This window comes from Nannobrachium achirus (genome assembly GCF_963921795.1).
Source record: "Nannobrachium achirus genome assembly, chromosome: 19".
In the NCBI taxonomy this organism is placed as follows: domain Eukaryota; kingdom Metazoa; phylum Chordata; class Actinopteri; order Myctophiformes; family Myctophidae; genus Nannobrachium; species Nannobrachium achirus.
Genome location: NC_137826.1, coordinates 23,281,550 through 23,425,728, shown reverse-complemented (window position 1 = coordinate 23,425,728; position 144,179 = coordinate 23,281,550). Strand labels below are relative to the sequence as shown.

The 144,179-nt window shown below is 42.7% G+C and overlaps 2 protein-coding genes across 2 annotated transcripts; one reads left to right on the top strand and one right to left on the bottom strand.

Annotated features, from left to right (window-relative positions):
* The first annotated feature begins 16,426 nt into the window (after positions 1 to 16,426).
* On the top strand, positions 16,427 to 17,273 carry LOC308304408 (uncharacterized protein). Its single transcript, XM_080748997.1, has 3 exons — positions 16,427 to 16,539; positions 16,707 to 16,789; positions 16,893 to 17,273. Exons 2-3 carry the CDS (start codon positions 16,754 to 16,756, stop codon positions 17,217 to 17,219), a joined length of 363 nt encoding a protein of 120 aa, XP_080605123.1. The 5' UTR covers positions 16,427 to 16,539; positions 16,707 to 16,753; the 3' UTR covers positions 17,220 to 17,273.
* A 14,619-nt stretch (positions 17,274 to 31,892) lies between these two features.
* gabra3 (gamma-aminobutyric acid type A receptor subunit alpha3) lies at positions 31,893 to 101,006 on the bottom strand (the record flags this gene model as incomplete). Its single annotated transcript, XM_080748746.1, has 8 exons — positions 100,989 to 101,006; positions 83,526 to 83,746; positions 76,841 to 76,923; positions 67,914 to 68,057; positions 65,190 to 65,342; positions 46,316 to 46,521; positions 32,379 to 32,417; positions 31,893 to 32,216 (listed from the first exon to the last, which is right to left on the bottom strand). Exons 1-8 carry the CDS (start codon positions 100,989 to 100,991, stop codon positions 31,893 to 31,895), a joined length of 1,173 nt encoding a protein of 390 aa, XP_080604872.1. The 5' UTR covers positions 100,992 to 101,006.
* Between the last annotated feature and the right edge of the window lie 43,173 nt (positions 101,007 to 144,179).

The window sequence follows — 144,179 nt, the reverse complement described above, 5'->3', positions numbered from 1 at the left end:
GGCTGAGTAGGCTCTCCGGAGGATGCAGGATGGGCAGGCCTTCTGGAGGACTCAGGCTGAGTAGACTTTCCGGTTTAAGCTGCTGGAACTGCTCCCAGGACACCACAGAGGGCTCCACTCCTGTGCCAACCACACACTGGACACGCAGCACTCACTGGTACAGGAACCATTGGGCTGGGGTCTTCACTCTTGGCCCTGTCTGTAGCAAAGACTGGTGAGGAGTTGTTGTAATCTCCTTCTTGTAGAGGCATCACCTGATTGCTTGTGTCACTGGTCAGGCAATGTCCACTGGACCTTCCATGTTGCTGTTCACCTTGGGCATAGCTTGGAAGGGCCACATCTGCAACGGTTTGTTCCACAGCCACAGATGTTGCGGTGAACTGCAGTTCTCCCAATTGTGTGGATTCTTTCTGCTGACAGAATTCACTGAGGCGAGGACGCACAGTGGAAGTCGGGACAGGCTGACTGTAACGTTGTTTCAGCTGGTCAGTGAGAAGCACATAGTCTTCTCGTACATGCTCTGGCAGTGAGTAGACAAAGCACATTTCAGACTCTGAGACACTCAGCCACTCATAGAGTTCATCCAGCTTGTCTTCATAGCTCCATCCATATTCCTGAGCCCTTATCTCTAAAGACATGAAGATGTCATTCCAAATCTCAGCAGAAGATTGAGAGGGAGTACAGGCTGTCTCCCCCCACAACTGCATTTGCTGCAGCATGTGTTGATTTTGCAGCTGAATTTGCTGCCTTTGTTCATCTAGCTGCTGCTGCATTTGTAGCTGGGTTTGCTGCAAGATGCTTAGCCACTCACTCGCTGTTTTGGTTGGGCTTAATGACTCCATCTTATCTCTTTTTTTTTCTTTTTTTTTTCAAACTTTTTTTTTTTTTTCCTTTAACTTCACCTGACCAGGCGGAGATCGGCGTTCAGGCGGAGACGGCGGCGATGTTATTAGTCTCTTTTGGAAGTGGACCAGAGTGGACAGCGGTCACGTGACCCTGGAAGCCGGCCGGTGGAACGTGACGTCAGCTTTTAGCGCAGCACGGTGCTGCTGCTTCAGGCCTCGGTGCGGCCACAGAGTTCGCGTGCAGGCTTCTTATCAACGTCTTTTAAAAACAGTAATTCCCGATTCTGACACCATTTGTTGTGGGCTTGGTGGACTTACGTTCTGGTGTTATGGTGGAGGCACGGCGGGTCAATGATGCCACAACAAGGAAGTGAAGAACTCTGTTTACTTGTGAATGTCAGGATTATAAAGTGGTACAACAGGCGGCAATAACACAGGCAGCAACAACATACAGCTTGCAGGTAGGCTTTCAACAACGCACACACTGTCTGTAGGCACTTGGTGGCTGTCAGTCCGTGGTCCCTGGCACAAACGGAGGAAGACTCACTCAAACGTCCATACACTTTGGGATCCGGAAGACAACTGACTAGCATGCTGGGAGAATGCACAAACAATACAGCCCGCTCTACCTGAGAGCCAATGAGGACGCATTACTCTGAGTAACCCCCCACACAATAGGCTGTTGTAATACAGGGACAGGTAATAGGCTGTCAGTTGTTCCCGCGTTACAATATTAAGAACATTATTAAGGATATTATGTTATCAATATTAAGGACATATATGGGAATACTCATATTTGGTAATATCCATGGGCATGTTTTGACTTAACATAACTGTCATGAAGGGGTCTCCATGAGTAACTGGTCCCATATATATCACTGGCCAGATGGCCAAGAATTGGCGCGACCAAAGGGCTTTACCATAGTGTTTCTTTGGTTTGTGTGCAAAGGGCTTTACCATAGGGCTTTACTCACCAAGGCCCTGCTTGGCATTACTTACGTATGTTTTATGCCCATATATGGAGATTCCTATATTGTAAATATTAAGGACATTATTAACTCTTTCTGTGCGAAAACCGAATAATATCGGTTCTTTTTTCCATTCCAATACTAATTTTTTAATCTATTTCGCTTACCCTGAGCTGCTAGTAGCGACGTGGGTGGTCCTGGCTCCTCCACCGCTTCCCAACGAGCCATTCTACTTGTCCCGATGATTTATTCCATTGAAAATGGTTTAGAAAAAAGTTTAGAGCCCCCCCCAAAAAACGCTGTTTCAGCAAGACGTATTAAGGATTACAAGAACCGACATTTTTCGGTTCATTTAGTAAAATGAATTAAATAATCGGAGGCATCAACGAAGCCCCGGTCTAATTTAGCATCCTAGCACAAGGCTAGCCTAGTAAACTGACTCCTCCCATCTTCAGTTCTGAAGGCAGGAAGAGAGACTGGTTTACGAGGCTAGCACAAGGCCGCGATTCTGTTTACACGGCCCGTAATGGGAAGAAAAGGCCGCGCCACGCCGCCCACTCCAATAGAAAAACACATCTTTACAGCGGATTTTCTCCGGATTGTGTTCCGAGGCCAGCAGACAAGTTATTTTGGCGGCTGAATAACTTTAGATCGCTCTTCTAAAAGATTATATAGTCGATTGCTAACTGATAGCTAACTTCCTCCGGCTCGCTAGCATAGCACTCATTCGAGTGAAAAGCCAAGCCAGTTCAGGCTGGCGACCCGGATGTGATAGTGAATGCCTACGGGAGAATGGCTGGCACTCTAGCGGCACCTAGCGGCGCCCGGCAGTTATTGAGTTAAGGATAATTATGTTATCAATATTAAGGACATATCCACCTGTTTTCGCGGGAGTTTACTGGAGATTATTTGGACCTGTTTGGACCACACTTCCGGTTTAACAGCAGACATACAAGCTCACGTCGCGTCGCAGATGCAACCGATGTGAGCTCAGTACAGCGTCTGCGCAATGCACTATGGGGCGTTGGAAACTCGTGGATATGGGAATGCCCATATTTGGTAATGTCCATATGGGCATGTTTTGACATAACATAACTATCATGAAGGGGTCTCCATATATGAGTAACTGGTCCCATATACATCACTGGCCAGATGGCCAAGAATTGGCGCGACCTGGTCGCATGTCACCCTGAGGTCGCAAGTCACCCTGAGGTGTCTTACTAGTCTCTGTCAAGAATACATTTATTAATTTATGGTCGATGGCGCGCCAGCGAGCGTCCCTCCGGGCTATGGGATGTAGATAACATCTATCCCGGTGCTGATGACGCCTCTTACACGTGATTACAAAAATAAATCATAAAATCAAAGGTGCATTCAGGATAAATATATTGGAAAGTGGGATATTTCCCTCCTCAATCGGTTGAAAATGTTGCATTTATGTATTTTTATTCATATAGCCTAGGAAACGAGGGCCTCGTATTTAGGAGCATCCCTCATTCATTGCCTGGCTTTCGCTCATGTGTTTACTATGACAGTGATACACTCACTCCCACACTCCTCATGTTACCTACCTAATGCTCCATCCCTGTTATAAACGTCCAGAATGGCACCCTCTAGTGGTGCGTGCTCTGGTAGCCTACTACTGTATGCAAGCGCTGTTTGTGCATCAATCGATGGCTGGAAGCCAAAAATGTACATGAAGCATTTTCAAGACCTTTGCACTGTCTTGTTGCATCTTGACAGCCAGGAGTCGGCTTATACTGGAATTAGATTTAGCCATTCATTTAGCTACTAGAAGAGTGTTTCTTTGGTTGTTTTCATATACGGTAAATCTATTTCTATAGCCTATCTACATCTATCTATCTATCTATCTATCTATCTATCTATCTATCTATCTATCTATCTATCTATCTATCTATATTATTATTAAGTAAATCAATAGAAATACTCTCTTGCAAGTAAAAGTCCAAAATCTACTAAGTAACTAGTAGTAACTAAAGTTTTCAAATGATTGTAATGGAGTAGAAGTACAATATTTGCACATAGTTACTTTACTTTACACCACTGCAGACTACAGGTTGGGAATCACTGCAATAGAATATACAACTCAATGTATTTACAGTTAATGATACCCAGTATGATGGTGGAGGCCGTGGAGCCATGGAATCAATGGATGAGTGGGTATTAAACCAGACATCATTCATGCATGGGAAACACCCAATGAGGAGTGTGCCTGCCTTGCTCATCCACAGTTTTTATGAATTGAGTACAAACAAAGGGACCCTGATTCATACTCCACTTTTAGAGCCTAATTTATTGTCAAACAGACGAGAAGATCCCTTCCCTTTCTAGGCTCTCCTCTCCCTGCTCTGGTGCAGAGCAGAAGCCGTTTGACAAGTAAGGGTGCCTGTGAGGTCAAAACAGCGGTTTGGTTGGTCTCAGGACATTGTGTAAACACAATCCAATAAAAAAATACTAACTTTGAAGCTAAAGAAATAACCGCACTAGAATAAAGTCTATCTACTCTGTTAGTTATGAGAGGGCCCGCAAAATCTAGCAACATGGGCAGCCGAAATCTAGCAACAGGGGCAGCAATGAAAAAAATCGACTAAAGCAGGTATGAAGGGGTATGATAAAAGGAAGATTTAACCCTATATGTGTTTTGGTCTGAACGACTCCTTTAACTGTAAACTGTAAACCGTACTACGGAATAGGCTAGTTAGTAGAAGTATAAAGTATATATGGATTCTACTCTGATACTCCTCTTCACTTTTGCCCTCCGCAGTACTACGGAATAGTAGAAGTACAAAGTATCAATGGATTCTACTCTGCTACGCCTCTTCACTGCAGAGCAGGACTTAGTGAAGGGTATTCAACTGAACATCATTCATGCATGGGAAGCACCCCATGAGGAGTGTACTGGCCTTGCTCATCCATGCATCTCTTGTTGGAGAGATAGGGGCCTCTGGAGGGGGGCAGGCAGGGTGCATGTCACGGTATGATTCCAAGAGATGAGGTAATGTAGGCTGACTCTATAGGCACAGAGATGTGACATAATCCAAGCCCAGGAGGCTAGGAGGCTGACATTATTTGCACTGGACCATGGCATATAATCTGCAGGGGTGAGACATTGAGTACATCTTTTGTACTTTACTTGAGTATTTGTATTTTGAATGCTGGACTTTTACTTCCGGAGTGCTTCAGAGTACTTCTACATTGCAGTATTGATACTTACAGTAAAACAAATTAGTACTTTTTCCACCACTGTGTGTATACTGTAGTGTGTAGCGTAGCCTACTGCGTCTTGGTGTAATTTTCCATTTCACACACACAGGAAGACATGTTTATCTGTGGTTGTCCTTTCAGTAAGACATACCGTACGTGATTTTACAGATAAACCAACCGATGATGAGATTGTATGTACCCTCCTTTAAAAGAAATAAGCACATTTTACCCCAAACCAACCAATGAGAGAAAAAAAGCTGATGTGTCAGAAATAAACAGTTATAAGACAGAAAGTGACTCCCATAGTTTCAGACTAAAGTTGTGGCTGAATCCTAGAAAATGGTTGGAGAAGTGATGCTGTTGCTCACCTTGTTGGTCTGGAGCTTAGGTAAGCCACTTTTTATTGACACGTGCCGGTAAGATAAGTGAACAATGTCTTCAATTAAAACATGATGACATTTATTGCTAACTGCTGGATGCCTTTACGGCATCTGTGACACATGTTGGAGAGATTGATCTGTGTTTGTGTGTCCGTGTTTATATGATGCTGTCTTTTTTTTATATTATGTGCTGTTTTCTTTAATATGGGTCTGAAATAATGAAAAGAATCTGACTTTTCTCCCCAGCTCTCCAGGTTAAACCAATACAGAACTCAACAGGTACACAACATAATAATAACATAATAATAATAATAATAATGATACGGTAATAATACGTTAATAATAATAACAACAATAATAACATTAATAATACTAATGAATATATTCATACAGTACATACATAAATAATTACCAGTAAGACTCCCTAATCGGGAGATAAGCGACCGTTGGTCGCTTATCTCCACAAATATCACAACCTCCACCTCTCACGTCATACGGGCAGCCATAGTTACACCTGGAATGTTGAATCTCCATATATGGAGATAACCTACGCATCACACAAAGTCTGACCTCACCAGCCCATACTTGGGCATGGACGACTTATATCTCCATATACGGAGATGGCCATATATGGAGATACGATGACATCACAGAGTCCACAGCTGATGATGTGGCGTGATGTCATACAATACACAAACAAGCCCTATATAAAGGGGCAATTCTCACCAGGGAAGAGAGCATTCCTCGACTCAGACCTTATCGCCAGGATCAACTAAGCTTATAGCTTATCATCACATCCAACCATCTTAAGATACTCAGCTAGTGGGGAATGCTCTCTTCCCTGGTGAGAATTGCCCCTTTATATAGGGCTTGTTTGTGTATTGTATGACATCACGCCACATCATCAGCTGTGGACTCTGTGATGTCATCGTATCTCCATATATGGCCATCTCCGTATATGGAGATATAAGTCGTCCATGCCCAAGTATGGGCTGGTGAGGTCAGACTTTGTGTGATGCGTAGGTTATCTCCATATATGGAGATTCAACATTCCAGGTGTAACTATGGCTGCCGATGTCATACTGATGTCAGCAGTGTGATGTCATACTGATGCGGAGATATGAGCAGGGCAAAGGTGTGACGTGTGACGTGTGACCGACGGACGGACGGACGGACGGACGGACGGACGGACGGCCGGTGGAGGTTTTGATACCAGTAAGACTCCCTAATCGGGAGATAAGCGACCGTTGGTCGCTTATCTCCACAAATAGGCCAAAAGTTTGTTTTACCAATTATCAAGACATACGGGCAGTTGACAGTTTGCCATGGTTACTCATTGAAGTTGAATCTCCATATATGGAGATAACCTACGCATCACACTAAGTCTGACCTCACCAGCCCATATTTGGGCATGAGCAACTTATGTCTCCATATATGGAGATATGATGACATCACACAGTCCTCAGCCGATGATGTGGCGTGATGTCATACAATACACAAACGAGCCCTACAGTATAAAGGGGCAATTCTTGCCAGGAAAGAAGCATTTCTTCGACTCAGACCTTATCGCCAGGGTTGGCTTATAGCAGCTGTCGGTAGGACCATATATGGATTCTGTTAGTGTGGATCTCCTAACAGGGCATCATCTGGGATACAATCCCTTTTATGCCCATATATGGAGATCCCTAACATAATCCCTTTCATGCCCATATATGGAGATCCCTAACAGAATCCCTTTTATGCCCATATATGGAGATCCCTAACAGCATCCCTTTTATGCCCATATATGGAGATCACTAACAGCTAACAGAATCCCTTTTATGCCCATATATGGAGATCCTTAACAGAATCCCTTTTATGCCCATATATGGAGATCCCTAACAGAATCCCTTTTATGCCCATATATGGAGATCCCTAACAGAATCCCTTTTATGCCCATATATGGAGATCCCTAACAGAATCCCTTTTATGCCCATATATGGAGATCCCTAACAGAATCCCTTGTATGCCCATATATGGAGATCCCTAACAGAATCCCTTTTATGCCCATATATGGAGATCCCTAACAGAATCCCTTTTATGCCCATATATTATGGAGAAATCCCTGCTCTGAGTATCTGACATCAGTGTGATGTCACCTGTTTATGCCCATATATGGAGATCCCTGCTCTGGTAAACAGTTGGTTGCTAGGGTAATAAAACATGGTTGCTATGGTAAACAGTTGGTTGCTAGGGTAAACAGTTGGTTGCTAGGGTAAAACCATGGTTGCTAAGGTGGTTGCTAACGTACACTAACAGACCAGCAACAACAGACTGTTGCCACAGCAACGTACACAAAGGTTTGTGTACACGTGGTGTGATGTCATACTGATGCGGAGATATGAGCAGGGCAAAGGTGTGACGTGTGACGTGTGACCGACGGACGGACGGACGGACGGACGGACGGACGGACGGACGGCCGGTGGAGGTTTTCATAGTAAACTGCTCCCTGACGGTCGCAACTAAACTGCGACCTTACGGTCGCAATAATGTACAATAATGTACATTGGTTCTTCTCCCAATGTGTAATGACATTTTTATTGTTTAATTCCTTGTCTCTGTACAGAATCTGATGATGTCAGGTTAGTGGGGGGAACCAGTAACTGTACTGGTACCCTCGAGATGAAACACCAAGGAGAGTGGAGACCAGTGTTCGCTTGGTCTGACTGGAACCTGAAGTCGTCAGCTGTAGCGTGTAGACAGCTGGACTGTGGCTCCGCTGTTTCAACCCAAGCGTGGCGAGAGGGTTTGGATATAATTTGTGATCAAACTGTATGGTTGATCACATCGTCCTGCGTCGGGTCAGAGTTGTCATTGGCAGAGTGTGTAACAAAGGACAGTGGTACATCTCTTTTCACCCTGAATGTGACATGTTCAGGTAAAACATTACCCATGACAGACAATAGTCTCTTATTTCATCTATCGATTTCTTTGAATCATTGTACAGCTAAGACATCAAAGGTATTGGTTAACCCTGCTGCCCTTTTCAGTAGGACCGTCTATGTTGATATGATTCTTTCAGTTATGCATTATAATGGTGGATCAGTACAGCTGAGGGATTCATCATCCATATATGGTAAAAAGACATTCCAAAAGTAGTTATTGTTCTGATTCTCTCTCTCTCTCTCTCTCTCTCTCTCGCTCTCTCTCTCTCTCTCTCTCTCTCTCTCTCTCTCTCTCTCTCTCTCTCTCTCTCTCTCTCTCTCTCTCTCTCTCTCTTTCTATCTCTCTCTCTCTCTCCAGAGTCTGTGAGGTTGGTGAATGGGACTAGTTTGTGTTCAGGCAGAGTGGAGGTGAAGTCGAATCAGTCATGGGTCTCAGTGTCTGAAGGTGACTTTGACCAGCAGGATGCAGAGGTGGTCTGTAGGGAGCTTGGCTGTGGGGCCCCTTCAGTCCTCCAGGGGGCGCTCTATGGAGAAATGGAGGTTCCAGTCTTGACCACAGAGTTCCTGTGTGAAGGCAACGAGTCTGTTCTCCTGGACTGTAGGACCTCAGGCTCAAATAGAAACACCAGCTCAGCTGACAAGGCCGTTGGACTCGCATGCTCAGGTAAAAGACAAAACACACTTTTTAATTTTTATCCCATTTTGTTATCCATTTTGTTATCCACTGGACGTAGCGCGTGGAAGGGACACGTTATTCCAATCAGTTCCTTTCCCTTCCATCAGGCGCCCCAGCTGGCCAGGGGGAGGCAGTATAGAGACCAGGATTACTGCATTTTCTTTATGAGGGTATCTAACCTATACACAGGGAGAACACAGCGTCCCCAGCGGGAATCGAACCCAGGACCTACTAGCTGTCAGGCGACAGCGCTACCGACTGTGCCACCGTCACCGTGCCCCTGGTTTATTTTTTTATAATTAAAGTAATATTCCTTTTTATTGTTTTCTCTCTTACTATATGTACAGAATCTGATGATATCAGGTTGGGGGGAGGAACCAGTAACTGTACTGGTATACTGGAGATGAAACACCAGGGAGAGTGGAAACCAGTGGATGGTTTGTCTAACTGGAACCCGAAGTCATCATCTGTAGTGTGTGGACAGCTGGACTGTGGATCTGCTGTTTCAACAGAAACTATTTCTGGTTCTACAATTCTTCAATTTGGGCGGTGGATTACAACTTCCTGCGTCGGTTCTGAGAATTCACTGAGGGAGTGTGGAATAAGTTGTGATTTCTTTTTCACTGATAGTCTGAAAGTAACCTGTTCAGGTAACACAAATCTATCCATCCATCCATATTTGTGTGTGTGTGTGTGTGTGTGTGTGTGTGTGTGTGTGTGCGTGCGTGCGTGCGTGCGTGCGTGCGTGTGTGCATGCGTGCAGGCGTGCCTGTCTGTCTGTCTGTCTGTCTGTCTGTCTGTCTGTCTGTCTGTCTGTCTGTCAGTCAGATGTATAGTTGCCAAACGAGCATGCTGGATTTGAAAATAACATGTTTTGGTATACATTATCTTGACATCTGTACCTTTTTTGCTAAATGTATATAGGGCTGAAGTTGTTAATGTAGGTTTTGTAATAATGGTCCACTCTACAAAGTAACTAGTAACGTAGTGGAGTAAAAGTATTTGGATCCAAGATGTAGTGGAGTAGAAGTAAAAGTATTGGAAATTGGAAATACTCAAGTAGAGGACAAAACAAGTGTACTTAAGTAAATGTATTTAGTTTCTTTACACCACTGTCCGAACCGATACAAGTATAAACTTTAACCATACATTTTGAATATCATCTCTCTCTGTCACTCTGTCTGTCACTCTGTCTGTCTGTCTGTCTGTCTGTCTGTCTGTCTGTCTGTCTGTCTGTCTGTCTGTCTGTCTGTCTGTCTGTCTGTCTGTCTGTCTGTCTGTCCAGAGTCTGTGAGGTTGGTGAATGGGACTAGTGTGTGTTCAGGCAGAGTGGAGGTGAAGTCTAATCAGTCGTGGGTGTCAGTGTCTGAAGGTGACTTTGACCAGCAGGATGCAGAGGTGGTCTGTCGGCAGCTTGGCTGTGGGGCTCCTTCAGTCCTCCAGGGGGCGCTCTATGGAGAAGTGGAGGTTCCAATCTGGACCACAGAGTTTCAGTGTGAAGGCAACGAGTCTGTTCTCCTGGACTGTAGAACCTCAAACTCATCTAGAAACAGTAGCTCACCTGACAAGGCTGTTGGACTCACTTGCTCTGGTAAAATACCAAAATGCACTTATTATAATGAAAGTGATATTATTTTGGGTCAAGACTTTTAATTCATTTTGTTTGTAAACATAACATCACAGTGGAAAATAAGCCTGTGAAAAAAGGCGGTGAACTTAAACAAGTAATATGTTTTTTAAATTCACTACCTCATTTTCCACTGCGATGTTATATGTTTACAAAGAAAAGGAACTTGACCCCACCCACTAAAGAGCACTTGTTCTCAGTTTTGGCATAACTAAGGACCCACAGTGTTTCTTCCTCTATTATCTATCTGAAATAATATTATTTTGCATTGCTTTATTGTACTTGTTGTCTGTATAGATATAGAGTCTGATGTTGTCAGGTTGGTGGGAGGAAGCAGTAACTGTACTGGTATACTGGAGATGAAACATCAGGAAGAGTGGAGACCAGTGGTCGGTTGGTCTGATTGGAACCTGGAGTCATCAGCTGTAGTGTGTAGACAGCTCGACTGTGGCTCTGCTATTTCAACAGAAACTATTTCTGGTTTTAAACTTCAGCCTGTATGGTGGATTAGGTCTTATTGTGTTGGGACTGAGTCTTCATTGACAGAGTGTGGAGTGAAGACGCCGGCTACTTCCTCTCTCAGCCTGGAAGTGAACTGTTCAGGTAAACAAACAAACCAACCAACCAACCAACCAACCAACAAACCAAAACAAAAAAAGAAATACAAAAAAACAAGACAAACAATGGACAGTTGAGTAAGTGATATTTCTTTGTGAAAACAAAAGGGTGTCTGTCTGTCTGTCTGTCTGTCTGTCTGTCTCTCCAGAGTCTATGAGGTTGGTGAATGGGACTAGTGTGTGTTCAGGCAGAGTGGAGGAGCTCACCTGACAAGGCTGTTGGACTCATCTGCTCTGGTAAAATACCAAAATGCACTTATTATAATGAAAGTGATATTATTTTGGGTCAAGACTTTTAATTCATTTTGTTTGTAAACATAACATCACAGTGGAAAATAAGGCTGTGAAAAAAGGTGGTGAACTTAAACAAGTAATACATTTTTTAAGTTCACTACTTCATTTTCCACTGCGATGTTATATGTTTTGGTTATAATATAAGTTTAACTTAACTGCTTTTGTCTCTGAACAGAGTTTGGTGGCATCATGTTGGTGGGAGAAACAGACAACTGTACTGGTATGCTGGAGATGAAAGGGGTGGGTATATGGTTCATGCTCAGTACTTGGTCTGACTGGAACCTAAAGTCATCATCTGTCGTGTGTGGACGGCTAGACTGTGACTCTGCTGTGTCAACACGATGGAGTCCTGGCTCTACACGTCAGCCTGTTTGGAGGATTACATCTGACTGTGACAACAATGACAGTAATCTTCACATTCTCTTATTTGATCGGTCTGTCTGTGTATAATTATGTGAATGTGTGTAAGAGTGTGTCCAACACAGAAATACAAAACACATAGCTCTTAGTTTTATATGAGGCAGAGTGTTTCTTTGTGAGGAGAGGCATTCGGTATGTGTAAAAAGGTAGGTAAAAGGGAGCTTGAGATATACCTGTTCAAAGTATATTTCAAACGAATGCTAAGACACCATCCTTTATAGCTGGGGACAAACTGGTCAAAAATCATCAATTTCGTGCACTTGGTGAAGAGTTTTAGATTTTTGGCATGGTGTTAGGTATGGGTATAAGGTTTTCAAAAACCATCGAAAACAAGTTGGGCTCGCCCTCTGGCCTCTATAGTGGTCTACAATATACTGACCTATCTAATAGTTGATTAATTGCAAACAGACCTCTAGGGGGCAAGCCCAACTTGTTTGCGATGTTTTTTGAAAACCTTATACCCATACCTAACACCATACCAAAATTCAAAAACTAGTTACCAAGTGCATATTTGTTTATGAACTTTTACACATTAAAATCCAGTTTATAGGCATTTTTATCGTGGATGCCATCTTGAAAATTATGCATTTCCACCAGTTATTTTTTCCTGAATTTTTAGTATGTTGTTTGTCATACGTAACAGAATCCATTGAAAATGTATTTGGGGTTTCAACTAGGGATGTCCCGATACCACTTTTTTGCTGACCGAGTACAAGTACGAGTACTTCATTTTGAGTACTTGCCGATACTGAGTACCGATACGAGTACAATTAATAATACAAAATGTCTTTAAATTAGTTTTTTTTTAATCAGATGTTCCTCACTTTCTGGCTGTATATAACACATTACATTGCATTGCTTTCCCAGAACATGGCACAACTGCCACACATTTCACTTTTTTTTTCAGGTTTAGCCCATGGAAATTCCTGTACTGTGCATGATCTTCTAGATCTGCTATGCTCAGACATTTTGTATTTTTACTTTTGATACTTTAAGAGAGAGAGAGAAAGGCGAAGTGGCGGAACACACAGGGTACTCGGGCGCTTTGTGAGCAGTATCCGACGAGTACCGATACCGCAAAATAGGCCGGTATCGGAGCGCGTACCGATACCACGAGTACCGATACCGTACCCCTAGTTTCAACCATATACTGATGTATCTAATATTTGATTCATTGCAAACAGACCACTAGGGGGCAATTCCAACTTGTACCCATACCTAACACCATACCAAAAATCCAAAACTCTTCACCAAGTGCAACTTAAACCAGTTCATCCCCAATTATCCAATTATAGTAAGATTCACATCAACACTGTTTGGTATGACCCTGTATAATTCTGCAAGTTTTGGTAAAAATGAATAAAAGAGAAATATTCATTGGCTCATGAGGCTTAATTTTTCTATATACAAACATTTCTTATGCTGGTATTTTAGCTTCCTTAGTTCCTATCGGCTGAAACCTACAATTTATGCAGCCCTGGGTAGGCCACCCATCCGGGCAGAGATACAATTGTGCTCCGTGGATTAAATCCTACATTTCATAATTAGCTATTCACACATTCCCACCCTGTGAATACCAAATAAATTCCAGCAAGCAGGAGAAACAAAGGGCATACTGAGTGATAATGTTACAGTGTTGTTCATTTATTTTCTGATTTCTTTCTCCTCAGCTCCGCAGGCTAAAACAACCAATGATTCAACAGGTAAACAAACATTAAATTAGAATATCTGGTCATCGATTACTGTCTTGGAAGGGGTTGTAATGAAAGTAATACTTTTTTAACTGCTTCATCTCTGTATAGACTCTGGTGATGTCAGGTTAGTGGGAGGAAGCAGTCACTGTACTGGTATACTGGAGGTGAAACACCAGGGGGAGTGGAGACCAGTGGATGGTATGTTGTATTTACTGTGGAACCTGAAGTCATCAGCGGTAGTTTGTAGACAGCTGGACTGTGGCTATGCTGTTTCATCAGAAATGAAAATTATGGATTCTGCACATCAACCTCTATGGGGTATTACATCTCCTTGTGTTGGCTCTTCATTGAGGGAGTGTGGAACAGAAGAGACTAAAGGTTCCTCTTACAGACTGGAGGTGACATGTTCAGGTAAGAAGAGAGTGGTTTCAACAATGACAATAATATTTACAATCTCTGCTACTAGTATCTGTCCGTCCGTCTCGCCGTCTCCTGACATTGTGGTCCGCAAAGCTTGCAGGCTTATCAAAAACTGTGTGCATGTATCGAGAAAGAAGCTCTCCTTTTTCTGGCGGGCACGAGATGGACCGTGCAGGATGAAACATTTTGCCTCCCCCCATCTCCCCCCCGCACCCTCTCTCTCTTTTTCTCTCTCCAGAGTCTGTGAGGTTGGTGAATGGGACTAGTTTGTGTTCAGGCAGAGTGGAGGTGAAGTCGAATCAGTCGTGGGTGTCAGTGTGTGAAGGTGACTTCGACCAGCAGGATGCAGAGGTGGTCTGTAGGCAGCTTGGCTGTGGGGCCCCTTCAGTCCTCCAGGGGGCGCTCTATGGAAAAGTGGAGGTTCCAGTCTTGACCACAGAGTTCCAGTGTGAAGGCAACGAGTCTGTTCTCCTGGACTGTATAACATCAGGCTCAAATAGAAACAGCTGCTCACCTGATAAGGTTGTTGGACTCACCTGCTCAGGTAAAAGGCAAAACACCCCTTTGACTCTGATTATTATTATTTTATAATGAAAGTAGTTACTTTTTATAGCTCAATCTCTTCTCTCTGTACAGAGTCTGTTGATGTGAGGTTGTTGGGAGGAAACAGTAACTGTACTGGTATACTGGAGATGAAACATCGGGGAGAGTGGAGGCCAGTGGACTGTTGGAACTGGGACCTGAACTCATCAGCTGTAGTATGTAGACAACTGGACTGTGGCTCTGCTGTTTCAACAGAATGGATACAAGTTGATTCTGATGCATGGAGGGTTACACCTTACTGTGCTGGTTCTGAATCTTCACTAGGCGATTGTGTCATTATTCAGACTCATAGATCATCATGGTTCGGTCTCAACCAAGAAACACCAAGGCTGATCTGTTCAGGTAATCATTAACAATGACTTCAACACTCTTTGCAGTCTTTTATTTTCTTCTATCTATCTATCTATCTATCTATCTATCTATCTATTTATCTATCTCCATCCGCACTCTCTCTCTCTCCCCCCAGAGTCTGTGAGGTTGGTGAATGGGACTAGTTTGTGTTCAGGCAGAGTGGAGGTGAAGTCTAATCAGTCGTGGGTCTCAGTGTGTGAAGGTGACTTTGACCAGCAGGATGCAGAGGTGGTCTGTAGAGAGCTTGGTTGTGGGGTACCTTCCATCCTCCAGGGGGCACTCTATGGAGAAGTGGAGGTTCCAATCTGGACCTCAGAGTTCCAGTGTGAAGGCAACGAGTCTGTTCTCTTGGACTGTAAAATCTCAAACTCAACTATAAACACCTGCTCACCTGACAGCGCTGTTGGACTCAGCTGCTCAGGTAAAAGACAAAATACACTGAGTTTGGATTGTTATTTTATAATGAAATGACCGTGCTGCTTAATCTAATTGTCTCTGTACAGAGCCTGATGACGTTAGGTTGGTGGGAGGAACCAGTAACTGTATTGGTACACTGGAGGTGAAACACAACGGAGAATGGAGACGAGTAGATAGTGGGTTTGGCTGGAGCCTGAAGTCATCAACTGTAGTGTGTCGACAGCTGGACTGTGGCTCTGCTGTTTCAACAGATTCAAGAACTGTTTTTACAGATCCACCTGTATTCAGGATGACATCCTCCTGTGTGGGTTGTGAATCTTCACTGAGGGAGTGTGCCATGGTACATCAGGCATTTAATTCCAATGACACACTGGAGGTGATCTGTTCAGGTAACAAACAATGAATGTGTGTCTGTCTGTGTATCTGTTTCTGTTTCTGTCTTTCTTAATACTATGCACAGTAAAAATGGAAACACATTACATTCATCTAAATGTAGTGATTTAGACCCAACCCGGGATTGAACTCTGCCATTTAAAAGACATCTTATCAATTCCATGAAATTTGACAGAAGAAAATTGAAAATAGCTGTTGTAGATATGCTATTTTCACTTGTTTGGTGCCCAGAGAGACATCAAATGTCTCTTTTGGGTCTCGAGCTAATAGGTTTGGGCTCGCAATTGGTTTGTTGGCAGAGTAACTATTAAGGTGTTACTTCTTCCAACGAATCACATCATCTATCTTGTTGCAGATCTGCTGTTTAAGCCAAACATCACCTTCTTCCCCTCCATAAATGGGGTTTCTGAGTACCAGCAGCAGGGGCTGCAGGTGTTTGAGGGTTCCGACGTCACCATCACCTGCTCCGTCCGGCCACAGTACCCAGGAGGCTCCTTCCACCTCGCCTTCACAGGATCCAACACAACGCACAACCACACCGGACCAGCTGTCAATCACTATGCCAACTTCCTCTTACCTGCACTAAACCACACCCACCAAGGGAATTACAGCTGCATTTATCACCTCTATGTCTTTTCTCACGACTTCTCCTCTGAGAGTGACCTCTTCTCTCTCACTGTCACAGGTAACCTGAATGAAATGGTCTTTTCACGTCATAATATGATACTCAAGCAAGCACACTTTAAATGACATACATATAGAAATATTTACATAATTATGACACCTTCCTTTTTAAAAGAGAGCAGTTCCTTATATGATGTTTGGTGACGTTCCAACATATTTCTCTCACAGCCTCTCATCTAATATCTAACACCGTCAGAGTTACAGTGTTGCTGTTGATGCTGGTAATCATTGTCCTCTATTGTCTCTGGAAGGTAATAATGCATTTATCTATATTCCGTGCAAGACAGGAATGTAAATGAAGAAGTTACACTGTATTTTATTTAAGTTAACGTTGGGTACCGCTGTGTTCTCCAGGCCACCGTCAGAAGGCAGAGTGCAGGAGCCGAAAACATGGAGATGGATTATTATGACCTTGTTGGTGCCGGTGCTGAAGCTGCTGGGTCAGGTGAGGAGTCAGAATACCACCTGTACGAAGAGGTGGATCTCCGACGAGGGGCTGAGCCCGGACCGAGTGAACAGTCAGAATACCACCTGTACGAAGAGGTGGATCTCCGACGAGGAGCTGAAGCCGGACCGAGTGAACAGTCAGAGTACCACCAGTACACAGTGGTGGACTTTCAGGACAGTGCTGAAGCTGCTGGACCACCCGAAGATAAAGGAGTCAAGGAAACAGAGTTGTAACCAGTGGTGGAAAAAGTACAAAAAAAAAAGGTTTTACTTAAGTAAAAGTTTCAATACTGCAATGCAAAAATACTCGGTTAGGCCTACAAGTTACAATTACAAAAGTACAAAAGTATTGGTTTCAAATGTGCTTAAAGTACAAAAAGTAGAAAGTACTTTCAAAGTATCCATAATGTATACAAATTGTCTCTGTACAGAGCCTGATGAAGTTAGTTTGGTGGGAGGAACCAGTAACTGTTTTGGTACCACCACTGGTTCTATAAGTCCAAGGAGCTCAGGTCACATCCATCACATGACTGTACATGACCTCTATCAATGTTTGAACATTTTGACTGATCACACAAGTTTCAATGTACGAGAAAGGTCAAGTGAGGTATGGAAGAAGAGGCTGAAAAGGTCTTCAGTGAAAACATTCATGAGGAACTCAGAAGATAATACCTACAATGAATAAAATACAAGATTGCTCTGTTTGAAGACCAGACTTAACTTTTCTGTCATCCTTACCCTCTTCACATTCCATCAAGTAATTAAAACTTTCTATTTTATTGTCACAATATGTTTAACCGGTTTTGTATACTGAAAACATCAGCGTCAGTGGTGTGATATTGTGTCGGTTCTTTTTGTCATATATTACATTAAACAAGGTAGCAGCGGACGGTGTTGTATTTGCTAGATTGGCTAGTTATATATTTATTTTAGATTCATAATGAGGTCTTAGAATAATTTATTTCCATGTTGTTGCTGTAGTTATCCTTGTTGTTTTAGTTATCCCAGATGCTTTATTTGTCTTTGCAGACCATGATCTATGTTCATTTGGGGTTATTTTTCTATGTTGAACTTGGTTGGTATGTTCAATAGGAATGAGCCTATAATCCAACCTTTTTGGACATCCTTTACAAAAGACATAGGCACTTACTGTATATCAACTACTATAGGCCTAAAATGCTCAAATATGTAATTTCTCATGTGGATACTGTTGAGATTATTATTTAAGTAAATGAAACAAAGCTAAACAAAACATTCTCTCATCTTTGCCCAGGTTTATCTCTCTTATTGCTGTCCAGTCTGTATAAAAGACACAAGCTCGCACGCATGCAAGCACACAAGCATGTGCATACATACATACATACATACATACATACATAAGTGCAGTATACACAGTACATAATGGGCATTACAAGGTATGGTCTATCATAACAAACATAGCTGAACAGTCAACAGATGAAGGAGGGACTTTAAGTGAGCTTCAAAATAATTGAAGGAAATGGTGTAAAACAACAAATAGCACACAAACAGTCTGCTTTCTTTCATACAGTATCGTGCCCTTAAGGGAGCAACACATAAAAACAAGTCTGCAAGGAACCGGAACACAGTTGGCATGGGTCAAATAGAATTTGTAAATAATTATTTGCATTCCTTCTCCCTGCTTCAAACACAGGATGGGTTAGACTTGCCCTTTGTGAAGGGATAATAACAACAGTAATAATAATGAGGTCCTAACAGGCCTTCGTAGAAATGTGGAGCAAATAGGCTTCTATTTTCATACTTTTCCAGTCTTGCTTATTCTGCATGCTTCACAAATCATAAGGTGTTATTGTGATGCAAGATCTCTTATTCGCAATACTTAAAAAACAATTATGTAGTGCAGGCACCCAGCCTTTACAAATGTTCTTCAAAAAACAATTGCTGTACCTATTGCTATAATAGATTATCACAATAATGTATATTTTAACACCACAGACACAGCAATATTAGTTTCTCTTCACAAGAAATATGTAGACTATACCCAGGTAATGGGTCATATGCAGAATATTGCACATTATAAAATGCTTACCATCATCTGAAATCAACAGTGTCATGAGCTCCTTGGACATTCAAACACAATCACAAGACGCATGAAAGCACTGTATCTTTATTCACTATAAAGAACAGCAAATCCTGGACAAAGGGATGAATAAAACATTTGTCAATATCCCCACAAACAGAATCTCCACAAAGATGATTATAACAAAGGTTAAAGAAAAAAACAAAAAGAAAAAAATAAAGAAAAACGAATAACATCTTTAATTCGGACAGAAGAGATTTCCTTGCACTTTTGTCTTTCACCATCATACAGTCAAAGGATATCACTCCGCCTCGCATACAACTTCCTGCTCATCACGTCACTTATAGAAGATCTGGCCATATGTCCGAGTTTAATTTCTTAAACTGTGTACCCTGTCCTTGACAAACGCTAACGACAGGATAGCAAAGATCAATATCGCTATTTGCACAGGTTTAGTATTGCCTGGGGCGGCATCCACTGACATGGCCATGTTGATTACAGAATTGTGCAGTTTAAATCCTATCATGAAAGCCTAACCATGACAATGCAGATATTATGATTGAGCCTGAAGTGCCATCAAAAGAACAAGCTTGAATTCCAGTCTCTTACATCAGCGGTTCCCAAACATTTTCTTGACAAGGAAAGGACCACAAATTACTTCCGTATGTATTTGGCTGCGGACCCCATTTGAAAAGGGACCCCCATACAAGATATGTGTTGTTCAAATCTTTCCGCCAAATGAAGTTGTTAAACTGTTATTTTTTGTTGCTATATTTAGCTGGGGACCCCTGGAACCCTGTAAAGGACCCCTAGGGGTCCTCGGACCACATTTTGAGAACTACTGTCTTAAGCATTCAGGCAGAGCATTCAAGCATTTGGGCCCATTATTTATCTAACAATAAAATCAACCACCCTATCTTCAAGGGATTCATTTATGTAGGATAGTGATTAACCACTTAAACTGTATTTTATACTTCATCTTCGTGACAAAATGTCCCCCTATAATGACCCCTCCCAAAATAGGGATACCGGTTGAAAGTGGTTAAGTCAATTAAATGAATTCCCCCTGTAATACCACTCCAGTAAAAATACTATATGGCTAAAGAGATGAAAGCTACAGTAAATGGCTTAATTTTCACCTGGGCTAAATCTGCACTTAGAGATATTTAACTTTTCTGACCACGTCATTGTGATGACATTCTAAAATGTCTGCAATCAAAGTGCAGCATATACTTTAAGCGCAAAATATTAGCATAGCACAACCATAGAACGGGTAAGGAGAAAAAAAGCACTGCTTTTAAAGCATAAATGATAATTTTCCATTTATCATAGCAAGCACAAGCAAGCAAAAAACAACCTATCATGTCCCAAATGTTGAATTAATTTTAAATGTAGGACATTTGATATAATCCCCCTTACTCTGTGCTGAGAATTTGAATGTATTTAGGCCTAGGCCTACTATAGCTTCAAACATCGTATAGCCTACTGACTATAAAGTTCATGGTACACTGTAAAACGTCTTCTAGTCTATGCTAGACTAGAACCCTGTGAGACTAAACAAAAATAATGTAATTGAGGATAATTTTCAGCAGAATACTTGAATGGCCAAAGGTTATGTGCACGTCATATTCATTTTGTGCTGTTATGATCAGTTTGCACGTATCATCAGCAGACTCTTGCCACCAAATCATCAACCAAAGTCTGTTTAGACAGAGTTTTACCACCCTGTGACAACAATGTCACCAGCACAGACTTATGTTTAGTGATCAGTCTGCTTATAGTTATAGTCTTTAACAACCCCTCCAAGTTTTATGAGACCTTAATGAATGCCTTCCACCAATTTCCCTGTCAAACTCTAGCTTTTTAATAGTGACAGAGTACCCTAGGCTAGGGCAATCATTTCTATTGTCATTCCAAAAAGTACATGGCATGATAAACACTACCAATTGAGATGAAGGTTAACTGGCGGAGGCGCCCAATTAGATATTGAATCAGGAATCTCATGAAAGATAATTTATTTTGCACATATTTCGTTATATACTGCCATGTGGCATGTCTTTTTTCCACTTCTACAACAATAGTGCATTATATGCATCTAGATTGGATATTGTTTGTATGCAGCACTTTACAGAAATAATGCTACAAATCACAATAATGTCATCTCCATCTGAAGTGTTAGAACAAACACTATATGTGGAGTGTTTGGCTCCCTCTTACAGTACAGAAACAGAATATACCCTCGCTTTGTATTGCTTCCATTTTCCTGTCACAGTGTAAACACACATCACAAACAAAATGACCAGCATGCACCAGAGCACAGCCTACACAACAGAGAATACTACAATGAAACAAAGGATTTATATGTCAATAAACCACCAAAAGGCATAGCAAATCACCACCAGAATGTTCAGCCAGTGTCATAGATTTCCACCATGGCACTCTAAATGTAACTTTAGTCAGGCCTTGCAATCAGGGGAGCTTATTGGCGTTCCGGGCCCGTGACAACAAATCACATGAATGCCCTTTGTGGTTCATCAATAAAATCTATACATCGCCGCTTTTTTAAGGGTCTATGTCAGTTTAGGGTCCCTGAATCTCTCTGGCTTTTCGTGCTTATTTGGCACCCCCGTTTGCAACACCATGTAAAGTATAATACCGTGGTACAATATCCTTTTAACCTCCCAATGCCATATTCCTATATCTTATACAGTGAAGACAAGAGTTTGGGACAGGGCTTTAGCGAGCAACATCCTCAATATGGGACAAACCAAAACAAATGGCTGTTTTCGACTACAAAGGGTAACCCAGAACCTGAAACCTTCCAGCGATTGTAAAGTTCTGAGATGTTTTTTTTTTTTTTTTTTTCATTTGTTTCCAATATAAGGGGGAGGTATACAGGGAAAAAAGGGTTAGTTTTACCTCCTGTACAGGGCCCAAATTAGTTTCTGAGCCATAGGGTATGGAAACAAATACAGAACCAAATTCCAGCACAGTTCACTTACTTCTTGTAGTCGAAAAGAGCTAAAAGAGACAACTATCAGAATTCACTGTCACCCTGCAGCAGTTTGAAACATCTCTGTGCTTTCCCAATGCTTAGTGACATGCAGTGAAACTGAGAGAGAGAGAGAGAGAGAGAGAGAGAGAGAGAGAGAGAGAACAGCATGTACAACGTCGCTCACGGACAGCTGCTTATTCACAGTTAAAAGTTTTAAAAAGTGCACACAAGGTACTGATCTAAAGTAGCTTTGATGAGTATTATTTGTACATTAAAAAACATCATAACACTCAGTGTTATAGAGCGGAATTTAAGAGCAGTACTTATCAAAGGTAAAAATAAATAACCCGACATATCAATATTCACAAAAAAACTAGCAGAATTGGATTCACAATATCTACAAATTCACAACTTAGTAACACTATTCTGAGCAAGTAGAATTGTTGCCTCTGAACATTAATAATCTGCTTATCTTCCTATTTGTCTATACAGTAGCTTTCTAACCATCGAGAGATTTGCAACAATGCTGCAGTTTGTCATATAAAACATATCAGCTTTAATGCTGTATGTTTTGAATAGCATAAATATATCCATATATTAATATAGTCCTAATATATATCTCATATACTATATTCACATATGAGGACATGTTTCTGTTGAAGCTAACTCTGGCCCTGTAAGGGAAAGCTTTGCCAAGCTCTTAACAGAAAGGAATCCTAACCCTATCCAGACGAACATTGTTTATCAAAACCAAATCTTTGGGCTTGTGAAGTACATAAAAACATCACACCTAACCCATTTAACCTAACATGATCCGTGTATGCATGCATCCCATCTACATCAGCATCTCATCATGTTTCTTCATTGATGGCTATCATGGCATTCCTAAAGCAACATTATTCAAAGAAACTAACTAAAGGAATTTCCTTTTCCTCTTTTTCTTTTTTGCATCACTGACTATTTAGTTCATTATGGCCATTCTGGTTAGTTCTTAAGTAAGTAATGTAGAAAAATGAGGTTCTACAGACAAAGGCAAACGAAAGTAACTACTTTTGTGCGTTTGAAATGTCAAAGGTCATAACTATGATATGGGGATAAAACAACAACAACAACAACAACAAAAAGCTACTAAAATGATAATGTGCTGTAACTTCTATTCCGGCTTCACTTCACATACTTGGTGGGGCATTTGAATTCCATCCACTGCTCATGCAGTCAGGGGCGTCACAAGGGGTAGGAAAGTGGGACTGAGTTACTGGGGCCCAAGGTGGAGGGGCCCTAAAAACGTTATCTATTGAAAAATAGCAGATATACAAGCTCACAGCGCGGCACCGAGTGCCGCGCTGCGAGCTTGTAGATCTGCTATTTTTGAAAAGTTGTGAAAATGTGTGAAAATCTTTGAATATATGTATTTTTTAAGCGAACATTTCTAACTCAAATTTTGCTTCTGGGGGTACCTGGAACTAAATATTTTGAGACATAGGTTTCTTGCACACATTTTCACGATTTTTCAAAAATAGCAGATCTACAAGCTTGCAGCGCGGCACTCGGTGCCGCGCTGTGAGCTTGTATATCTGCTATTTTTCAATAGTTAACATTCATGGGGGGCCCGCAATGAATCCTTGTACCCAGGGCCCAGAATTTGGTGTGACGCCCCTGCATGCAGTTACTGTTGTTGGGCTTTGTAGGGCAGTGTGGCCCAGCAATAGAGGCAGTCATGTATAGTGTGGTTCTGAAAGTGTTTTTGTTTGACCATTTTTCCTTTTTCCCCCCAATGAATCAATAGTCCTTTGCACACATTAAAGTCAAATCTATACTTCATCATATGACTGCGTCACTCACCGAAAACAACAAACTTTCAGAGGGCACCGTGGTCATAATGACAAAGTATAAATTAGCATTAAGAATGTAACAGGGTCACTTTGTCGGCTCCTGTCAGAGTGGCCTGGAGCAAAGAAACTGCACCGTGTCCCAACTCGTCCTTGTCAAGCAGCCCTGGACAGGAGCATCTCCTGAAAGACTCTAATGTGTGCAGGAGGACAAAGAACTGGGAAAGCCATTTATTTTCTTTCTTTTTTTCTTTTTCTTTCAAGGATGCCCATTAATTTGACACGATTTTGATCTCTGCTTCCTCATTCTATACTGTAAAATCCTCAGTGCTACCAACTCTGTACAAATGGAATCATGGACCTAACAGGACCCCTACGGGTCTACTTGGTTCCATTTACCCTCTCAAGAGTTATGGAGCTGTAGGGATCCATTTGGTTCCTATAACTATCAGTAGGCCTAATTTGGCTGGGTACACTCTGGAACCCTTTTAAGGATATTGTCGTTGTCGGGTGGAAACCTCGTATCTCCAAGTTTTAAATGTGTACGTTCTTTCGCAAAGTAAAGCCCTGCTTCATCATACAAGGCCGTCCACAAAAGTAGTGAAAACAGCAGATCTACAAGCACACAACGCCTCACGGTGCGAGGCGTTGTGTGCTTGTAGATCGGCTGTTTTCACTAGTTTAAATCATTTTTAAAATGATAAATGCAAAACAAACGGTTTTGGACATACAAGGTTTTCACCCAACAGCGACGATATATTGAGTGTAAGACGTAAAACCTTTTGGTTGGGTTCTTGAACAAAGTGATGTTTCAGTAGGTCACAATCATGACATGAAACTGATGGGCCGACAATGAAGGGTACTGATTCAAAGTTCATCATTCCAATGATGCGATATGTGCTTGTGTTCCATCTGGAAAAAGCAGCTGAAAAAATATTGGATTTCTATGAGTAATAATATGTATGCGAGGTAGGTACTACAACATAGCGTTTTTATCTGCAAACACATACACAAATGTAAAGTCACCTGAGCATCGATACATGAAAAGGAATATCAAATGATTTTGTGACAGTGATATTTTCCGTAATTCAACTATTACTTTGTATCGTTTCAGTGGCATTAATATGCAGTAATAACTGACTCCTAACGGGGAGTGTTTATATTCAACTGTGAAAACACTGCCACCAAGTGGTTTAAATGATGCATTTAATCTAGAAAGATGTACTGTATGACCTGCCTTATTCATCAAATCTTTTATTACAATTTGGATAATTATGGTATGTGTACGTTCTTTCTGAATATGCATGTCTTGACATTATTAACACTCAATTTGAACTTACTTGTGTGGAATGATGAACTTCGACCCTTTTCTTGAATTAATTTACATAAATGGTTATAAATAACCATGGCTACAGTTATTTGAAATAGGATTTATTCTAAGTATAGGCCTGCTATAATTAGGGGGATATATCAGTAAACAGGGGCTACATACAGTAAGTATATCTATTTCTAAAGAGATACAGTAGACCAAAACATCATAATATCTTCCCAAGTGTCCAATGTATGAGAGAAATGTACCATCTCATGTGGAATTTAGCATCTCATATCAAACACATAAACAAATAATTATTCCCAACTGACTCAATTATCATAATAACTCGTGCTATAGTCATATATTTCACTTTAAACTGGCACATTGTTGTTTTGATGGACACAAAGCTGAATAATACAAAATTATTTCTGCAATGGCTGGGGCGAATTTCAAGACTAGGAAATATACTTAGAGTACATAACAAGAGGTGGCCTAGTACAGTACAGAGCCCTTGGGAATCTGGTCAACTGAGTTTTTTTTTTTTTTTTTTTTAAGTGGCTACGGTGGGAAATAATTTACAATTACCATATGGCAAGAATACTGCATGAAACTGGTATAATGCACACACTGGTCACTCACTACTACCCTTGAAGTTTTGGACTTTGAAAAAAAAAAAAAAAAAAAAAAGAAAACAGTCCCACCACTGGCCATCAGGATTCAGTCAGTCTGTTGAATGCATGATAGGCTGTGATTCTCAACCTTTTCAGGCCGCGATCACCCAAATAATCATATTTGAACTGGGGGACCCCCACCCTGATAAGCACTTGGAATTAGTTGGAAATATAGGAGGTGAGGCATTCAATTGTGTTTGACTCTGTTCGGAAGATAATAATTGTGAAATTTGTGGATCGGCTATTTTCGAAATGTTTTTGTCTCTTTCTGATATTATTTGACAATTTGGCCAATGTTTCACCAGTTGTTATAGTCCTACAGGTTGTTGATTACTTTTGGTGTAGTAATGGTATTGTTCTTCTTTCTTTTTTGGTTGAGGTATGAAAAATGTCCTTAAATTGTCACTTCACTGTCATCTGGGGTCCCCCCCTCCAAAAAAGAAAAAAAGAAAAAAGAAAATCATGAGGGGACCCCCAGGTTGAGAACCACTGGTTTACTGCACTGAGACAAATCTGATCTGTAGGTTATGCAAAAATGAATGGTTAAAAAAAGAAAGAAAAGAACACACAACACCAAGAAGAGCTATTTCAAAAGTGCTTACCACCAACTATATTGTGTATAGATGCTCTGCATGTTGGGGGCAAGAAAGAAAAAGAAAAGAAAGATAACATTGCTCTTCCAAAAATATGAAATCTAACCGGTTGCAAAACAACCAGAATGCATCTGCCAAATAAATAACTTAGTAGGCAACGGTCAAACCCATCACGTATGCAAAGAGTCATTTAACACAAAAGGAAGTGAGCTTCATCACTTTGCAAAAAACAACAAGTGACACTGGAGGCAGTCGCCGTCACAGCTGGAGATCATTTCAATAATGGATTGTCACCCAAATAGCCAGAGTCTGCATACATAATGTGTGCGCGTGTGTGTGTGTGCGTGCGTGCGTGCATGTGCGTGTGCGTGCGTGCGTGCATGTGCGTGTGTGTGTGTGTGAGGTCTGTAAAGCTATCAGGAGTTTGTTTATGCCTGGTCACAGCCTTTCATAAAAGAGGAAACCCACCTTTCATACAAATTAATATATTTTCAAAAATAGCTATTAATCTCACAAATAATAAAAGCGAGCTTGCAGATCTACTATTTTAAATGTGTGTGTGCATGCATGTGTGTATGTGTGTGTGTGTGTGCGTGCGTGCGTGCGTGCGTGCGTGTGTGTGCGTGTGTGTGTATAATGGCATGCCCAAAATAGGGACCAGGTTTAATGTGGTTATTTGGCTTGAAAATTAGGACTTGACAGAATGCAAATTGTCTCCAGTGTGACCAGAGTTTCTCCAAGATGTGTCGGGATGACATAAACCTCTTTGTTGCCAAGCCAAACACAATAAAACAGCATAAAACAACAACAACAACAACAAAAAGTAGAATGTGCATATATCAACGCCAAGCCTATTGCTATGGCGTGTCATGCTCCACAATCTGTTATAAAGTCACAATTGGAATGCAAATCAAAAGCATTAAGCCTGATTTATTATGGTTTGGTGACAAAGTGACAGAAATATGTTATTTCTCGTCGGCCGACGCGTCACAAACTTCGTCACTGGAGCATAAATCAATCAGGCTTTAACATAGCAATGACACAAGCAAAGAAAAGCTCATCCAACACGTTTTACCTGACTCTGCAGAATGAACAGTCAAATTAAGAATGTGGACAGGCACCAGGGCGGCAAAACGTTCATAGAAATGTGTGGGGGATAAAAAGAGTGTATCTGGCATGAGCTTACATACAAAACATAGTAGCAGATGTCATTTCCCATTCAAAGGAAACTTAACAACTATAGAAAGCGGCGCTCAGTAGAGCGCAAATCTCCGCCAGAAGGCATGCCCTACCTCCCTCCATCTTTCCCTCTGTCAGGAGCCTGTGATGACAATGTTGTGGGGTTGAGCGTGAGTAAAATGGCATGGGGCAATGGGGGAAAGGGATATGATAAAAGTACTGTCATTACATCATTACAGTGCGACCAGAGAAGGTTGTATGAGACAGATCTTTGAACCCTTCAGAAGGTAGAGTGGCATGTTGTCAGTAACATCACACATACTAATTGTGAACGCATTTTCGTCATCCGATGTTCTGTGTAATCTGCAAAGTGTGATTGTTAATTCTTTGTGTCAATTATGTCTGTTATCACCAGTCAATCAAAGGTTGCGATTTGAAATGTAAGTGTCAGGTTTTCACTGCCCCACCACAGTTGCTTTGTGAGTCCTTTGTGAGAGGAAGTAAGCTCTGCAATGTCACTGACATTGTGGCTACACACCTTGACAGCCAATTGTTCATGGCAGTGAAAAGAAATGGCATATAGGATGAGATATAATACTGTATATCTGAAAGGTGGCAGACCTGAAAGGAGGCAGTACTGTATAGTCTCAGGAAAGAGACTTCAGACCTGCGTGACACAGACTGATTGGCCTCACAATCCAATATGCATGATATATTTAACGTTAAATTCCGTAGGGATGTCCTCATTTAATCACTTATTTTCAAATCTAGCATGCTCATTTATTAACTGTACATGTCGGGGGTTTCAGAAGGGTGATGAATTAGGCTCTATATTTTTGGTGCATGGCAAAAGTTGTCACTCTGTCAAGAACGACTTAACCACATGAACTCCATAATGGATATCCGGAGTCCCTCAGGGCTCAATGCTAGTGTCTTTTCTGTTATTGAGTCGCATTGTGAGCTTGTCGGTCTGCTATTGTCAGTGGAAGCTTTCCTCACAATACCAATGCTGGGGTTTAAGGGGTTAAACATTATCCTAATGCACTCGTGGACATTAAGACTCGTGACTTGGGGCTTTTGGGGCAAGTTCTCATGTTGATCCATGTATATTTTCTGTAATCCAACATTGGCTTGTGCCGCCGTATTTGCCTGTCTGCGATTGGCTAGTACCGGTGGTACAGTACATCCCATAAGCCATACAGACATGACCATTTTTAATTGACTAGCTAGTAGTATACTCAACTGTAGATCCCACCCCATTGGCCAATTCCAGTTTATACTGTAGGTCAAACGAGATTCTCTCGCTTAGGTATTGATAACTGAAAAGACCAGATCATTGGCAGATGCCAGATCCAAATCTGGCATCTGGTGATCCGTTTTTGTGATGCTAAAGATGCTTTCCAGCATAAAAAGTATGATTTCATAGTATGGTTTACTTAGAAGTCAGTCAATTGTCTTTCACATATTCAAATATATTTTATGTATTTATTCCTTAAATATTTGTCATCACAATTAGGTCTGCGGGGAAGGGGGGTTTAGGGGGGGCTAAGCCTTCACCAGGGGGGGCTAAAGCCCCCTCTACCACCCCCCCCCCCCCCCCCTGGAGCTGTCCCTGCCTAGTAGTTGGCAAGATGAAGAGTGAAAACATGATCTCCTGGCAGAGATAATAAGCTGTCATTCAAAATGAGATTTTTGTCTGGAGTAACAATGCCAATTTCTCATGACTGTTTATCTCAGAGACATGATGCCACCCTGAGCCCAAACATAAATGCACGCCAGAATTCTCAATCTCCAACATCATTCCTGATGATCAGAAGCTCTCTATACTTCTTCATCTCCTTCACAGGCAGACGTCTGCTCACTTTCCACACTAATGGATAATTTCACACTCAGTGACCGCACTGGGGGGCAGAAGGGGCAAAGGGGGACAGTGGTGCCACATAGCATATGGAACTACTGGTTACCAGTATGTGGTTGCATGTAATGTAATGTGCACACTGACATTTGTGTGTCTGTGTGTGTTTACGTGTGTACTGATTAATTTGTGTGCATTTGTTACTATCTATGTCTGTCTGTGTGCATGCATGCACACGCATGTCAATAAAAAGAGAAAAATAGAGAAAAACATTTCTATATGGCGAGTGTGTATATATATCACAAAGGCACATTCCTTCTCTGTCGCTGAGCATACTCTTCCCGTTAAAACAATAAGAGTCACCGGACTGGAAAATGTACAGGCAGGCCTGTGGGACACAAAAGCAATTCCAGACGATATTGCGTCGGTTCTGCTGAGATGTAGCAGGACAAGCTGAAGGCCAGACACTGACGATTATTAATGATGTACCTATGGAACTACGCAGGGCTTAGCCGCTGGCTAAGGGTCGTTTCATACCGTTATAAGGAGCCTAACTAATTTCGGTTCGGGAGTGCTCCCCGACCCGAAATTATTTAGGTTCGGGGGGAGTTCATCCATACTTTCTTAACGGCTAGTGCCGAAGTTGCTTGTAAATATTGGAGGTCCGTGGCATGACAACGTTTGTGGCCGATGAATGAGCATTGCAGGACGGATATATATTTGACTTGCCCTCGCGCTGCACGCTGAATGACTGGAGGTCCAGTGAGTGAGTAGCAGCACCAGCGGGGTCTCCTCTCTCTCTCACACACACTCACAAACGCTCGATCGAGCTCTGTCAAAAGCATTTAATCTACAAGCTCACATTATAGATGTACCGCCTCCCTTGCTGCATGCATGTCATCACCATCACACAGTCACAACTCGTCGTGGAAAACCTATCAACACGGAACACTAGCAAATAGCAATAAGCAAAGTTGTGTTTAAGCTCTTCTTTTGTCTTTAAAACGGTCGGCGACGCGTTAGCGATACACGCAGCAAAGGTGTGTGTGTGTGTGTGTGTGTGTGTGTGTGTGTGTAACTGTGTCTGTCGCGCGCGCGCCTCCCAGTCCACCACTCTTCGTCTCCAGACAGAGTGAGAGCCAGCTGACTTGTGTCCGCTCTGCGAAGCCCAATACACGGCCACACAAGCATTTGGAAGTCGGCGTGTCTCCCTCCCAAACAACCGCTGTTTCCTTGGATTCACAGCCGAGAATATGAAGGTGAAGCCGGGCTGAATGAATGAGAAGACACCGCTGAGTACCGAAATTAAGTCGGGAGGTCACAACATTTCGTCAGCACCGTAGAGCCGAATTTAGTCGGTTGACGCCCCCCCGAACCGGGGGATGCGAACCATATTTGGGTTTGCCTAGTGCCGAACCGAAATTAGTTAGGCTCCTTATAACGGTATGAATCGACCCTAAGAGAGGAGCATACTATCACGGTAAACAGCAAGCCGAGGATTGTTCTGATGCCTGACCTGATGCCTGACCATGGGGTTGTGGTGGCGGTGGTGGGGGCAGTGAGGAATTCTTGGCCCCATGACACCTTAATGACACTGAACCGTCAATGTTTGTGAAATGGTCAAACTATAAACCATGGCTTCTTTGAGGGTCTTTGGCAGCTCAGAGTCTGCAGAATCGTCTTGCAACTGTGGTGTGTGTGTGTGTGTGTGTGTGTGTGTGTGTGTGTGTGTGTGTGTGTGTGTGTGTGTGTGTGTGTGTGTGTGTGTGTGTGTGTGTGTGTGTGTGTGTTTCTTCCTTGAGTATGTGTGTTTCTATTCACTCAAACTTTCAGCCAATAGATTGTTCTTAACTTTATACAAACCATATTTGGTGTCCCTAAGTGTAAATGTGCATGCGTGTGTGTGTGTGTGTGTGTGTGTGTGTGTGTGTGTGTGTGCGTGCGCGTGAGTCCATGCATTCTTCCTTGTGTATGTGTGTTTTTATTCACTCGTTTTGACTAGGCCTTATCAAGGAAGTGAAAAACATACAGGAAAAAAATGCATTTGACTACTCTATTGAACAGCAAACAATCGAGATACAACAAAATATCTTTTTGCTATTGACAACAGGGAACAGGGCCAGAGCTCAGGTTTGGTATGGAGAGAGAAAGAGATGCTACACAAACACATTTTGATATGGAAAAATATTCTCCCCCCAAACTCCACTACTACTTGTGATTCTATGCTAAGATTTGCCTTCCATCTATACAGACGTGCAAGATATCAAAGGTTAAATAAAAGACCATATGCACAGACAAAACACACCCACCCACACACACTCGTGCAAAAACAGGATGTAATGGACTTGGCCTCTTGCAAACCCTCGCAAAACCTCCAACCGAAAACCATCAACCCTTGCAGTTTTACTCCCAATTCAGTTCTGGCTGCTGGACTTCATGATGACGGGCTTTCTGTTGATATACGTCGCCCAGTAGACCAGGTTGAAGATGAAGAAGAGAACGGGGAAAATGATGCGAGATATCTTGTCCACTTTGCTGACACGGTTGTAGGACTTTTTGGCCTCGAAGTACGGGTCATCCAATTTGTGGAGGAAATCGTGGTGATGGCCAGAGGCTGAGGTGGCGCTCTTGGAGATGGTGGTTAAGCCTTGATCTTTGGCTACATTGATGGCGTAGGTAGTTCCAACTATGTTGAATGTGTTGTTGGCCTTTTTGGACAACGTTGAGGACTCTCTTCTCTGAAAAGGACATACGTAAAGAAGAAAACACAGTAAAGGGGCGTGAAGGCTGAAGCATCATACTGAACAACACTTCCATTTGAACTCATAAAGAGGAAACAGAAGCAACACCACGAGACGCCACACGACACGACACATTGAGAGAACAAAACGAAGCCTAACCATATCTTTTATCCTGGCAATGTTACTCTGAAAGGGTTCCTGAAAAGAAAAGTAGAAAAAGGAAAAAGGGTTTTACCAATGATATCATAATTACTCCACTTACACACTACAATTATCATTATCTGCTAGGTAACACGTACAATAATACAGTAGCATTTTGCACTGTTAACACTGGCAATCTGTAACACATCAGCATAGGTTTCTGTTATGTAAACAATTCTATGTTCTCTTTGTGAAAATAAAAATAAATACAATTTGGGAAATTCAGTGTGGAAAACTGGATCATTCTTATTCTAAATCAGTGGTTTTCAACCCTTTTCACATCAAGGTCCATAATTTACAGTATTCGGCATTTGAGCCACAAACCACCATTTGATGAGATTTAACCTCTCAGACCCAAAACAATATTTTGTTGTCGTTGGATAGGATTTTGTCCACAATTCCATGCTGTATTAATGTTGGTATCATGGGAGAGATAACAGGTAAATGTTGATCAAAATAACAATTCTTCTACATTCTCTTTTTGTTTAGACTTCTTGCAAATTAAGGAATGCAGATGTTAATAATTTAACGTAAAATGAAACCAAATGGGTAAGGGTCCATTTGGTTTCATTTTACGCTCTCAAGAGTTAAAGATCTACAAGGGTCCATTTGGTTACCAACATTGAATTATTTAGCTGGGGACCACCTGGAACCCTCAAGGACCACTGGTGGTCCCCGGACCACTGGTTGAGAACCACTGTTCTAAATAACTGAGTATCGAGCTGAGCTATGGAGACGTTCCAGATTGAGTTTGTTTGTCGTTTGTGAACTAGCTGAGATAAAGGAGCAGGTTTTTGGAAGATTACTTTTCTTATGCTGAGAGGATTTGCACGAGCCCACCTCAACCAAAAGAAATTAAGGCGTGCTGTACATGTACTGTATGTCACGACAAGAAACGCGCCCGTCGCATGATGTGAGGCTTACCAAATAAACACGGGATTAAAGGTTACAGTTTCTAAAGAACAGGGAAGATACATGTTGTAAGTCCTCAAATCCTTGTTATTCTATAAAAGCACCGTCTTTATTTGTCGCAGAACTAGTAAGTATAATAAGCAATATGATTCACTGTATTCATGGCTTAACTCTTGAATCCGGTCACACTTTCTCTCTACTTTCAAGCTTTGTTTAAATCACTGTCCCTAATGTAGGTAATCTTCCAAAGATGAGTTACTCTCCTCCGATGTGCTCTGTTGTTTTGATTTTCTCCTCCAGCATGCTGATCACTGTCAGGGGTTCACAAACCATTTCAACTTGAGACAGTCAAAAGAGACATTTGGTGACTCCCCCGGGACCCAACTTACAAAAATAATTATGAATTAATTATCACTTAGGCCCTATTTCAGAAAAAGTGAAAATAGCCAATCTACAAGCTCACAACCAGTCGCTACGCAAAACATTGTGATCTTGTAGCCTTTTTTTTTTCCTTTTTTTGAAAATACATGGATTTTTCTAAATTTCTGAAATGATTTTGAAAAATGATAGATGGGTCCCTCCCCATTGTTTGGAAAACACAGTTCTATGGCTTCATGACTAAATATATGATGAAATATTGTGCACATGCATTGAGGATACATCAAACCAGCTGGTGTGTCCAGTGAGGCCAATCCATCATCATGTAAACAGCGTGCTAATGTGATCTACCAGCAGCACCAGTTGGAAATGTCTGCGGCAGCTCAGGGTCAGAATCTTCTTGCAACTGGGCTCCTAATATGCCTGGCATATTGGTGTCGTAGTAAATAAGTGTCATACATTTTCTGAGGAAAGCCTGGAGACTTGACATTCAGTGGCCTAATTGGGTCTTATGATCAAAATAAGAACATTATAACGTGTAAAGCAGAACATCTCTAAAATTTGCCATGCCATGGACACTTATGTCTGTGTACGGACATATTGATGATCCCTGTGTGTGTGTGTGTGTGTGTGTGTGTGTGTGTGTGTGTGTGTGTGTGTGTGTGTGTGTGTGTGTGTGTGTGTGTGTGTGTGTGTGTGTGGGCTTGCACTACTATCTTTGTGGGGACCTCATGGGGGGACATATTAATATGTCCCCACAAGGTGTTTAGGGGTTAGGTTAAGGGTTAGGGTTAGGGTTAAAAATGAATTGGAATGTCTCCAAAAAGATAGTAGACTATGTATAATGTCCCCACAAAGTAGCAATTGCAAACCTGTGTGTGTGTGTGTGTGTGTGTGTGTGTGTGTGTGTGTGTGTGTGTGTGTGTGTGTGTGTGTGTGTGTGTGTGTGCTGGCACGCGATGGCGTGCGGGCATCCCGGCATGCATGCATCCTGGAAACAGGAGCCTGCAGGCTTATGCTGATGTTAAACCGGTATCACCAGTTTGTAATGTGTAATGTGTCAAATTCAATGTGTTGACTCTAGTATTTCACTAGGGTATTCAGCACCGGTGGTAAAACATATCACCGGTGTACAGTGGATATAGCATTAATGTCATGCAATAGTTAAAGTCAGCGTCAGTAGGTCTAAAAGCTCCAATCCTGGACTTATTTTTATGAATACAATTACATTTTTATCAATTCGTATGGTAGAGTATGTTAAAAACTCATTGTCTGCCACCGCCGAGTTTGACGAGTTATGGTGTTTTCTCACTGGATGGCGCTGTTCGCTAGCCTATGGGTCACCAATTATTTTCCGATTCCACTGACTGGGCGTCACCTGACACGTCGATGACGTAACCGGAACAAAAAGGCCCTTTTTTTAGGAATTAAAAATTCCTCACGTGTGGACGAGGATTATTTTCTGATTCTAGCATGCAGCTGTGGGTGTCTTTTGAATGCTCCCGTGCGCGGATCAGAGCGACGCAGAATTCAAAGGTAGGTGAAAAACGCTCTGAATCGCAGTCAAAAAGGTTGAGAATCAGCTAGATTACACAATACCAATTCCAATTAGTGGCTGTCAACTTTGTTCCCGTCTGAGCATCAAGACGGCAGCTGCCTCCCTATATTCTACCAGATAGATAGTCATTACATTCACACGGCGTCCCAGGTCTGAATTAGTCTATGACTAGAATTACAACCAGCAGTATTGGACCCACAATGCTGCTGGTTTTCAGGACCGGAGTTGAGAACCTGCTGATGCAACTAAATGTCTTCTTGGGGGTGGGGGGGGGGGGGGGCGTACCCTTCATTGGTGGGCAAAGAACAAAGCTGCTGCAGGGGGGGGGGGGATTAACTCTCAAATACCTGGAACGCGCCCGAGTCGCGTTAGATTTTAACCACTTTAACCATTATTTTATGCTTTAACTTTAAGAAAAATAGCAGATATACAAGCTCACAGCGCGGCAGAGAGTGCCGCGCTGCGAGCTTGTAGATCTGCTATTTTTGAAAAATCGTGAAAATGAGTGCAAGTCTTTGAATATCTTTGACCCGATCTTTGACCCGACTTCTAAATCCTTCCTCTAAATCATGCTGTTCTCAAACCTTTTCATGTGAAGGACCCCCAAAATTACAGGTATTTGGCCACGGACCCCCATCACAAAATTACTTAATTAGTTACAAATGTTCGCTTTTAAGTAGATATATTCAAAGACTTGCCAAAAGAATCATGATTTTTCAAAAATAGCAGATCTACAAGCTGTGAGCTTGTATATCTGCTATTTTTCAATAGTTAAAGCAGTCAATAATCCTAGGCCTAAATGGGATTAACAGGTTCACGTCGCTCTGTGATGAGGGTCTACAGACACGTGTTCATTTTCCTCCTCTATCCATTGCTGTGATAGAGGTTTGCTCCCAGTGTAGGTGGATTTGAAGGAATCGATAGTCAGTGAAAGAGTCTGGTGCAGGGGCCAGGCGCCAGGATTCTCTGTTTTCTGTACTGATGCCGTGCAATAGATCCTCTGTCGCTGACAGCAGCCCCGAGACTTTTTTCGTTGGATAAATGCAAGACATCGCCCCCTCCAGCCAGCCAGACTGTTGCAATATCCTGCCTACAGGAGTCTATGACACCAGTATGACATCAGTAACACTGTGCTTAATTTAACCCATTTAGAACGGGTAGACATTTTGTGTATCATTATTTTATGATTTAACTATTGAAAAATAGCAGATATACAAGCTCACAGCGCGGTGATCGAGTACCGCGCTGAGAACCACAAAGATTTGCACACATTTTCACGACTTTAAAAAAAATAGCAGATCTACAAGCTCGCAGCGCGGCACTCGGTGCCGCGATGTGAGCTTGTATATCTGCTATTTTTCACTGGTTAAAGCATTCAATAATTCTAGGCCTAAATGGGTTAAACTCCATCGTGCTATGGTGTCGCTCGCTGAAAATAGCAGATCTACAAGCTCACAACAAGTCACATTATGTGAGCTTTGGACAGGTCGGCGAGTGGCACTGTCAAATGAAATCAGACTTTGGTATGGTATGTGCCAAATATAGCTGCTGCCTGGGTAACACTTTCAATTGAGCTCTTCCAAATAATTCTGCATACAATATGATGAGGACTTAGTAGGCTATTCACCGTTGCATGTAGTTACAGTTGTTTTTTGTAAACTATGCCTGTAAGACAAGAGAAGTCCTTGTGAAAATCAAACTTCAGGGATAAGGGGTAAGGCATGGACGAAAATATAGCTCACAGTGTATATAAAAAATATTTAAACTTGCTTCTCGATTATTCGATTAACCCATTTAGAACGGGTACACATTATTGTGTATTATTGTATGCTTTAACTATTGAAAAATAGCAGATATACAAGCTCACAGCGCGGCACCGAGTGTCATGCTGCGAGCTTGTAGATCAGCTATTTTTGAAAAAGTCGTGAAAATGTGTGCAAATCTTTGAATATATGTATTTTCAAAGCGAACGTTTGTAACTCAAATTTTGCTTCTGTGTGGTCCCTGGAAGTAGATATTTTGAGATGGGGGTCCGTGGCCAAATAAATATCAGTTTGGGGGTCCTTCACATGAAATGGTTTGAGAACCACTGACTTAGTTCTCAAAGACAGACTAACTGAGCTCCAGTTAAGTGAAAAGGACCTTTTCTTTGACGACGTTTAGCCAGATTGCTGACATAGAAACATAGGGTTTTCCAAAAATCTTAGAAGGATTCAAAAGACACTTATAGAATCGGGTCAAAATTCAAGTTTCACGATTTTTCAAAAATAGCAGATCTACAAGCTCGCAGCGCGGCACTTGGTGCCACGCTGTGAGCTTGTATATCTGCTATTTTTCAATAGTTAAAGCCTAAAATAATGATACACAATAATGTGTACCCGTTCTAAATGGGTTAATCGAAGAAGTAATCGATAGAATAATCGCTAAGAAGGTACTCCCTAGTTGTAGATATCCAGTCCATTACTCTAGCTGGTTTCGTGTAGCCTTATTGCATGTCAGTGTATCCCCATCTCCATTTCAATGTGGTGTGTGTGTGTGTGTGTGTGTGTGCAGGCTGTCAACACTCATTGCATCTTGCCCCTGTCGGATCAAGAATGCTTGACATCCATAGCAACAGTAACCAAGTGGGAGGGGCTCAAGGAGGGGGTGACAAGTGAGCTGGGGAAAGCATTTTCACACATACATAAAATTACCATATATAATGGCGTTCTAATGGTGGCCTGGTTTGATTGGACTTGCAATCAAGCCTATGAGGGCAGTGAGCCAAGAGACAATGGAGGTGTGCTGCTTAATCCAACTAGAGTAAACCCTAGTGTGTTGTTATTATGCTAACACATGCAGGGGGAACTCTTATTAGCCTGAACATGAAGACATATGATTCTGTCGGGACGTAACTCAAACATGGTGGTATTAGTATATATGGTATGCCGCCTGCTTCAAATAACTTTATTGACATGGTCAACCAATAGGTGTCCTACTCGACCACAGGGAGAACTCCACTGCAAGTGTGCTAGTTCTATTGTATTAAATAGCACATTTGGCAAGTTGGAGGAGACGCTAACTGTTTTCAGCCGAAGAAACACCTCTGCTCGTGAGCAAAGTGAAATGGGAGCAAGCAGGAACAACACGGTATAGTGTCATCAAACAAAAGCATTATAATTATAATAATGGAATTCAGATGTATTTTTGATTTCAAGCAGTGTAAGCATGTTGGCCTACATTATTAGGCCAATCTACTACCTAATGGGCAATACTGCGCTGGGGGACTATGCAAAGACTTTAGACAAAGTCAGTCTGAGGCGCAATCGCCTTTTTACTTTACTCACTCCCTCTAGATAGCAATACGCCAACAATTTCCCTGACCACATCTAATTCGCCCATGGACGCACAGATGGGTGCACGACTGCACGTACCTTGCTTACACAACGGGGGCACTGGGCATGGAAATGACAACTGTGTCAGTGGAAAACTAGCAATGACACTTTCAGTCTGTGGCCGTTTGGTTTCTAAACATCAATCATTTAGCAAAGGACCACCTGGCCCTGGAATCCCCTGAAGGACCCCTGGGGGTCCATGCCTGGACCCCACAACACCACTGGTCTAATCTGTACAGTGAATAATTGTACAACAAGTGATACTGTGCTACTGTTGGTTGACATAACAACTCCAGGGTCTTTCAGCTAGCTTGAGGCGTGTTGCTACAGTATGTGCGTGCGTGTGTGTGCGCGTGCGTGCGTGTGTGCGTGTGTGTGTGCGCGCGTGTGTGTGTGTGTGTGTGTGTGTGTGTGTGTGTGTGTGTGCGTGTGTGTTGTGTGTGTTGTGTGTGTGGTGTCTGTTGGCTCACTATACTACCAGCTCACTGGGAGTGAGTGCTGCTTATGACTGGGCTCTGCGCAGACCCCAGTTGAACTGCGTCTCATTAGAGCAGAGCATGTATTACTGACTACCTGTCAGACAGCATTAATTAAACATGCTTTTGAAAGAGAAAAAAAAAATAGAAGAGTCTAATCGAGGTAAATGCAGCTTCCTTCCACTTTCTCCTCTTTCTTTCTTCCCTCCGTTCTCTCTCTCTCTCCCGCGTTCCCTCTGAGGGGCCGTCCACGCTATGAATGATGAACAGTAATACAATCGACCATAACAATAACAAAGTGAGCGTCCATCCACACTGATGAGCGATAACATTCTGTAAACATTTTGTAATGTGACACCCTGTCAGTTTGGATGTATATTGATTGGCTGTCAGTGAGAAATCGCTGTTAAAGGAGTAGTTCACCAAAAACAAATGACTTCTTTTCTATCAATTACACCAGTGGTTCTCAAACTCTTTCACGCCAAGGACCCCCAAATTGACACTTATTGGCCTGTGGACCGCCATTTGAAAAGATATGCCGGGGACCCCCATAAGAGATGATTTTTACAGCTCTAGCAGTGATTCCCAACCACTCAAGGACCCCCAGTTTGACATGCATTAGGCTACAGACCCCCATTTAATGGCAGTACTATCTCTGACACCCCAATTTATATTGTAAAATCAATGTTAATTTAACTCTGAGTGTGTACAAATGGGTTCCATTTGTACACTCTCTGAGTTACTACCCATAAGGGTCTATTTGGTTCCTAACTATCATTTATCTGGGGACCCCCTGGAACTCCCTCAAGGACAACTGGGGGTCCCTGGACCACACCTTGAGAATCAATGGTGTAATAGATGTTTTGGGTGAACTACTCCTTTAAAGTGAAATTGTTCACCAAAGTCTCCTTCAATGGCTTTCACATTACAACGATGGCATACTTAAAATATTATCCGCCAGAGAGGGGGGAAATTATTTTGGTGTACACTACTGATAGGGTAGAATTATGATACATAATTCTATGATTTGTGTTTGAGGCTCATATGACCATATAAGGATATATTATGAACTGAACTTACAGTATAGGAGACCATATTTTGGTCGGATACTGTAAGCTCAGGCTAATAGATTACAGGTCATAGTAACTTTGGTTGCCATGATATAATCATGTTTTGGTTTAGACTGTATGTCACTAGTGGAAAATTACCAACACTACGTGTCACTGTCTTCCTTGTTATGATCTGGGAACAAATGAATGAGTCCCACGACTTATACTGTTATAACTGTACTCTTTATATACATGTTAACTTCCATCTTGGAAGAGAGAGAGATTTAGAAAGCTGCCACTATGGTATGCTCACTGTATTGTCTCCTTGTCTGACTCTCTTCAAATACAGCAATTTATTGATCAGTCCTTTGTCTCGTCTCTCTTATTTTGGTTATGGATTTTATCCATATTCTATACTTATTTAACTTAATTAATTTATTTAACAACTACATTATTAAAAAGCTGCAGTACAATCTGTACATTTTGAGTTACATTTGCTGTCCATGGTGCTGAAGCTTAGTTAAGCAATGTGGATAGGTGAGTGCTATCCATGGTAGGCATGTCCTGTATGAATTATACATGCTCCAGAATTTGGGTAATTCAAGAGTATGCACACGCAATGCACTGCAGCAGATCGTGTCCAATCCGGTGTGCTGTCTTCTTGTCAACCAGTAGGTGTTCTAACCGACACCAGGGTCAAAATGTCTCAATGGAGGAGCAGGAATAATATTGTGACTTTCCGGCAGAAACCTTGTTTCTCCAAGTTTCAATATTTGCTTAGTTTTTTCGTAATTTAAAGCCCTGCCTCATCATATGAGTCTGTTGCACAAAACTAGTGAAAATAGCTGATCTACAAGCACACAACGCCGGCTATTTTCACTATTTTATTGTATTTGTATTCATGTTTTAATGATGATAAAAAAAAAACGGTTTTGGACACCCGACAATCACTAGTTTTGTGCGACAGTCTTGTATGATGAAGATGGGCTTTACTTTACGAAGAAACATACACATTTGAAACTAGGTTTCTGCCTGACAGTGACGAAATACTGTATTACTCTTAGGTTTAAAAGGTTATGAAGCTCGACAACATTTCTCATGCAAAATGCAGTCAGCAGTGCTCATCACTTCCTCTCAAAGAAATATTTTACAAAAGCTGAAATTGCCTAGTTCCCTTCCACCTTTTTACATTCTGGTCAGACACACACATGCCACATTTATTTCAGTGCCTGGGTCCACCTCCTGAGATAGTTGGGGTGAATGAGTCTTTAAGGCGTCCAGGGTGCATATTCACCTAGATCGTATGCCTTTGTGTGCACATTAATGGGGCCAAAGGAAGAACGGTGCTCTGAGAGGATTTATGGTACCAGTGGAGTCTGTAAGAAAAGTCCTGTTGGACTGTACTTGCTCAAAAGGGAATAGAGAACAGTTGATTTATGGTATGATGTTTCATTTAGTGTGTTGGAAACCTAGGATTGTCTACAACTAGCAGTGTAGACATATATATATATACAGTATATATATATATACAGTATAATATACAGTATAATATACAGTATATATATATATATATATATATATATACAAGCTCACGTCGCGTCGCAGATGCAACCCGTTGTGAGCTTGTAAATCGGCGGCGGAAGATCGATGCAGACGTTTGCGCAATGCACTATGGGGCGTAGGAAACTCGTGGATATATATATATATATATATATATACACACACACACACACACACACACACACACACACACACACACACACACACAGTATAGTATAACAGTATATATATATATATATATTCTTTTTTTAACTGTTTAAACTAGGGCTGGGATGCGATTACAAATTAATTAATCGCAATTAATCGCATTTTAATCACACATCGATATTTGACCTGAGAAGCTTTTTTTTTCAAGCAAAACACATTATGTTGTACGAGTGAATCAACGAGAGAGTTTTTTAAATCTAAATTTCGCATCCACTGGGCCAAGCAAAGCACTCTGCTACTTTAGCCAAAAATAGCAGATCTACAAGCTCACAACGCCTCACATACAATGCCTCACGCTGCGAGGCGTTGTGTGAGCTTGTAGATCGGCTATTTTTGGCAAAGAGCTTTGGTATTGAGGGGAAAAAGAGCAGACTAAGTACAGAGTGACAGGTCAAGTTTGTTAAGTATTGACTGTTCAAGTGGTTAAATATCTGAAAACACAGATTGACATGAATCCAAAATACACTGATGATTGTGCTTCATCTCTCTCTCAACTAAGGGGTCCTTGGTCTGGACCCCTGATTTAACATGATGAATTGTATGTGGCACAAAACAGCAGAGAACCTCCAGAACAACTGAAGTAAATTAGCTGACGGTGACACCTCCTCACTTCACAATTTACACAGTAAAAAAAAAAGAACGCGCAGCCCGGAGCTAATGAGGTCATTATTTTTGTACAGCGACGGTGGTGGCTGAAACTGTGTCGCTGTCAACCAGGGGCCATCTTGTCACCAGGACTTAAAGCCAGTTTATACTTCGTTGCACAACCCTTTTGACAAGTGTCACTCAGTGAAAATGATGTGGTTTCATAAAGTGTCACTTGTGTCAGTTGGAAATACCGCCATTTTTGTTGAACACTTGTTGAAAGTGTCATTTGGCAGAGAATAAATTATAGCCTATAATCTTAGCAAGAGTTTTTTTTCTTTTTTACAATTGAATTACAATTTGTCCGTCCTAAGCGAATGGATTCGGGGTTACTTTTCAACGCAGCAAACTCTCTTCCCATTCTCTTAACTCATTTAGTGCTCCTGAAATTAACGGATTATAAAGTCCACGATGCCACCTTCAGGCTGCATTCACTCCCGTTATCTTATTTTGAAGGCCAGAAGTCCACAGCGTAAACACTTACGGTCTGACGCCATCGCGTCCTGCGCCGGAACCGATCGTTGTTTACGTGGTGTCATGGCGGATCGGCTCGGAGCTTTTCTCCATGTGCTTTATAAGCGAGCATCTGCCTCCATCTTCGCTTTTAAAGTGTAGTTTTGAGATAATGGACATTAAAGATGAGATCCCCCGTCCACCTCAATGTTATGGGATGACTATTTTGTGCTCGTGGAGCCGTGATGATGAGAAATCAGCGACGGATTTCGGCTCCGGACCTTCCGCCATTGTACTCGGTAATATATCCGCCGTTACAGTAATATATTACTTTTCACGAGTATACTCGGGATTGGCACCATGTGATACTCGAGTACTTTTCACGAGTCTTCTCGGGGTTGGCACTATATGAGTTAAGATAAAGGATAACGCACTTAGGTTCACCTTGTTGCTTTCTAGAAGCTTCCACTAGTGAGTGCTATGATCAGAGTTCCTTTGTGGGGTCTTTTTTTAAATCTTCCCTGACAACTGCATGCTCAGCACCCCCACACGCCTAAGATCACGGCTGTTGCCATTAAGACGCGGGATCAAAGGCAGAGGGAACCCTCGACACAACTGTGAGAATTATCCCTACCCGCTGAAAACTTTTCCTGCAACAATATGCAATCCTGTCAATCATTCAGAACACCAGCTGTCAAGCGATAAAAAAAGGACTAGAAATGGCTGACTTGATTGCTGGAAGCATTTACTCACAGTGATGGTGTAAAGTATTTTCTTTTTTTCCTTTTTTTTTTTTTTTTTTTGCACCGTGCTGTCTGTTGCGGTGGAGTGAAAAGATTAAAACTATTTTTTAGTACTGTGCAATAAGATTGAAAACGAAAGGTGTAGTTTATCTATCTGGTAAGATATAGTTTATCTATATCTCCAAAGAGATATTGTTAAAATGTAACCACTACTAATTCTGAATTAATTATACACACCTGTGCCCTGGTTAATTCTGACCCCAGTCTACCAGGGGTTCACAGAAGGGGTCCAAAGAAAGGGCTCATGGAATCTTTAAGGTAATTTCTATTATGAATATTTCACACTAAATATGCAGCTAGACAGCAAAATCCTGTTTATTAATACGATAAAATGTGCCTAAACGAGTCCATTCATCATATTTCTCTGTTGTTCACAGGATATTTTTTTCATTTCTTCCTCATGTCTGTCTTTTCCCTTGATGTTGTGTGGTGTCTCTGAGTCTGAGCTACAGCTAACTGCGTTAGAACGTTGAATAAATAGGCCCTCTCTTGCGAATCTTCTAGAAATGATCACGAATCCAAGCCACGTCTCACATTTTATTTATAAAACTTCCTCTGGCTTCATTTTTGGCACAGGCTTCCAATATATGAAAGGCAAACCAACCCTGAAACACAGCTGACAGCTGCTGTCCAAAATAGCAGCGTAAAACCTCCAGTTGTTTTAAATGGAGTCGTGTAGGCTGCTCCGTATGATGCTACAGTACCTTGACAAGAAATGTCTGTACTTCATTAACCTTTTCTCACACCATCGCGGCACTATGTTAATTTACTGCAGGGTATATTCATAAACAAAATGTGGCAAGCGAAGAAAAATTATGACAGGAAGTACACATTAGGCCAACCTATTTCCAGCACTTCATTTCTGCACGCTATATGATTTATCAACGTTCACACGTACAGTAAATGAAAAAAAGTCAAACTGATTCAAGTGTCAGATCCCAATAAATAATTCACGCTTGTTTGGTTATTCTGCATGCCTATACCACATCTATCGAACTACATCCAATACACGTGCCTAATTTATGCTCTGTCGTGTTTCACACGTTGAAAATAGCCAATATATGCAAGCTCACAACGCCTCGCAACGGCCAGGCATTGTGAACTAACTTGTAGATCTGCTATTTGAGATGTGCGACACCGCCAAGCGAAGAAGTATGCGTCAAGCTATACTTGGACCAGACATGCAAGTAATATTGCGCGATATGTTAATTCCCATGCGTTGCAGGAGAAAGAGCCTACGTTTTCATTTTAAGATTAGACTGGAGCATATGTTGCCTTCATAAATCAGGGCCACTATCTCAGGGAGTTCGCCACTAAACGCCTCTCTCTCTCTCTGCGTTCTGCCCCGCTGTCCCTGTTCCATTCGTCTGTTAATGAATAAATAAACGGCCCTCCTTATAGTCGGCATGAAGTGCTCAGTGCCGTTTTTAAGAAGGCTGAGATGGGACTTTCTCATAGCATTTGCAGACGCTCAATTTGTCCTCGCCGCTCCGCCGGTGTTAGAACGAGAGTCCTGCTCAGCCCCCCCCCCCACCCCAACCAACGCTGAGGTTCTAAGCCATCTTGCGTTGAGCGCACTCATTTTTCAGGAAGTTATCAGGGGAAAAAAGATAGAGAGTAAATAGTCTAGAATCGAATAGGCAAAGAAAAAGCCTTTTCAAAACATAGTGAGGAAGGAACGCTGAGGGGAGCACAGACTCGGCAAACTATCTCGGAGTGTGATGAAATCGATTTCGGGATTACTTCCGCGACATCATAGAGGCAAGCGACGGATTTAAAAGATGCACGTGGATGGTTTTATTTTTGTGTGCGTTGTGTCTTTTTTAGCTCAATATCCTGTAAAGAAAAGAAAATGGAAACGAAAAAAGAAAAACCTTGGATACACATAATTTCTTATCTGTTTCTAGACACTGCCATTCATATTCTTTTTTTTTTTTTACATTAATCCAAGGCTGGATTCAGCACTTACCAGTGTTGTTTTTGACAGCAAATTTTGATTTAGTTTTAGTCATAGTCTTTTGAATAAAATGTCATTTAGTTTTAGTCATAATTTAGTCACCTGAAAAGTTTTAGTTTTAGTCTAATTTTAGTCGACTAAATATCATAAGATTTTAGGCGACTAAAGCTACAGTTGATTTAGTCGACTAAAATGTATTTTGGCAGGCCTTGATGGCATCGTAATGACTGATTTTACACTTCGTTGTGTGCTGAAAATAGCAGATCTACAAGCTTGCGACGCGTTGTGAGCTTGTAGATCAGCTATTTTCAGCATGCAACACCTGAGAGCAACCAAACATAAAATTACTCTCTTCTCCACTAGTCCCTCCCTGACGTTTTAGTCTAGTTTTTATTTTGTTGACGAAATTGTCACCACAGCTTAGTTTTTGTTTAGTTTTTATTTAGTTTTCGTCAGTGAAAAAAACAGTCGACAAACATTTTTCTTCATAGTTTTAGTCAACGAAATCAACACTGGCACTTACCCTAATCTCCATGCCTTCTTTCTTTCCGTCCCAAGCCCAGCTGCGCTTGGTGAAGTAGTTGACTGTGGCAAACTCAATCAGGGCGGAGAAGACAAAGGCGTAGCACACCGCCATGAACCAGTCCATGGCGGTGGCATAGGCCACCTTGGGGAGGGAGTTTCTAGCACTGATGCTCAGAGTGGTCATGGTCAGGACCGTGGTGACTCCTGGGGACGAGAAGATCATTAAGGGACCATACACAGTCAAAACGTCAGTGTTCATTTAACTCGAAGAGAACCATTTAAGCTCTGTGTACAAACAACACAACCCACTGGACCCAAAAGGGTCCACTTGGTTCCATTTGAGCCAGGGTCCATTTGAGCTCCAACAGTGTTCAAATGGTCCATTTAGTTCCATTTGTACACTCTTCAGAGTGTAGCAGCGTAACAGAGCCGTAATCAATCACTTAGCTGGGGACACCCCGGAACCCCAGTGGCAGTTCAGAAAAAGCTAAGGTATGGCAACATGACTGGTGTCTACACCAGTCATGTTGCCATACCTTAGCAACAGGCATGATACATTTATTTTAAGAAGTACATTCAAATTTCCCCCGTTTCTATGGTTTCTTGGGCTGGACATGGCAGCCTGGAAGTGCAGCTAAACATGTTAGTAAACATGCCACAATTAACAATAATGAATTGCACCTGTGCAGCTGACCTGGGAATATATCATTTTGTCAAGATGGGGAGAATACAAGTGTGGAGAATATAATTCTAACACCTTGTTAAAGTGACCATTTCGTTACATTTTGCATTTGTAGTTATTTTACTGTAATCTAACAACATAATAACCAGAACAGATAGACAAAGAGACATTCATGGATTTATATTTAAAAGTAACTTTTATTTTCCCCCCTGGACCCAGGGTATGGCAGCGGCATACCCCTGCCATACCCAATTGACGCCCCCGCGGAACCCTCCCAGGGCTCCCACGTTGAGACCCAGTGAACTACGCCATAGGCACACAGGCAAACCCCTGCCGTGCTTCATGGAGCCACTGCTTCAGCAGCGTGACATAATGGAAGTAGAAGTGGATGGATGGAAGGAGGAGGAGGAGGATCCACTAGAACAGAAGCAGCCTGAGAGAGTGGTGAGACACAGCGTATATTAATACTGCACCAAGATGGCTCTCCATCTCCATGCTTAGAATTTGCACCTGAAACATGGAGAATTTGACCTCAACAACTGCAAATAATAACCCAATTTGTTGGAATTATGATGAAGTAATTACTTATCCGCTTTGTCACATTTTATACTGCTTCTGTATAGATTGTGTTATATCAGTTAAATTAAATTATCTTGGAATCACAGTTTGTTTGATGAATGCAAGCTATAAGGGTGTCATTGCAAGGCAATCTCTGGTCATAGAAAAGCTGACACATAACCAACACACGTTTCTTTTGTAAAAGACAACTAAATTATAGTAAGAGGAAGATGTGGAAGGTGGTGGTGTGGGCGGTTTAAACACTCCAAAACGTCACAACTAGAAAATACAACAGGAAATCAATAATAAAAAAGTATTTTATTTGACATTTGATATTGTTACATGCTGTATAGCCTGTCATCAATCTGGGGTAGAAGCTTGCATGTGGTCTGAATTGGTGAATGCACTCAAATTAAATCCTTGGAAACGTGGAAACCTTTTACTTAATGTATACTCCGACATACAATGGTGTCCTGTGCCGATCTCCAAGCTTAGATTGGATTAGAGTGTGCCACACTCTCCTACCAGGTACAAATGAGGCTCCCGGAACACCCTGGCCATTGTATTCAGCGTTGCGACGGCGGAAATGAGGAGGACCAAATGGGCAGCCATCAGAGCTGATAAAAGCAATCATTTTATCTGTTCCCACCTGACTTATCTGCTGAAAAATACATACAGGGCTTTAACCCATTCAGAACGGGTACACGTTATTGTGTATCATTATTTTATGCTTTAACTATTGAGAAATAGCAGATATACAAGCTCACAGCGCGGCACCGAGTGCCGCGCTGCGAGCTTGTAGATCTGCTATTTTTGAAAAATCGTGAAAATTCAAATTTTGACCCGATTCTATAAGTGTCTTTTGAATCCTTCTAAGATTTTTTGAAAAACCTATGTTTCTATGTCAGTAATCTGGTCGTCAACGAAAAGGTCCTTTTCACTTAAATGGAGCTCAGTTAGTCTGTTCTTGAGAGACTACTATGTCAGTGGTGCTAAAACCTTTTCATGTGAAGGACCCCCAAAATGATATGTATTTGGCCAACGGACCCCCATCTCAAAATATTTAGTTCCAGGGACCCCCCAGAAGCAAAATTTGAGTTACAAACCTTCACTTTAAAAATACATACATTCAAAGATTTGCACACATTTTCACGACTTTTTCAAAAATAGCAGATCTACAAGCTCGCAGCGCGGCACTCGGTGCCGCGCTGTGAGCTTGTATACCTGCTATTTTTCAATAGTTAAAGCATAAAATAATAATACACGATATAGTGCGCCCGTTCTGAACGGGTTAAAGATTTATATCCGTGCCGTCAAGGAGGTTAGCTCATTTCACTCCGATCCCAGGGGGACACGGCGGCGTGAATCTATGACGTCCTGACCTCCAGTCTGAGGGCACTAAACTGTCACTTTCTGTCGAGAACTACCAGCGCTCGCTGTTTCTCTCCCCGAGTTCCACCGAGTCGCTAATGAAATCTCACAACCGGCACGGAGATTCCCAAGAGTGGAAACCAATGCTGTGTGGATGTAGTGATCCTGATGAGTGTCAGCAATACGTGACAGCCATATCTAACCGGCAAAGAAATATTAGGCTTTATGGGGGACCACGTGGACAGGATGGGGCACACGCACGCACGCACGCACGCACACACACACACACACACTGATAACAAAGTAGTGACTTTGTGATGATTATATCACTAAGATAAATAATGTCACGCTGACTCAAAATTGCCATTTGCTGGATCAAGAATCAAGAGGGGTTTATTTATCACTCATCATACAAGTACAAGCAGCAAAATGTTGGTGGGACATGTTTTAAATTTATTTTAGTCCAGGGGAGGGCCATATACACATTTAATATGTACACATACAGTAAACACAGTATAAAGACTGAATAAATTGACTTTTGTCCGCATCCATTAATCTGAACTATTAACTGGAGCCAAAGAAGGACAGGACACCCAAGGGTGGTGAATGCCGGAAGGCGGTTGCAAGCGATGCTTGTAGAGACACAATTGAATGAGACCTGACAGGTTGCAGCTAGGTGCTTCAGTGGAACACCTAGATTGAGAGCACTAATTGATCAGATTACTAATTGATCAGAATAATTTAATTTCATACTCACTGGGTCGATTCAGGTGTGACATTAAATGCAATAACAGCCAGTACTCTTGTGGAGGGGTTGTTCATTTCATTAGGTCCACCTTTTTGGACTGAGAGAACACTAGCTGCAGCCTACCGCTTCCGCTGCTGTGTTTCAAACTTCGAACAAATCAGTGACGCTGCTGATAAACATTAATGTTAGTAACCTCAAACCAAGGAGTCTATGTTAAGAAGGAACCGCCAGATCTGTCACTGTACCCACGCACGAGTGCACCTAGGAGCCAACTGCCTCACTGACAATCCTCACTGCCCTGGCTGGATGTCAGTTGGGCTAGTTAGTTGTGTGAGTTATTTTTTCTTTTTTGGTCGCAATAATTCAAAGATAGTAATACTCGTCCTCCCAACTCCCACTGACTTCAATAGAATTGGCTCCATTTCTGACTCTCAGTGCAGTTTTACAGGACTGTGTTGGACTATAGACTAGAGTACAAAGGATAAGCGTAATGAGAACACTCCAACGCATCAATTACAATAACCTTTTCATGCTGCTATTTTGCCAGCCTTTGGATAAAAAATATATTTGTCGAAGCTGCTTTTCTCCTATTAAGGAAATTGTAAACTACAGTATAAAGGTTGAGCATCAGAAATGAGTGTACCGGTCAAGAGTAAACAATGAAAACTGGCATATACTATAGGATATATACCTGAAGACAACTGTTTATTGTCATACCTCCAGACAAGGTCCCCCATTGGGATATCAGCGCCATCTGGCGCTGCAACAGAGTAAAACTCATAAGCTCCCGTACGAGAAATATCATTTGTCGGTAGGGCTGTCAATCACAAACGAGGGCACCGCCCCCGAGTGTATATAAGCCCTGCGGGCTATCATAACTTCCTCTTCCGCACCTCTGCTTACCTGCAACTAGTGTCGCGAACTCAGCCATATAAGTATAATTTTCTTTAAAGTTTAGCCTAAGCGTTGACTAGGAAAGTCGGCCACTGGCCTTTAGAGATTATTCTCCTGTACGATTCTAATTCTATTCTTCCTAACAGTTCAGTCTTTTTCTTCACTTTAGCTTTGAGTCTTTACTTCTTCTGTGTACGTTCTGCCACGTGTCTCCCTGCCTTAGCTTAGCTTCGCTTAGCTTCGGTTAGCTCACGATGGCAGCTCGTCGACCTACAGTTAGCAGCCTGCTAGCTAGGGTACCGAAGAAGTGCGGCCTTCCCAGCTGCAAAGGCCTCATCGCCAATGAAGATACACATCTGTTCTGCATTGTCTGCATGGGGGTAGGACACGCCTTGGCCTCTCTGTCCCCTCCGGCCCCGGCCACGGGGGTGAACTGTGCTGAATGCCTCCAGTACGATGTTCCAGCCCTCGAGGCACGATGCGAGATCGCTGCCGCAGGCTACGGCCTTCACACCACGGTCTCCGCCGGAACCCTCCCAGATACCTCTCCTCGTGTGCCGGACAGCGCTGAACGCCACAGCGCTGCTTCTCGCCACGTGGTTAGGCCTCCAGCGGCCTCGCCCTCTGCTAGCTTCGGTAGCCCCGTTGCTAGCGGGTCTGCGGCCCCTGTTTCCACTGCTGTTTCTCCGACGGGCTCGACTGGTGCCGTGCCCAAGAAGAGAACATGCAAGACCGCCCACGTTGTTTCTCCGCCAGCTTCAACGTGGACCGTCCCCCCCAAGGAATTCCACCCTCTAGTCGTCGGGGACATTCCTCTCTCCTTCTCCGTCCCCCAGCTACGGGCTATGCGGCCACCTAGCCCCGTCTCCTGGCATGCTAGCGACGGAGACGAACCGGAGCTAGAGGACTACGACATGGAGGAGGTGGACACGGAGGGTGAGTACTCGGAGGAGGACGAGTCCTCTTTCCCCTCCGGACAGGGCGGAGGCGCGGCCAGGGTGGTTCCTCATGCCGAGGCTTCCATCTCCGCCGCGTCCTCCCAGGCCCCTTCTGCCTCTCTCACCCCTTCCATGCCGGCTGGGGCGAGAGGGGCAGCGGCGCAAGACCCAGACTCCATCCCCATGGACGAGCTCTCGGTGCTGGAACGCGCCGCCATCCGGTGTGGTCTGGAGCTGCCACTCGGAGATGCGCCACTCGGACCACGGGCTAGGATTCCTCTCCTGGGCCAGGATTTGGAGTCCTCTCCCCCGCGTCGGATGGAAAAGCTACCACTAGTCCCAGGCTTTGCAGAGGCCCTGCATTCAACCTGGACTACACACAAGGACCCCCCCAAGCTCCCCTTCCTGGTCGATTACCGCGACTCAGAGAAGGCGGGAATCCCCTTGTGCCCTCCCATGGACAAGCTGATGGCCCAGTCCCTGATAGGGAGCATCAAGCCCAACCACGAGCGGACCGGTCCTGGAGGCCGGCCTCCCCTCAATCTGGCCGTGGGTAAGAAGCCTCCTGGGTTTGCCATCCCCTTTGACGACAAGCAGTCTTCAAGGGTGAGGAACTCTTACAGATCGTCCGCGCTGGCAGCCAGGACGATGAACGCCACCCAGCTGCTGCTTTCCTCCACCAGGCGCCTCCTCAGCGAGATGCGGGAGGTGCCTGACGTGCTGGTGGTGGAAATGGACAAGTCGCTGCGCATGCTGATGGACTTGAATGTCCACGCGATCGAGTGGCTTGGACATGGCATGGATTATTGCATCCAGGCGGAACGTGCCAGGTGGCTAGACAAGGTACAGTGTCCTGGCAGTTCTGGAGAGGAGACCGGGAAGATCCTGCAAGACCTCCCCGGCCACCCTACCTTCCTCATGGGCGGTGGACTGGAGCTTCTCCGCCAGGAGGTGGCGGATAAAAAGATCACTCTGGAGCTACTGGGAGCCACTACGGACCCCCAGGTACCCAGAAAGGAAAAGAGACAGGGACGGAGCAAGGCCCCTGGTCAGGCTGACAGGGGGCGCTCTTCCTCCAAGCAGGGGAAACAGAACAATCCCCCTAGGACCCCCTCTTCTTCCTCCGCGGGACCCCCTCGCACTGCAGCGGGGGCTCAAGCCCGCTCTCAATCCCGCCACCCTCCCAGGCACGGGATACCGGCCAGCTCCCACAAAGCCCGTGGGAAGCCGCCGCGAAAGTGACACTGGATTCTGGCGGGGTCCCCCTGAAAATTCAGGGGACCCCCCCTTGCAAGCGCAGACGTTTGGACAATATGAACAATTTTTCTTATGCAAAGAAATCAATGTTTATTCCTCCTCTGTGCTCTCCTCCAGTGCCTGTAATAAAAAGTGTGTTGATGAAACAATGCCTGTTTATTTCAAACCCACCTGCTTTACTACAGACGACCCCATTTTGCATGAATTTAACCAGTGTAGAGAAGTCCAGGCTGGAATTTCTTTCCACTCAGATAATATCGCTTCCTCCAGTCATGCAGACAGGTTACAAGCAGAATATTTCTCTTTGCAAAATGTTCCCAGACAAGCTAATTCCTATTCACAGTGGTATAGTCTCTCGAGTGTACAATACCCCTCTGTCTCCACCGAGCGGCACTGTTATGCCGACTCTAGTTCAGGACAGGAGTTTGGTCTTAGCGTCAGGGAAGAAGCCAACACATATCACCCAGGGTCGGCCTCGTCTTCCCGCAAGGAAGCATATAAAGGCCTTAGCACAGGTTATAAACGTAAATACAATTCCCCGAGCCGGGGATTATGTTACTTATGCGATGAACCCTGTCCCCCGGGCTCCACGTTGTGTGTCGCATGTATTATTAACAAGCGAGGCTTCTTGGAGGTCACGTGTCCGTCCCCCACCGGATACAGAAATAAGCGTACCGGAAACGGAAACGCTCTTTCCGCCGGTGACTCCGCGCCTTCCGGCCCGGAGGTCACGTGTTCGTTCCCCACCGGATACGGAAATAAGCGTACCGGAAACGGAAACGCTCTTTCCGCCGGTGACTCCGCGCCTTCCGGCTCGGCGTCTAGCGGATACGGATACGTGCCCGGATATGGAACCTTTCCCTCCCGGCCCAGTAGTTCCGCTCAGGCGGTACAACCCCAAGGCTTCTCCGTTGCTCAGCAACACGTTAGCACAGTGTGCAGAGCAATGGAAACGTTGCAATCCGAATCACTGGGTGTTTCGGACGGTGACGCGGGGTTACAGACTACAGTTCGCGAAAAAACCCTCCCTATCCAGCAAGGTTATTTATACTCGAGCCCGCGGCTTGAAGGCGGATGCCTTGAGGGAGGAGATAAGCTCACTATTGCGCAAGGGCGCTATAGTGGAGTTATCACGCGACCAGAGCCGTTTAGGCTTCTGGAGCCGTTATTTTCTGGTTCAGAAAAAAGGAGGGGGGCTGCGTCCGATTATGGACTTACGTGCTCTGAACAAGCACTTGAAAAAGTTCAAATTCAGGATGTTGACGTCAGAGTCACTGATGAAATCAGTGAGACAGGGGGATTTCCACTGTTCAGTGGACCTGAAGGACGCTTATCAGCACATCCTCATTTATCCCCCACACAGGAAGTTCCTGCGGTTCGCCTTCGAGGGGCGCCTGTACGAGTACACGGTCCTCCCTTTCGGTCTTTCTCTGAGCCCTCGGGTTTTCGTGAAAGTGACCGAGGCAGCCATTGCTCCACTGAGGCATCAGGGAGTCAGGCTGGCGAACTACATAGACGATTGGATGATTTCCGCCGCCTCCTGCTCAGAAGCGGCGCGCCATACCAATCTGGTGTTGTCACACCTGAAGGCCTTGGGTTTCAACGTCAACTTTGGCAAAAGTATGTTGTTACCCTCCCAGCAGATTTCCTTTATAGGAATATCTTTGGATTCGGCCACCATGTCCGCTCGCCTCTCCCCGGAGAGGGTGGACAGGTTTCTGGCTTGTCTGGGCTCCTTCCGACTGGACCAGGTGGTCAGGTACAAGGAGTGCATGAAGTTGACTGGGCTGATGGCTTCAGCAGTACAACTTCTGCGTCTGGGCAGGTTTCATATGAGACCTTTCCAGCGGTGGTCACTGGCGCTCAGGATTCCTTCCCTGCAAGGGTACAGGAAGGTGTCAGTCAGCCAGGTCTGCATGGACGCTCTGGTCCCATGGAGGGACCAGGCGTTGTTGACAAGTGGGGTCTCCATGGGCGAAGTGGTGTCACGCAAGGTGATCACCACAGACGCCAGCCGCTCAGGGTGGGGCGCCACCCACGAGGGGCGCTCAGCCAGGGGTCTTTGGACCCAGGCCATGTTGGAGTACCACATCAACTATCTGGAGTTAATGGCGATCTACTTGGCGCTCAAGCATTTCGAACCATTTCTCCGGGGTTGCCATGTCCTGGTCAGGACGGACAACACGGCGGCCCTGTATTATCTCAACAAACAGGGCGGCCTCTCCTCGCGTACGCTGGATCAGCTGGCGCGCGAGATGACCCTCTGGTGCTTGCCTCGGTTGAGGTCCATCAGAGCCTCCCATGTCCCGGGCCTTCAGAACGGCGGCGCCGATCTGTTGTCCAGGGGGGAGCCTCGTTACGAGGATTGGTCTCTCCACCCTGCGGTGGTGAGGCAGATTTTCTCCAGGTTCGGTCGACCGCGAGTCGATCTCTTTGCCTCCCAGGAGAACGCGAAGTGTCCCCTTTACTTTTCAGTAAGGGGACCTTCTCCTCTGGGGATGGACGCGTTTGCTTACGAATGGCCACAAGGTCTTCTCTACGCGTTTCCACCCCTGGAACTGATTCTTCCCACTCTGGAGAGGATCAGATGTTCCAACCAGGAGGTTCTTCTGGTGACACCATCCAGGGGAGTGTGGAGGTCTCTGATCACCCCACTGCTCTCTCAACCCCCTTGGCGGCTTCCCTTGCTCAGGGATCTGCTGCGCCAGGCAGGGGACGAGATCTTCCATCCAGACCCACGGGGCCTAGACCTGTGGGTTTGGCCCGTGAGAGGGAGAACCTGCTTGCAGCAGGCTTCTCACCGATGGTTGTAGCCACTATTCAGAGTGCTAGAGCCCCCTCTACTAGGGCTGTGTATGATGGAAGGTGGAATGCCTTTTTGGACTGGTGTGAGCTACAGGAGCCACCTGTGGTGGCTCATATAGCTTCGGCCCAGAAGGTGTTAGATTTCCTGCAGGACCGCCTGGACCTTGGTCTGGCGTTCTCTACACTGAGGGGTTATTTAGCGGCTATTGATGCCTGCCACCTGGGGGTGGCAGGCAAAGGCCTTTCTAAAATCCCTGAGGTGGTCCAGTTCATGCATGGTGTGGACCATTTGAGACCTGTGACCAGAGCCTTGTTTCCTGTTTGGGATCTACAAGTGGTTCTTGAGGGCCTTTGCAAGGCACCCTTTGAACCGATTGGGAGGACCTCTTTGAAACATTTAAGTTTCAAAACAGCTCTTTTGCTTGCCTTGTCTACGGCTAAGCGTGTGAGCGACCTTCATGCGCTCTCTGTGAGCCCTGATTGTATGAGGTTTCTCAATAATGACTCCAAGGTTCTTCTTAAACCTCATTTGAGTTTTATTCCTAAGAACCGAGTGGTCCCGAAGGAACCTGTTGTTTTGACGGCTTTCCATCCTCCTCCGTTTGCATCAGAGGAGGATAGGCGTCTTCATTGTCTTTGTCCAGTTAGGGCCCTGAAGGCCTACTGTGATAGGACGGTGGACAGCAGGTCTACTTCTCAGCTTTTCGTGGTCATGAATGCCCGTCAACGGAAAGCGGTGTCCAAACCCACTCTGTCGAGATGGCTTGTGGATGCTATTAGGTTGGCTTACACCCGGTCTGGGTCTGAAGTGCCGGAAGCACTTAAGGCCCACAGTACTAGGGGTGTGTCTACCTCTTGGGCGTTGTCCAAAGGTGTCTCCATTGAGGAGATTTGTGCAGCGGCGAATTGGTCTTCGCCGTCCACCTTTGCGACCTACTATCACCTGGACGTTGCGCCTTCTGCGATGGCGCATACGGTTCTGGGTGCTGCTGCCCTTCCTACTATGTAGTGGGGCGGCTCTCTCCCCTTTCTGAGATAGCATGTTGCTGTCTCTAGAATACGTGGGGGGACCCTGAGTTTTTCCCTTATATTATTGCAATTTTATAAGGTGGACCTGTGTCTGCCCTTAGTGCATAAGGCAGGCCTCGGTCTGTCAGGGTCTTTTTCTGTCTGAACACGCCCAGGCCCTGTGGGTCTGGGTTGGATCAGTCCTGAAAGGGGTCACGTCGGTTGACGGGACCTCCTTTCCGGGTGTGGTCGGTGTGCACGACAGTCTTGTCGGTTCATGACTTCTCGGGGAGTATATGAGTCCCAATGGGGGACCTTGTCTGGAGGTATGACAATAAACGTATAGGTTCCGAACGGAACCATGTTTATTTAATACCGGAGGACAAGGTCCCCCAGAATAAAGCCCCTCGGTTCGCTAGTTGCGGGCGCAGAGGTGCGGCTTTAGAGGAAGTTATGATAGCCCGCAGGGCTTATATACACTCGGGGGCGGTGCCCTCGTTTGTGATTGACAGCCCTACCGACAAATGATATTTCTCGTACGGGAGCTTATGAGTTTTACTCTGTTGCAGCGCCAGATGGCGCTGATATCCCAATGGGGGACCTTGTCCTCCGGTATTAAATAAACATGGTTCCGTTCGGAACCTATACGTTTAAGTGGATGCGTCCCATGGTCTTTCTGTTTACACTGTGGTGGAATTCTGTAATTCAGTAATTGATGAGACTGGAACAGTTGGAGACCATATTCTAGAAAGTGAGTGATGGATATGCTTTAATGTACATGATATCATGGGGAGAAGAACAATAACACTCAGGTCGGTGGTACGGTAGTTCTGCCACTGAACAAAGGGATCAGACCAACTGAAAAATGACTGATCACCGTCTATTTACTTGATGTTTTCCCCTCACCTTCTTGTGGAAATGTTCCTCTGTGTGGAATTTACTGTCCTTGTGGGGGTGCCACATGGATATCTTTCTGTTTGTTTTACCACGACTCCTGTGTCCAACTTCATAACCTGTGTGTGTTTATATTTATTTATTGTTTGCACCCGCTATGGTATGTGGACCACCAATGCTTAACCTTGTGTACATACTGTATGCTGGTCGTGGTCATATGCTACAGTATGTGTAAGTAGATATCTGATATTGCTTTTTTATGTTCTCTTTGACATTTTTTCCCCTCCTACCTCCTTTTTCCTCCCACAAAACAACAAAAATGATGGTGCTTACGCCAAAAACTAATTTCCCCCTTTCCTTTACACCTATAAATCAGTGATATGACGATAACGCTGATACTGATTCTGAAGATATGGCTCCCCAGACTTTATGGCTCCTCAGACTTAATGCAAATACATCTCCCTTAAGGATAAGGTCATCAGCTGCTGCTGCTTTGCATAGAAAAAAAGACAGAAATGAAATGGTTTGTTTATCGAATAAGGATGCGTCCAGGTTGGAGGTTTTCCAGGCACGTTCAGCTATGAGGTCACACAGGGCAGACTGACTACCAGTTGGGGGAGTATATCTCCACATAGGCCTTGGTGTGAACGCCTCAAGTCAGAGGTGGCTAATGTGGCCAGGGAAACGTGTAAAATGGGCTCCTCCTGCTACATTTGAAGGCAATCATATAGCCAATCGGAATGAATATGGAAAACCTGAACAATACCAATTAGTAGAAGTACCGGTAGTAGCAAAAAGTGTGTTTTTAAGAAAATGTGAAATCTAGAAATGGGCTTGGCCTATAGGGGGATTGCATCATGATGCATGGAATCCAGGGGAGGACACGTTTTATTATACAACCTATCTCTGGTCCATATAGTGTTAAGCCTGTATCAGAGTCGGCACCGCGGTGGATAGCGGTGTAGTCTTTTTGAGCGTTAACGTTGTAGTTTTATGACTCAAAAAGACTACACTGCACTACACCCCGCGGTGCCGACTCTGATAACGATACAGGCTTTAGAAGCATAAAGTTATAATAATATCTAGAGGGTGAACTGCCCCGCCTTCACCTATTCATTTAAATGAAAGCTGCTCACAAGCACATGAAGCAACCTGGAAGTACCTACACTTCAGAGCAGGCACACTAGTGTTTCAGACGATAGAAGCATGCACAGTAGGGTCTCAAATGCGGATGTCCTGCAATACCGGATTTATCCACCAGGCTTCAACCATTCTCTGCGGTTCTGGGGGCTTGGTTAGAAGAGTTTTCAATGGAAAAATGACATTGGCCAGATCTGTAGGGGGCGCAGTAGAGTAACTAAAACATTTTTCCATCTGGTGGAATATTTTTGTTTCTGGCCAAACAAATTATTTTAGACAGGAGGTGGGGGGCTTAGAGTGTTCCCGCTAAGTTAAGTAGGCTTTCAACATATTAAAACCGTCTTTGTTTTGTTGAGTAGTGAAAGTGTATTTTTTATTTTTACTACAGCTGAGAGGCTACACTACCGGAGCTATGCGGGCAATGCCCGTAAAAGTCACATAGCATTAAGGAGAACTCCTTCTAACGCTATGGATCAGAGCTATATGTACAATCTATGGTTCAAGAGTTAAGGTCTTTGCACTGTTGCGTTTTTTGGACGAATATTGGAGCGAATTTCGGAGCACGTAAATAAAAAAAATCTACTTCAGGTTATGACAATCACGTTTACACACCGCCTCCCGTTTTGTAATTATTTTCAGGCCAGGATAGTTTTTTTTTCAGAATTTCGCAACTGTCACCACTGGGTCCCTTGCTCTCTCCCTCTCCTTGACCTTATTTTTTTTTTTTCGGATTTCGGATATCCAAAACGCAATGAAAAAATGCAGCAGTGTGCAACCAGCTTTATAGGCAAAAAGGTAAAGCGGCCTAATATAGCACCACCATGAGGACAATTTGAAACATTTGTGGTGGAGGTTATTCCTTGGCCTACTGGGAGTATACATGCACAGTTTAATGCCAAATGGCCCAGCGGTGTCTAAGATTATTAAGCTGTACACTAACGTGATCTCAGCCTCCTGGCCTGTCGGCCTGATGACGGAAATGATTTTGTCATAACCATCAGGGACGTGCTGGCCATTGGGAAAAGCGGGACAACTCCCGAACGGCCGGTTCATTCCTGGCCGGTCCAGGCCGGCCATTAGGAAAAAACCTAAAATAAAATGTCGGCCTTCGTTCCATTTCGGGGGCTGGGCGGCCAACAAAGTAAATCGTCACTGTCGGGCAGAAACCTCGTATCTCCAAGATTCAAATTTGGAATTTTTGTCGCAAAGCATCATACAAGGCCGTTGCACAAAAGTAGTGAAAACAGCCGATCTACAAGCACACAACGCCTCGCGGTGCGAGGCGTTGTGTGCTTGTAGATCGGCTGTTTTCACTAGTTTAAATCATTTTTAAAATGATAAATACAAAACAAACGGTTTTGGACATATAAGGTTTCCACCCGACAACGACGAAATATAACTTAAAAAAAATGAAGGCCTCTCCAACTCTTTTTCCCGGGCTGAATCAGGGGCCCAGCACGTCCCTGATAACCATCCTCAGTCTATGGATGTACAGTACAAGTCACACAGCCTTCATTTCACATGCAATCCAAAGTACTAATTATTCAACAAGTAGGCACAGTGGAGCCGCATGGAATGTTGGCTCCCATGGCAACGCATCACACACCACTTCAAATATTTATTAAACAATGAAATATAAAAATCACTTCATCTTTGAGGCCCTCTGACAGTCCAGCACCCTTTGAATTTCCCCTAGCTTTTCCCTGCATCCTTCAATATACAACTGATGGGGGAGGTCATTTGGTTTGCAGTGACACTCATTAAAACAGAACATTTGGATGACTGAAGAGGGGCTTTTGTTCTTGCTTTAGTCGGATCCTTTGATCAGAAGGAAAATGTGTTGGTTGTGTCTGTTAACATAATTAACACAATTGTTACTCGATGGGTGGGTCATTTTTCATAAGAATACATGTTTCCGGGGCAATGGGTGCAATAATAATATTTCCAGATAATTATTCATAGTGCATTACAGAATATACAATGATCAACTGTCATGCAACAGCAGCAGCAACAGAGAATATTTGTGAAGTGGAGTGTGTGTGTGTGTGTGTGTGTGTGTGTGTGTGTGTGTGTGTGTGTGTGTGTGTGTGTGTGTGTGTGTGTGTGTGTGTGTGTGTGTGTGGGGACAGGGAATTACTACTTTGTGGGGACCTCATGTCCCCACAAAGATAGTACAATCCTTGCACAATACCTTGTGGGTACTTATTAATAGGTCCCCACAAGGTGTTTAGGGGTTAGGTTAAGGGTTAGGGTTAGGGTTAGGGTTAGGGTTCAAAATGAATGGAATGTCCCCACAAAGATAGTAGACTATGTGTAATGTCCCCACAAAGTAGCAATTGCAAACCTGTGTGTGTGTGTGTGTGTGTGTGTGTGTGTGTGTGTGTGTGTGTGTGTGTGTGTGTGTGTGTGTGTGTGTGTGTATGCCTGGATTATTTATGCCAAATATTTATGGAGTCCAGAATAAGGTGTATTTGACATTGTCACATGGTGTAAATAATAACGTGGAATAATCTATTTTGTGCGCATTGCATCATTTTGTAGTATTCCATGAGAAGAGAGAGGCCGTGCGCCTGGATTTAAAAAGTAGCAGCAGGTACAGTGTTCTAAAGGTTCGTGCAGCATGGAACGGAAAAACCTCCCACGTTTCACACGGTAAAATAAAACACCTCTCGTGAAACCACGACATTTAAATCCAACATAGGAGAGGACAAGACCTAGATGAGAGAAGTATCCCATCCTGTCAGCGGGCAGTGCTCATGCCTTGCTCAACAGTCTGATGGTAGCCGGGTAGAAACTGTTCAGAAATCGGGTGTTCAGACATTTGATACTGTGGTACAGCTTAACTGCACCGCCAATTGTCGCAGTAGTGGCGTGAACAGATTGTGGCTAGGGTGGTAATTGTCCTTGATGATACGCCGAGCTTTGACCATGCATTACTCATTACTTACTTACTTACTTACTTAATCCTCTTCGTCCCAAGTGGGACATAAGGCTTCGACGATCTGCCTCCACCGGGACCTGTCTTGTGCTGCATGTTGTGCCTCGCCCCACCTAAGGTTCATCTCCTTAAGCTCAGCTGTCACGGTCCGTCGCCAGGTGGTTTTGGGTCGACCTCGACTCCTTTTTCCTGGTGGGGTCCATCTCAGTGCAACCTTTGGAGTTCGATCCTGGTCCATTTGGAATACATGTCCCAGCCAACGTGTTTGATTTCTTACACATCACTGGAGCACCTGGTCATTCTGTGCAGCTCTTAATTTGAGATCTTCTCAGGCCAGAAGATGCAGCAAATGTTATGTGGAAGGCATTGATCTTTTCGCCAGCATTCCGAGCCATACATCAGCACTGATTTCACGTTACTGTTGTACAGTTAGACCTTTGTTCTTGGGTTTTTTGACCACGCATTGCCTCTCATACAATCCCTGGAGGGGGAAACTCCACCCGCTGTAGGTTTTTCTATTCACGGGCAGTGCAGTTCCCATACCAGGTCGTGACAGCCTGTCAGAACACTTTCAATGGAGCTGTTGTAGAAGGACCTGAACTTCTGCTCTGAACTTCTTCAAACGACAGATGCAGTACAGCCACTGTCGAGCCTTCTTACACCACGTTAGTGGTGACGAATGTCGTGGCTTACTTGAGGTCCTCATCGATACGTATCACGTATGCCAAGAAACCTGAACTTTTTCCACAGCAATGCCATCAAGAAGATAGCTGTGTGCTCTCTCCTCAGCCCCCTGCAGTCCACAATCAACTCCTTGGTTTTGTTGACATTGAAAGCGAGATATTGTTCTCCTGACACCAGAATGCCAGTGAAGTGAACTCGTCGGCATTCCAGCCCATCGCTTTTGTGTCGTGTCAGTTTTAATAAGCATCTAAGAAAATCGATTGCATTTTCAAATAGTACTCAGAGTGATGATTGACAGATCATTATTTTCATTTTACTGACTGTATGCTAGCAGCAACGTTCTGCACTCCCTTCATGATATCAGAGAGAGAGCAAAGGATCCATTTGGATTGCATTTGTACAGTCTCTACAATATATCAAATGAACAGCGCAGAGATTTATTACCAGTATAAATGCTTATTTGTTTCTTACGATGGTATCGCTCGATGATATAACTTTTCTGTAACCCCAAAAGTCCATGGAGTTCAATGGACCTTTTCTGTCCCTTTTCTGATTGGACAATATAATGTCCAATCAGTTAGTGCAGCCACACTTCCTAGTTGTCTGATGCTTTACTTTTTCTCTAGTCTGATGTGGTCAGACCCACCGTCTTACCTAACCAAGTCCAGCAATTGAGTGTCTGCATAATATTATGTATGGGTTTTGCCAGAAAAAAAGGCAGGTAAGAGGTCCATATGTCTGTCACACATTTCTGAAAAAAACACCTTTCTATACGATAATGATAGCGTTATAGCTAATAGTCTGACTACTATTACCCTAAAGTAAACAGGACACTTCCCCTGCCTCCTTCTTTTGGCAGTATAAGCTGTTTTGCTAGCCAAAGTTTCTGATGTGGATAAAAGTCAGACTTGCTTGCCAAGATTAGCTAGAGTTCAATATCGTCATTGTCGGGCAGAAACCTCATATCTCCAGGTTTCAAATGTGTAAGTTTTGTCGCAAAGTAAAGACCTGCTTCATCATACAAGGCTGTTGCACAAAACGAGTGAAAATGGCAGATCTACAAGCACACAACGCCTCTCGGTGTGAGGTGTTATGTGCTTGTAGATCGGCTATTTTAACTATTAATCATTTTTAAAATTATAAATACAAAACGGTTTTGGACATACAAGGTTTCCACACGGCAGCGACGATATGCAATAACCGTCACAGTACGTCTTGGCTGGATTAATCGTTCTACAAATCCATCCAAAAGCCCCTTCAATGGATGGAACACCAACTTAGTTTGATCATTCTCCCCCTCAAGGCGGACAGCCTCGCCGTCCTTTCCAAGTTTTCTCTCACTAAGCTGTAAATGATTAGATGGTTTTATGGTGGCCAAGGCAATCACAGGTCGATCTTTATGATCCAAGTACAATGACATAGGGAAAAAAAACACACACACCCTCAGGCACTGAAGTGCGCCAAGCATTTCTGTGAATGAAAGATGGAACGTTTCCTTATACCCTATTATACCCAGGGGTGCAAATGTTTTCAGCAATGACCCAAAATCATCCATCCATCCTTGTTGTGACCGATATAGTATTTATTCATGATAATGAATTGATAATTAATCATTTGACTGCTGAACAACGGTCATGTTTTTATAAGCTAAAGAAATTGATAATGCTTTTGTCCCTAAAAATCACACCCGTGTGAAGTGGAGCTGTGTGTGTGTGTGTGTGTGTGTGTGTGTGTGTGTGTGTGTGTGTGTGTGTGTGTGTGTGTGTGTGTGTGTGGATCATGTGTACCGATTTTTGTGACATTTGAAGAAAATATGTAGGAAAAGGAGCAAAAAGTGTGTTTTGGAGAAAATTCAAGATGGCGGAAAATCTATCATGGCGCAAATGGGCGTGGCCTATATGGGGAGATGCGTCATGGCCCAAGGAATCCAGGGAAAAAATATTTTTAATTTTCCGACCTACGGTTCAAGAGTTACAGGCCAAAACGTAAAGTGGGGTGTTATGGCGCCACCATGCGGCCAAATGACACAATTATTTTTTATTTAATCCTTGAAATCATTATGAACCTCCTCTCCAAGTCTTGAAACTCTAGCCCCTATGGTTTGCGAGAGACAAATAATTGAATGTGAGTTTTTGCGATTCCCATTATAAGTCAATGGGGAAAATTAATTCACTAATAAATTAATATCAATTAAACTATAGAACCTTTCTCTTAGAAAAGTAATAGCCCACGATTCCCGAGTAAGCCGGTCGATTTGACATATGGCGCGAGTGTGTGGTGGCAAAACTGTGGGACTAGTGGCGTGCCGAAGTTTAGGAAGTTCAGGCTACATACACACACACAGACACACAGACAGACAGACAGACAGACCCACACAGCCACGTATAGGGAGCTGCACACAGCTCCAAAAATGTTGCATCAGTGCAAACATGGCACACTGCATATCTCCTTGTATGGGTCGTCCTGTCCGTAACGTCAGTTACTTTATGTGTATGCACGGATCTCCATGGAGATCTGTACTCATAATTTCTTTTGGATCATACACACAAAGTGAAACGTAGGAGCGGTTTGCACCGCTGAAAAAAAGGTGAGATTTTCAGAGTCTTCGTGGGAAACAAATTCATGTAACACATATAACAACAACATACAGTGTTATTATCATCAATCCAGTTTAACAATAGAAATTACTCAATGCAGTATTGTATATTCAACATTTAGACAAGAGTCTTATTTAATTCCTTGGCAAATTGCATTGCCATTCTTAAGGCACTATAACATGTGGATGTTTTATTTAGAGGGCAAACTCACCAATTTCTAACCTTGACCAACCTACATAAAACACGTTTTCGAGTGCCTTTGGGCAATTTTCTCATGTCCTCCCCAATACGGAATGATAATATTGAGGTTATAAATCAGAGACCTTGCCCTTTTAAGTGCAGCTGTGAGGTGACTCACCGAATACAGTGCGGGCCGGAACTGATTCTCTGTTGAGCCAGAAGGAGACCTGAGACAATATGACAGTCATAATGCAGGGGAGGTACGTCTGAATCACAAAGTATCCAATTTTCCTTTTCAAATGGAAATACGTTGTCATCACTACATATTCCCCTGAGGGAGGAGAGAGAGGGAGATGGATAGACACAGAGAAAGAGAGAGAGAGAGAGAGAGAGAGAGAGAGAGAAAGAGAGAGTTATAGAGGAGAGACATGCAGAGGATAATCAGTATCATAACAGTCTGTTCTCAGTCATGAAACAATACAAGCTGAAATATTCCAAACTACATTCATGGAAGTTAATACATAAACATGCATGATCACTGCATAATCAATGCAGCTCATTATTGTGATGTTTTTGACTGCTGCTAAATTACCATGTGTGTTCCACAAAGAGGTTGTGATGTGTGCTGTATACAAAATATCACAGAATGGAAAAAATAAATAAAAAAAATGTTTTTCTTGGAAGGGATTTAAGAAGACAAAGCAAGTTGACATTTCATACTAGACATAATAATGGGTGAGCTGGAGTTGTTAAAGACAACCGGGTTTGTGCCTGATTTAGAGGTAAATAAAAAACACTTTCAAGGTGCAGTTATTCCAGCACCTCACAAATTCAGGACCATCCAACTTAAAAGCCATACCTCTCTTGTGAAATGACCTGCCTAATTTGTAAAAATAATGGTTATCGGTTAAACATGCAAGCACTTTCAAGCTCATGTCAGACGTTCAATTTTAAGTTCTTCCAGTACCTCTGAGAATCCGCTTAAATGAGTATATAAAGTATCTAACAATCATTCCTCTGAAGGCTTAATTTATACGTTGTTGCACAACCATGTAAAATTACGCATTGTCAACTGAAGACAGTGAATGGCTTTGAGAAGCCAGCCAGGTCTCTCCACTCGTACCATTGTAATGGCCAAGTCCTGAGCGTTCCCCTGGGATCAGCTGTCAATGCCAGGGCTGGAACTCAGCGTAGCACAGCCCGGAGCCAGGAGCCAACATGTCTGCCCCTATTCACCCAGAGCTCACTCTACACATCACCACTGTGTTTGTTCGCCTGGATTGATCTCGTTATGCCTGCCAAGGACTGTTTGCGACGGTTTGCGAGTGCTTGCTTAACCACTTTCAACCTGGCATCCACACAGCCCACCTTCAACATTCTTTGGAAAGCACTGCACTATAATACGAAGTACAATCATGCCACCATATTCACCATTAATGCCGAACTGATGGAATGCCAACCAGCATCCCTGGTGCATGAGGGCTGTGATGTACAAAAATCATCAATGGTAATTAAAATATATCATGCGATTTTAGTCGACTAAATCTACAGTTGATTTTGTCGACAACAAATTATTTTTGCTGGGCCTTGATGGCGTTGTAATGCCTGATTTTACATTTTGTTGCATGCTGTCCCTATCCCTCATGCTGAAAATACTCAAACTACAAGCTCATAACACGTCACAGCTATTTTCAGAGCTCAACATCCGGGCGCAAGTCTAGTTTTTATTTGTTGTCAATATATTTTGTCTTAGTTTTAGTCATCATAGCTTACTTTTATTTTTATTTAGTTTTTGTCAGTGAAAAGGTTAGTCAATGAATATTTTTCGTTATATTTTTAGCCTGTAGAATAGATCATAGCAGATTTACAGGTTCATTATGGTAGCCCCCACTTTGAAAACCCCTGTCCTAACAGTACACTTACCATCCCCCCAAGGAAAAGAAAAAGTGAGCTGATATTATATGACAGTTTCAGGCTTCATCAACAAGGGATGGCAGGAGGAATTTAAGATCAAATGAATGTCTAATCAAAAGTACAGGCTGGCATCTATCTTCCATTAATGTTGGTGCTTATTAATATTGACTCTACAGTCTGCACTATTGGACCAACGAGAAAGGATAGTGAATCTTCAACTCTGTTTCACCTCCAGATATTCGGTTTGTGAAGCTGCTGATTTGTATTTACATTATATATTATTTTATCGGAAGACAGAAAATATTTTCTCTCCTGGATTCCAATAACATGAGCAGAATGCGATCAATGAGACTGCTGCCTGCTAAACCCACGCCACATCGATTAATTAAGCAAAAATTCACAAGGCAAGGATATTTCAACAGAGAACACACTGTAAGTTTCTTACAAGTTATAATAATAATAATAATATCTTGAATTTATATAGCGCTTTTCTAAGCACCCAAAGATGCTTTTCATGGGGGCGTTACACAATGGTTCACTATTAGTATTTTCGGATTAACTGAGACACATTAGATGAGTTCAGTATTAGACCTACAGAATCCTATAATAAAAATAATGGGTGGGTGGGCCGGCGGACCGCCACCCTGTGACATAACCATTTATATGGAGTTCACTATGACTCAGATATAACCAAGGACTGACAATATAGAGATCTCTATAAATGGGCATGCCCATATGAGCATATACTGATGACATCAGGGATCTCCATATATGAGGTATATCAGTCGGATCAGCGGTGCAACGTACGGTAGGTGTGAGGGCTGCATAGCGGCCTGAGACCTACAGTATAGTCGTTGAAATGTTGTCAAGTTGTTTGCCTTCTTGTTGAGGGAACAAATGGATTCTACTGCACTTTTTCCAGATAAAGAAAGTTGTACTAATAAAGTGAAGCCTAAAGAAAAATTTGTGTGAGTGGTGGACAGCATACCTGTGCTGGAGCTGATGGTTTCCTTCCCAATGACATGCCCCAGTAAGTCATACTGGTTTAGTCTGGAGCCGTCTTCGGCCACAGCAACAGACCTCTCATCTCCCTGTGTCCACAGGTAAATCACCTCATTATTGGTGTAAGCATCTGAAAACAGTAGTGGAGAATTTGTGTGAATTTATTATTACTATTTCTTCTTTTTTACTTGTTAGTTAATTGCAAGATTAGCAGTTCCCAACCTTTACTGGACCAGGGCCCGGGTATCCGCGGATATCCGCGTTTCACAGGTAAAAAGGGGTGGAAAATGTACTTGTGTAAGTTTGCAGGTACGGGGACGGGCGGTACGGGATTAAACACGGGTGGGTAACATTTTATCGTGAAAATCAGAGAGCAATGTTTCCTCCCAAACAATGTCACTTCACAGTAGCGCACACAGTGAGAAGCAGGACACACACAACGATGGCACGCACATGAATGAACATCAACATGGATGAAATAAAATAACGATTAAAGATAAAATTAAAGATAACGAGCGGTGAATACGAAGTAGTGGACAACAATTTGTCAAGGGCAAAGTCACACGTTTGGAAGTTTGAGTTACTGTCTGTAGGCTATCTACTTAATGCGTGTACAGATGTGCCGTTTATTCAGGTTTTGCTGCTCTTTTCCTGAACATTTTCTGCAAATGCATTTTTTCCACAGGTTTCTTTCACTGTTTTGCCTTTTACATTTTTATGGAGAATGGAGCGTATTTTTGCAGAAACCTGCAAATGGCAAGAAACCAATCCATTCCCAAAAGCAGAATCCACCTTCATAGGCAGATTTAAACTTTGAAGTCAGAGAAGGTCACAAAAATAGCAAAAATAGCTGAAATCTACAAGCTCGATGTTCTGCAAATACACTGGAAATCTACTGTCTTGCCAATAGCAGGACGTGTGAAGTCTTTAAATGGCACATCTGTAATCACGAGAAGCGGGGCGGGCAACGGTAATTTTTTTTTGACAGGCGTAAATAATACAAATCTCAGTGTTTCGCCAATTAGTTGGGAGCCCACCTGCAATTTCCCCCCGGCCCGGACCCGAACCACAGGTTGGGAATCACTGGTAAAGACTGTACATTTCTTTGACTGGCAAGAGTTGTGATGGACTGGACATGACTGCACTTTTAAAATGTACAACAACACTTTACTGTGCTGATAACCTTTTAGAGGACTGCACCATGGAACTTTACCAAAAATATAGGAGTGTGTTGGTACTTTTTTAGATGGATTACGTTTTAGATGAATTGCTCGTTATATATATATACTTCTTCCTAAATGTCGTGTATGCTGTTTTTAGTTTTAGGACCTTTTATGTTTTTTAGGCTTGATGTTTTTATGTTGCACTGCAAGTGACTGAGGGGGAACGATATTTCATTTTCTTTATGTATGCATATACGGTATATGGAGGAAGTGACAAATAAAAGTGATTCTGATTCTGAAGAGTTTACTGCATTCAATGGGTCTCAGTTGGGTTCTCACGTACAGTGTATACGTACCAGACTGGGCTATTTTTACACTGTTCCACAAATGATCTACAGGTTACCTTGTGAAATCTCAAGAGACATGGAGGGACAAATTCACCATTAACTTTTACATTGCTTTCACTGTGTCTAAAAATATAGATGAAGGACTTTCATTGCAGCACAGTGGCACGTCATGTGATGCACATCAAATGCCACCCCTAAAAAGTGTCACACACACACTGCACCATAGCGATTCAATAGTGGTATGTGAGCACTTTAGTAATAGAGTCAACTTTACACCACTGTCCATGGTGCCTCTGTTTCACCATCATTCCCCATGGCCAGCAGCGGGGTTAAGCAGGGATGTGTGCTTGCTCTCGCAGCTGTTCTGTTACGTGTCAATACGTCTCACCCTCATCTTGGAGTGCGTATCAGATACCGGGTGGGTGGTATCTTTTTAACCTGCAACATTTGAAGGCCTGATCAAAGACATCTGAAGTGAGCATCTCAGAACTCCAGTATATGCTGATGACAGTTGTGCCCCAGCCCCCAGCCTCCTCCCCTGCTGACCTGTCTACTGATGCTTTTGTGGAAGCATCTTGTCACTGTCAGGCAGAAACCTTGTATCTCCAAGTTTCAAATGTATATGTTTTTTCGTAAAGTAAAACCCTGCTTCATCATCCAAGATTGTCGCACAAGACTAGCGAAAATAGCCATCTACAAGCACACAACTTGTAGATCGGCTACTTTCACTATTTTTAAAATGAAAAATACAAAAAGAACGGGTTTTGGGTTTCCACCCGACAACAACGAGCCTGGAGGTCAATGTTGGAAAGACAAAAATCCTGGCGCAATCCCATCCTGCGCCTCCCCTCCAGCCTTTTGACATATCCATCCATGGCAACTCGGTTGAACAGGTTTCCAGATTTTACTACCTCGGGTCTATGATCAACCCTCTCATCCCTCTTCAAAAAGATCCTGTTTTGTGAACTGGCTCGTGGCTCTAGGTTGCTAGACCCTGTTTTGTGAATTGGCTTGTGGCTCTAGGTTGCTAGGGGGACCCAAGAGACGTCTGAAAGACCAATTTAAACAGCTACTCAAAAAGACCAGGATCCCTGGACAACTGGGAGGCAGCTGGCAGCGGACCGCTCATCCTGGCGCGGCACAATTGACAATGGTGTTCAGAAACTTGAGGCCGATCGGGCACAAGCAGCGGAGGCGACGCGTCAACAAAGACACCAACGTCTTATGCTACGGCGTCCACCTCCAGACTACCTCCGACTCTTCTACTCACATCTTGGCTCCACAGTCACCAGCAGACACACAGATGGAGAGTTCAGCTAGCTCGAAAAGGAGAGCAAATGAATGGACGAGGAGAACGGATCCTCGTTTTCGAGGCTGCCATGATGATGGTGATGAATTAGCAATTAGATTAAATAGCTTAAACTCATGTGTGGACCCACACTACTTAAACTGCTAACCTGAATAGCTAATCTCCAGCTATCATTTTCCAGCAATATCTTCTTTTATTTTATTTTTTTTGCCAATGTATTTATGACGATGAAAAATGTGGGTCATAAAGTTCTGGAAAATATTATAACATTAGAATGCTGGAGAAGCAACTGAGGTATACTCTGTCAAGACAGAGAATACATTTTTTAACTGAATTGCATGTGTAAGTTGTATCACAGAACTTGTTGTACCTTTTCTAATAAATAATGGCGCAGCCCATGTCCCAGTCTGCAGCAGTATACTCCCCCCTTCCAAGTAACAGAATAAAATAATGTGTGACTGCAGGGCCAACGGTGCTGATACACAGTAGGCAGAGTGTGGCTTTCAATTCATTCATTTGATGTGGAAGCATGCGGCAAAGGATTGTTTCGGCAACTACTTAGCAACCATTTCATCAGTGACACACGACACCACTTGAGACTGACAGAAAGGAGACAATTGCTCGTTATGGAAATTATTATTCACAGCTGGATAAACAGCAGCTGAAGGTAATAATATACATTTAGGTGTGCCGGCACTAAGTTAACTGTACAGGTGGTTGAACAACATGCCGGTATGAAAATATACCCAGCACCACAACTGATATTACCTTCAGCTGCTGCCACATGTTACCATCTGTCACAAAGTTCCATTCTTCTGTTTAGTTTGACAAGCTGTTTATATTTTAAACACACCAGGGGCAGGCACTAACAATGTCTCTGAATTGGTACAGAGAAAAACAAAATAAAGCATGGTGAAGGGTGTTGGAGATCGTTGGTTCTTCCAGGGTGTTTAAACATTAAACACAGTTTGCATTTTAGCGACACACGGCCACCAGGGGCAAATAGTTGTTGGTGAAGACGGTGGTTTAATGTTTAATCACCCCAGGAGCACCAATGGCCTCCAACACCTTTCACAATGCTTTATTTTGTTTTTCTCTGTACCAATTGAGAGCAGTGGCAGTGCCAGCGGAATCTTATCAGGGGGGGTGAAAAGTAAATTCCATCTGCTACCAGGAACAAGACTAACACACATGAGTTTATGTTGCAGGACTCAAGAATCTGCGATTATTAGTTTTTGTGCCATTTACGGTACAACGTTGTATACACTATTGTGCGGCGCACATTTGGCAAAAATAGCAGATCTTCTAGCATCGCATTGTGATACGTTGTGAAACTGTGGGGCAGCCATTACTGGTGAAGATATTTAGCAAAAAACAGGAGGAGCCCTCGGATAGATCCCTGGGGGACTATAGTCAACCAAGTGTATGGAGTATAAGGGGTTAAAATGTGGTGCGGTTAAGCCATACCTGCATATATTATGTGAAGATGTCACGATTCGGGGCTACGCATTGCCAAACAAGGACAAGCAATTTGTATCTATCCAGAAAAAAGTAGAAAAAAGGCTGAAGGATCCAACACCTTCAATTTACTTCAACATCTTTGTGATCACTATGCAGATTTACACACCCAAGTGAAATGAATATACAACAGTTTAATTTAGCTACAACACTGTGGTTTACCTGAGGACACTTCCTATTCCACACGGCTGTCTGTCTGTCTGTGTGTGTGCGTGTTCATGTGCGTGTGTGTGTGTGTGTGTGTGTGTGTGTGTGTGTGTGTGTGTGTGTGTGTGTGTGTGCGTGCGTGTGCGTGTGCGTGTGTGCGTGTGTTAAAGGTATTCACCGTTCCACCTAAATAAAAAATACACAAGCCCCTTAAGGGTTTGGGCATGTATTTCATTATCCAATCCAAATCCAATCCAACTTTATTTATGAGTACAATTGAAAACAACAGAGTGCAAAGTGCTTACAGAAAATGTTGAAGAGACACGAATACGAGTACAAGAAACACAATGAACCAGAGAGAATCATGTGTCAGAAATAAAAACACAAATAAGCATAAAATAGGAACTCAAGCAACACAAATAAAACTCTTACAAGTATAAGTAAAAATTAGGGTCAATTGGGTCTGGGTCTGGGTGGGTTCAATTATATTACTATCAAAACCTCCACCGGCTGTCCGTCAGTCAGTCAGTCTGTCTGTCTGTCACGTCACGTCACGTCACGTCACGTCACGTCACGTCACATCACGTCACGTCACATCACATCACGCCACGTCACACTTTTGCCCTACTCATATCTCTGCCACTGTTGCCAAGGGGCCTTTGCTTGTAGATCTGCTTTTTTTTTTTACATTTTGTACTTATATTTGTGGTACTTTAAGAACATTTTGAATTCCGGACTTTTACTTGTAACAAAGTATTTCTATAATGCAGTATCGATCCTTTTACTTGAGTAAAAATGTGAATACTGTTTCCACCACTGGTAATACCCAAGTGGATTAGAAAAAATCAAACCTCCGTTCGAAGTGGAGCGGTGAATTTGAGCAGCTGTACCCTATGTGAGTGAGTGAGTGAGTGAGTGTAAAGTGTGCCTGGCCTGCACAAAACAGCGCCCCTCCTTTAACTAGTGTTTTGTGTGTGGCCACTCAAGGTATTGCCAGACTACGGACACGGCCAGCCAGCCACCCAGAGACATACCCACAGACATACCTGTTCATTGGGAGCGCTTTCACCGCTCCAAAAACCTACTCAGTGCTTATCAGGAGAGGACAAACCTAAAGGGCTGTTGAGCTGCGCATGCGCGTCAGGCTGCGCAGCTGAGCTGAGAGAGCTGATCAAAGGTGCATGACCACGGATTCCTTTCTCAGCCAGATGAAAACATGCAATTTGATTTCATTGTCTCTTACTGTGGGCTGCTATTAGCTGCAATAGATTACATTATGGAGTAGCCTATCGCGAGCATCTACTGGTAGAACGGCATTCTAATTATTAGGTTTGCGTGTGTGTGTGTGTTAGTGTGTGTGTGTGTGTGTGTGTGTGTGTGTGTGTGTGTGTGTGTGTGTGTGTGTGTGTGCATGCGTGAGCGCGCCTGCGGGCGTGTGATAGAGAGCTTGAGCAAGAGCTTAAGAGAGAGAAAGAGAGAGAGAGCGCTTGAGAGATAGAGAGCTTGAGAGAGAGCTTGAGAGATAGAGAGCTTGAGAGAGAGCTTGAGCGAGAGAGAGCTTAAGAGATAGAGAAATAGATTGAAAACAAATAAAAAGCTGATGGATGACAATGGATGATAACACAAGAGATATACTGTAACCTTCATTAATCATCAATAAAGGTAATCTTGATCTTGTAGTGATAATAAAATAAGAAATAACTAGAAAGAAGCAATTCTGGGAAATTGTGAGTGTGGTTGCCGTTTTTGCATCTTCCCATTCAAATCAATGGGGTTACTTCATAGAGTAAAGGTGGTTGCACACTGCTGCGTTTTTCGTTGCGAAATGCGTTTTTCAGGACAAGGAGAGAGAGGGAGATAGAGAGAGCAAGGGACTGAGTGGTGCGCGAAACGGGCGGCAGTGTGCAAACGTGACTGACACAACGTGAGGTTGATTTTTTTATTTGCGTGCTCCGAAATTCACTCCGATATTCGGCCCGAAAAACGCAGCAGTGTGCAACCAGCTTAACTTTTAGCCAATGAGGAGGCTGCATAAACTTTATAGAGTAACTTTTAGCCAATGAGGAAGCAGCATAAAGGTGATGTCACCGAGAATACTGCTTCCTCATTGGCTAAAAGTTACTCTATAAATGATTCTATTCTACACACTAACTAGAAATAACGTTTTCGCCCCTGTCCGTGTGTCTATGTGTAGCTAATCATGCTGCAAGTAGCAGCCAAGGAAGACACTCCACCGCAATTCTTCCTCACTCACACATGGTGGTGGCGCTATAGAGTACCGAAATCTCACGCCCAGTGGGTCATGAAGATTTGTTCGCATAGACTGTGAAAAGGTATTAATTTATCCAAAGTAAGAAAATAAAACACCATCTACATAATGACTAAAATTCTCAGGCTTAGAAATGAACAGCCACTGTCCATAGTCAGCTTCAGTTGCTTCCTCAAACAAACTAAATAATGACACACACACCATCATGAAATTGAAGGAATCGCAGGAATGTTTGATGGAGAGGGACATACTTCAGTGGGGACAGTGAATCACGTCACGGAAAAGAACCCGAATTACCCCAGTTTTTTCTGACCAATATGGGTCAATCCATACTGTACATCACTGCCCAGTGGGATATCAGTCTGATTTCTATGACCTTATGCCTGGATTATAGGTCTTCACAGGTCTACCTGAAACCAAAAGATTGATCGATTGATTGATGGTTTTATAGTGTTCACTCTGGTCCGGGTCAGATCGAATTCCTGTCGAATTACCTCAGGCAATTCTATCAATATGTGCTATGCCCCAGTGGATCCGAGAAGACCAGTGCTCAGCTCTCATCAGGAAATAAAAGTGCTCTGTGATGATCAGGCTGACCTAAGTTCTGACTTCTGCAGTGCAATAAGAGGGGGGAAAAGTTGAGCTGTGCATGCATGCGAGGCTGCCAGTGTTCAGCCAGAGTTCAGTCAATTTCAGTGACTTGGGAGAGCATATTAAACTATTCCTCCAATGGGTCTGAGGTGCGTGCCCCGTGCGCAATCATAGATCCCTTCTTCATCAAGGTGACAACATGCAACTTAATGCAAGTGTCTCTCATTGTAGGCTGTACTGGTAGAAAGTGATTAACAATTGTAGGCTAATTAATAGGTTTGTCAGGTCCATATAATATAACAGTCTGGAATCTGGATTAGTTCTGTAATATTTCAGAACAAATCGGATTTCATAATTGATTTCACAGCTCCAATTGAAACAAAACAACAACATCTGAATCAACCAGGTCTCTGTACAAATTTCACATCAGTTCTTTTAGGGTTCGGTCCATCAATAAAAAGAAACAGCGTCCGAAGCGGTCAGGTCTTCAAACTAATTTAACAGGTCCATTACGGTTGTTCAGGTCTGTCATTTTGGATCCGTGAAGAGCTCTAGCCATCAGTTTCAGTGGTACAGCATCATGAACTGTACTTGCCGTCTCTTTAATATTGGAGTCTATGAGGGTCATCATCTGTCTGTCTCTCTGTATGTCTGGCGCTAATCTCTCTCAGCACCACATTTCTTGTACACACTACCAGCAGGCCCAGAAGTACCTCCACTCCTCATGTAGGCGATTCAGAATTCTTGTAAATTAAGAAAACTAGCCCTTACCCGTTCAAAGATATGAGCTCCAAAATGATGTGCAGTGTGTGGGTTATGGGATGTGCACTGTGCACACAGTATATGAGGGATGGAAAGTAACTTTAACTGGTGCTTGCATGATGTAGGAGCATCAATGTAAGAAACCCGTTTCGTTTAATGGCTACAGAGATACTGTCCCCCCCCCCCCCCCCCTCACCCCCACCCCCCCCACCCCGCCCGCCCACCCGCCTGCACACACACCCGCCTGCCTGCACACACACACACACACACACACACACACACACACACACACACAGAGCTGGTTAAACATTTTGCCTCAAGCTAGATGCAGAATAGATGTGCCTCATGCTAGATGCAGAATAGATAGTAGATACACCATAAAAATGCTAATATACAGCATACGATTTGTGAAAGTGACAAACGGGCTTCACAGTTATGTCAGGTGTGTTCATATGCTTATGGTGATGCGATTTCAGATCAATTGCTCCAGCCACTGAGGAGAAACGCTGTGACAGACAGACACTCACTCACTCACTCAGACATTCGCAAAATTATAGTATAGATAGGGTTTTTATTATTATGTTGAAAAACCTTCTCATTATAAACCTCATTTTAGGATTAGTTAAAAATGTGTCTTAAACCTCGTAATAAACCTAGTTTATTAAAGGTAATGGTGCAGTATGTCAAAGTCACAGGAGAGACACATGAAGTCTGAGATCCACATTGGAGCTACCCCGTTCCCCTGTGGATCCACAGATCCACATGATTAGATTTATTTTTATTTCAATCATCCGCGTTTTTACTTACAGCTTCCAAACTTCAGAGGACAGGCGTGTGCATCCATTGGAAAATCCTCCAGGTGCATGGGGCACTCGGCGTGAATTGTCAGCCTGGGAAGAGACGTGGGAGAACAAGAAAGAGATGGTGAAACAGACAAGAGAGAGATTGACAACACTTCAACGCTCCATTGGATAGACCTCAATATACAATCTATTATACATGTTATTTGTTCTTATGTGACATAAATACACCATGGCAAATGTCAAATAGGAACACATGAACAGACAAAAATCATGGTCAGACATGTTAAGAATTGGTGCTGTATTGATACAAAACAGACATTAACTGATAACGATTGTTTTAATATTTATTATTATAAGTTGTAAGCTACCCAGCAAGTAATTATTTACCTGCAACAATGAACACAGCACATTACAGCATTACTAACTCAATGGGTGCGCTCAATGTTTTGCGCATATCTCCACCAGGCCAGGTGGAACTCCATATTTGGACAAGATTGACGTTATCAACAACACACATATCTCGGGCATGCCAAGTGCGAGAAGGCCAAGTAAAAGTACTGTAGTAGTAGTATATCTAAATCTTCATTGGTTTCTGGTACATAAAGCCTTATCTCTTTCTACAGTATGTGCGATGCACTGCAATGCAGTGTGATGCGAGAGTGCGGTCTAGTCTAGCGAACACCAACTCGGGACTCCTGGATCTCTGCCCTCCACACTCTCCTATCTAACATCAGGGTCTTATGCTCTACAGTGTTGTTAGCGAAACTGTCGCGCCGCAATGCATCAACGTAGGAGGTGCGCTTCTTGCCTTTCCTGACTTTGCCCTTTGGTAAAAATCGTAGTCAAAGTCCCACAGGAAAACAGAAAATGACGTCATCGCAACATGAGATCCCAATCCGTTTCCTGTTAATTCTTTTCACGGAAATGCCTGTAACCTGGCTCCTGTGTTTACATTGCCAAGATGACCTCTTTACCAATGATCGATCGTATTGGGGATAAATATTCTGTGACTACTTGAAAAAGTATGAAAAACAGAAAATCGGTGGCAGTGGTTGTATTATGTACAGTACCGGTATGTATTTACTAGGGCAGTGAATGAGTTAAGTAATAAAAACACATATGTGAAAAGAAAAATCGTGCAGGTATTTCTGTATAGCCTACTGGCAGCGTGCACACAAAGGCATTGATTGGTCCAGCGGTTTATAGCGGAGTTTAGCTCTGGATAGACACGCACACAGACAGACATTCCCTCTCATAGATGGCTCGCCTCTTGCAGGGCCTCGTCCTGACAAATGCCATCGGTAGAAACATTTTCGACCGATTCATACCGCCAGAACATGAGGACAGAAAGGGCACCATCCAATAGTGAGCATATAAGGAGAGTGAAGTTGAAAAAAGGGCAATGTGTTCCTCTAAGACATGTTAGGAACTTTAAATGGCACTTTAAATACGGTGGCCTGGCTAGGACGGTTTGGTCTTGATATTGTACCTCTTCTTGCTTCTGGAGTGTGGAACAGATGCATTGCCAACCCAGATGGCTGTGGATAATGTGAAGATAGATTCAATAATGGATATAGTAGAGAAGCAAACTTCATTTCCCGTTAACGATGGTACCCGAGGAATGTGAATGAAATGCGAAGATGTAAGAATGTTGAGTGCAGGTAATGCAGATTTCTATTAGCTGCTTTCAATGAGCTCTCGAGTCAGGTACACTACAGGATTCATGAGATGACTTATTGCTGGTCTCAAAAATGTTGACCTGACCCTTTCACATACAACATGAACCGACCAACAAGGCAGCTTCAAAACAGCTTTTGCCTCCTGTGTGAAAGCGGCTTATCATGTTTGGCTTTATGCTGTGTCAGAAATAGCTTTTTAAAATGCCCTTGATAGCAACTTCCCTTGCCACACGCTATCTTTCGTTGCAAATGGAAAACCGACAGGACTTGTAATAATCCATTGAAATTCAAATGTTATTCTTAGCCCTGGGAGAACTGCTGCCAAATAAAACTCATGGGAGCCCAGACCCCGGGCCAGGAAAAGAATGCAATTCTATCACCTTTTTGTTAGAAATTGCAGGCAAATGAATTTGGCAAGAACAATCTTATATATATAATGCATCCCCCTGGCCAGCCGGGGCGCCTTAAGGAGGGGAAAGGAACTGGTTGGAATAAGGTGTTCCTTCCACACGCTACGTCCAAACCGGGGAAATCCCCACTGTCAGGTGAAAAGAAGCAATTTGGACTACTCATGCATAGAAGGAAGCATGAGGTCAGTCAGTTGTCTCCCCAGGCGCGGCAGGGGGAGAGCAGAGCCCAGGATTACATAGGCAATTGGCACTGGGTGAAAATGGGTTACAAAATCATGGGATAAAAATTATATATATATATATATATATAAAAGACCAATCTTATAAATCATCATAATCAATATCATTCTGAAGCTCATCTAATGAAAGAGGGATCACTGGTTACATCGATAGATTCAATTAATCAGACCAATTCAATTTAGAAACATGTTGAAACTAGACAAAAAAAGAAAGGTTTTTCCTTTCTTTTTTTTGTCTAGTTTCAACATGTTTCTAAAAAAGTGATAACAGTTACTGTATTTATATTGAACATTTGAAAAAAAAAGTTGGTAGTAGTACATTTCATATTTTGTTTCAGTCTTAAAGTAATTGTAAGAGCCATTTGAGCCAAATGTATTTCTTTATGCATAAGTGACGGACTGTCTGACAAGTGTAAGAATAAAACTACGTTTTGTTGCAACTCTGGACACATTTTTTGGACATCCGTTTTTTTTATCACACCACACGTCGAGACTTCTAGTTTTTAGAACCAGTAGTGTCAAAAGTTTCGGACATTGACACTACAGCAATGATGTAGGCCTACTATACATAATGGAGCTCTGTGACTGTGTATCAGTAATACAAAGGTTTACCGCGCATCTAGGTATTATGATTATACTTGAAGGAAGAGAAAAAAGTGTACAAAAAGTGTTAAAATTTCAACATTTGTTTTTATGTTTTTAAGTACTGTATGCCCGTCATGTGGGAGGGAATGATATTATGATGTCATTATATCAGTGTATTTCAATTGGGCCTTCTGACTCAGAGGCTTTCAACTTTCAGGAAGTAACCAAAATACACAGGAAAGACATTTACATTTTATAACCACACCTGTGGGTCTATTAGAGTAATGTTAACTCCATAGACACATACAAAACAGCAAGAGTACAAAACTATGGCACCACCTCTTTAATAAATTAGCTGGGGACCCTGTGTAGGAGGAAGCCTACTGTACGTGCGCACAGGGTGAACATTCAAACAGAGAGGCCCCCCGACGGATTTGAACCCGGGACCATCTTCCTGTGAGGCAAAACCAGGCTAGGTGTCCAAACCACTTAGCCAACGTGCCATAATAATATAAATACATAAATAATACAGTAAAATAATCCTCTGGGTAAATTTAACTCTGAGGAGTATAAATTGAACCAAATGAAACCTTTGCACAAAGGATTTCGTTGTATAGCTTCCACTGTGTATAATTATTTAAAGTATTGCGTGCGCATAGTGGCATTCCTTTGATCCACTACTGTATTATTATTCCACTTCCACTGACTGTTGGTGAAGCATGATGAGCAGCTGGCTCCTTGCCAGTGGTAGAGAGTAACTAAGTGCATTTACAAAAGTACCGTCCGTGAGTACAATTTTGAAGTACTTTCACTTTACTTGAGTGTTTCCATTTTTCAATAGTGTATACTTCATTTCAGAGGTATATATTGTGTACTTGACTACCATTATTTGACAGCTTTAGTTACTAGTTACTTCACTTGGCAGATTTAGATTATTATTATTATTACAAAACATACATAATCCACTTAAGCGCTATTTAAAGGCTAATTGAAAGGCTAATTGAAAAATTGCTGATCTACAAGCTCAGCATGCTTGTAGATCTGTCTGACATTTATTTATTATTATCTTTCAAAAAAAAATGAGTGTACTTTTACTTTGGTATTGTAAGTATATTTTGATGCAAATACTTTTGTACTTCTACTCTGGTCAAATATTGAATACAGTGCATTTAGTGCAGAGTATTTCAACATTGTGGTACTGACAACTTTACTTAACCCATTTAGGCCTAGAATTATTGAATGCTTTAGCTTTTGAAAAATAGCAGATATACAAGCTCACAGCGCGGCATCGAGTGCCGCGCTGCGAGCTTGTAGATCTGCTATTTTTGAAAAGGTCGTGAAAATGTGTGCAAATCTTTGAATATAGCCTATGAATTTTTAAAGCAAACGTTTGTAACTCAAATTTTGCTTCTGGGGGGGGGGGGGGGGGGGTCCCTGGAACTAGATATTTTTAGATGGGGGTCCGTGGCCAAATACATATCAGTTTGGGGGTCCTTCACATGAAAAGGTTTGAGAACCACTGACATAGTAGTCTCTCAAGAACAGACTAACTGAGCTCCATTTCATTTGCTGACATAGAAACATAGGTTTTTCAAAAAAATCTTAGAAGGATTCAAAAGACACTTATAGAATCGGGTCAAAATTCTAATTTTCAAGATTTTTCAAAAATAGCAGATCTACAAGCTCGCAGCGTGGCACTCGGTGCCACGCTGTGAGCTTGTATATCTGCTATTTTTCAATAGTTAAAGCATAAAATAATGATACACAATAAGGTATACCCGTTCTAAATGGGTAAAATAAAATAAAATCGGAGTACCACATACAGCCGGCTCCTTGCCAGGTGTCTCTCTGTCAGTCAGACAGACACGTTGCAGGCAGCTCTCTGGTTCAATTCCACAATTCATTATTAAAGTCAGATCAAACAGTGAGCTCACAAAGTCATTCTTTATTTGAGTGTGCACGGTCCATCCCCCTCTGTGTTCTTCTCACTTAGACCAACAGCAGTAGAGCCGCAAGTGGGGAGAGACGGCACACAGCGATGCTCAAACCGTGGGTGAGATGGTGAGATGTTCTGACAGACTCCTGAGGACTGGTCCAACGCCATTTATAGTGGGTGGGCTTGACACAATAAAACTGGTGTTTTTTCGTTTGTTTGGTGGGGGTTCAAAGGAAAGTGGGTGTTATTTCAGTTATTTATTTATTTCGATATCGTCACTGTCAGGCAGAATCCTTGTATCTCTGAGTTTCACATGTGTATGTTTTGTTTTCTCGTAAAGTAAAGCCCTGCTTCGTCATACAAGACTGTCGCACGAAACTAGTGAAAATAGCAGATCTACAAGCACACAACGCCTCGCAGTGTGAGGTGTTGTGTGCTTGTAGATCATCTATTTTCACTAGCTTAAATCATTTCTAAAATGATAAATACAAAACGAATAGGTGTTGGACATACAAGGTTTCCACCCGACAATAAGGATATATTGAGACACTGGATAGCAACACTGCAGAAATGAGGAATTAAAGGCAAAATTGAGTCCCAAAATTGGGACTGATTCCTGTAGTGGAAGAAGTACTCAATTTCTTTTGTTTTCTTAAGTAAAAGTAGCAATACCGCAATGTAGAAATACTCTGTTAGAAGTAAACGCATCAAAATGTTCCCTTGAGTGGAAGCACAAAAGTACAGGCATCAAAATAGTGAGTGGCATCCTTTTTTTTCCTTTTCTTTTTTTGAGTGTACTGCCTTTGTTTCTGTTTTCAAACTGCTAATAAAGTATTCCATCAAAAATGCATTTCATGGACAGCATCAAAAACAGACGGCATCAAACATAATGAAGTCATTTAAAAGTCATGGCGGAGTGATCAAACCAAATATGAAGTAAATACAATTCTGGACCAATGACTATATAGCATGGAAAGGTCTGGTCTTTATTACAAGGGCTCTGTTGTTTTTCTCTTGCTACTGCAACACCAAGACCTAAAGTAAAATGACCCTCAATAATTAACAATTTTGTCCCATCCTTTGTTTTTATCTTCTTTGTTTGTTTGTTATTAACAATAACGATGATGATGTAAGCCAGGGTTCCCCCAATAGGCGGCCTGTGTCTGGCCCAAACCAACCCCAGTAATAATGGTGGTATAAGAGCAGCAACAACACTAGTATATCGTCATCTTTTGTCGGGTGGAAATCTCGTATCTCCAAATTTGTACGTTCTTTCGCAAATCATACAAGGCCGTCGCACAAAAGTAGTGAAAACAGCAGATCTACAAGCACACAACGCCTAAAATGATAAATTCAAATGAATGGTTTTGGACATGCAAGATTTTCACCCGACAACGACGAAAACTGTCGCTGGAGTAGTGGGAACGCCACCGTCGCCCCCTGCAATGTTGTGGCCCGCTGCTTGGTACCCTAGACATAATTTGGCCCTTGGGGAAAACTAATTGGGGAACCCTGATGTAAGCCATCCAAATTGATGAACGATAACGTTCTGTAAACATGTTGAATGTGACACCCTGTCAATTAGGATGGATTTGGATCGGCCGTCCGTGTTACAATTGTTCATCAAATTGCTCTGAAACTGATCCCAACAACATCGTTCACCAATCACCACTGTCCGGTACAGTTGTGGTCCAGTTCCAACGATTCTTTAAATGATATATTTATAGTTATCGTTAATACCTAACCTTCAGGGTTAAGCCTGATTTATACTGTACTTTGTTGCACGTACGACAGAGTATAAATTAAGCAGTCGTAAAATATTTGCTGACTAACAGCTCACCTCATTGTGTAGAGAAGAGTGCCATTGTCAACCAGACGTAGCAGCTTGTTAGGTGTGGTCATGTTGTGAGCCACTGATTTCTTCCCGTTGTGAAAGAAGGTGTCGGGGGTCCAGATTTTACTGGCAAGGAGGTTGTTAAGAGGAAGGACTTGCATGGGGCCGTCAAATTTGAGCCTTTCGTCCCTCCAACTTTGACGGAAGAAGACATCAATGGTATATTCCTGGGGGAAAGAAAGAAATTATGAGTCTGTTGCTGAGGTTCCTATTTAACTGGAGCTCAGTTAGTCTGTTCTTGAGAGACTACTATGTCAGTGGTTCTCAAACCTTTTCATGTGAAGGACCTCCAAAATGATATTTATTTGGCCACGGACACCCATCTCAAAATATTTCGTTCCAGGGACCACCCAGAAGCAAAATTTGATTTACAAACGTTTGCTTTGAAAATACATATACTCAAAGATTTGCACACATTTTCACAACTTTTTCCAAAAAATAGCAGATCTACAAGCTCGCAGTTACTGTGAGCTTGTATATCTGCTATTTTTCACTGCTTAAAGCATTCAATAATTCTAGGCCTAAATAAAAGTGTTTACAAGGAATACATTACGCAACCGAATCACAGTCAAATTAAATTGTGAACACTATTATGCCATTTCACAAAGGGAACGTTAACAAAACCATTCAGATTACAGAAAATCAGTCCCATTGTATAACACACACAATGGGATTTTCTTTTTTGTTAGATCTCGCCGTCACCTAGCAAAGCAGGCCAGCACATAATCTTGGGAGAAATCAAAGAACCAAACACATCACCAGAAATGTGTGTTACTCAATCTATGACATGGAAAATTGCATTAGTGTTCATAATTTGGGGCATCCGACCGTAGCTGAATGGGTAGGGAGGGCATCTGGGATTTATAAGGTCGCTGGTTTGACCCTTGGCTCACCCAGTGTGTGAAAAGTGTACAGTACATGAGCACCACACTTAACCCCTAGCTACACCCCAGCTGCTGCAGTAACCAGTGGTGTAAACTAACTAAGCACATTTACTTAAAGGGGCACTCCACCACTTTTCAACCTATGTTCATATAATTGGTCCTCACTCAAAAATAGCTTTTTTCTTTTTTTTTTCTCTCAGAGGAGGGCTGTGGGCAGGTCAGAAACCCATCGTCTTGTGACATCATCGATTGCCAATCCAGCTTATAGAAACTGCAGGCTTTCTATTCCTGAAAAGTTGCAATTTTAAAGTGGAAGCCATTGTTCTCGCGATAATAAAAATCAAAATATTCTTTTCAAAAATATTGATTAAATATTTTTTGGGGAAAATGATGATGTCACAAGACGATGGATTCTGAACTTCCCACAGCTCTCCTAGGAGACTTGGACTGAGTAGAAAAAAATGGTGATATTTTATCATGAACATTAGTGAGGACCTATTATATGAAGACAGGTTGAAAAGTGGTGAACTACTCCTTTAAGTACAATTTTGAGGTATTTGTACTTTACTTTTGTATTTCCAATACCTACTCCGCTACATCTGGGATCCAAGTATTGTACTTTTACTCCACTACATTTTTTTTGAAAACTTTAGTTACTAGTTACTTTGCATATATAAATTATAATAATTATAAAACACAAAATTAACCACTTGAGCACAATTCTTTATCTAGCCCATTTGAAAATAGCTGATCCACAAGCTCACAACGTGTCGCATCGTGACGCGTTGTGAGCTTGTAGATCTGCTATTTTCAAACATTTTGTACTTTAAGTAAGTTTTGATGCCAACACGTTCATCCTTTACTCAATTACATTTTGAATTCCGGACTTTTACTTGTAAGAGTGCACCCACACCAAAGTACCTACTACCTATGAGAGTGGATTCCCAATTCCGCCCATGTATTTCAATGGGAATGGAATGGTTTCATGAGGATTTCTGCAAAAAACGCTCCATTCTCAGTTGAAATGCATTGGCGGAATGGGGAATCCACTCTCATAGGTACTTTGGTGTGGGTGCACCCTTACAGAGTATTTCTAGATTGCAGTATTGATACTTAAAGCTGTACTGTGGAAGCTGCTCAACTAGTGGTCAGTAGCGGTATTGCTTTTTTCGGCCGGAGTCGCCGCGGACCACCGGAACGGGGGTCCGCGGACCACCGCGGCCGTCGCGAGCACCTCCGCCTTGCCGATACGATTTCGTAGAGCCGTCTCCCATCATTTTTAGACCAGAATTGAGGGAGTAGCAAGCAAGATTCCTTCACCAATGTGAACACAGTTGCTGAGGGAAGCTACTTCCTTTAGAGACAGCAAGACTCGCTGTGATTGGCCGGTGGTGTATGATCGGCACTGTGATTGGCCGGTAGTGTATCATGTGGGAGATGACATCATTTTGCCGGGAAATTCTCCCCCCCTCACAACTCATAGAAAACATATAAAGAGAAGGCTTCAGAAGCTGAAAATAACAGAGTGGGGGTTCTAAAACTTTAGCGATTTAACAGTTAGGACAATTTTAAGATTTGTTTTATAAAAAAAGTTACATGGTATAACTTTAAGTAAGAAATGTGAGTACTTTTTCCACCACTGGCACTGCCTACTGCTCCTAATATATTAGTCCTAATGGTTAAAAGCAGTGGAGGAAATGCTGGTATGTGCAAATTTACACGGCAAGAAAAGGGGACACAATAGAGACGTGTGATCCTCAGAATGCATATCTCTGCCAGGCTGAGGCTCCTCAACATGCGATTCCATTTTGTTGCTGGACATTGCGTTCTTGATATGCATTGTTTCTTTTGTTGTTGTAATTGTGTAAAGAATAGACCCATCACACTAATTGTTTAAAATAACACAACATTTGGAATCCAATCATACCCAATTGGAATGGAATGTGAAAGATCTGAATGCTACATGTGCATCACATGCATCCAGAGATAACGTGTAGCCCACGGTTTTGTGTGAATTGAGTAGGTGTGAAAATTCTAAATCGAGGATAATACAGCTAGGCATAAATGGGCGTGGCCTATATATAGTATAAGTTGCATTTTGTTCCATGGATTTTTTTTTTTGTTTTGTTTTGTTTTGTCTTTTATGACCTACTACGGTTCAAAATGCTAAGTTATATCACCATTATGAGGCTGATTAGAAATTTGAGGTGGAATGTTCTAATGGCCTACTGGGAATGGGTATGTAAAGTGTGACCAATAGACCGTTTGTCAGCCTTCTGATTGGTCCCTGAGACTCCCTGACTGGCCAACCAGAAAAAAACATTCACTTTTTGCTATCGGGGGTGGAGTTTGTGCAGTGGAGAATGTTAAATGTGGCTTTCAAAACTGTCCGCAGTGCGCGACACGGCGATCGCCCGGTACGGCCGCGATCTCGGCCGTGATCTCGCTCATCATAATGAATAAGCTTCAACAAACTAGTTCACATGGACCATATCAATGGTCTAAGAGTCACGATTGGGTACATATATTTTAAATGGGCAGAATTACAAAAAGCCAGCCTATTATGTGAGGTTAGGATTATAGTTCTGTCCTCTTCCTACCCAGGATGCAATGCGCGGTCTATTCTCTTTCTGATCCAGAGGATTAAACTAATTAAAACATTTATTTTCGGGGGGAAAACTACTGTTTTGCTATGTAATTACTGTACCTTTGTCTTCCCTTTTTATTAATATCACCTAGATGTTTTTCCTTTGGTACTTTATATAGCTGTAATGAGGCTATGAAGGGAAAAAAATCCCATCCACTACCACTATAAAAGAATCTGCAAAGAGGATTCTGTCCCACTGGGATTAAACAAATTAAAACATATATTTTCGGGTAAACCCCCTGTTTTGCAATGTAACTACTGTACCTTTGTCTTCCCTTTTTATTAATATCACCTAGATGTTTTTCCTTTGGTACTTTATATAGCTGTAATGAGGCTATGAAGGGAAAAAAAATCCCATTCACTGCCACTATAAAAACAATCTGCCCAGGGTCAAATGTCCTATCATAGTAACAGGGCAGAATGGGGCGGGATTTGCAAAAGGGCTTATTGTTCCAGCGGTGTCCAAGATTACATAGCCGCGGACAGTCGGAGGGACGGACACGTGGATAGGGGCAAAAACATAACCTCTGCCACCCGGAGATCCCTATCTCCAGTACATGGCCTATATTAGGAAACAAATGGATTTGTACACATTCAGATTTAAATCAACACTGAGAACTTTATAGTGTAGATTGGGGTCCCTAATGCATATCAAACTGGGGGTCCTTCTTTGGAGTATTGTACTGTACATGTTCAAGTCCCTTCCCTTTCATTTTCATCTTACCGTAAAAGTATAGCTATTCTTTTTTTTATTACACACTCTTTTTCTCAGAAGTATTCCCTGACTTCCATTAGTTTTTCCATTGCTCCGTTAATAATTGAGCGTGTCCCTTTTAAGTCATTCATCTATGTTAATTATATCACTGAGATGGTGGTAATGAATTAGACGCCACGCATAAACACCAAAGCAATCTCCATAGTCACAAGAAAGATTGATGTGCATCTTACATGTGCTGCAGTTTGTTGAGGAATGGAAGCCACTGTAGGCGACATGCCATATGGTGCATGTACAGTAACATGATTTGGCTGTTATACTATGCTGTGTTATCTCAAGCCTGAATTGGCTTTGGTGAAAAGGTGTTGTACAACATGGCGCTTGAGAAAGATTATGTATCAGGTTTGATGCGAGAAGGCGTGAATTAATAACTCTTCGTCGTAGGTCCATGTTCTCAAAACAAAAAAATATATATATAAATACATAAAAAAGGGGGAAAAAACATTTGATCTAATCTCACATGATTGTATCTTATCTCATCTGCAATCTTATCTTATCAGCATAGCCATTCGTCACCCAAGGCCAAACAGTCTGTTTCAGACAGCAGCCGTGTTCCTCCAGGGATGGGGTGATTGATTTCTCATCAGCGGAGGACACAGAGCAGAGCATCCATTCAACAGCATCTCGTAATGAGGGATCAGGTTTGGAGTTCCATTTGTAGGAAAATGAGTGGCTATGGCCAAGAATACCTCGCCTGAACCTCGGGTTTGGAATGCAGCCATCAAGCCTACGCATAAACCACTCAAACAATGCAACATCATTACATGGAACATTGTGTATTGATTCAGTCACTATACTGTAGCCTTCTGACCCGTGTGCCTTGTGCTGACATTTGGCTGCTTGTGAAGCTGGTGATGTACATTACCACCAGTCTCACAAGGCGTCAATAGTGACCACAAGGGTCAACCACACAATACAACCACGGGATAATAAAAGCTCATTGTATGATTTTCACATTGAAATGACATTGAATGGTGAATTTCCCTTGGGATTAAATACAGGTTGGTTGGTTGGTCGGTCTGTCTCTCTGTATATCTTGTCATTGGTCTGAGAAGTATGTCAGCTAAAAGCCTATACACTATAAAAAGATGGTAATAGTAGTGGGCCGTCCACTGCTCCTAGCATTCCTCTTGCATAGAAATGGAGTAATAGGAGACCTGAAAGGGCAACCAAATTGGGGAGTTAAGAAGAGCCGAGAAGACCTTGTGGGATTTAAGCCAGCAGTCGCTCCTGGGGCCTTAAAGTATTACAATCTCTCATTGCACATGCAGCCTGGCTCTTGAGAACAATTTCCCTCTCTGAGCACTGTAATGATCACTGTAATGGTTGATCATTACACTGAGGCATTCATCACATTTGATGAATGCCTTAATTAGAAGTCTTTCTTGCTCTTCCTTTGCAAAATATTGTGCCCTTGCTTGAGTTACATTTCAGAATGTGACGAGTTGATGCATCTATCTATCTATCTATCTATCTATCTATCTGCCTACAGTATCTACCTACCTATCTATCGAATCCGTCTCCTATATATATATATATACATATATATATATATACAGTATGCTTCCTGGTATTAATGGGTCAATAACGGAGTCTGAAAGTGTTGCTGACAATTTACAATTTAGGCATTTAGCAGACGGTCTTAATCCAGAGTGATTTGCAATAGTTGCAAGGTAATACATCAATACATCAAATGCTTAGAAACAGTAATGACAGATATATTGGGAAGCCCGCGTTGCACTGCACGCGCACACACACACACACACACACACACACACACACACACACACACACACACACACACACACACACACACACACACACACACACACACACACACACACACACACACACACACATTTGTAAGACAGACTTAATGATCCGTAACTATGGCAACACAATATAGAAGCATAAGATGCAAATTGTTTTTCAAAGAGGCCGTGCCCTATGCGACATTTAAAATAGCTGCTCGCCTGAATATGAATCACGCTGTTAGGGGTGGAAAGTAACCGAGTACATTTAGACTGTAACATGTTGAGGTCCTTTTACTGTACTTTGTACGTGAGTATTTACATTTTTTTTAAGCTTCATTACAGCTTCAGTAGTTACTTTGCAGATTTAGGTTATTAATACAAAACATAGGCTACATAAAGGGATGTTTCACTTTCATACAAAATAAACATAAAAAAATACATTTTAAAAAAGACGCATTAGAGGGACATTCTATTTTATTTGAAAGTGAAATATCCCTTTAAGGACTATGTTATATTTTGGCTATTTGAAAATGTTGAGTATTTTTACTTTGGCAAGTACGGTATATTTTGACGTATACTCAAGTAAGGTTTTTAATACAGAACATTTACTTTTAACAGAGTATATTTAACACTGCTACTGCAAAAAATGATCAGAGTATAATCTTCCACCGCTGCCTGTTGGCTGGGAGAAAAGTTGCGAGCTGTGTTATGAGAGCGGCACATTATTGTTCTCCACAGGGAATCACGTGTGCCTCCGAGACAGAACGGGGAATCCAAAACAATGCTTTTAATTTTAGCTCTAATAGTCCAGCCTGCTTTGTTTTTGTCCTGGGGAAAAAAAAAAGAGAAAAGGAAAAGAAAAGGGGAAAGAGAAAAATGATTAATTTGGAGTGCAGCCAGCCCCCAAGCAAGGACAAAATGACTGAGGTTGAATCCTGACTCTAACCCCCCACAGTCGAACAACAGAAAAACCTATTCTATTATCTCTGCTCAGGAGGACAACAAGTATGAGAGGATTCCCCACTCCAGTGTTTGGCATCACCTTATTTATTTTGAATTGTTGTGGCACTAATGTGGTAGGGCATACATGGATAGTAGGGGTGTAACGATACATTTTAATAGCGATTCGATACATTGCACGATACATGGTTAACGATACGATACATGGACGATATTGGTTCATTCATGGCGATACGATACGATTCGATTCAATGATTTAAAATCGACATAGTAAATATTTAGCAAAGACATTAAATCTGTGTGAAAGTTGTGGATAGTGCAGGTTTTTAAGGGAAACATGTATTATTATGGATATAAATAAGTAAACATAGTGATTATCTGCCAAATACATGGACATTGTATATTGACAAAACCTGCACCTTGACATGAACACAGAGATTATACACATTTATCGATAGACCAGTGTAGCTATATGGAAAGGAAAAGTAATTAAACCCTTCCTTTTCATTTGTTCTTCTTAAAAATGCTAAATACAATGCACAAGTAGACAGTATTGATACAATCAATTCTTTGCACTGCCGATTCGATACGATACAAAATAAAACGATACAATTTGATTTTAGCTGTTTTCATTTCGATATACTTCGATTTTTTAAGTTAAAAACGATATTTCGATACAGTTACTATATCGTTACACCCCTAATGGATAGTTATAGCCTTAACAACTTGCATCTGCACACCTTCCTATTTCATGGTGGTGCTATTATAGCGACAATTAATTAAACCAGGATTGTCTTACAATATAATAAAAAATCACACTCGTGTGAACTGAGCGGTGGTGTGTGTGTGTGTGTGTGTGTGTGTGTGTGTGTGTGTGTGTGTGTGTGTGTGTGTGTGTGTGTGTGTGTGTGTGTGTGCAACAGCGCCCCTCCCTTAACATGTGTGGTCAGAAAAGGTTACTGCAGGCTACATACCCGGAGACAGACATACAGACAGACAGACAAACAGACAGACAGACAGACCCACACACACGGCCACGTATAGGAGCGTTGTGACCACCGCTCAAAAAGAATAGAAATAAAGAAACATGAATGCAAAATGGAAGATCAATCCGAGACAGGTTGACATATTATTTCTACATCCTTAAGCCAGTAATGAGCTCTCGTAGATAGAAAAAGACAAGGTAACATGTTTCAATGATGTGAAATGTGAACAGAAATTGGTGAGATCAAGGTCACCTCTTAGACTAGTACTGACAGGTTTGTCAAAGCAAGGTTCGGCAAGCTACCTGTAACGCAGCAAATAGCCCTGTATTTCATCAGATCCATCAAGACACTAGCGTGTCATGCAGACCTGGGTAACACTAACGCTCTCTTCACAGAGACAGGAGAACAAGAGAAAGACGGGGAGAGAGAGGGCGGACAGGTAATGGAGAGAGAGTGTGCAACACAAAAGGAGGTGCATGTGCACGTTCTTCTCTTTCCCTTCAAGGCACCGCCATCAACACCATAACCCACATTCTGTGGATGCGGCTGACAAGCCACGAGGTAATCAGTTCAATTCACTTATTGTCAGACACAGAGTAGCTACACAGGAACAACACATTGAAAGCAAGAAAATCATTACCTCTTTTTTTTTAATGAAAAGATTATACTGTGGGTCATACATGGGCGACTGGCGGCCTGGGGGCCACATGCTGCCCCCAGGTTAATACTGGAATACTGATATATTATTGATTTCAGCTGTTACAATTCCAAACATGACCTTCTTTAATTCCGTCAGTCTATATTAGTAGCTTAACACATCGGATGCCCACGTGGTGTCTACAAGTCAATTTCTTTGATGTCGCTGGAGGCCCACGACGCGTTTGACGCGTTGTACAGTAAACTATACTGTACTGTAGCTACTGCACTTGGCTACCGCGGTGATGAAACAAACTCCATTTCCCAACATGCAGCGCGCAATTACGTCACCCGGACGTGCTGTGTGTCTCGTTGACTTCCTGTTTAGCGGCTGCACAAAAATGCTGTTTTCTCCGGATTCTCTTCCTTTTTTCATGTTTTTCTCAAAACGGCAGCCTCTTCTACATGCCGTAACACAAACACTGTGGCTTAGAAATGATAAAAAACGGTCCTGACTGAAAGAAAAGATTTTCGCGAAATAAACAGGACATACTCGGATTACATTTAATCGGATAACTTTTCTCGCCAGTACTCTCGCCGGTAGGTAAAATGGCGCGTTTGACGCGTTGCCATGGGCACCAGCAAATTAAGACATCAAAACCACGTGGGCGTCCGATGTGTTAATGACTAGTATAGTAGTATTAAAATGTTTTTTTTTTTTATGTCCAATGTTTTTGTATTTAGGTTCATAAAGTTAACATGAGTATATAACTAAATGTGTCTGAAATTCAATCAAAATGTTACATTCAGGATTCCAATTAAAAAAATAACAAAAACATAATTCAGAATTTCAATTCAAAAGAAGCAAAAATAGCCGATCTACAAGCTCAAAATGCATCGCGCTGCGATGCGTTTTGAGCTTGTAGATCTGCTATTTTTTCTTCTTTTGTATGAGATACTAGAATGACAAAGTAGGACGTAGCAATATGTGGCCCTCTGGAGTGAAGGTGGAAATATAGAGGCCCTCGCCATCATCAAAGTTGCCCACCCCTGCTGTAGGTTATACCACTGTTTCCACCGCAATGGTTTTGTACAACACAAAAACTAGGATTAGGCAGCAGCATGATCATGCCATTCTGAGAATCATTAACTACATTTGCACATCAGATTTCTCAGTAATGATAATAATAATTAATTGGAACAATTTCATCCCACAGGGGAAATTAAGTAGTCAGCTTCAAGCAGCTGGGTGCCTCTCACAGGGGAGCACAGGGGGCTCAATCCTGGGACCTTCTGCTTGCGAGGCGGGCTCTCTACCTATTCAGCTATGAATAGGAAGACCCTGGAAGGTGATGACTCCTGCATTACAAGACCAGTCCCCAGTCCATGGTCAAATACTATACAACAACAGCGCGGGTCAATCGTGGTCCAAGTTTATTCGGGTTTGGCATTGCAAACCGGCTAATTTAACCAATTAGCTTTCATCCACCATCTCTCATTAAAAGGGGGGTTGATTAGTGAAATGCCCTTGTGTGGTGTTTCTTTGGAATGCGGGCCGCAATTCCTCTGTCCCTCCAAGGCTGATGTATGAACGCGCGGCCCTGCTGTACACAGCAGTTCCACCACGGTACAGTAGACAGCCAAGTCCCAAGTGTCAATTTAACTCAGAAACTTTCAGAGTTTCACTCTGTAGTACTATAGAGGGACAGCGAGGACAGATGTGGCATATTGGGGTGTCCTCGTGTGACGGCAAAGCAACTGGCCCTTAGGGTAGTCGGAGAGGGGAGGAGACATTTCTGGGTCACATGATGTCACAGAGAAACGGTGTAATTGGACCACTGGGTATGCAAGACACGAAGTGGAGATATGCCCGGGGTATGAGACGTCCTCTATTGCAGGGGAAATTATGTAATATCCTTAATACAGCATTTTTCCCTGAGAGTTTAATGACATTAATGTCATTTGTATACAGTTTAAAAGTTTTGAGAAATTCACCGCACACATCTGATAGGATCACTTTGTCATTGGTAACCTACAGTTTACACAGGTCATGTGCTGCAATACACCAAGAAATACTCCTCGTTGTGCTGTGTAATACTCGCTATGTGACTGTAGCTGAGTGGGTATAGGAGTTACCGGTTGGGCCCTCTGCTTGCTCAGTCTATGTGTCGAAGTGTCCCCGAGCAAGACTTTTAACCCCTAACATCTCCATCTGAGCGATCTGCTGGGTGAACCTGTAAAAGCAATTTCCCCTCCCCAGGGACTAGAAAATACTCCCTTACCATTCCCGTTGGTATATTTTCTTCATTGAGCTAGACTAGTCTAGACAGTAAGAAAGCAGAGAGGGAGACAACATGATGGAGGCACAAGAAGTATCGAAGAACGTGTAGAAACTAGAGGTTCGCGGCCTTCGGCCGCTCACATCTAGAGTCCACGCCCGCTTCTTTACTAAAAAACTTTCCGCCGGACGCACTGGAGAGAAGTGACTGTTATGCCTCTGCTATTTCTCTGCAGTCACTGTGGAGGCAGCAGCAGCAGCGCACATGCAAACACAGTGGTGTCAAATTTCACTCTCTCTCTCTCTCTCGCTTGCCCGCCCCCCCTCCCCTGTTGCCTCCTCTCTCTCGTGCTTAGCGAATGAGCGGACAGCATAGGGTTATGGGCGGTATTCCTTACGTCCTGACGACTACCGACTACCTATGCGACGACTACCTATGCGACTACCTATGAGTTGAAGTCGATGTAAAGGGGGCGTGAATCTTTTGGAAGTGGGATGCGGCAATAAGCCCATTGTAAATATAAGATGGACTCTTTCTAATTGACACGCATGGTTTTACAATGTAGGGTATAGACTAGAGTATATGATGCAAATAATGGGCATACACCAGTAGTGAGGAAGTGCTGACCACAGGAGATAAACTGTTTCAAAGAAAGGAGGTCGCACAGCTCGCACAATGCAATAACCTTTTCTATTTTACCAACATCTACGATATATCATATATCATATACCCTGAAGACCTTTTACTGTGTTGAAAAGTTGGTAAAATAAAAACAAGTTATTCGGATTTGAAAGTGCCCTCCTTTATTCATCCCTACATCAAATCTCTTCATCTACTACTGTACACAACATATTGTGAACTTGTTGATCTGCTACTAAGAGTATAGGGTCTTGGGCGCCCGCTGGCCTAGTGGTCAAGGCGCATACCACATACTAGGCTATGATGCCTGCTGGCGTCGCCGGTTCGATTCCCGATCCGGACGACCTTTGCCACGTGTCATTCCCTGTCTCTCTCTCCCCGTTTCCTGTCAGTCTACTGTCCTATCAAATAAAGGCATAAAAAGCCCAAAAAACAAATCTTTAAAAATAAAAAATAAAAGAGTATAGGGTCTTGTACATCCAGTCCCTATTTTTCGCATCCATTAGTTTAGTCCATCATCCAAATAAAGAAATGCCAAGCACAGAAACCTTGAGCACTGAGTATTATTCTATTCCTTTTGCAGAAAGTTTAAACATAATCGAGACATCAAGCATTGAGGATGATTTTAAGGTTCAGTTGCTTGTTGAAAACAGAAACACTGGGTGCATCCAATCATGAGTCATGTGCAACAGAATGATCTGGAATGGTGTGAGAGCCATCATGTGTCTATCTTGTCGATGTAATGTTGATTGCTGTGTGATTGCTTCTTGGTGTCATCTGTTATTGTTTATGGGGGTCTACCCTTCAATCAATCAACTGAAATAAAAATAAATTAGATCGCATAAGCATAAGCATGGATTCATCTGCTGATTAACTCATACTCTGCGATCCCCGTCGAAACCGGAGATTTCCCGCTGTACCGCGGTGCCATGCCCGCCGATCCCGGAAGTTTAATTAGCTTTAATCATTAAAAGTATTATCGCTGATTTTCGCTGATTCTGGCTCTTTAGGCCCGCCCCCCTAACTGTATCCAGTCATTTCCGGTCTGGACCGGATCTAGCTTTCCGTATCCGGTCTGCGCCTGGGACATAGTCCGGCCTCCGTTGGTTTACATTGTAACAGAAGAGGAATCTACTCGCCGATGGAAAGCTCGTTTTTCGATCCGATTTTTGCGTTTGGAAACTTTGATCCAGTCTCTACACGCCTGGATTATGATCCCCGCACATATCGTGCGTTTTGTGCGCGAACGTGTCCACGTGTTACCATAGCGCACAGCTGGCTTTTTTCAATGTTTTTTCATGTAAACACTGGCGGATAAGCAGGGATACAGCGTGGCAACGGATATGTCTATTTCAATGGGGGGTTTTTTATTTGAAAGCTGTCACCGAGTCTACACGTCTACTAGATGAGTCGCGCATAGATTGTGCACGATGCGTGCGCGTGCCCACGTTAAAAGGTAAGGACAATTTGGCAGAGCTGCTTACTACAGCTATGTTTAAAATGGCAGCAAAATTGTTAAGGAGCTGTGGAAATATCTAGATCTTTTCAAGGTTTATTTGACTGGCTCTGTTTTCATGCTTTGCTAACAATACTGGGGCCATAACATGTAAAACAAGGCTACCAATTACCACAACTCAATTGATCATGGTGGCAGTAGACACACAGACACACACCAGGGGTGCCTAACTTAGATTTTTTTCCCCCTTCAGGCCGGGCAGAATTTGTCACATATTTGTCGGGCTTCAGGCCAGCTTGGGCATTACATTTATAGGCTACATTTATAATAGCAGCCCAGCCTAGGGCCCTATCTTGTGCATCCCTACATTTACTATTTTGAAAAACATTTTAAAACGAGCCAATCTATATCGACACATTGTGAGCTTGTAGTTCGGCTATTTGAACTATTTAAAAATGTCAAATTTCAAAATCAAAATAGCAACAAATGGCAAAAAGGTTTAGGGATAAGGGCAAGATAGGGCACTTATTTCAGAAGCAACTGAAGAGTATAGCAGCCATCAGTACCCATCTGTGTGCAGCTGCAGCCAAAGTAGGCAGACTGACAGACAGACAGACAGACAGTGTTGGAGCAACAGTAAATAAAGTTAACAGCCATCGTCAACAGTCTTTCGGGAGGCAAAACGTTTTCTACTGTCACGTGTCTGTATCAACTACGATTTAAGATTAAAGCCTTTGTTTAGAAACGAAAATTAATGAAAGTTACTTGGACTTAGAAAGCGATCGATCATTTCCCCCTTAAGCCACTTGTTTTGATATTGGATAAGTTGAAGATTAGAGTAGATTCCGTGGCGGCCAGCAACATTGCAGCTATATGCAGCATTATGTTGAATGAACCCAACAGGATAAATTACTGTAAACATTAATATTACGTCTTTTGTGAGATTGAAGATCGGCTATTTTCGATGGATATGGAATCAGGATCAGGATTTATGAAATTCAGGAATAGCTACATTTTTAACTTTTGAAGTAAGTCACACAGACATCTTAGTCCAGAGGGGCACAAGCACATGGATGGACCAAATTATTTATTAGTAGTGATTATATTCTCTCTCTCTCTCTCTCTCTCTCTCTCTCTCTCTCTCTCTCTCTCTCTCTCTCTCTCTCTCTCTCAACAAGTAACCAAGACAGCAGGCACACGTTGGCCCAACGTTGGTATTGGTTGGCAGTGGGATTACAATGTTGAACCGCGTCCAGCAGATTACCAAGCGTGTCTATGAAGGGAGCGCTCGTTTTATGGTTAGATGTCACAGTTATTGTCCACGACATTAAGTTATTGTCCACGACACTGTAAGCGGCGCGAAGGCCAGCGGACCTTGGTCCTGCTCTTCGCCCCCGAGCGCCGCAGGCGCGAGTGGCCGCGAAGAGTTACGAAGCCGTGGTGAATGCAATCGTTATATTTATGCCCAGGCCGTAAGGCCTGGGCAAGCGCACGATAAACGCAATGATAATTGGGTTTTGGTGCACCTCGCGCGGTCCAAGTGACTACAACCGAGCGCTCCCTACGTCCGGTTCAGCCAATCACAGGGGGCTTGGGGGAGACCGGAACCAGACCGGAACAGGGACAGCCTTGGGCATACGCCAGACGCTGTTGAACCACCATCATACCCACATTGGCAATACTAAATCAAATGTTACACATGAATAAATGAACAATTTAACAAATAGCAAGGTCTATTGTTTAGCTTATTCAGCTGTCCAGGAACACTATTTATAGCTAATATATAGCTAAATATAATTGACAATTTTGTCAAGAACTAGTCAAAAATATCAGGGAGGGACTACTGGAGAAGAGATCCAGTATAACTAAAAGACAAGTCATTTTATGTTCCACTCTGGAAATAGCAGATCTACAAGCTGATTTTACCCTTTTTTAGCGCCGTAGTTTGACACGCTGTGACACGCTGTGTTTAAAATCTGGCATTATGACACCATCAAGGCCCACCAAAATACATTTTTGTCAACACAATCACCTGTAGATTTAGTCAACTAAAATCACATATTTAGTCAAACTAACAAATTTCAGATGCCAAAAATATGACCAAAACTAAATACAAATTTACTAACACTATAACACTGCAGTATACAACTTAGCCTATCTGTATCCATTGTTTAAGACATGTTTATCAATTAATTGGTTAATAGGAATAATTTCCTCTTGTTATGGCATGGCCCTATTATGTTAGTAATACCTTACAGCTCAAATAGGCATGTCTTGAAAACGTAGCCATTGCACATGATAATCTGACACGATGACCTGTTCAATTCATAATTCATTTGTGTAGTCTACGATATTAACTATTCATCAAATGGAGAAAAAGATGTCAGCAGTTATAAGTCAACGTCTTGCCAACCTATAAGCTATCCAAGGTGATAGCAACGTTACCCTGATGGCCAAGATGACATGAATCATCTCTTGCCATTTGAAAGGCAATTGTTCCTGATTGTACACAGCAGTGCATTTGAAAACAAAGCTTGAATATATCCTTTCACCTCCCCGTCTGGCCAATAGCCTGTAAAAGGGTATGAATCAGCTGTTTTGACATATGTTGGAGGCTAAAGTCCAGCTTTTCAACATAACATTTTGCCTGCAAATGTTTTTGTTTCAGCACTTCCAACTTCACTTGTGTAGTTCAGAGATTTGGAAATCGGAAGGTTGCCAGTTCAATCCTGAGTCCCTCCAGGCCTAGTGTCAAAATGTCCCTGAGCAAGACACTTAACCCCCTAACTGCTCCCCAGACACAGTTAAAAATAGTCGCCCACTAATAGTTAGGATGGGTAAATGCAGAGGATGCATTCCTGGTATGTCAACTTGGCAAATACCCCAACAACTATTACATAATTGGCTTGCCACCTATCTTCTCCCCCCGTTGCCCTTTCCTGTTATCCTGTTATTCAGTCCTGTACAAAAACACCTAAAAACTATACTAAACTAAAAAACAGACAAACAAAACAAACAAAAAACTGAGCAAACATTTGAAACTAATTGAAATGTTCCGTTCTGTTTTGGGTCCCAAGCCAGGAAGGACACACATTATTCTTTCTTCTCCACCAAAACAGTCTCAGTGACATTTAAGCAGAGAGAGCCCTGGGTTTGTTTTGAATCATATTTTGAAGAGTTGAGAATACTAGAAAGAAACGATTTGGCATTTATTTTTTCACTGAGTTAAAAGAATCAAACAGTGATCTACAGTATGAGACATATTTTGCGTCAAGGCTGCGGCAGTCTGGTTCACATAAGCATTTTGAAAACCAGTTTTAATTGCCCATATTTCCAGCAGAGGAAAGAGACATTGTGCAGATGATGAGCCAGAGTAAGGACACTAATGCTGAGGACTTGGTGAATATAAAACAAGCACTTCTTTGATCGATATGCACCTTGTTGTTCAGAGTTTTCAGCACAGCCCTTGAATGCATTATTTAAGAGGCTAGCTGTCTCCAGAACCTCTTTATGCTGTTATAGACTTGCAGCCCCTTTCTATTTGGATATCACAGCAGTAAATACTGGGATTTGTTTGGTTCTGTGTTAGTTTTCAAGTAATTCATCCTTGAATAATTTAGATTACATTACAAGAGACAATGATCTTCCGGGTATCACATGGTTATTATTATCCACACCTGGTAAATGAGGTGTGGGTGTGTGTGTGTGTGTGTGTGTGTGTGTGTGTGTGTGTGTGTGTGTGTGTGTGTGTGTGTGTGTGTGTGTGTGTGTGTGCAAGCGCGGTTAGCGCGCGTGCATGCAAACATGTGCGTGAGCGTGTCCCCACATGTTGGAGATATGCCTGATCTATACAATACTTTTTTGTCGGTTTCATGCACCTAAAATAGTGGATCTAGAAGCTCACAACATTGTGTATTACATAACATGTTAGTAATACAAACCGGTGTGTGTGTGTGTGTGTGTGTGTGTGTGTGTGTGTGTGTGTGTGTGCGCGCGCGCGGGAGTGTGTGTGTGTGTGCGTGCGTGTGTGTGCGTGTGTGTGTGTGTGCGTGTGTGTGTGTGGTCTACAATGAAAAACCTGCAGTACCCTGGGTCCCTAGAAATGAAGTTGAGAGAAGACGGTCTAGAAAGTGTTATAACATCATGATGCAGAGCTTGAAACTGCTCCTTTGACAGCAGCTACTGTACAGTAGGGTTTTATGATGAAATGCACAAGCAGTGTGTTTACCCCCCAAAGGACCTGTGTTAGAAAGACTTCCTAAATTAGTGGCAGGCAATCTCTGTGCTTTCATTTCTGTTGTTGGTGGAAGCCCAGTGCGGCCGGCGGTTTGATTCGAGGGACTCAAAAGGGATGATTTATTACCAAAAGAGTGCAGAGAGGCAACAAACTTACCATGTCTGTGTCTGACACGGGCCCAAAGCTGGTCACGTAGATGTTTGTCCTCACCTCCGTCACAGTCTCTGAGAGCACAATCACAATCACTGTTAGTACTATGTATGTACTGTAACTACTGTAACTACTGTATATCGCCACTGTCGGGCAGAAACCACATATATCCAAGTTTTAAATTTGTATGTTTTTTTTTCCGTAAAGTAAAGCCCTGCTTCAACATACAAGACTGTCACACAAAACTAGTGAAATTAGCAGATCTACAAGCACACAACGCCACGCGGTGCGAGGCGTTGTGTGCTTGTAGATCAGCTATTTTCACTATTTTAAATCATTTTTAGAATGATAAATAGAAAATGGTTTTGGACTGTACAAGGTTTCCACCCGACAACGATATACCGCTACGTATATATTGCATGCACGCGCACGCACGCACGCACACACACACACACACACACACACACACACACACACACACACACACACACACACACACACACACACACACACACACACACACACACACACACACACACACACACACACACACACACACACACACACACACAAGTGTTTATTTATGCCCACATACGGTACAGTACATAAAGAAGTACAAGGATGCCTTGTACAAAGGACAGAAACACTGCCCGTGCGTTCAGACAATAGGAGAGCAGCCTGTTTTAGAGTACATAGATGGCAGAACATTGTCACATACAATGCATACTTGCAGACACAGTGGACATGAATCATGGATAACGCCTCCTATGTTCTCCATAAAATTATTGTGTACATCACTATATTAATGATGGCAGTTATGACAGATATGGCATTTTAGATGTTTAAAATACTGTGCTCATGCCGTGACCTACTGCCATACCGCTGACATTCAGGCGCAGGCGCTCTTTGCTAAATAGGTATTACAATCTTGAAATGAAAAAAGATAGGCTATATACCGGTATATCGTCACTGTCGGACAGAAACCTCGTATCTCCAAGTTTCGCACCACGAGGCGTTGTGTGTGCTTGTAGATCGGCTATTTTCACTATTTTAAATCAATCAAATAAATTTTTTAGGAGCAGGAATCTTTCTTTATCTAAATAATGACGCATATCTCTCAAAGACCCCCTAAGGATGTCCAAATAAATTTAAAATACATAAATACACCAAAGACATAGGCACATTGAAGTTATAATCACTGTCTCCCTCTACCCCCAATCTACTTCCTTCTATTTCCCTCGACTTCGGGACCACGCCTCTTCCGTGACGTTCCGTTCCGTCACAGCGTTTGATAATGCCTCGGCTCATTTCAGTCAGTGAGACAGACAGACAGTCACCCCCCTGGCCCCTCCCCTCTGCCTGTTTCTGCAGGACTCTGCAGTCTGCACTGAGAGAGTGAACGATAGTGAAATAATTGTTATGTTCTGATTGTGTGAATTTAGAATACTTCAAGTAGTAGAGCTACATTGCAGACTGTTTGATTGCGTGACTGTTTGTGCTCGCGGGCGCGGCTCGCCGCACGGCCGGACAAGTACTGTACTCAAGTACAATGTTCGGGTATTTGTACTTTACTTGGATATTTCCAATTTCCAATACTTTCACTTCTACTGCACTACATCTCTGAGGCAAATACTGTAGTTACACCATTAAAATAATTTGAAAGCTTTAGTTACTAAAGAAATACATTATAATATTATAAAACATACATTAACAACTTTAGCCCTATTTTATACCTTGGCTGTTTGAAACTAGCCGATCTGCAAGCTCACAATTGTGAGCTTGTTTGGCCAATGCGCGTCGCGTCCTAGGCTACTGTCCATGCAAGAATGAGATGAGAGTACTTTTACTTAAGTAAAATATGTGCGTTTTCCACCATTGCCCGTCCTATATTCTCGCATGCTGGCATTGACGTGCGACGGACGATACGATACGATACGATACAGTATACGTGCGAGAATGAGTCGCTTATCGATCAAAAACCATTCAGTTGTTTAATCAGCTGGGCAAATGTGTATGGAATGTGTGCATATGGATGGACACTGGCTGGGCTGGGCAGCAAGAGAGACATCCCGTGTCACTTGTGTTTGTGAATGAATGGACCTTATCCTGACTACTAATTGAATCCGAGGCCGAATTGGGCCAATCGCACGAAAGAGACCTGACAGCACATGGTTGATTCTACAGACTCCAAATTCCGCACGCAGATAGCTCAGACCTTTGCCTACATTCTTAGCTAGGCCTCGACCCGACCCGACCCGATATGCGGTTTTCCGGAACCAACGCAAAAGGTTCGGAATCTCCATATGCGGAGTCCTGACTACTAATTGAAGCCGCAGCAGGGAGTGTAGTGCACGGCCTCGACCCGACCCGATACGCAGTTTTACAAAATTGGGGCGAAAGGTCTCCGTATGCGGAGCTAATGTCTGACATCAGTGTTTTCCGGAACCGGCACTGTGTCTGCAGAAATCTCCATATGGGCATAAAATGTACGCAGACAGACAGATACAGATACAGATATCTCCATATATGGGCATAAATGGACACAGGCAAACAGATGGTCAAACGGATCCTATGACAACAGGTATAATGGGGTTTGCTTTAAAGGGTGGGGCAGTTGACAGGTTACCATGGTTACGTATTGAATGTTGAAATCCATATATGGAGATACCCGACACATCTCATTAGGTCTGACCTAACAAGCCCCATATTTGGACCTGGACGACCTAATGCTGCTTAGAAACCTGCAAACAGGTCCTGGCCGCACTCTCAAGAATGGCACCAGAAAGGTGGTAATGCAAATGATGAACAGAGTCATTGAGTGTGAGATTGTAGTAGGCACAAAGAGAAGTGAAACAATCTTCCTACCAAGAATACCTCACTATGACAGAGGTGAGCTTCCCTTCACCTTCATTAGACGACAGTTCTCTATCCGTTTAGCTTTCTCTGCTACCATCAATAAGGGTCAGGGCCAAGAGAATGAACGAGTTGGCATCTACTTGCCTCAACCTGTGTTCGCTCATGGCCAACTCTACACAGCCTTCTCCAAAGGTTGTAAAAGTTTTCATTGTGGATAATGACAAGGGCATTACTGACAACATTGTTTATAGCGAACTCGTTTAGGATAATGAGCATAAAGGGAGAGGCAGAGATGTCCATATATGGGCATAAAATGGAGGCACACAGACACAGATATCTCCATATATGGGCATAAATGCACACAGATGGTCAAAACGGGTCCTATGACAACAGGTATAATGGTGTTTGCATTAAAGGTGGGGCATTCATTCCCTATTTACATAATTTCCGAGCATGCCAGGCTCCGACCTAGGCCGAGCTTCTAGTAACTTTAATTCCAGTGGAAAACATTTGGTTACCTTCTTTTGGGTGAGTACCGTGAGTTAATCCAATGTCGTGTCATTGTTTGGTCCAGATGTAGAGAACACATGAATCGAGAGGCAGGGGAAAAAACGGGAGGAGAGGGGGAAAAAAAACATCCACAGTCAAGCAACGAGGCAACTACGCGATTTGGCCGAGCGTTGTGCCCATCGCTCGGCTTGGGCTTGCTGTTTCTCAGTGCCTCGCTAAAAGAAACGGGTCGCGAAGAGACACACCACCAGGCTTGTACATACATAGATCCATGCTCTGTTTCTGTTTTAATGGATACGGAAAGAACGGCTGGCTGATTCTTAAAGACAAATTGCAAGTGTATAGCAGGCATGGTTTTGGTCATGTCAATTAAAGAGTTCACTTTATTATAAATACTGTAAAATATTGAAAATCCCAAGACATGTTCCCCATTCATTTCAATGGGATTTTAGAGAATCACGTGATGTAGATCAGTGCAATGAGTCATGATTTCGCTCGGCCATTCCCGAGCTCGTGGAGGAGGAGTTTCGAGAAAGTGGGATGTTAGAATCTCAGTCTGAATACAACTCTGCAAAGAGGCAAGACAACTATATGGTTGCATTGGCAAATATTTTCACAACTACCTAACAATTAAATTGGAACATAGTAGAGGCCATGGTGCTACTCTGTCTTTAACAACGCTACGTTCACCTGTACCTCCCAGTCCAGGACGTAGACGGTTGTCATAACCATCCAGCAGTCTGTCCAGAATTCGGGTGAAAATGGTGATATTGTCTCTGCTGTCATCAGGCAATGGCTCTCTGTGTCCAGTGACTGCCCTGCGGACAGACACAAAGAAAGAGTGATTAGGATTAGGATTGTCCACGCACGTGAATAAAAGATTTGCCTCTCATTCGCTCGCATTCTATGCAAGCAAATAGGTGGAGCTTTCGGTGGTGAAGCGAATTTGCCTCACGTACCCCACCTGTAGTTGAACCAAAAATAGCAGATCTCCAAGTAGGCTTAAAGGTATCTTCGGACTGGTACAATTGACATGTCTAGTTGTATTTGTTTGCGCGACACCGGCTTGCAATGTACAACTCGGCCTTGAATGTTGTTGCAGCAACACATGGAGTGTCTGATGAAGCATGTTAGAGCAGCAGCGGGGGGCTTGTGTCGAGAGAATCCCATCTTCTGTGCTCCAATGTCACCAAGACAAATTGTTAATCAAAGCTATTTTGATCTGGAAAGAAGATGGTGGTATATAAGCTTCTTTGAAACACTGTTGTTTTCAGAGAACGCAAACACAGCTTCAACATTTATTTTCTTTTTTTTATGATTTCGTTTTCCACAGTCAAGGTGATTGCACTGATCAAGAGTCATAGGCTATTGGAGGCTTAATTTGAGGTGCAGTACGCAGTTTTGCAGTGCAGCGTTTTCACACACGTGCGTGCGTGCGTGCGTGAGCTAGGGTTGTTCGATATGGCCAAAAAATAAAATCTCGATTATTTTCTCTGAAATCCCGATTTTCGATTTCGATTTCTATTTTTTGTTAAAAGAATAATACATTGTTTCAACTATTTTGTTTTCATTTAAAAAATGCAAGGAAATGATTTTTTTTTTCATTATTGTTTCATTTTTTGATTTTTTTTATATAGCCAAATAGCAAAATGCAATAAAACAATAAGGGTATTAATAATAATAACTTTAGTTGTGCAACAATCACATACAACTTAGCGTCCTTAGTGTTTCATTATCAATAGTGAGTGACAAAACAGCCAAAACAAGCCAGCTCTTGGAGGCTGGTGAGGCATTTTGGTAGGCATTTCGCCTACCAAAATGTAATTCCTGGCTACGCCCCTGCCCTGCACCACTCATGCACGGAGATGTTGACTGATTGTAAACGGAGGCGAAGCGCTTCGCTTCCCGACGCAAAATTAACACAGTGACAGGGACAGTAGGAGTAGACTACAGTCAGTAGGTGGGTAACACAGAATTAATAAGCTTCTTTCAAACTACAACAAGTAAGTAAGTTTACCAGCTCAGCAGCGTTTTGTTCTGTTTGCTGCTTGAACCATCGCGAGTGAGCGCAGTGCGGTGGTGAACTCTGCTCAGTCTGACGTGCGCTAAACGCGCATCAAAGAAATTACACATCAGATAGAAAGTAGTATTAATTTGGTGTCGGACCTTGTCGTCCTGCTTTAGGAGGACGGGGCTGTGTACTTTTTGCGCGTGCAAGGCTCCAATGAGTAAGAATTTCCCTAATTAAAGTGAAAATCGATTTTACGATTTCCATTTTTTTAAATCGTCCAAAGGAAAAAAAACGGGTTACGATTAAAAATCGATTAATCGAACAACCCTAGCGTGAGCATGCATGTATGACTGTATTGTATTACACACACTATTGCAGGTTTATTGCCTTGACTGGGATGAGACAGATAAAGGAGATGATGTTTCAGGGGGCATGTAACTGTGCTCTCTACACACGCGCACGCACGCACGCACGCACGCACGCACACACACACACACAGCACTGTGGAGAGTCCAAAAGGATTTGTGAAGCTTGTCAGAGCACTAATGACAGACCAGGAGAATTCTGCGGTTCAATATCTCCCCTCTCTGCATAAAATCTTACGATGCGACCAAATGGATGCTGCAAATAAAGAGCTCTACTTCAAAATAGAGCTGCCCATCATATGAAAAGCATCGCTTATATTCACAAACAAATTACAGCAAATTAAAACGGTACTACTAGAAGGAAGGACACACTCAAATGGTTTTATATGGAAGAGAACATTTTACTGAACTGTAGCTCACTGTAAACTTGGCCCCTGAAAAGGTTCAGTATTATGGTCCATTTGGTTCTATATAAAAGCCAGTAATGGATTCTATATACAGAGGCACCCACAAAGGTCTCATAGTGAGTCATGTTAGATGATGTGTACTGTGTATCTGAAATCTTCGACATTTAGAATGGATATTGAGCAATGTATTTCAGGTACAGATTTATTTCCAAGATTGCTTTTTACTAAGCATTTGTGAATACAATTCCACAGGCTTCCACACTTCCAAGTCAACCCACATTTCCCTACGGAATATGATGGTGAGACGGAGACACCATTGGACGTACAGAGTGCTGATGAGCTAATGAGTAACGTCTTTAATTAAACCAGGATCCCCTCAGGAGCTAACCTATAATATCCAAGTAACCCTGATTGAAAACCGTTTCATGTAGCTGTCTTTACTGCATGCACTATAACCAACATAGACAGGTACTGGCTGGTAAGGTATTTAAAATAATTTAAAGTGTATCCCAAGCTTTAGCTGCTTTATCCTATTCAGAACGGGTACACATTATTGTGTATCATTATTTTATGCTTTAACTATTGAAAAATAGCAGATATAGAAGCTTGCAGCGCGGCACTCGGTGCCGCGCTGCGAGCTTGTAGATCTGCTATTTTTTTTTATCGTTTCTATGTCAGCAACCTGGCTAGCCATCATCAAAGAAAAGGTCCTTTTCACTTAACTGGAGCTCAGTTAGTCTGTTCTCGAGAGACTACTATCTACTATGTCAGTGGTTCTCAAACCTTTTCATGTGCCCCAGAAGCAAAATTTGAGTTACAAACGTTCGCTTTGAAAACACATATATTCAAAGATTTGCACACATTTTCACGACTTTATAGAAAATAGCAGATCTACAAGCTTGCAGCGCGGCACTCGGTGCCGCGCTGTGAGCTTGTATATCTGCTATTTTTCACTGGTTAAAGCATTCAATAATTCTAGGCCTAAATGGGTTATTATTGTCAATCACTCACTCATAGAATCCCCCCTTTTGTCTTATCTTATTAGCTTAGCGTAAAGCTTAGCTTGACTTGTCAGAAGTTGTCACTGTTATGATGGCTATGGGCTTCAGGTTCAGTGGTTCAGTGCTTCTCAAGTACGCTCCTGCGCGGCAAACTGCTCTAGTAGCTGTCATTTCTGCCAGGCTGTCAGTTGTATTATAAATAATTCCCTGGTTAGAACGCTGGAATGAAGTATGAGTAACCTACTTACACAGAACTGCAGACTAGGCCTAGTTATTTAACCAGACACAATCTGGGAACCTGATGTAGATCTCAGATTTCATGTGATAAGCCTGTGACATCAACACACTCTCACTCGTACGGCCTATAGTGACTAATTGAGACAAATGTAATCAAACATCAACCGCAGGGTCATCTGACAACGTCCCGGTCACTACTTCTACTAAGAAATGCCTACTCCAGAATTCTCCTTTAACTCTTGCACGCATGCACACGCACATGCGCACACGCACGCACACACCCACAGTCCCATACCCCCCCCCACACACACACACACACACACACACACACACACACACACACACACACACACACACACACACACACACACACACACACACACACACACACACACACACACACACACACACACACACACACACACACACACACACACACACACACACACACACACACACACACACACACAGCCTCTTGCAGAGCCACACTGTAAAAATAATACTATATATTTTTTAACCTCTGGGAGCAATCTCACAGCATACACTGGACAGAATGCCAAAGCCGATGAAGAGATCCCCAATGGAACCAATGAATCCCCAATATCGACCACAGGGCGGCCATAGCCAAGTGGGTATAGTGGCCATCTGGGAAACAGAGGATCCCTGTGCCCCGGCCCTGGTCCAAGTGTTCCTGAGCAAGACATATAACCCCTAACTGCTCCCCACTGCTCCTAATAGGATGGGTGAATGCAGAGACAAATGTCATTGTTGTGGGTGGAAACATTGTATGTCCAAAACCGTTCGTTTTGTATTTATCATTTTAATAATTCAGAATTTAGAACATTTAAAATGTAGAATAGTGATTAAAATAGCCAATCTACAAGCAAACAACGCCTCACACCGCGAGGCGCTGTGTGCTCGTAGACCTGCTATTTTCACTAGTTTCTTGCAACAGCCTTGTATTATGAAGCAGGGCTTTACTTGACGAAAAAACATTCACATTTGAAACCTGGAGATACATGGTTTCTGCCCGACAATGGCGATATCCTGTACAGTATGTGCAAAGGCACAGTGATAGAAAACAAACAACAGTAATTATGACTGGAGACCTTTGTAACAACCGGAATTCTCCAATACCGCTCTTATCGGAAAGATTGATAGGAATGGTAGCATAGTGCAGTGTATAATGTTGTTCAATGGTAAAATAAAGTGTACTGTAGTGTCAAAACGGAATCCTTTTTGCTATAGTCGTCTGCAGTGATTTAAGTAATGTATTTCACAATGTACTGTTTGTACAGTGAGCTTGAGATGTGTTGTACAAAGCATTTCCCTCTAGATACATTATCTGTCAGTCAGTCAGTCATACAATAATCAATCAATCAATCAATCAATCAATCAATCAATCAATCAATGGGTTTAGAACTTTAGATTAATGACTTTAAAATGTGTTTCCAACCAGCAGTGAAAGCTAAGTTTAGAATAGCTTATTAAATGTGAAACTACTCAACCATGTTGCTTTCACCGCTGATTGGAATCTAATTTTAAACTAATTTATCCGACCGTATAGCTGACCACATCTCTTTATTTTAACATCTTTTTGTTTTGTTTTGTAGAGGTGAGAAACGAGGCACATGGGCTCCATATCCTAAGTGGTGTGCACTTGTGGGAGAGCTGACATCAATGCAGCTTGCAGCTGTGCCTGTTCTTACCATCACCGCTGCTGCATCCCTATGGCCACAAGAAAGGCTGTCAAACCGCTCTGGGAAATGGAGGACTGCAATGAGGTGGTCAAAAGAAGGGATTAAGACCTTTTCATGCCCAGGGCTATATGACCAGGTTTTGTGATTGTTGTACTAAAGGGTAATAAACAAAGGTTTTGTCATTGTTTGGTTATTATGTCTTCATTGCGACCATAGGTCGCAGTTTACTGTCAGAACCGGCACAGCTTGTTCGTATCCGTCCGTATGGGTAACGCCTGACACTGTGGTTCCCCTGACACATCACTGTGACAACACAGCTGACATCACAGTGTCAGATACTCAGAGCAGGGATAACGCCTGACACTGTGGTTCCCCTGACACATCACTGTGACAACACAGCTGACATCACAGTGTCAGATACTCAGAGCAGGGATAACGCCTGACACTGTGGTTCCCCTGACACATCAATGTGACATCACAGGTGACATCACAGTGATGTCAGATACTCAGAGCAGGGATCACCGTATATGGGCATAAAAGGGATTGTATGTTGTGATGTCATGGGAACCACTCTAAGCCCATACCTGTATATGGAGATCCCTGATGTCATCAATATAAACCCATATCTAACAGCACTTCATATGGGAATGCCCATATATGGAGGAAGCCAGACAGGGATCTCAATGTACGGGCATAAAAGGGATTGTATCTATGATGTCAGATGTGATAGATGTCATAGGATTTTCACATAACGAATAACTGAGTAAGCATATTTGGGGTCTCACAGCATATCTCCAGACATGGCGCGACCTCTCCCTTTAGGGCGAGGTGGCCCTGTGGCGTCCTGTGGCGCCCTGTGGCGTCTTACAAGTAATAAGAGGTTAGAAGAACAGGGTTTCATGTATAGGTTGGTCACTAACTTCCTATGGAAAAAATAATAAAAAATCATGAGAAAGTAGTGCAGTGTCTACAGTGCACCACAGTTATCGGCAATGTGATTTTGATCTTGTTTTGTTCAATGTGCCACATTTTGACTGTCACTGAATAAATGTTCGGTCATGTATGTCAATAAGATAAGATAAACCTTTATTGATCCCTGTGTGTAAATGCAGGCGTCAGGTGTGCAGCAACACCGGTGAGTCAAAGAAGAGGTGCAGGGAGGAGTAGAGAGATAAGATAAAAAATAAAATAAATAGTCTTATAGTCTCACACTAGACTGAGTTGAAAATGTATAAATAAATATCTAACTATTCATTTAGCGAATGTCTGTCCGTCCGTTGTCTGACCGTCTGTCTGCAAGCTTACATCACTGATACTAAATCGTGTCGCCACCATGGTAACAGCCGCATGCTGAAACAATGCCCAAATCTGGAGATGAGCATGCTGACATCACTGATATTAAACAGTGTTGCCACCATGGTAACAGCCGCATGCTGAAACAATGCCCAAATTTGGAGATGAGCATGCTGACATCACTGATAATAAACAGTGTCGCCACCATGGCTGTCTGTCTGCATGCTGATGTCATACTCTGGCATCACAGACTGATACAACGGGTATTGCACAACTGGACCTCAATGGTGACTGTTCTGCCCAACGGTCTTCGGCCTGGGTTCTCCAACATTACTTCTGAGACACCTACATTCAATCCCTCATATACTGTGAGTGTGCATACCCCAATGGCACAGGACTATATGTATAAATGTACAATCTTAGCTCTCCATCATCTCTTTCTCTATTCCAATGCTTTGTGAAATTGCTTGGACAATGTCAAATAGCACGTTTGGCCCCAGGTGAGAAATCAAGTCCTAGGTAAAGTGAACGTAATTGGCACACTTTAAATCTAGGGCATGTTTTGGGGTACAGCAACTTTATAGACGATGGTATAGTTCCATATTAGTCTGTGAGCGATGGGGGGAGTAGGTTTGGGGTTCATAATTTTTTATGTGTACACCATGTACTGTATTACTATTCTGTAATGGTATAATGTAAATTATTTGTATTATTATTATTTTTGTGTAGGTGAAGTGATAGACCAACAAATGTCCTACAAATGTAATACAAAAATGAATACATAATAATTGAAATATGACTATATGGATTTGTGGGCAGTTGCCTAGATAAAACAACTATAACTATAAGTGTACACAATTCCCAATAGCCACATTTATTTTTGCCAATTTTATTTAGTGCATGTCCTCTAGTCATTCTTTAGGACCCATTTTTCCACTTTGGGCACTCCTAGTTCAAAAGGACACCAGTTGGTGTGCAAGGTGTGCGGTCCGCGTCCCTGCTTAAGGCTCTTTTCCACCGGGAGCGATACCGATGACGATAACGATTTAAAAAAGTGGGTTTTCAATTGAAGTGGATCGATAGCCGACAACTACATCGTTAGGATCAACAACGATGTGGTTAAGATCACAGTGATGGAACTGGGTCTCTGACAAACAGCTCGAGGTGCGCTCTGAGCGAGCGGCTGTTAATTGGCGCCTCTTCACATTGATGTCCGATAACTTTATCGGACATCAATGTGAAGGCATAAGTATCGCTGTGATATTTTATGGCTATCGTCATCGTTATCGCTGCCGGTGGAAAAGGGCCTTTATCCAGGGGTAGTAGCGCTACTAAAGCTCCCCTTGCATTCACTTCTCAGACCCCTCTCCATCCCGCACCAAGAGATAAAGATTATTGGACTTCATTAAGTCTCGAAGCAGTCACGCTATACACGTCTTCTCAGAGGATGTTTAAACCAGTGGAGTAATACCTAGTCATATAAACCAGTGATTCTCAAATGTTTTGGTTTGAATGACCCCTCGAATGTTTGGCCGTGGACCCCCATCTGAAAAGGATTTGTGACAGGGACCTCCAGAAGAGAAGAATCCAAATTATTCAAACATTTTCAATTTTTTTCAATTTTTTCTACGAGCTTGCAGTGCGTTACGATTACGAAGTGGTGCCAATGTATAAATGGATAAAGTGGTTAAGATGATTAGGATGCCTTGGTACCCAGCCTCGGCACAAAAATAAAAAATAAAAGAAAAAGGAACAGCCAAGAATCCCTGGGGGTCCCCGGACCCCATTTTGAGAACCACTGATTTAAATATAAATTTCGCAAACCTCAAGTTTTGCTGTTGTCATTCTCCACCAACCAATGTATGAATATTAATCCATGAATGATTTCAGAAAGGGTTGATGGAAATCCTTTACGATTAGAGTAGGCCCATTTAATCACACAGTGATTCACACATTATGCCTGCTGCTTCGATGCGACAAATACCCATTAACAAGGCTTACTTAAAACAGCTGAGAAACCTACGCATTTAACAACATGGAAGCTACACATATACTTAGTATATACCCAATTAGTATAAGCCCAGCTGTATTAATTTATTCATACATTTACCTAATATTCCTGTGTAATTCTGTTACTGCATTTCAGATACCTTTCATCCAACCATGTCTGTCTGTGCAACCAACTTCATATATAAACTGCCATCACTGTGTTATATTTTGACCAGAGCCCTGGGGTGTTCATAGCATCTAACACCCTAAGAATAGAAATGCCTCCATTAAAGGCTACCAATTTCTCACAATAAGGCTATACAGTAGTGATGATTAGACCTAATAAATTGGATACTTAGCCCTTCTAAAATACTTTTAACTCCAGGACTTCTTATGAGGTTTGACAATCCTCTTGTTCTTTCTAATGGTGAGTAAGTGGGTCATGTCTTTTGTGAGACGTGCAGTCCTTTGAACAGCGGTGTGTTTTGCAGACTGACATACTGCATACTTACAGGTCCCATTACAGTATATCTTCCAATGCATACATGTTATTCAACATGTTATATTGTATCATTAAAATCAAGAAAGAAGTAAGTAATATGTTTGACCTTGCAGTAGTAGTTTCTCAACAAATGCTACAAACTTTAACAACTTTAGATAGTGTTTTAGATCTAGTGTTCACTATGTTGCCATGTTTGTGTGGTTCCTTGTGTAAAGCACACACAGTAGAGGGTTATGGGTCAGTCCAGGCCACCTCATTTTGATTGGGTAAAGCGCAGCTTGCTTTCAGCTCAAGGGGCGGCCCCCAAGGAGTGCTTTGACCATGCAGACAGATTTTCATACAAATAAAAAATCTGCCATAATGTATACTGTACACAGGTAATAAACAAACATCAATAAATCCTCACTGTTCCCTCATGACCCACGTGACTACTACTTTTTTCTTTTACTTTAGTCTAATGTTCCACAGTTATGTGACATATTAATATTAAGTAAAAAATAAAGATATCTGGTATAAAAGAAAACCCACAGGATATAGTGTGTTAAAAAATCATTGTCAATACTACAGTACATGCATTCCCCAGAGAGAGAGTTTGTGTGAATGTGTGGGAGTATGTTTTTGTGTGCAGTAGCACTTAAGTATGAACTGAAACAAGAGAATAAAAAAAGAACACACTTATGATATTGTTGAAAAACAAACACTAAAATCATAATTTAGTTAAACACTTAAGAGTGACTGACAAGGTTGTAGCCATTTTAATAGACTAGCTATACGGAGCAGCGAAGAACAGATGACACCTGCAAATTTGATAAGCATTTTAAATTGATGCACTAATGACTAAAATACATTGACCTCGGGGTTGAGTGAGGCATGGGTCAGCATCTGGTTATCAAATGGGCACTCTATTTCCTTCAAGCTTAAGTAATTAGTCCCCTGAGGGCGTGGCTATAAGATCTGGCATTCCAGGTTCATCCGCTTTGATAGCTACTTTGTTCTTTGGACCCCAGATGGGATCTTTTGTCTTTAGCCAGAGCCATGGGAGCTATTTTTTCCAGTGGCTTTGGAGAGAGCTTTAATGGGTTTCCGTCAGGCCTGGCCCTTTAGCAGCCTGGTAGTTGACATTGCAATTAAGCCGCTATAGCGAGCTTCCACTTGGTAAACCTTCCTTCTCCAGCTGCGCAGCCCTGAATAGGCTGCTAAGTCGACATACCTCAGGCTTTTGTACCCATGCCCCAGCCACGGTCTCTTCCTGGGGCACTGTTAGCACAGTGATGTACTGTAAACCACATGCTGGGAGCCTGGAAAAGAATAAGGTGGTTTCCGGTGGGATGACAAGTATTGGCTGAAGTCTGTTTGACTCAGTTGCAGGCTGTGTCCAGCTGGCTTTAATCTGACATGGAGGAGGGAATTTCTTCTTCCTAATTATTTTCTCACTCTAAGTGGTGCCAGCCTGAATGTAGTGCAGCCTATACCATGTGGGCGGTATGAGCCATGTGCCCCTGAGTATTGCAATTAGTCTATTTTCCCACAACAACGTGAGCATTTTGTACAATAAGCATAAACACAGATTTCCCATATTTTTATGTGTACTTTTTAGACACAGGGATACTCCAAAGGCTTAAAGTGGTATACCACTAATTTTCATTGAACCATGTCATTAATATACTGTACATTAGAAATAAGAAAGAAAGTCCCCCTTCTGTGTTGCATAACTGGAGGATTGATTGTGGGATCATGTGATCAGTGACATCATGAAGATGTACTCATTGGATTGCAGAGTAGCCTACACATTCATGATGTCACTGATTACAGCCTTACAGGCCAAAGGGCTATAATAGTAAGGCTTAGAAGCCAGCGGCTACTGCTCGTAACTGGTAAAAACAAACCTAGCCCAGCCTTACCCTCCCCCTGACCCTTCTATTGTAAATATCTACTGTATATATTTTTTGCACTGTTGTTTTGTTTTTTATTTCTGACAATGTCTACTGCATGGTACTGTGTTCTATCCGTCTGTCATTCAATGTTATATGAGATACATAAAGGTTTACTGTGCAAATAAGCAGAAAAGCTTAATAGGATTTTTCTCTTGACCTCTTTTTAGTTGACCTTGTACCAGTGAACTGTACTGTCATGAAACTGTACCTTGTCCTATGCAAATTTCTAATAAAGTCTTCAATCAATCAATCAACAAAACTTGACTTGAATTATGTAATAAAAACAATTCAGGTAATAAGACAACTGGAGCTCATTATTGCAATAGAGTGGCTCGAAATGACACGACGGATTAAATAATTACTGATGATCATTCATGAAGGAACATTATGTGATGATCATGCTGGAGGGGGGAGGGGGAGCAAAGAAAAAAGAAGAAATTAACCAAAACATAATTGTAATTTAAATATTCACATCTAGTTATCTATACGCGTGTGGCAGCAGCTCTCCCCCCTTGCTGCTGCCTCGCTGGCAAAGCTGCCGATGTGTGAACATCGAAAACAATGGAGGCAGCAGGTAACCACCCGCTATGTGTAAGAGCCTACCTTGAGGGCTCCAATTATGTCGTCTCACTCCTGTATGCCACCGATGCACTGAAGGCTGAGAGGCAGAGAGAATCAGGGACCATGCAGGACATTTTTACATCGACTAAAAGACACAGTGAAGTAATTCATTGCCTTCTCTATAAGCACCGACGCGATTCATTTAACGAAAGCCACTTTGAGCCGCATTTTAAGTCTGAAATGTACTCTATACTATAAATAATCACGTTTATTATTGTTATTATCATTATTATGAAGCTGAACTGGGAATGTGCTGATGCTTATTTGACTGTCAGAAGAGTTTGTGGAGCCTGGTACTGGGGCGTTATGTACTGTGGCAAAAGCCTGACAATGAATGCCAGTTAATTAAGCAAGACTATTTTATTACCGCCAAGGAACTCAACCATTGGCAATTTGACGCTCTTTTGTCCAAAAACAATATTGGACACGGCGTACCCTGCCACACTGAAGGCCACTGAGCAAAGCCCCTCTGCTCAAACATTTCTTTCAATTAGGCCACGTCTGGGTCTTGGACAATTCATTAATGACGAAGTTGTTACAGACAGTAATTGAATTGGGCCAGTATTACCAGTACAGAGTACTAGTTCTTTTGATTTCTGAGCACCCTTATTACTAACAATATAATTACGTACCACCACCAGGGCCAGTTCCAGCTGGTTACGGTCCAACACAAATTGTGTGTCTAGTACTGAAAAAATGAGTTTGCCAGCGACCACCTTGAACGAGGAAGCTCCACAAAACCATGGATTTAATTTGTACCAAACTGTCAAAGTTGGATACAGTGATTAACTGCTACATATGACGCCAAAAGAATCATCAGAACAGAAGTGAAGAGTGTTAACTCATTCTGTGCCTATCCCGAACAAGTTCGGCTTTATTTCAATCCAGTACAATTTTTTTTTTATTAATTGACTTACCCTGAGCTGCTTGTAGAGTCGTGGGTGGTCCTGGCTCGTCCTACGCTAGCCAGCTAGCCATTTTACATGGTCCGACGATATATTCCATTAAAAATGGTTTAAAATACATTTTTGAGCCCCCCAATGTTCACCGAATGTTCAGCGCCGCTTCCGGAACGACGTCCAGTGTGCCTATCCCGAACATGTTCGGCTTTTTTAATGAAATGAATAAAATGATCCGAGGCCTTCTGAAGCCTGGGCCTAAATTTTCAATCCAGTGTTCGAAATCCGGCCGCCCCCCGGCCGGCCGTTAGCGAGTAACGTTGCCGTGAATCGCCGCCGAATCCAATGAAAAACCACATCTTTGGAGGCCCATATCTCTGGATTGTGTTTTTAGGGATGCGGCGCGAGGTTTATTTACGGCGAAATCGCCTAAAAATGATCTTTTAAATGACAAAATGCTAATAGCTATTCTGTAGCCATTTTCATCCGGGACCTTTCCATGAAGTGCACGAACGTGAGCACGCGCGTCACTGCAACGTGAGTCCCCGGATGCTAATGCGCTCGCCTATGGGAGAAAGCCTGGCATTCTTTGGCGCCATCTAGGGGCTGGCACTGGTAGGGTTAATGAACGGAGCAACAATGCCCACACATTCAACATAATTTACAAAACATGCTTATTATGCTAAGATTTAATTCTCACTTAAATGTTCTATGAACATAGAGGCACGGTCATATAAGTAATAAAATAGGTTTTAAAGAGGTGGTGCCATGATTTTTTTCCCCCTCTAAAACATGATTATCAGGTATTATGATTATACTAGGAGGAAGGATGTCATGGTGGGTGGTGACCCAGCTGAAGTTAGCCACACCCCACAGTGTTGGGTGAATGATAATTAGGGGAGGAGTTGATTCTGTGACATACTTAGTACATGTGTTTTTTAACTGACACTTTTGACCACAAGGTGGCAGCCTCCAAGAGAAAACAAACAAATACCAAGAGAATACATACCTGCTCATAAAAACCACACCAGGGGGTCTAATGAAGTACTTTCAACCTCCTAGACACATGAAAAACAGAAAAAGTACAAAACTATGGCACCACCTCTTTAAGTGGTTGTGGGTGTCCAGCACTATAGAAATTGAATGTAAAATAATAATAGCTTCCAGACCACCTCTACTGTGGCAGCATTGATAAGGAGCATAATATCCAGCCAATACTAGAAGTGGATCAGCACAGACCCGCTGCCTTGCTGGCTACAGGGCATGGAGGGCTACCCGAGTCGAATGGCAGAGATTAGTGGGGCTGCTTTGCTTGAAGCTTTGTGGAAAAAGGATCTACTGGAGGCTGATGACTTTTCTCTGCGAATAAAAGGGGGGGGGGGGGGGATTTATTTATTTAATATCAAAGCAGAAAATGAAATGCCATATAACTGCAATCTACCTCCGATGGCCGGGACAAAGGCGTGTGGGTGGGACCTCCTTTCAGTACAATCTTAATTAATAAATGCTGAACTCCTCATTGAGCTAACCCTTACCACTGCTAATCTCTTTCACCAGATCCTCCCCTTTACATTCTCTGCGAGCTCACCACCAATCTTTTTGATATTGATACGTGGCAGGGCGTTGTGCAGCACATTATCTCTTGCAAAGACGTGCCTTGTATCATTCAGGGCCTTCACAATATGGCTGATTTCTATTTGTTTGCCCCTTTCTTCTGTGTGCTCTGGTTGCCTGTGTTGAGCAGATAATATACACAAGAGAGAAAGGGCAACAGGCAAAAAAAACAATGGAAGCAAATGCAGCTTTGATTGACTCCAGGGACAATTGCCACATCTTTACTTCAGCAGGGAGGATAAATTCTCATTTCATGTCTTTCATCCAATTGAAGCTAATGAGGTGTCTGTTAGGTACTTGGCAAGTTCGCATTTGTAAGAGGAGCTGCTCTGGAAATTAGTTTTAGAATTTGATTAATACAAGACAGCAGCGCCACATAATTAATAATACAAATAAAATAAAATAACACTGTGACATTAACAACATGTGCAGTAATATACCAGTAAGACTCCCCAATCGGGAGATAAGCGACCGTCAGGTCACATGTATACACAAAGAGGCCTGTAAGTGCCAATGGATTTACGGCCTTTTTAGCGGGCTGCAGTGGCGGGGGTCTGCCGCTATAGGTGGCGCTCTATGCACGGCTGTCTCCGCGCCGCCGAGGCGGACGCGTGGGTACCGGCCCCGGCTCTCCCGGGCATAACTCGGGACCCGTCCAACTGAACAACTTTAAACTTGGTATGTTTGTTCCAAATGACCCAGAGGTGTACCATATTTATCTCCATGTATCTTGATCGGTCAACCACCCGCATTGGGTAGTGGTTTCTCTGAGAATGGGAACTCTGTGGGAGCGCTGATAATAACCGGTGGGGCATGCATCCCCAACTTGCCTCGTTCCCAACCTGTATCATTCTCATGTAGGCCTGTGCCTGATGAGTACCGCACTGGGTAGTCTAACAACAACAGGTCAGGAACAGTGAGTACTCTGAGTTATTCCAGACTTGCGTGGTGCTGGTGCATCTAGATTTGGGGTTCTCAAACCTTTTAAGGCTGTGACCCCCAAAATAAACATATTTGAACTGGGGAACCCCACCCTGACAAGCACTTGGAATTGTAGGTATCACATTTAATGTGACTCGGTTCCACAGATAAATATTGTGAAAATAGCATCTACATTGTGTTGCGAGGCGTTGTGAGCATGTAGATCGGCTATTTTCACAATGTTCGCCTCTTGCTTACTTACATATTACATACATATACATATTAGACAGTTACATATTAGACAGTTTAGACAGTTTTGGTCTTGAAAGTCCTTAAATTGTCACTTTAGAAATGTGCAGATACCATGTATACACTTATACTGCGTGTTGGTTTGTTTACCGTTGAGTGAGAAAATAAATACATTAAGCAATCATCTGGGGACCCCACAAAATAATTTGGGGACCCCACTTGGGGTCCCGACCCCAAGTTTGAGAACCACTGATCTAGATTGAACAATGTTGCGTTTGTATTACTGTATATTGTATTGTGAATTCTTTTTTGGGGGATTTCTTGAAAATGTTGGGCTATAATGACAAGCGGAATAGGGATGGCCAGGTTGAAAAAGAACATAATTTGAGGTTACATGGGAACGCCAGGGGGTGGCAAATTACCGCCCCCCCGCTGGGACCCAAAATGACCGCCCCTGTTCACTTTCACTTTTATTTTAGCAGCCAATTTCAGGCACTCATGGCCAGAGGTGGTTCTGTTTCATGATGTCATGAAACGTAGCAGCATTAGTTGTGACTGCTCTAGTTTAGAGGGGGCACACATAGGGTACTGTACTTACATTCATACATTGTTGCATCTGGCAGGAACCACGTATATCCATATTTCAACTTTTAATAGTAAATGAATTGTAAATGAATGTATTGTACAATGTAGATCTACAATTTGTTGCTATTTTAGACAGGAGGGAGTCTGTGGGTTTTACGAATATTAAACCGATGAAAAGTATTCAACAAGAGCTTGTGAATAAACAATAACTAAAAGAACAATTATTATTATTGTTATACTTTTTTTTCAGAAAAGTATCAATTTTGGACATACAAGGTTTCCACCCGAAAGCGACAGCATACAGACAAACTCTGTTCTAGACGGCTTGGCCTGAGGCCATGCCATAAAAGCATAAAAGTGTTACAGTAGGCATTCCATTATAGCAGGATTCTAATATATCAAGGCAGCTCGAGCTATAAAACAACTCAGTATCCCAGCAAACAGCGTAGAAGATTATTATGGAAAATAAGCCCATAGGAAGTGTGTGTGTGTGTGTGTGTGTGTGTGTGTGTGTGTGTGTGTGTGTGTGTGTGTGTGTGTGTGTGTGTGTGTCCTGAGGACATTCACTTATTGTGTAGGAAAGTCTTTATTTTTAGAAGCCGGGGTTGGCCCGTATAACCCATTCATAATTAATTGGGAGCATTCACAGTGTTGCGAGTCTGTGCTTAAACAATCAAATGAACCTTCTTTGACTAAGCAGCGGTGTGAATGCAACCTATTTGAATTGCTATCATATTACAATGTCAATATTTATCACAAGTGTGACTTTGGTTGAATGGTTGGGACCTCTGCTTTGGGACCCATGAATGTCCTCATCTCAGCACTATGCCCTGTAAAATCCTCAAGGGCCCCATTATTGAATGTCTTAATTAACAGCAGGTCTTATTACTTAAATTGAGAAGTGGGGCGTGACCAATGCCCATTTTGATATTATGAGTGTGGTAATCTGCTCACTGCGCCAAGGCGCTAGACAGTAAAACGGCCCTGAATTAGTCATGGGTGTGTTTGGCGTTACTTTAATCTAACCAATCAGAGTATCAGCTGCCATTCCCTTTAAAGATCAGCTCAAGATGCAGTGCTATTTTAGTATAAGTGGTGAGACCAAAAGAGAAAGAAACATCATATTCAAAGGAGAAATGCACTGAGGCGCTCAAATCATTGTATTTAAAAAGACCCAGATCTTAATGGTAAACACAATTGACACAAGGAATTGAAAATCTCTCATCTGCTGATTATAGCATAGCATGATATATTTTCATAGGGACACAGTACAATCATGGTACAGCAAATGAAAGTAGACCTCCCAAGGAATATGTAGAATTCTGTATCTTAAACATTGGCTGAGAATTGACAAGCTATGGCCGAGTCAAACTGTGTGTCCTTACAACCAAACATTTATTTCTGCATCCAAGACGTGCTCTGACCAGGTCTAAGCAGTATACGGTACGTTTTTTTGAGCGGGGCTAACCATTCCTACGTCTGGCTTTGTGTGTATATGTGTGAGTGTGCATATAAGTGTCTGTATGAGTGTCCGTATATGAGCATGATACTACATGTATGGATATAACTGACATCACGGACACAAATGTCCATATGAGTGACCGTATGAGCATGGAACTCCATGTATGGAGATAACAGACAGAACGGCCCATACAAGGAGATTAACATTAGTCTGGTAGATAAAACCAAAGGGGTCCATTTCCACGGTGCTAGGCATGAGCCCAGGTCACACTATCCATAGTGTGACATACTGTACTGCAGTGGTTCTCAAAGTGGGCTCCTCCTGGGTGTTGATATACTGTAGCATCAACGATCTACACGCTCACAACATCACAAAATATTTTCAGATGGGGGTCTGCGGCCAAATAAAATTCATATTAACCCATTTGGAACGGGTACACATTATTGTGTATCATTATTTTATGCTTTAACTATTGAAAAATAGCAGATATATAAGCTCACAGCGCAGCACCGAGTGCCGCTCTGCGAGCTTGTAGATCTGCTATTTTTGAAAAATCGTGAAAATTCGAATTTTGATCCGATTCTATAAGTGTCTTTTGAATCCTTTTAAGATTTCTTTGAAAAACCTACGTTTTTTTTATGTCAGCAATCTGGCCAGCCATCGTCAAAGAAAAGGTCCTTTTCACTTAACTGGAGCTCAGTTAGTCTGTTCTTGAGAGACTACTATGTCAGTGGTTCTCAAACTTTTTCATGTGAAGGACCCCCAAAATGATATGTATTTTGGCCACGAACCCGCATCTCAAAATATTTAGTTCCAGGGACCACCCAGAAGCTAAATTTGAGTTACAAACGTTCGCTTTGAAAATACATACATATATTCAAAGATTTGCACACATTTCCACGACTCTTTCAAAAATAGCAGATCTACAAGCTCTGCTGTGAGCTTGTATATCTGCTATTTTTCAATAGTTAAAGCAGTCAATAAATTCTAGGCCTTAATGGGGGGGGGGGTTCTTGACATGGAAAAAGTTTGAGAGCCACTGATGCACTGCATCAACCTTCAACTGACACCCAAATAAATGCTCATGTACACTAATTCCTTTTCTGGCCCACAGAGCTTTCACCTACTAGTGACAATGATGTCACACTGTGAGTGGGCTACAGGTAAAACCCCCTGATTAACACATGTCAGTCAGATTAATTGCCCACATCTGTGTCGCCCATCTGTTGAGCAGTTGTACAGTCAAGGGACAAAGGGACATTTGGATGGGACACGGTGGAAAGCCCGATTTACACATGGCTGCGCGACGTGTCTCGCACCAAAAGACAGCCGATCTACAAGCGCACGGTGCATCGTGGCACGATGCGTCATGAGGTTTTAGATCTACTATTTTCGATGTCGAGACAATTATTACGTCTAAATCAGGTGTAAGGGAGGCATAGATGAGAGGATCCACCAGGATTCAATCCTACTGTATCTCTCAGCAAGCAAAACAAGAACTTTAATCTCTTTGCAATTGGAGTGCACATTCAATACATCCTTTATAAGAGTGTTCTGTTTTCCTCTATTTCCATCTCCATAACATATTGCAGTATTGTCTCGTGATGTGCCCCCGGCCCCCCTGCCCCGGCTTCCCTTCTGCTGATAATACTGTATCAGTGTAAAGTCTGATAATACTGTATCAGTGTAAAGTGCGACATTTCCAACCTGTAATAATCAGGAAAGGTCCATTAGGTTGTTGCTGCATACTGTACAAATTGTAAATGGTGCGTTTATATGGTGCCTTTCTCCAAAGCACTTTACAATGTGCATTACATTCACCAGTTCACACACACACACACACACACACACACACACACACACACACACACACACACACACACACACACACACACACACACACACACACACACACACACACACACACACACACACACACACACACACACACACACACACACACACACACACACACACACACACACCGATGGCGGAGGCAACCATGCGAGGCCCCATCCCGCTCATCTGGGCTCAGCATGTACATGCAGTATTACGCTGAATGATGGAGAAACGGCATCACCATTAAATGCACGCATTTACAAGTGTGTGTGTGTGCGTGAGGAGGAAAATATGATGTACATTATCAATAGTAAATTGGTCGAATAATATGTAAAGTATGTCGTTCATTTATTGTAACTGGAAAATTCTCCCCACCAGAGTGCAAAATTAAGTCACAATCCCTGTCTGCTTGTTAACATTTTCGGCACATGACTCTCCGGAATAGCTGATTCCCCTGTTTTCTATTCCCATGATATATTCACTAAATAATGAGATGATCCAGGCTGCTGCTCTAAGGCAGGAGGTTGGAAATAGGGATGGGACGATATGAAAATGCCATATCACGATTATTGTGACAAAAGAAATCGTGATTTACGATATTATCGGGATATTCAAAATCCATTATCCTTGTGCGGAATATTTGCCAAAAAATAGCAGATCGTTATGACTTTGTAGATCAGCTATTTTTTGGCAAAGACATTTGATAGAGAGTGGGAAAAAAAGACTGTATCAAGTACGTATATTATAAGTATCTTTTACCAATTACAGAGGGTTTAAGTGGTACCGGATATGCAGCTCAGCAAATAAAAGGTGAATTGAACCCAGTGCATGACGGAGAACGATATCACGATAAATTAAATCTTCGCAATACGATTATCGTGAGTGCCTTTTTATCACGATATACGATAATATCTCTTATCTTCCCATCCCTAGTTGGAAACCTCTTGCCTTGGAGAGAAAATCGCGCCGGTGCGAAGTGACTTCGCATGGTATCATACACAGTCTTGCATATCTCCTTGTATGGGCCATTCTGTCCGTTACGTTAGTTTTCTCCATGGAGTTTCGTGCTCATACAGACCCGTACGGGTCCATTTGGTTTCATTTTACGCTCTCAAGAGTTAAATTATTGTTTAGCATCTGCACTACTTTTTTTAAGTCTACACAAGAGAATGCAGAAGAATTGTTATTTTGATCAACGTTTGCCTGTTATGTCTTCTATGGCATCAACATCAATACAGCATGGAATTGTGGACAAAATCTTATCCAACGACAACAACATATTCATACGTTTTGGGTCCGAGAGGTTAAATGTCATCAAATGGTCGTCTGTGGCTCAAATGCAGAATAAATAATGGACCTTGATATGAAAAAGGTTGAAAACCAGTGCTTTACGGCATGTCCTCATTCTCTCTCCTGCCTTTCCTACAGTAACTCTCTCTGTTCACTGTCTATATCTGAAATAAAGCATAACAATGCCAAAAATAAATCTTTGTCTTTATGTAAAATTAATGGGATTAAGTTATTATTCAAGTACTTCAAGTTTTTCCCCTGTGCACATCTTTTGTTGGAGGAGTTTGCCGTTATTCTTTCTTTAAGGATGTGAATCCTAAGATGAAGGTTTAATTATTTAAATGGCAGGAGGTTTGAACTGTTCTCAGTGATAATGGCAGGGAGCTCTTCGATGAGATAAAATAAGATAGAAAGTGTTAATAACCAGAATGCAAACATAGCAAGGTTGAGTACAGCAACTCGAGCCAATCTCCATCAGGGGGGTTCTGTTTGAGAGTGCCAAAGACATTCCAACGACCTTGCATGTTCTTAAAAACAGCTTCTACTGTACGTGGAACTGCTAGTACTATTTTGCTCATGTCATTATAGGTGGACATTTCCCACAAAAATATAATAATAATTAAAATATTCAAACTGTTCAAAAAATGCAAAAGTTGTTGATCTACAGCTATTTCCTCACAATGCGACACGTAGTGTGTAGCCTCGGTACACAGGCTTTTATTTTCATTCGCGTTCGGCCCAAAAAGAAAAGCCTGGGCTAATGTGTTGACATGTCAGGTATAGGAAATGGGAATCTCCCCAACCAACCAGAGAGCAGGGGGCGTCGCTCCAAATGTTGTGACGTCTGGGCATGTTTTGATGTCATGATATTGCAACATAAATTATTTTAGAGTTCCCAGGTCTAGCTGTCCAACCATTCTAATAAATCGTCACTGTCGAGCAGAAACCTTGTTTCAAATTTGACGTTTTTTCGTAACGTAAAGCCCTACTTCATCATACAAGACTGTCGCACAAAATTAGAAGATCTACAAGAACACAATGCCTCGCGGTGCGATGCGGTGTGTGCTTGTAGATCGGCTATTTTCACAAGTTTAAATCATTTTTAAAATGATAAATTCAAAACGAACGGTTTTGGACATACAAGGTTTCCACCCGACAACGACGAAATATGACTCTGTCCCTCTTCTACTGTTGTGGTAATATGCTATGCCTATGAATGAACATTACTCCCTTAAGGTGGCAAAAAAAACAAAAGTCTTTGCTGGGGCAGCAAATCTGTCAGGGCCAGAGCGATGCTGAGAGCAATGAGGCGTGGAAACGGTATCAGAGGTTATGCTGTGCACTTAGATCTGTGTAAAAGCTCAAATTACATCTGAATATCATTCTGATGTGTATTGTGACTCTGAAATATAAAACGCTTGCATTTTTGGTCAGCCAATAAAATCTGAATGGACAAAAATCAATGACTGTAAAACTAGTGAAGTAGCTTTCAACCTTGGTTGGTGCTTCCAACTACAGAGGCCAGATATATAAATGACCCACAAAAGACTGCCTCGTATTTTTAGCTGACAAACAAATGGTGTTGAGCCAAGCTAGATCAAATGTGACAGGGTTCTGATAGAATGTGCCGCTAGTAAAGCACGGCCATTTTTCTTTTCTTTTTTTTTTTTTTCTTTTTTACAGATCAAAGTAAAGACTGCAAGCTGTCAAATGATGTGTCACACATTGATATTTGAAAATAGCTGAAGGAGACACTTTTTTGAATGTTGTTAAACCTCAAATAAAGAAACTGAGAAGAATCTGGTCAAATATCTGTGTTACGTCACAACTCTTACAGTACTTAATAGAATAATATCAAATGTTTAATATTAAAAAATATATAACATATTATTTATTTTTTTAACTCATTCTGTGCCTATCCCGAACAAGTTCGGCTTTATTTCAATCCAATACATTTTTTTTTTTATTAATTGACTTACCCTGAGCTGCTTGTAGAGTCGTGGGTGGTCCTGGCTCGTCCTACGCTAGCCAGCTAGCCATTTTACATGGTCCGACGATATATTCCATTAAAAATGGTTTAAAATACATTTTTGAGCCCCCCAATGTTCACCGAATGTTCAGCGCCGCTTCCGGAACGACGTCCAGTGTGCCTATCCCGAACATGTTCGGCTTTTTTAATGAAATGAATAAAATGATCCGAGGCCTTCTGAAGCCTGGGCCTAAATTTTCAATCCAGTGTTCGAAATCCGGCCGCCCCCCGGCCGGCCGTTAGCGAGTAACGTTGCCGCGAATCGCCGCCGAATCCAATGAAAAACCACATCTTTGGAGGCCCATATCTCTGGATTGTGTTTTTAGGGATGCGGCGCGAGGTTTATTTACGGCGAAATCGCCTAAAAATGATCTTTTAAATGACAAAATGCTAATAGCTATTCTGTAGCCATTTTCATCCGGGACCTTTCCATGACGTGCACGAACGTGAGCACGCGCGTCACTGCAACGTGAGTCCCCGGATGCTAATGCGCTCGCCTATGGGAGAAAGCCTGGCATTCTTTGGCGCCATCTAGGGGCTGGCACTGGTAGGGTTAATAGTTTTGAAGATGTCCACCCATGCCCAAAATATGTGATGGAAGATCGGGACACAGCAGCAGCATAACAGTAAAATAAAAGTAAAATAATGCCCTAAATAATGCTCAGGCCAAGGACCCTCAGCTGAGAGAGAGATGAAGTGGGGACCGGGACCCCCACTACATGTATAATATTGTGTTGCAGATTAAATGTTTTCATATATTTCATAGATAGCTGGATTCATATTAATGTGTATTTTCAGATACTTAAACCATTAAACTCTCAATATTTAGTCAACTTGACCGTTGGCTCTGTTCTGGAGGTCTGCTCTTTTTCCCACTACACCGACTCTACGAAAATAGTCGATCTACAAGCTCACAACGCCTCGCCTTGGAGATCTGCTATTTTAGGCTAATGTTCCCCACCACTCAAGGATTTGGTGGACCCCCTGTAGTAATTCTGAGGACCCCAAGGGGTGTTGAAGACCCCTGCCCTAATATATCAGCCAAGCCGATATATTGGTCAGGCTCTGGGAATAGGTGAGCCAGGGGGGATACAGTGTCAGAAAATTTGCATGTAAATTTTATTTTATACAGCATGTTAAGGTCTGAATACAATGAATTTTGAAACACGAAAACTATTCACAGCTGTTCTTAGAGACAGATGTTCTCCTTTGTACTGAATTAGAATTAGGCTTCAGTTGAATGATTCACCATACTGTAGCAGCATTGAGCTTTAGTTTGTGAACGCTGAGCTCTGCAAATACCTTCAAGGGAATCCATTCCAGCTTCCCTTTGATTTGGGCCTGCTGGGGGTGTTCACTAATTAGTAACTTTGAAGACGATTAATCAATTAGTCACTATGTACAAAACCAATTGGTTCTAATTACCTTGTCTGAAACTCAGTTAACTATGGAACAGATCAATGATATTTTGAAAATATGTTGTAATACTGAGAGAATAATAAATAGCGGTTCCTCGTCATTTATGGTTTGGAGGGTTTTTCTACACAATAAAATCCTGTGTTCATTTATCCATTTGTAACTCCAAGAGTGAACAGATATAATCAAATGGACCCGTACATTTAAACACTCTGAGTTAAATGAACACTTGGGATTTCATTTTACAATGTACAGTGGTTTCAAGGGACATGCCACCATGCAGTATTTTGGAGGCTTGCCATGCACTTGTGTGGGTGGAGTGGTTCCATTTGCAAATAAGAAGCCCATTGCAATTTTGAGGTCAAGGAGAACCACAATTGCTTGGATCAGGTCTACTGGCATATAGCTAGAGGGTACCATAGACCGACGGCCCATTGTTCTGAAGTACCATTGGTCGCATTATATCTAAGCCTAACCCTAAACTCACACTAGCCATGGTCCAGCGCGTTAGTGAGTTCTCTCTCATAAATTACCATTGACCAGATCTGTAGAGGGCACAGTGGAGTAAATCAAATCATTTCCATGTGTTTAATCTCTGTGTTCATGTGAAGGTGCGAGTTTGTCCATTCTGTATGTGTTCAAGTAGCCTACATTGTCTTTGTACGAGACATGTCTCACAGACGGGTGAAAAGGACAGATGTGCATGAACGCACGCACACAAAGGACTGCTGCACAGACATACTGTATAGTGTATAGTGAACCCAAAGCATGATTAGACATCCACCTATAGCAGAAGTTTTGGTGGACAACCTGCGCCTTCAGAATAGGAGCGACTAGAAGTTCGCAATAAAAGCAGTGCTGGGGCATAAGATGACAAGTTGAAATGTGTTTTAACAATACTTGAATTTATCATGTCATGTCAATACCTGTAGTATTACTGTCAATAACATAAGTCACTAAATAAACTGTTGTGCTTCCAATTCAAGGGCCAATCATAGACCTTCATTCCGGCTTGTTAGTTCCCCCAAAATAGAGCTAAAAGCCCGTAGAGGCTGTGGCACTCCTACATCCAACCCGACCAATGTGGTGTCATTCCCTGTGCAGTCTGTCAAGTCAAGTTCATTTTATTTCTAGAGCACATTTAAAACCACCAGTCGACCCTAGTGCTGCACAACATACAAAATACAATAGAAGAAACATCAGTGTTACACAAATAAAACATGTTCACAGATAGTCCATTGGGGCTTTTTTTGGAGCGGTGTGCAGAGCACGAGCTCCCAGTGCACAGCTTTCAGCTTTTGTCCCGTCTAGTGGGAAAAGATTGTTTCGTTCAGTTCGAACAGGATCTACGCATGCGCGCACGCACGCACGCACGCGCGCGCACACACACACACACACACACACACACACACACACACACCACGTCGCGATAAAAACAAAGGTTAACGGCAGCGAGAGGGAGACGGGGGGAGAGGAGGGAGAGAGAGAGAGAGAGAGAGAGAGAGAGAGAGAATCGTATTTCAGAGAGAGAGAGAGAGAGAGAGAGCTGCAAGCTCACAACGCCTCGCACAAGACGCACATCGAGGTGTTGTCTGCGTGAAGATCAGCTGTTGTGTGTGTGTGTGTAGTCCGTTAATAACAACTAACAAGCATGGTATGTTGGCGTATCTCGAGTCGACCCCCTCTGCTGTCTGCGTCTGCCCGTGATAGCCGCTAGAGTGGAGGCTCACGAAGCATGCAGCCACCGTAGCGAGCCACGGGCAATCAAGAATTGACACATGTCAATATATAAAATAGGTGAAAAAAGTCAGGGACTTTGAACAGTCTATCCAAAATATCTCTGTTCCATCTATTCAGCATGCAGCCACCGTAGCAAGCCACGGGCAATCAAGAATTGACACATGTCAATATATAAATAGGTGAATATATTTATATATTTTATATATTTACCTGGAACTGCTCAAATTCACCGCTCCACTTCGAACCGAGGTTTGATTTTTTTTTTGCGATAACAAATACCTGTATGTCTTTAATCTGGTTTTAAAAATGGCCAGGGAGGATGCAGTCTTGACACCCACAGGCAGGGTATTCCACAAGTTTGGTGCAGCGACCGAGAAGGCACAATCACCCTTTTGCTTTAGGTTTGTGCGCGGGACCTTTAGGAACATCTGGTAAGCTGATCTGAGTGGCCTTGTGGAATCGGGGGGTTCAATTGGGTCGACTATAGTATGTAGGGTGGTGCAAGACTGTGTAGGGCAGGGTTCCCCAATAGGCGGCCCGCGGGGGGTTACTGTCAGGCCCCCACCAACCCCAGTAATAATGGTGGTATAAGAGCAGCAACAACACTACTGTAGTATATTGTCGTTGTCAGGTGGAAACCTTGTATCTCCAAATGTGTACGTTCTTTCGCAAAGTAAAGCCCTGCTTCATCATTCAAGGCCGTCTCACAAAAGTAGTGAAAACAGCAGATCTACAAGCACACAACGCCTCGCAGTGCGAGGCGTTGTGTGCTTGTAGATCGGCTGTTTTCACTAGTTTAAATCATTTTTAAAATGATAAATGCAAAACAAACGGTTTTGGACATACAAGAGTTTCACCCGACAACGACGATATCTGAACTGTCGCTGGAGTAGCGGGAACGCCACCGTCGCCCCCTGCAATGATGTGGCCCTCAGCTTGGTACCCTAGACATGATTCGGCCCTTGGGGAAAACTAATTGGGGAACCTTGGTGTAGGGCCTCATAAACAAACTGAAGCTATGCGTAGCAGGTTACTAGGTGAGCAGTTTCTCCACCGATACTAGCATTCTCATGTCAACAATATGATTTCATATTTCCACATGGCTTCATATTTTTATATAAGACTTTGGTGTGATCAACATGTGATCCACCGTTACAAATCAGCCTATTAGATTACGAGAAATCGAATGTACAAAGTCGATATTTTGGCCTGATGGTGGCACTAGAGCAGGGTTCTTCAATGTTTTCAGGCCAAGGACCCCTTAGCTGAGAGAGATGAAGCAGGGACTCCCAGATTCCATATAGTTTCATCGTTTGACAGCACAATCATCAGTGTATTTTGGATTCATGTCAATTTGTGTTTACAGATATTTAACCACTTGAACCGTCAATACTTAAAAACATGACATTTCACTCTGTACTTAGTCAGCCCCTTTTCCCCTCTACACCAAAGCTCTTTGTTGAAAATAGCCGATCTACAAGCTCACAACGCCTTGCAGCGCGAGGCGTTGTGAGCTTGCAGATCTGCTATTTTCGGCTAAAGTTCACCGAATATGGACACTAGGGTTCAAGTGGTTAATATAAAAAAGGAGAAAAAGGTTTCTATCACACAAAGATTTGAAGGACCCCCTGTAGTAACTCTGAGGACCTCCTAGGGCTCCCGGACCCCCTGTTGAAGACCCCTGCACTAGAGAAAAGGTCATGAGGTCAATCAAATGGTTAGGATTCATCTTCTGAGGAGCATGAAGGTGCAATCCACCAGTAGTTTCCAAGAAACTACTGGCTGACGTGTTGTGAGCTTGTAGATCGTCTATTTTCAAATAGCCTTGGTATAAAATATGGCTAAAGTGGATTCACGTATGTTTAATAAATATAATCATTCATATCTGCAAAGTACCTAGTAACTAAAGTTTTCAAATAATTGTAATGGAGTAACAGTACAATATTTGCCTCTGAGAGGTAGTGGAGTGGAAGTAAAAGTACTGAAAACTGAAAATACTCAAGTACAAATACCTCAAAACTGTACTTAAGTACAGTACTTAAGTAAATGTACTTTACTTTACACCACTGCCTCAGAACCCTACCGCTAGGGGGCAAAAATGCTACTAAAATACAGGAAGGGTAAAGTAACTAAGTTCATTTACTCAAGTACTGTATTTACTACTTTTACTTAAAAGTAAAAGTACTTCTTCCACCACTGGAGGCAACTGAGTGCCTTTTCACCACTATGATGTAATCAATAACAATATTCCCATTCTCAATATGTGTCCACCACAAAGTAGCACATAAATCTATCAATGGGTAAAGCGTCTTGTGATGATTTAAACATCATTTCCATTAGCTACAAATTGTAGCCTTTTTTTCCCTCAGTCACAGCCCAAAGAGAGTATACTGTATATGTATATGACTACTTTGCTAGTCATTCAATCAGCAAAGAGGCTCAACCAACGAATACATTACCCTTTCCCAGACCTGTGACACATTAACCTTGACAACACTGCCGCAACATAATGTTATCTGTGGAATGGGAGACATCTCAAAGAGTGACGCCCCCTTGTCCTCCTCTCCTGTGAATAATTCATGTGAGATGGGGGTGAGAGTGGAAAATAAAGCCAGCGGATTCAGACCCTATCCATAGCCAAAGTCCACAGTACCCCGTACGCTGATCGCTATTGATTATGTGTCACTTTAGTCAGCGGCACTGGAGCAGATTCAGAAGACAACGGACAACAAAGACAGCGTGATTGTCCACACTTGTTAGGTGGCAACTGTAGAGGAACGTGGCGGGGGAGGGGAGGGGAGGGGAGGGGGTGTCGAGGACGAGCCAAAAGGTTGGAGGACCTTCAGAGAATGTAAAAACCACAGCCTGCTCATTCATATTTAATAGATCGATTGTTGGGTAATAATAGCTTCATCAAGCCCTGTCTATCAGTATGTGCATGTGCAATGAGGGGGGTGTGTGGGTGATATGCAGAGTGCCAGAACCTTATACAGGAGATTTGTCTTGCTACACCTTAATCCATTAGGAATAGCCTCCCTGCCTCAACCGTAGCAAAGCCAATTTGGAGCCTGCTGGCAGCGGCATCGGCGAGCATCTGGGAGGTCGCGGTACGGAGGGAGACGAACACCGCAGCTGCTCAAGTGGAGATGCTTTGTACCCACTATGAGCATGCAGGGGATGTGAAGTCTGTAGGGGATTACTATGAAAATGCTGTGAATTGAACTTAAATGTGCAAATCAGCAGGGATGCAGAATTGGGTATGACCAAGTGAATAGGGCTTTAATGAAGACTTACTGCGTACTAGTCGACACCTGTGCAAGCATTCTTCCTGAGTCCTTTCAGCTAACTGTGGTATGAAGTGGTGTCACGTTTAAAAATAAGTCTAGAGGGTGTGTTGCAACAACAAGCATTAAGTACTAGACCAGTTAAATCACAATTTATCTGATAACCACATTGCACAACATTTTAAGCATGGATTAAATCTAACCCCAGTTTATTTTAATCCTGATGTCATCTATATTTATATTTCACTTTAAAGAGGGATTAATTTTAATCAAGCTGCACCACAATTCTATACTTTCATTTACTGTAGACCATAATTAGGATTAATTCTAAATTGTCACCTGAGGTGTGTTTAAACCTACTGTAAGATGTAAGTCGTTTACATCTCCATCCTTAGAGCCCCATGCTTTCACTAGTGGGGGCGGGCCAACATTCTTCGGTTGACATCCTCCAGGGAGCATGAATGCAAGTTTCATGGAGCAAAGTATGGTAATCCTCTAAATAATAGATTTTGAAGATTTGAAATATGTGCAAGTTAACATTTTGCCCAAAGGGTGGGTCTAGAGGAAAGGCAATGGGGTCATGAATATCATCTTTCAGGGATCATGAATGTTCACAGCAAATTCCAAGGCAATCCAGATGGTAGTTTTAAAGCTATAGGCCTACCACAAGCAGGATTTACACATGCTACAGTGCTGTATCAAAAGTAAGACAAATGAATGGGAAAATGTCCAATCACGGTTTCACCCGAGGTCTTCTGTGACCAGTGACCAGTAAAATGAAACCAAATGGACCCAATTATTGTTAAACATCTGCATTACTCAGTTTACAAGAAGCCTATTGGAGAATGTAGAAGAACGTTTGCCCCGTCATCTTTCCTATGGTGCCAACATCAATACAGCATGGAATTGTTTACATAAACAATAACAAAATATTCCCAGGTTTTTGGGTCTTAGGCCGCGCTCACACATGTGCGTCACGCATCATCATCTTATCGTCTGAGAATGGCCACTGGGGGCGCCGTACTAATGCATTGTCAATGGAAGGTTGTTTGGTTTTTTGTCGTTGCCGTGTCTCTAGCTCAACCGCAGCCTGTACACTCTTGAAGAGACACGGCAACGACAAAACACCAAACAACCTTGCATTGAGAATGCATTAGTACGGCGCCCCCAGTGGCCATTCTCAGACGATAAGATGATGATGCGTGACGCAGATGTCTGTACGGCGCCTGAGAGGCTAAATCTCGTCAAAAGGTGGTCCATGGCTCAAATGCCCAATAAATAATGGACCTGGATGTGAAAAGGGTTGAAAACCACTGGGCTAGGTGAATCATGTCTATGACATTTAATCATTTCTAAAAACCGGGGCTTGCAGATTTCTGTACGAAATCCTAGGCTTTCTCTCATGCCAAACCTTGACAGCTCTTCTTGCAGGTTGTTGCTTTCTGCTTAAATAAATGTGTAATTCACAAGTACTCTGTGCTGTTAATAAGCAGCAAGAGGCGAGTGGCATGATGACAAAGCAATCTAGGCTAATCCCTGTCTCATGGTCCCCAGCCCTACAGCCCCCAATTCACACGTACACATAGACGCACACGCACACGCACACACACACACACACACACACACACACACACACACACACACTCCTGTCTGACTTATTTCGGGTTTACTGTCTGAGGCAGTTGCAGGATGAGAAATCTGAAGGCCATTTACACTCCAGCCATGTCCCGCTGAAATAAGCCTGAGTAATACTTGGTTGTTGCATCGTGTCGTATGCAGAAAACGGCAGATCTGCGAGCTCTCTGAGACGCAATGTGAGCTGGTAGATCTGATATTTTCAGTGTGCACAATCGGTGTGCACAACCGGCATGCATCAAAGAATAAATCATACCCAGTGTGAAGTGAGTGGTGCCATTTATGAGTTTATTTCATTAAGCGTCCCGTGAAGCTTGGCCAATGTGACCGCAGGTGAACAGACACCAATTGACCAATCACAGTGCAGGCAGACGCGGGACAAACAGACAAAGCCAGAAGTAGATGCGGTTAGCACCGCTCAATAAATCTGGTTACCGGTACATTTATTTACCACCTTATCGACAATGCAGAACATCAACATACTGTACCAACCTGGGCAATCTATTCTAGTGTGAACGGAATGATTTCTAGTTACTGTATGTTGTTCTTTATTTTGGTGACTGTATACAGTCTGCAAAACATGCTGTGAAATGCAACAAACAACAGTGTGAAATGCTGTGAATGTGCAATCATAGCTGTGGAGTGAGGCACAACACTACAAAGGAAAGGCTGCCTTTATTTTGGTAGTACAAGAACCTTCAATGGAGCTCACCTGTGTCCTCCCCTATAAACGTGAGGTTGTTTTTTTCAGCTGTTGTTATTCCCTGAAGAAGATTTTTCCAGGTCGAAACGGTGATTTCTATTTAAATAAATCCTGCATTGTGGCTACAAGGGTGCAGGCTTTTTCTTTACTTTTAGGACAGCAGCACCTCACCAAAACTGGTGTGCACCCTCCCCCCGTTTGTTTGATAGTACAATTTAGATTGACAGGAAACGGTGAGAGTTGGGGAGTGACAAGCAGCAATGGTCCATCGGGCTCAGGAATCCAACTCAGGACTTGCTGTCAGGCTGCATCAGAGCCAGCTGACATGAGACGAAAAAAAAGAGAGACTGCATGGAACTCAAAGTGAAAAGTATTAAGTGAATTGATAATTTGGTTTTGGTTGATTGAGAGTAGACTGGCTGGGCCCCACAGTTTTGGACGGGCGAGGTTGGGTCCCTTGAGTAAAGCAGAGTGGAAGTGGAAGATAGAGCAAACGATAATGTCTTCACAGGAGACTCTGAGAATTGAGAATTCCCACTGGTACATTTCAGTCTGGGATCACAAACTTTCTAGACAGTCATGCTATAGTACCTCCTTTCTTGTGATGTACAGATTCACACCAGTGGATGGTGTGTGTGTGTGTGTGTGTGTGTGTGTGTGTGTGTGTGTGTGTGTGTGTGTGTGTGTGTGTGTGTGTGTGTGTGTGTGTGTGTGTGTGCGCGCGTGCGTGTGTGCGTGCGTGCGTGCGTGCGTGCGTATGCGCGCACGTGTGTGTGTGTGTGCAAGCGCTTTACAATGTAATCACCGATTCACACACTGACGTGTTCCTTCGTGTGGCGAAGGAAACCATGCAAGGCACCAACCTGCTCATCAGGAGCACTTTGGGTTTCAGTCAGTGTCTTGCTCAAGGGCACTTTAGGCACGCAGCAAGGAGGAGCTGGGAATCGAACCGGGAACCTTCTGATTCCAAGACGGCTGCTCTACCTCCATGTGTGCACTGTGCACACGCGTGTGTGCATGTGTGTGTGCACGTGTGTGTCTGTGCACGTGTGTGTACCTAATTGGTACACTTAAAGTAGATAATATGAGGGATTTTGGACCAGTGATGTCCATGATCCTCCACCAACAGAGTTCAAAGAACATTGTGTCGAAGTAGAACCTCAGGGCAACAACACACACTTGAAGGAAGCAGGATGGCTGGTCCCCCCCCTGAAGCAGGGCCTGGAGGCATCCTTTAATTTACCAGTCGGCGTGGGTGCGGTGGAAGGGGGGCTAGGGTAGGGTAGGGTAGGGTAGGGGGGAGTGCTGATGTCTTCCTTTGAGGAAATGTCGCTCCACTATTTCTTGATTGCTGTAAATCTCCGGTGGGTTGTTCTTAACTTTAAAAAACTCACCCTCACTCTTTAAAGCCCTTTTCTAAAGACATAAACAAAAGGATCTGACATCCTCTGTTCCCCAGAGAGTCTATTCTTCAGTCAGTTTGCCTTTAGTTGTTGCCTTGGCAACCACCGCAAATCTGAACACAAGGTGAAGGTTGGGGGGGTGGGGGGGAGGGGTGGTTGGGCTGATACTGTAGCTTCATTTCTTTTTTTGGACTCCAAATAGGTCAGTCTTAGTTCAGTCTTAAAGTAGAAGCAATAGAATAGGTAGTCTTCACATCGACTTGGTATGACGATAACATTACAGCAGTGGTTCCCGACCTTTTTTCCCTTTGAGCCCCACCCCCTTCTTACATCTGACAAAGACATATTAAACACTTATGCTCTAATACCTCTCGTACGACGAATAGCGAAAATAGCCGACCTCCCTGTACAGGGTGGGAAACATTGCATTGCAGGCTTTAAGACCAGCCTGGACATCAAACCTTTGAGTCAGGAAACTGACTTAGGGTGTCCTGACACTTATTGCAACAGTATTACACATTTGTATTTGATGAATTTGATGATGATGTGGCTCTGCTCCCCCTCACCACCCCCCCATAGGGCAGAGCCTAAATATACACAAGTATTACATGATAATAGATTGTACAAATGAACCCACATCAGCTGAACATGCTGTCATTAATGAAGACCTAAATCCTAATACAGGGGAGGCTGGGGGAGATGATGGGAGTTTGGTCTCTGATGAGCTGACAGTAGCGGTGGCAGCAAGCGATGCTGAACACAGAAGCTTGAGTGCCGGTCGATTAAATGGACCGTTTGGTTGTTCCATTCAGGTTGTGGCCGTGTATGTGATTGGAGGGCGTATGAGCACGTGACCAAAATGACTTCAATGCCTGCCGAGCCGAGAGACGGGCTAGTTTCAACCAAGCAGTCTGACTGTTCAAACGTGCCTACAGTAACAAACCATGCTAATAATTCCCAAGGGTATAAAAGCGTTCATGAATGCAAGCATGCATGTCCTCAAAGTTACAAGGACAAACAATACAGGCCCTTGCTTCACTGCTCTGCTGACTCTGATTACTGGCAGGTTCCATTCCGTCTAATTGTGAAAATAGCAGCTGTACAAGCTCAGATTACAAGTACCAGCTTGTAGATCTGCACACAATCTGTGGAACCGAGTCAAACTAAATGTAATGCCTCAACTCTTACAATTCCAAGTATTGGACTTTTTGCACATTTTCAACACCTCCTGTCCAGTGTCCTCAGGTGAGGTGTACAGCTCTGACATAGGGTTTATTTCTCTACAGAGTCTAATTAATGAAGCAAAAAGCCTATAGATAATAGACAGAAACCAACCCCTGCTTGCTTCCTATCTTATCAGCATTCCCCAACACCCCTAACAAGGATACAGTAATAGCTGGAACGCAAGGTGAATGCAGCTACCTACAGAACCTAGGGATCCCCAAATTAATTAAATGTATTTGGCCAATGGACCCCCGTCTGAAAATATGTTTGTGCCAGGGGACCCCCATACAGGACTTGTGCAATGTTGGAGTTGAGGAACACTGAACCAGAATTATGCAACAATCTGTCTCAAATTTGTATTCTCTTTTCTTTTATTCCACTGTGTCACTGTGAGCCAAACAAATCCCCACTAAACACATGCCCAGAACTTCAAGGATAAAGAACACAGCAAGAAGACGATGAGTCAGAGGGTAAAGGGAAAAAAGAAAGAATGAGAAAGAGAGAGCAAAAGAGAGAAATTAGATGAATCATCTTACCTGGTTTGAGTAATAAGGTTGAGGAGCAGAATGGAGATCCACATGCATGAGTTCAATGACGACAATTTCTCCGGAGTGGTGGCCATATCAGTTTAGTCACAGGAAACCTGCATGAACGAGAGAGTTGAAGGGAAGAGAGCTTGTGATTTATGTTGTTTCTTTACGTTAAAGAGGTGGTGCCTTTGTATTTGTCTATGGAGTTAACATTATTCTAACAGACCACCGGATGTGATTATCAATGTAATGAGGTCATCAAACAATGTGCCGACTAGACTTTATTGACAGTCGACTTGCTAAAATCAAAAGTCGCCAATGCCCAACTACTATCATTTACAATTCATTCATTCAGTCATTTAGCAGACACTGTCATACAGGCCGACTCACATAGTAGAAGGTCGGGGTATGCAGCATAAACCCAGGTCAACCCACATTGGAAAGTGCTCGAGTATGATTAGGGTCAGTGTCCGCTTTGGATATATCGTCCGGAGCACTCACACACAGCGCTTATTGATTTTAGATATTAGAACCTGTCAACCGCTTCTGTGCTCGAGTGTAATAGTTTTCTGTGTTATTAGCACAAATTTCTTATAGCTGAAACAACATAAACTGTACTTCTCATGGTTGAGGTAACGATTAAACGTTCGGTCGTAAATTATCGGGTTGTCATACACAACCACTCTAAAAGTTGAATTATCGTCTGCTCAAGGGCTGCGCCAAAACACGCTGGACTGCGAGAGAGCTGAAGCGCGATGATCGGGCGCTGGGAAGAGGAGCGCACCAGCGTCTTTACCATAGAAAATGTATGTTTTCCCCTTGCATCCTATATTAAAATTGGCTAATGGTAGGGAGGGCCAGCCAGCAGGCGAGTGGACATCAGGCCTCATACGACCCACCCAGCCATAACTATAAGGAACCCAAATATGGAGTGTGTTGTTTAACCTCATTGTGTCGTCTGGCATCAGTTGCAAACAAATCAGTTAGCTCCATATACTGTATGGGCACAAAAGGGGGCATGCCATATACTGATAACATCAGCGATCTCCATGTATGGGTATAAAAAGGACAAGAACTGACAGATACAGAGATCCGGTTGACAGATCCGACCACTATGCCCCATAATAGCTACTCACTCTTAATGTTAGCCTGCAGCCTCAGGAAACCATGCGTGTTTTGTTTTGGTTTCCCCGGGTTTGTACGTAGGGTTGCCACCGCATCAATGGCTGCACTCTACAGGGCAGCGCCCAGGAAAACGGTCTATATGGGACTGACAAAACTCGGCGACCGCAGTGGCAAGGACTCGAGGGAGTGTTATGGCCGGCGTCGAGTAGTTCAGATATCCATTTGTCCAGAAATGCTGTTCCAACCAATATGCTCATATATTATTGGTATTCCAATATATGGGCAGATATCAGGGATCTCAACATACAGTATGGGCATGAAAGGGAGAAGGACTGACAGATACAGAGATCTCCATATATTGCCATAAAAGGACACCGAGAGATGGGTACAACGCCTACAACGGGTACACTGACGAAGCCCCTGACAATATGTCTCAGGCATATTGGTCGGATCTGCAGTGTGACGTAGAACTTCTAGTTACTAATACTGCTAAAAGAGCATGACAGACAGATTTACTGTAGCATTCTCACAACATTTCCAAGTTTGGAGAGCAAAAAATACTAAATAGGACAAATTAAATACAAATATCCACCATGGACAGAATTTGTTAGAACAGAATTTTTAGAATTTAATAAACCTCTGAAATAATTCATCAACACGTCAATTGTAATATTCCTCTCACACATTTATATAGTTCAATTTTGTAAAAGGTTTTAGTAATTAGCTTGCTGCAAAAGGCTCACGGGCCTCATTTGTATTAAACAACTCCCTTTCCCAAATTGAATACTAAAATACTGCTTAGGAACAAAAACAGAAGGGTTTGCACTTAACAACAACTGCGAGATAAAAGACACCATCAATGAGATGTTTCTCTGAACCAGCAAAATGTGGGTTCCCTTAAGGAAGCACTTTAGGTCCTCTTTTCTTTTTTGTTATGTTAATGACATGAAGTCTTTGAACCTGTTCCTTTTTGCCGACGATGATTCGACTCTCCCAAGTCACGATCAATTAGAGGTAGAAAAATTACTTAATGCAGAATCAGCTCCTGGTTGGCGGATAATAAGTTGTGCCTCCATTTTAGCAAAACAGAGTTGATACTCTTTGGGTCTAACACAAACCTAAAGAAGTCTCCAGGGTTCCAAGTGATAGTAAGTGAGTTTGAAGTTACAGCCAAGGAAGCAGTTACTGTACACACTTACTGCCAGCACATAACTCAATAAACTATTTGGAGAGAGTATGGCACTAAAAAGTTATCTCAAAGTTAAATCAAAAAGTAAACTTTCTTGTTCTAAAGTGCGATTGAAATATTGTCAGGGGCAATACCATTTTTACCATAAAGTCAAGAATCACAATCATCCTAACAGTGAAATGCAAGTAGTATTGTCATATTTCTCTAAATATTAATATCTTTACATTCAATAGGGAATGCCCTTTTGAGTGCCTTCGTTGCACTTTTTGTTTTCCAAGACAAGACTTCTTGGATTTTAGTTTTCATATTACCTGTTCCACTAAGGCCCCATATACTCGAAGACGACAGGGTTGTTTCCAAAACTTTTACTGTACAGACGGAATCGTCTCAAGAAATGTGTGTGCCCACATGAAACCACTGAGAACGACAAGACCGTCAGGGATTATGCGTATTGGGCTGTACATACGGAGACGTGAGTCACGCGAAGGCACCATATTCAGATTGATTCACTCTTGGAGCCGGCTTCAAAGATGTGCATCTTCGGGCACCCAAGACGCTGGCTCTGTGTGGCTGAAAGATCTAAACGATTAAAAACTGAATCACCTACGATAGTTTTCGTATGGACGTCGTTTTCGTATGGACGTCGTTTTCGTATGGACGTCGTTTTCGTATGGACGTCGCCTAAGACCACTGGATACATACAGTGCTTCCTTTTATTCTTTAAAACTTTAAATTCAATATATTATAATATATACATTTTTTGGTTATTATTCTCCACAGTGTCGAATCTTTTTCTTTCTAATAATTTTATCCCACGTTTTTTGCAACCCATTTTCTCACCCAGTGCCAACTACCTAACCTGTTGTCCTGGTTTCCGCTCTCCCCCTGCCACGCCAGGGGAATTGGGGAGCACCTGGCTGGCTAGGGGGAGGTAGTATGGAAACCAGGACTACTGCATGTTTTTGTGAGGGCATCTACCCTAGGAGACACAGGGAGAACATGAAGAACAGAAAGGCCTATCGCCAACCCCACCTAGGGTGTGGGCGCTGATGACGCGGAGGAAGGAACACGCCCCCAGCGCCCACAGCTTCCCCCAGCGGGAATCGAACCCAGGACCTTCTAGCTGTGAGGCGAAGCGCTAACCACTGTGCCACAGTGCCCCCTCACAGTGTCGAATCTTAAGTAGAAAAGTAATGTCCAGTATTCATAAACAGAACTGTTATGAAATATGCCCCTATGCAACAAATGCTGCCATCACTAATACACTTGTAGAAGTACACAGTATGTCATCAAAACTGACATAAGACATATTGTACATTAAACACAGACTAACCCACCTAATCACCCCCAAATTCAACTGAACTGTGGAAACAGTTGTAATAAATACACAATGACATTAGTTACGTACATAATACTAGCAAGCTTGTGCGAGTGTGTGCATATGCATGTTTGCACGTGCGTGTGTGTGTGTGTGTGTGTGTGTGTGTGTGTGTGTGTGTGTGTGTGTGTGTGTGTGTGTGTGTGTATGCGTGCGTGTCTACACATGCTCCTGTGGATATACCCACGGGTCCTTGTGTATTCATGAGCGCCGCTCACCAGACTGCAGCAAGCGCTTAGCTTTTGAAGCAGCACTACTGCTCATAATTTGACCAGCAAACCCCAGGTTAATACAGAATTGAATGCACTGGAGTAAGGCCATTATAAAGTGAAATGTTACCAATTGTCCTTTTATACTGGTTGTCAGAGCATACATTTGTATCCTACATGCTAATTGCCCTTAATTATTACAAGTAATTTAACATCCTGTTAATGTAAGGGGCCGCTAAACAAATGAAAACATTTACAAATCTACATACAATTACTGGAGGCAGTCTAGGAATTTGAGGAGCATTAGGAAAAGCCAGCTAAATGCCTGCAAATCACTTTGGGACAGCAGTTTCATGGCCAGTGGAGCGTGCAGGCAGATAGCAGCTGTGTCATGGTTAACAGGATCTCATTTTGTATTGTTGGATCATGCTCCTATTTTACCACCACCACACAGAACAAAAGGCCAACATCTTCAAAGGAGCCGGATGTTCTCTGCCGAATGTGTGAAAAGAATATGTACAATATAGGCTATGTGTTTTGGATTGTTCTGCACTGTCATGTAAGGTCATGTTGTCAGTACGTGCTCATGTTACTGAGTGTGTTTTAATACAATTATGTGGGGGAGAAGACGACAGCCACCTCAAGGTAATGCACTAATGTTACCTGAAAGACCTCCATGCACAGACATCAAAATAGCAGAGCTATATATGCAAGCTCACAATGCATGTTGTGAGATGTGAGTGAACATGTACACTTGTTACCATGCCCTAAATACTGTATTATGTGCAGTAATTTAGTTTTGTTTCCAATTTATTCTAACAAAGTATGTCACATGTGTCATTCTCAGGTAATTATGTTACAAAATATAATTTCAGCCATACATTTTAAACAAACATGTTAATTACAAAATACAAACAGGAACCTATCCAATGAGGAAAAAATCACACCCGTGTGAACTGAGCGGTGGTTGTGTGTGTGTGTGTGTGTGTGTGTGTGTGTGTGTGTGTGTGTGTGTGTGTGTGTGTGTGTGCGTGCGTGCGTGTGTGT

Coding starts and splice junctions, on each gene's coding strand:
- LOC308304408 (XM_080748997.1), top strand. CDS start 16,754: ATGCTGGTAATCATTGTCCTCTATTGTCTCTGGAAG. Junction 16,790..16,892: donor TCCTCTATTGTCTCTGGAAG/GTAATAATGCAT, acceptor TGTGTTCTCCAG/GCCACCGTCAGAAGGCAGAG.